Source organism: Pollachius pollachius (assembly GCF_949987615.1).
Source record: "Pollachius pollachius genome assembly, chromosome: 2".
Classification (NCBI taxonomy): Eukaryota; Metazoa; Chordata; class Actinopteri; order Gadiformes; family Gadidae; genus Pollachius; species Pollachius pollachius.
The window spans coordinates 16331234-16474934 of NC_136935.1; the positions used below are offsets into that span (position 1 = coordinate 16331234).

At 44.2% G+C, this 143701-nt stretch overlaps 10 protein-coding genes across 11 annotated transcripts in view; 6 read left to right on the forward strand and 4 right to left on the reverse strand.

Annotated features, from left to right (window-relative positions):
• Positions 1–404: 404 nt before the first annotated feature.
• On the forward strand, positions 405–5021 carry ikzf5 (IKAROS family zinc finger 5). Its single transcript, XM_079730580.1, has 4 exons — positions 405–754; positions 892–1058; positions 1730–1903; positions 2007–5021. The coding sequence occupies exons 2-4, from the start codon at positions 920–922 to the stop codon at positions 3014–3016; spliced, it is 1323 nt and encodes a 440-aa protein (XP_079586706.1). The 5' UTR covers positions 405–754; positions 892–919; the 3' UTR covers positions 3017–5021.
• Positions 5022–24702: 19681 nt separating this feature from the next.
• On the forward strand, positions 24703–27677 carry agt (angiotensinogen; the record flags this gene model as incomplete). The annotated part of the gene is made up of 6 exons (XM_079730754.1): positions 24703–25128; positions 25399–25768; positions 26030–26154; positions 26292–26440; positions 26962–27118; positions 27501–27677. The coding sequence occupies 6 exons, from the start codon at positions 24703–24705 to the stop codon at positions 27675–27677; spliced, it is 1404 nt and encodes a 467-aa protein (XP_079586880.1).
• Positions 27678–29441: 1764 nt separating this feature from the next.
• cog2 (component of oligomeric golgi complex 2) lies at positions 29442–39004 on the reverse strand. The gene is made up of 18 exons (XM_079731058.1): positions 38864–39004; positions 38283–38444; positions 38122–38187; positions 37933–38013; positions 37437–37540; positions 36942–37050; positions 36425–36604; positions 36021–36145; positions 35376–35502; positions 34962–35101; positions 33751–33812; positions 33489–33640; positions 32968–33153; positions 32813–32885; positions 32284–32426; positions 31713–31852; positions 30682–30865; positions 29442–29824 (listed from the first exon to the last, which is right to left on the reverse strand). The coding sequence occupies exons 1-18, from the start codon at positions 38918–38920 to the stop codon at positions 29726–29728; spliced, it is 2190 nt and encodes a 729-aa protein (XP_079587184.1). The 5' UTR covers positions 38921–39004; the 3' UTR covers positions 29442–29725.
• Positions 39005–40098: 1094 nt separating this feature from the next.
• Positions 40099–58477, forward strand: pgbd5 (piggyBac transposable element derived 5; the record flags this gene model as incomplete). The annotated part of the gene is made up of 7 exons (XM_079730461.1): positions 40099–40462; positions 45763–46193; positions 51037–51171; positions 55483–55663; positions 57206–57403; positions 57645–57750; positions 58282–58477. The coding sequence occupies 7 exons, from the start codon at positions 40099–40101 to the stop codon at positions 58475–58477; spliced, it is 1611 nt and encodes a 536-aa protein (XP_079586587.1).
• A 14169-nt stretch (positions 58478–72646) lies between these two features.
• klf5a (Kruppel like factor 5a) lies at positions 72647–81948 on the reverse strand. Its single transcript, XM_079729923.1, has 4 exons — positions 81608–81948; positions 79104–80316; positions 77793–77852; positions 72647–75250 (listed from the first exon to the last, which is right to left on the reverse strand). The coding sequence occupies exons 1-4, from the start codon at positions 81770–81772 to the stop codon at positions 75072–75074; spliced, it is 1617 nt and encodes a 538-aa protein (XP_079586049.1). The 5' UTR covers positions 81773–81948; the 3' UTR covers positions 72647–75071.
• Positions 81949–83406: 1458 nt separating this feature from the next.
• pibf1 (progesterone immunomodulatory binding factor 1) lies at positions 83407–101354 on the reverse strand. The gene is made up of 18 exons (XM_079730705.1): positions 100857–101354; positions 100666–100766; positions 100145–100343; positions 99782–99901; positions 99323–99456; positions 98717–98825; positions 98341–98460; positions 98139–98200; positions 97651–97776; positions 96513–96611; positions 92478–92643; positions 91786–91936; positions 91289–91379; positions 89706–89808; positions 87042–87172; positions 85571–85655; positions 84435–84593; positions 83407–83547 (listed from the first exon to the last, which is right to left on the reverse strand). The coding sequence occupies exons 1-18, from the start codon at positions 101115–101117 to the stop codon at positions 83491–83493; spliced, it is 2274 nt and encodes a 757-aa protein (XP_079586831.1). The 5' UTR covers positions 101118–101354; the 3' UTR covers positions 83407–83490.
• A 533-nt stretch (positions 101355–101887) lies between these two features.
• On the forward strand, positions 101888–110502 carry dis3 (DIS3 exosome endoribonuclease and 3'-5' exoribonuclease). The gene is made up of 21 exons (XM_079758675.1): positions 101888–102180; positions 102329–102486; positions 102745–102935; positions 103113–103186; positions 103333–103500; positions 103778–103945; positions 104174–104287; positions 104521–104658; positions 104877–105023; positions 105166–105282; positions 105419–105520; positions 105860–105924; positions 106161–106245; positions 106462–106589; positions 106964–107050; positions 107249–107405; positions 108045–108259; positions 108630–108798; positions 109666–109824; positions 109942–110064; positions 110261–110502. The coding sequence occupies exons 1-21, from the start codon at positions 101962–101964 to the stop codon at positions 110327–110329; spliced, it is 2853 nt and encodes a 950-aa protein (XP_079614801.1). The 5' UTR covers positions 101888–101961; the 3' UTR covers positions 110330–110502.
• An 887-nt stretch (positions 110503–111389) lies between these two features.
• Positions 111390–115658, reverse strand: bora (bora aurora kinase A activator). 2 transcript variants are annotated; one of them, XM_079730465.1, is made up of 12 exons: positions 115602–115658; positions 115152–115316; positions 114927–115033; positions 114375–114420; positions 114199–114280; positions 114023–114067; positions 113842–113898; positions 113323–113567; positions 112972–113131; positions 112198–112769; positions 111853–111993; positions 111390–111760 (listed from the first exon to the last, which is right to left on the reverse strand). In XM_079730465.1, exons 2-12 carry the CDS (start codon positions 115293–115295, stop codon positions 111740–111742), a joined length of 1620 nt encoding a protein of 539 aa, XP_079586591.1. In that variant the 5' UTR covers positions 115296–115316; positions 115602–115658; the 3' UTR covers positions 111390–111739. The 2 variants fall into 2 exon arrangements, with proteins under 2 accessions (XP_079586591.1, XP_079586590.1); XM_079730464.1 differs by having other exon boundaries at positions 114927–115036.
• Positions 115659–115915: 257 nt separating this feature from the next.
• On the forward strand, positions 115916–117831 carry mzt1 (mitotic spindle organizing protein 1). Its single transcript, XM_079730645.1, has 3 exons — positions 115916–116240; positions 116935–117080; positions 117398–117831. The coding sequence occupies exons 1-3, from the start codon at positions 116189–116191 to the stop codon at positions 117419–117421; spliced, it is 222 nt and encodes a 73-aa protein (XP_079586771.1). The 5' UTR covers positions 115916–116188; the 3' UTR covers positions 117422–117831.
• A 5990-nt stretch (positions 117832–123821) lies between these two features.
• Positions 123822–143701, forward strand: part of dachc (dachshund c) — a gene marked incomplete at its 5' end in the record, with an annotated part of 24524 nt that continues 4644 nt past the window's right edge. Inside the window, 6 exons of the mRNA XM_079730481.1 lie at positions 123822–124432; positions 132277–132389; positions 135861–135971; positions 139982–140178; positions 140577–140697; positions 140792–140929. Of these exons, the coding sequence (XP_079586607.1) occupies positions 123822–124432; positions 132277–132389; positions 135861–135971; positions 139982–140178; positions 140577–140697; positions 140792–140929 (1291 nt within the window). The remainder of the gene's footprint in view (positions 124433–132276; positions 132390–135860; positions 135972–139981; positions 140179–140576; positions 140698–140791; positions 140930–143701) is intronic.

Sequence of the window (143701 nt, forward strand, 5' to 3'; positions counted from 1 at the left end):
AAGTTACTACCACACACACACACACACACCAGCTTTTCTATATTTTAGTTCAAATGTATTCAAATTATTACATTTGCTATTTTAAAGTGAAGAGCTATTTGTTTAACTTCACTTAATTAGTTTCCAACCATTTTAAATTGTTTAATTGGTGTGCCTGTTTACATTGTTTACTCCATTTAGACTTTGTTCAAATCCCTTCACTATATTTAAGCCATTTAACATTTCTTTACGTCTATGTGGCTTTACTGAAACATATATTCAACCTCACTTTGCACTACAGCACTCACCGTATTTTCTGCAGGAAATTCATTATCTAGTGTGTTTTGTCCTCGGAACTTTTCTTTGCGGCCCAATGATCAGGAGGGCGGTGGGGAAGGTTTAAACGGGGGACGTGGAGTGAACTCTGACACCGTGAAGTGACTATTGTTTTGATATGGTTTTCGTTACCAAGTATCAGCCGTAACGTTCACTGAAATTAGTAATAGCTTCACAAAACATATGTTAATCAATCGAGGAATATAGAGTTAAATCAACCATGAACTGTCATGTGCGAAATCCTTGTTTGTTGACTAACGTTACAAAGGATGCTGTTAGCTGAGTGGCTAACGTAGCGTTGTTGACAGCCTACTATGGAGATCAATGTGAAGTGAGGGACAGGGCAGCAGATCGTTGTTTGTCCGGGTTTTCGGTCTCCCTACCTGCGTAGTAAATATTACCACTTTCAAAAAAGTGTTATACTACACGTGCTAGAAGGGTAAGTGCCGATCACAGCGAAACAGTCGGTGTTGATTTGTAACGTTTACTTCTTATTCCATAGTACTAATTGCAAGTGACGTGGCTTCTTTTGGTAACGTTACTGAAAACAGTTGTACATGCTTCACCTCCCTTTAGAACCATATCCGTACACCAAACCATCTCGATGGGCGAGGAAAAGCCGGACACGTTGGATTTTGTGAAAGATTTCCAAGAGTATCTCAGCCAGCAGACTCAACATGTGAACATGATCTCCGGGTCTGTGAGCGGCGTCAAGGAGGTGGACGATCACCCAGCTGGTAACTGTAAGACCCTGCTTTACATACAGGCTGGACTGTTACTAACTACATCAGTCTTATCACGTCATGGAAAAATGATGTGTTGCACCGTTTTTTTACACAAAAATCGGGCGTATTATTATTCCTTATTCATTATATATCGTCATTATCGTACAATGTCCTATGGGTCACACGGTATTCTTATATTCCCAATGTGTTTATCCGCTACGGGCTTTTGACGATATGGTTCCCTCTGTTGCCCGTCGGGGGAGTTTGTTTGCCCAGGTTGAAACAAAGTTTTAAATGTTTCAATGTTTAGGTAAACGTCTGACTTCAAATGTAGTGGTCTGGACTCTTTGCTGCTTTTGCACCTGTTGTAAATTGTTTTGGTATCAATGCCTGCCGTACCTGTACATTTTGTATCAGCGAAGACGCAAGCCAAACATATTTTGAAGTCAAGCGTTGACCAAACATTGACAGACGCAGACAGGATATTTTATAGATTAAAAAGTTAGATTCACCGCAACTAAACGGGCCGAGCTCATTTCATCACATAATGATCGTCCTTACACTAGCTTGATTCACTTTCAAAAGGACTTATGCATGTCATGATAAAATCACCCCACGGTCTAACCCTGCATAACCCATGGCAGTGAAAATGGTCTCTTATTAGCCCACATTTTGTCCTTTGTGTGCAGACTGCGGTCAAAATGGCCTGGACCACCCCTCTGCAGATATGTCGCTGGTCGACAGCTCAGGGATACTGGTGGACGGCTTTGAGAGGACGTACGACGGAAAGCTCAAGTGTCGCTACTGCAACTATGCCACTCGAGGAACGGCCCGACTCATCGAGCACATCCGCATTCATACAGGTGATTCGCTTTTCGTGCGCAAACTGTATGATATGTTATTCGTTTTGTGTTTGTATGTAAACGATTGAACTCAACCTTGCGTCTGTGCATCCTCTGTCTTCAGGGGAGAAGCCTCACCGCTGCCACCTGTGCCCATTTGCCTCCGCCTACGAGCGCCACCTGGAGGCCCACATGCGCTCCCACACGGGGGAGAAGCCCTACAAGTGTGAGCTGTGCTCGTTCCGCTGCAGCGACCGCAGCAACCTGTCCCACCACCGCCGCCGCCGCCACAAGCTGCTGCCCATGAAGGGCGCCCGCTCGCTGGCCCACAAGAAGATGCTCAGTGTGCTGCAGAAGAAGAGCAGCGCGCTGGGCTACGGCCGGCGCCTGCTCATCAACTTCAGCCCCCCTTCCATGGCGGCGCACAAGGCGGACAGCATGAGCAACTCCCCCCACGAACTGCCCCACATACGGCAGGAGGCCTTCGACGACCAGGGCGGGGCGCCCGAGGACGGAAGCTCCAGGGACGACGAGCTCCACCACCACCACCACCACCACCACCTCCACCACCACCACCAGGATCTGGTCATGGACAACCCCCTGAACCAGCTATCGACGCTGGCCGGTCAGTTGGCCAGCCTCCCCGCGCACGTCCACTCCCAGACAGCCCAGCCCCCCGGATCGCCCCAGGCCCGGTCTCCGGTGGACGAGAAGCCCTTCCTCGTACAGCAGCCCGACCCGGCCGACACGCCCCCTGTGACGGCCTTGGTCAACACGTCGCACGCCTCGTCTCCCACGGCCCCGGACCCCAGGCTCCCCCCTCTCCCTCAGAGCGAGGGCAGCACCGTGGCGGGGCCGTGCAGCGAGGGCAGCGGGCGCACCAGCACTCCCAGCGTCGGCAACAGCCAGCCCAGCACCCCGGCCCCGGGCCTGCCTGCCGCGCCCCAGGAGCTCGGCGCGCAGCACCACTGCCAACACTGTGACATAGCCTTCCCCGACAACATCCTCTACACCATACACATGGGCTGCCACGGCTACGAGAACGCCTTCCAGTGCAACATCTGTGGCCACAGCTGCATCAACAAGTACGACTTTGCGTGCCACTTTGCCCGGGGGCAGCATAAGCAGCTGTGATGCTTATGAACACCACAAAAAACAAAGAAAAAAAAAAAGATGAGTGTCATATTATTTCAATGATTTCACAGGGAAAATCCCACCTTGATGTAGCCTAGCCTTTGTTGTGAACTTTGCCGGGTTTTGGAGAGGCTGAGACTGTCAGCTTTGGGTAAGGGTTATTTTATATACGCTCACATGGTATAAGCTTACCATGCGAGTGTAATGCTGGCAAGGGAATTGTGTGCTATATCCAAGTGACACAGGTTTTAATGATAAACATTCCTTGAGTAATGTCACTCGGTATCAACTATGAGTTAAATAGTGGTTTACCAGGCACCATGTTGGAATCAAGTGCTCAGTGCAATTCAATTCAATTTCTTTACAGTGCCTGATATATATTTACTTGCTTTTTTTACTTCTAGCTAAAGAGTATTTATTTATATTATTACTAATAGACCTTGTTATATTATTTCCACTGCTCTGTGTATAAGTCCAGCACAGTTTAAGAATTTATCCATTTTTTTAATTGATTTCCTAATCAAGGGGAATTTTGGTGTGTTTGAAAAAGAAGTCTCTGTGCACAAAATGTGATAGACGTCATCGCACAAACTTTTATGTCCACAAATTTGTAATGTCTGCAGTGCCACGTTATAACCATAATGCAGGGCATGGTTCTGTCATTGTCCTGCTGGTGAATGTCCTTGTACGTCTGCAGAGACGGTGTAGCAAATGAGTAGGCAACATGACCGGTAGACTACACACAATAGTAGGCGACGCACAAGATGGAATCAAAGATGCAAGTGTTGTGTGTATGTGATTGTTAGCAGGGTTGTAGCTGTTGAACATCAGGTGAGTGGAACAGGCTATGCGGAAAACTTGCATGGAGATCAGATTCAATTTGCCTTATAACTAACTCCAGTGGTGTCCTGTAACTGTCCGAATGTGGCGGGACCTCCCGCGTCGCGATACACGTGCTGACGTTGAAGTAACTACCAAAATAACAGTGGTGTTTTAGGTGGACGGATATCTCGCTGCTGGTCATTATACCGAAGTATAAACATTGAATCACATGTCCTCACGCTATACTATCTGACTGCTCTGATGGGGTTATTGTTTAAGTCGTCAGCCGCTAAACTAGGAAATGAAACCAAAGCCTCGCCTATGTCGTCTGAGCATTCGCTTGATACAGAATGCCCTCTGCATAATCCTGGATGTTTTCTGTATCTGTATTGGCAGGAGAGGCCTACTAATATCTTATTTTACATCCAGGACCATGTAACTTAATTAAACATACACACACACATTACGAGTGAAGAGTTCCAAATGGTTGGCCTGCAATGGGGAATCTATGGTGCAACTACGTTTTCCTCAAAGATTGTGGAGTTCCCTTCCCTTCACACAGACCCCTTTGCATATGGTGATTTATACGGCGGGTTGTTGAAAAGCAAATCCTAGACCTGTCCTTTTAACACACTATGACTGGACCACATCCTGACCTTTTTGATATTGTAATCGTTCACTTTGATGTTGGCCAGCACCCCCTTTCTGAATAGAGAATTCTCCCCCCCCCCCCCCCCTCCTCATATGTAGTCTCCTGTGGACGATGCTTTGTTCAGAATTGCCACGTAGCACCAGAGATGCCGGGTGCTTTTCCTTTTCAAGATCACATGCCTTGAGATGCTCACGTGGAGATGTGGGTCCCTGCTTTCCTCAATATTAACTGGGTATTGTATTCTGATTGTTTTGATGGATGTTAAGTGTCAAAAAAAAGAAGAAGGTGAAACTGTTACATCGAAGAATCCTGCTTAGCAAGGTTGTGCAATGTACTGAATGGTGTTGTCTGTTGCTTAGCAACACGTGTGGACAGTTTAGTTACTGTTGCTAGGACCAACTGCTTGAGACTGCTGGTACTACAGGCATCCAATGATAATGGCCTTATGTTCTGTGTGTCCTTGGTCGATTGGTAGTTGTGAATGTGGAAGATTTTTGTAACCCCCCCCCCCCGAGGTAACAAACTATTTTATTGTGAGATGAAATTAATGCTAACAAATGAACAAATAAAGTGTTTTCTAACAATCTGTCCCTCCCTAGTCTCCTTTTTTGTCTTCTTTTGTCACTATAATAAGTGCAAGTACATTTATTGTTGTTAGATATGCTTTTAATCAGAATGAAGTTGAAAGGAGAGTCTTAACAGTGTTGGCCGTACAGCATATAACACAACACAAAGAGCAGAAGTACAATTGATTAGAAACAACAGCTGAAAACTCATAATGAATCAAAAATCAATGGTCTTTTCGGGCGCCACCTCCTCCTTCACACTCGCTTCACCCTGGCTCCCCAGGTCTAGTAGGAAGGGGGGAGAAAGTGGAGGAAAGTTAGTGATGAAAAAAAAACACACATTTCCAAGGGCCTCCCCCATGCAGAAAGAGCCCAGCGGGCCGGTACCTTGCAGCGTGAGCGGCCCCAGGACCAGGGTGTGGCTGTCCTCGGAGGCCCTGAGCGCCCGGGCCTTACGCCTGCTGCAGCCCCGGCGGCAGCGGGAGTTGGAGGCGGAGGCGGGGCAGACCACCACCTTGCACTGCAGGTACACCGACTCGTGGCTCCGCAGGAACTGGAAGGCCCTGAAGGTGAAGCGGGCGTAGCTCTTGGTGCCCGAGACATAGGCCTGGTAGGTGCTGTCTACGCCGCATCTAGTGGGAGGCAAAATAAAAGAGTTTGTGTTTTCTATGAGTTGAGAGTTTATATACCGTTTATTCGTTATGTGTGGGATCAGGCCTGGTGAATATGTTTTTCTTTATCCATACTACTAGAGAGGTAGATTGCAGATATTTGAGGATCGAACCCACAAAGTAGCCTGTTAACTATCATGCCCCCCCTTCCATTGGATGAGACGAGTACTTGACTCATCTGGGAGTGTGCGGCACTAATTCAAAGTTTAAACGATGATCTCCTGGGACAGTGCATACCCGTTGCGGACAAGGTCGTAGGTGTTGCTCTGAAAGTCGTGGGGCGAGGGCGAAGCCACACACGTGTCCAGGAAGAGAACCAGGCCACTGTCGTCCCTCCTCAGGCTCACCTGGACGTACATGTCCTGGTTCAGGGTCACCACGTATGGAACCTGGGTCACCTGATCCAAGAAAGGACCAACATAAACATCAGAAAGAGGAAGATTTACACAACTAAAACAATATTTTACCTTTTGGAAATGATACTCATATTGCATATAGTATATGAATACTTAGTGTGTAGGTACATAGATATATATTACGTGTTTTACTTTTGTCCTGTTTTTCTTTTGTTGTCTGGGTGGGGGGGGGGGGGAATTATCATTGCACAAATGTTCAAACAAAGCTGCTGTCTTCATGACCCCTACCATATATGTAAAACTTCTGGAGGTGTAGAAGGCCATGGTCCCGTTGAATCTGCCAATGCCTGTGATACTGCCATTTACCCCGCCCCGGGAGATATACAGGATCTGTACTGTGGTGTCCGGCTCCATGTGACAGTCCACGTTCAACTTGAGGGAGGACTGATGCGTGATCTGACCGTAGTCGGACTTAAAGGCGCGCACCGCATTCGTATATACGATTCTGCCACTCTCAAACTGTTTCAATAAAAGAACACATCGGGAATTAGGGGACATTTGTGGGCCGCTGGGATGTCAACGAATGCTGACATTTGAAAGATGTCACTCTGTGATTGCTCATAGAAAGCGATTTGATTCTTACCCTTTGTGCTGTGCCACAAGTATTCATCGGGAAACTAAAGATCACTTGGAATGCAGAGATTTGGGGTCTGCAGTACTGGTCATTCAAGTACAAACTGTGGCCATCGTAGCCCAGAGAGTTGAGATAGGACTTCTCAATCACAATGTTCATGTTGTCTGAAGAACACTCCACTCGACCTGGTGGAGACACAATAACCCATTCTTACGCAAGTTTCTGTTTTGAAATTTCTAACCGATGTTCTCCACTTATCTTCAATGCTATATTATAAAGGCTGAAATCTTACTGACATTGGTAGTGCATCTTAGTTTTTGAAAGGGGATTCTGAATGACAGCGATTGTCTGCATTGATTTTCAAGCAAGACTGAGATGAAGGGCTGGATTGGGCCGAGCCGATAACTTTGTTGGGTCCGATTTAGCCATGTAGAATAATATAAAACGTCCCTACCAGTTGACTTGAAGTCTATACTGACCTGCGCCTGGTGGAAGAGAGCTTTGGAATTTGGCGTTGAACCCTCGGCCGTTCCCTGAGCCGTCCGTCCGGAAGAGAACAGTGATGTAAGTGGAGGAGGACTGGAAGAAGTTCAACGTGTTGTTGCACAATTTCCCCAAAGGTCGCGAGTTCACGCTGGGTCCATCAAAGACGGCTACGTAGTCACAGGAACAGCAGTTCTCCAACCTGGATGCACAACGGATCATCAAGTCAGCTGAAGAACAGCTTTGTTAATAACTCAAATGTTTTGTGTGTCTGTGTGTGTGTGTGTGTGTGTGTGTGTGTGTGTGTGTGTGTGTGTGTCTTCATGAGTCGCCGATGTGACTCACTGGAGGTCAGTGATGGACAGGTATATCCTATGGTTATTCGATGCTCTCAGCTGCCACACGCAGTAGCTGTTGCCGTGGTAGTAGCCAGGGTAGCCCGGGCTGGAGAACGACCCAGAGATAGATAGAAAGCCTCCGCAAGGTGGACCTGTAAGAGGTTAAGCATCAGAATTGGGTTATTAAGCTCTATTTTTCAATTGAAGGGATCCTAATGCAATACGTGTAGTATTATCCATACAACCTGTTAATTTGGTTTTGATGAGGTGAATGGAGAGATATTGTCTCACTGGATGGTTTTCACTACACTGGAAATGTTCATATCATAGAATGTAGATGTTTTTGTAATTGATAACAGAGATGGTTCATTACCTGTAGTAACTTCTGGTGGGTATGCTGTAGTGCCTATACACTGAGCTGCAAGACGGATGAAAATGTTTCACTTTTTAAAATAGATATTTTTTCATTCATGCAAACATTTCAATAAATGCCAATATTTTCATTTCATCTGTCATGCGTCAATTCTTACGTTGACTGGAATGTCATTATGAATTACCTTACTCCTTAACATATCTTTAAACTGATACTTTGAAAATATATTTACAACTTTCTACACTGAGCTGCAATACAGATGAAAATGGGTTTCAGTCTTTAAAGTATTTTTTTTTCATTTATGGAAACATTTTACGGCAGATTTTGTGTTTACAGGCCTTATCACTTACATAAGTAGTCATAGCAACAGTTGCCATAGGATTCACAGGAGTAGTGGCAGGAACAGTTTCCGACCAAATAGCCACAGTTATATCTGCAGGAACCGTCCGCTAGCAAAAGATAAAAATCAAATCACACATATAGCATTTAACTGTTTGCCTTCATGTTTTCTTTAAGTAGACCGAAAAGACGATCAAGTTGATGTATCGTCACTCTTGTTTCTGCGACTCACCCACAACTCTGTAATCGGCCCGAAATCCTTGGTATGTCTGGCTACCATCAGTGGTGAAGCGTACGGTCAGAGTCTTACCAGTGGAGTGGAAAGTAGACCTCTGATTACCACACAATCTGCCAAGCCGCCTTTGGTTAATACTGGGGCCATCATAGACCTGGATACCATCAAATCTGCAGTCCGGCCCCTCTAATCTGTGGATAGCATTTGTGTCGCAGAAAATATAAACATTGACCATGAGCCGAAGACAACACTTCATCGTGTTCAAATGCAGCAGGAAAATACGTTCCTCATTATCAAATGATGTCAGATTGGTGATTAAATGATCATGCTTACTCAACATGGAGGAACTCCAGTTCTATAACTTCAGAGCCTGGACTGATGACCCATACACAATCCATGTTGTTAGGATACTGTTGTGGGTAGTTGGGGCTGGTAAAATTCCCCTCAGTAGAGTACAGCCACCCACCACAGTTATTAACTGAAAGGCGATCACAGAGAACGTTGGAGCAAGGGTTTCCTATCACAATGAATGGTAAATATTAAGCACTTGTAAATATTGAACTGGAGTATGAATGGAATCCTCTGTTAGCTTGTTTGCCTCCGATTTATTTGGTTAAAGACCTTCACTATATCAAGGATATATCCATGTTTGTCAGCTATGGAACAGTGTGTTTACAGCCATCCCTGCTAAATAACCAACCTAATTCTAAAATTATGCCGTTATTATTAATAACTTGTGTCAGACGCAGAGAATTCAACAAATGGTTGTAGGAAACAACATAAAGAAACACAGTGCTAAAAGGGGTGACCAGTGCATGGTGTCATTGGAAAGCCTAAAATTGACATTATTTCGAGAAGAGACAAACACGTTAGTTCAATTTTGTACACAAAGTCTTGAAGTGCAAGTTACAAGATGCATGATAAATACAATGTTCATTACCTGTAGGAACATCTGGTGTAGGTGTATTGTAACACTGAGCTGCAAGACGGATGAGAAGGGGTTTCAGTTTTTAAAATCACTTTTTTTTTATTTCTGCAAACATTTCAATACATACCAATATTTACATTAAATTTGTCATGCATTAGTTCTTACGTTGACTAGAATGCAATTGTGACATTTTCTTTCTTTAAAATGTCTTTCAACGCATACTCTGAAATATAATTTTCACAGTGACTGTTTACCTCAGAGAGCTTAACGTTATTTCTGTAGAGCTTCAGTAGCAGACTTAACACGTCATTACTGTTAAACAGACACTTTTCTTCAAAGTCTTACGGTACATTCGTGTACAATTCATTAAAGCATTAAAGGTTCTGTCGGTACGATTTAAGACGTATTATTTGCGTGTAATTTGTTAAAAATGGCCTGGTCAGCTATTACTAAGAGAAATGTTGTGAGAATATCTGTTATGAGTTGACTGCGTCTGACGCTGTATGAGCCGATTTAGATTGATGACCGCCCCAGCTCATTTCTAACCAATCAAGGAAACCCTTCCCTGATTGGTTCCGGACTCCATATTGACTATCAATCACAGGTACATGAAAATATAACTTCTTAATGGCTGAGAAACGTATGGAGGGAGGCAGCAGAGAGAAAGGGGACTTTTAGGGAGTTATTTCGTTATAAAAATGTGCTCTCTTCTGCTCTCACCCTTTACAACTTGGAAATCTTTACAACAGCAGTTTTAATGCACAGATTTACATCTGTATTTTCATATATTTTTCATGCATCCATGCTCACGTTTGGTCCAGCCTGTCATTGTGACGAAACGTTCATGCGTCTGCCATGAACAAAGTAATGCAGCACTTTACTACTGCTTTTGATTTTACAGGCCGGGTTACTTACAGTTGAAGTCATAGCAACAGTTGCCATATGATTGACAGTAGTACTCGCAGGAACAGCTTCCCAGGTGATAGCCACAGTTGTGGCGACAGGATGCTTGAGCTGGGAAACAGGGAGATATGGTCTCACGGGATCATTTTCACTTCACTGGAAATGTTAATGTCACAGAATGTAGACGTTTGAGTAATTAGTATCAGAGATGGTTCATTACCTGTAGTATGAAAGGGTGGGTCTGCTGTAGGGGATATACATTGATCTGCAAGACAGATGAAAATGTCTTTAAAGTAGCCTTTTTTTCATTAATGGGAACGGCAGCTATTGATTTTACAGGCCTGGTAACTTACAGTAGTAGTCATCGCAACAGTTGCCATAGAATTCACAGGAGTAGTCACAGGAACATCTTCCCAGGTGGTTCCCACAGTTGTAGCGACAGGAGTCTTGAGCTGGGAAACAGGGAGATGTTGTTTTACTGGATGGTTTTCAATTCACTGGAAATGTTCATGTCATAGAATGTAGATGTCTTAGTAATTGATATCAGAGATGGTTCATTACCTGTAGTAACATCTGGTGTAATTGTAGTGTATCGACACTGAGCTGCAAGACGGATGAAAATAGGTTACCCTTTTTACAATCACTTTTCTTTTCATTTCTGCAAACATTTCAATACAAACCGATATTTTCATTTTATTTGTCATGCATCAGTTCTTACGTTGACTAGGATGCAATTCTGCCTAACTATTTTCTTTAAAATGTCTTTCAACGCATACTCTGAAATAGTATTTTCACCGTGACTGTTTACCTCAGAGAGGTTCATGTTATTTTCTGTAGAGCTTCAGTAGTAGACTTGACACGTCATAGTTACTGTTAAACAGACACCTTTCTTCAAAGTGTCTAACGGTGAATTCATGTAAATTCAGCATTAAAGGTGCTAAAGGTAAGACTTAAGAGCTATTATTTGAAAGTAATTTGTTAAAAATGGCCTGGTCAGCGAATATTGAGTGAAATGCTCTATGAGAATATCTGTTATGAATTGACTGCGTCTGCCGCTGTATGAGCCGATTTAGATTGAAGAGCGCCCGCGCTCATTTCTGACCAATCAGGGAAGCTCTTCCCTGATTGGTTCCGGACTCCATATTGACTATCATCACAGGTACATGAATCTAGAACCCTCAACAGCTGAGAAACGTATGGAGGGAGGATGCAGAGTGAAAGCGGACTTTTTGGGGGTTATTTTGTTTAGAAAAGTGCTCTCTTCTGCTCTCACCCTTTACAACTTGGAAATCTTTACTAGAGCAGCTTTAATGCACAGATTTACATCTATATTTTCATATATATTGTTCATGCATCCATGCTCACGTTTGGACTAGCCTGTCATGTGACTAAACTTTCATGTGTCTTCCATAAACAAAATAATGCAGCACTTTACGACGGCTTTTGATTTTACAGGCCTTGTAACTTACAGTAGTAGTCATAGCAACAGTTGCCATCGTATTGACAGGAGTAGTCGCAAGAACAGCTTCCCAGGTGGGTCCCACAGTTGTAGCGACAGGATTCTTGAGCTGGGAAACAGGGAGATATTGTCTCACTGGATGGTGTTCACTATACTGGAAATGTTCATATCATAGAATGTAGATGTTTTTGTAATTGATAACAGAGATGGTTCATTACCTGTAGTAACTCCTGGTGGGTATGCTGTAGTGCCTATACACTGAGCTGCAAGACGGATGAAAATATGTTTCACTTTTTAAAATAGATATTTTTTCATTCATGCAAAAATTTCAATAAATGCCAATATTTTCATTTCATTTGTCATGCGTCAGTTCTTACGTTGACTGGAATGTCATTATGAATTACCTTACTCCTTAACATATCTTTAAACTGATGCTATGAAAATATATTTACACTTTTCTACACTGAGCTGCAATACAGATGAAAATGGGTTTCAGTCTTTAAAGTAACCTTTTTTTCATTTATGGAAACATTTTATGGCAGATTTTGTGTTTACAGGTCTTATCACTTACATAAGTAGTCATAGCAACAGTTGCCATAGGATTCACAGGAGTAGTGGCAGGAACAGTTTCCGACCAAATAGCCACAGTTATATCTGCAGGAACCGTCCACTAGCAAAAGATAAAAATCAAATCACACAAATAGCATTTAACTGTTTGCCTTCATGTTTTCTTTAAGTAGACCGAAAAGACGTTCAAGTTGATGTATCGTCACTCTTGTTTCTGCGACTCACCCACAACTCTGTAATCGGCCCGAAATCCTTGGTATGTCTGGCTACCATCAGTGGTGAAGCGTACGGTCAGAGTCTTACCAGTGGAGTGGAAAGTAGACCTCTGATTACCACACAATCTGCCAAGCCGCCTTTGGTTAATACTGGGGCCATCATAGACCTGGATACCATCAAATCTGCAGTCCGGCCCCTCTAATCTGTGGATAGCATTTGTGTCGCAGAAAATATAAACATTGACCATGAGCCGAAAACAACACTTCATCGTGTTCAAATGCAGCAGGAAAATAAGTTCCTCATTATCAAATGATGTCAGATTGGTGATTAAATGATCATGCTTACTCAACATGGAGGAACTCCAGTTCTATAACTTCAGAGCCTGGACTGATGACCCATACACAATCCATGTTGTTAGGATACTGTTGTGGGTAGTTGGGGCTGGTAAAATTCCCCTCAGTAGAGTACAGCCACCCACCACAGTTATTAACTGAAAGGCGATCACAGAGAACGTTGGAGCAAGGGTTTCCTATCACAATGAATGGTAAATATTAAGCACTTGTAAATATTGAACTGGAGTATGAATGGAATCCTCTGTTAGCTTGTTTGCCTCCGATTTATTTGGTTAAAGACCTTCACTATATCAAGGATATATCCATGTTTGTCAGCTATGGAACAGTGTGTTTACAGCCATCCCTGCTAAATAACCAACCTAATTCTAAAATTATGCTGTTATTATTAATAACTTGTGTCAGACGCAGAGAATTCAACAAATGGTTGTAGGAAACAACATAAAGAAACACAGTGCTAAAAGGGGTGACCAGTGCATGGTGTCATTGGAAAGCCTAAAATTGACATTATTTCAAGAAGAGACAAACACGTTAGTTCAATTTTGTACACAGTCTTGAAGTGAAAGTTACAAGATGCATGATAAATACAATGTTCATTACCTGTAGGAACATCTGGTGTAGGTGTATTGTAACACTGAGCTGCAAGACGGATGAGAAGGGGTTTCAGTTTTTAAAATCACTTTTTTTTTATTTCTGCAAACATTTCAATACATACCAATATTTACATTAAATTTGTCATGCATTAGTTCTTACGTTGACTAGAATGCAATTGTGACATTTTCTTTCTTTAAAATGTCTTTCAACGCATACTCTGAAATATAATTTTCACAGTGACTGTTTACCTCAGAGAGCTTAACGTTATTTCTGTAGAGCTTCAGTAGCAGACTTAACACGTCATTACTGTTAAACAGACACTTTTCTTCAAAGTCTTGTGGTACATTCGTGTACAATTCATTAAAGCATTAAAGGTTCTGTCGGTACGATTTAAGACGTATTATTTGCGTGTAATTTGTTAAAAATGGCCTGGTCAGCTATTACTAAGAGAAATGTTGTGAGAATATCTGTTATGAGTTGACTGCGTCTGACGCTGTATGAGCCGATTTAGATTGATGACCGCCCCAGCTCATTTCTAACCAATCAAGGAAACCCTTCCCTGATTGGTTCCGGACTCCATATTGACTATCAATCACAGGTACATGAAAATATAACTTCTTAATGGCTGAGAAACGTATGGAGGGAGGCAGCAGAGAGAAAGGGGACTTTTAGGGAGTTATTTCGTTATAAAAATGTGCTCTCTTCTGCTCTCACCCTTTACAACTTGGAAATCTTTACAACAGCAGTTTTAATGCACAGATTTACATCTGTATTTTCATATATTTTTCATGCATCCATGCTCACGTTTGGTCCAGCCTGTCATTGTGACGAAACGTTCATGCGTCTGCCATGAACAAAGTAATGCAGCACTTTACTATTGCTTTTGATTTTACAGGCCGGGTTACTTACAGTTGAAGTCATAGCAACAGTTGCCATATGATTGACAGTAGTACTCGCAGGAACAGCTTCCCAGGTGGTAGCCACAGTTGTGGCGACAGGATTCTTGAGCTGGGAAACAGGGAGATATGGTCTCACAGGATCATTTTCACTTCACTGGAAATGTTCATGTCACAGAATGTAGACGTTTGAGTAATTAGTACCAGAGATGGTTCATTACCTGTAGTATGAAAGGGTGGGTCTGCTGTAGGGGATATACATTGATCTGCAAGACAGATGAAAATGTCTTTAAAGTAGCCTTTTTTTCATTAATGGGAACGGCAGCTATTGATTTTACAGGCCTGGTAACTTACAGTAGTAGTCATCGCAACAGTTGCCATAGAATTCACAGGAGTAGTCACAGGAACATCTTCCCAGGTGGTTCCCACAGTTGTAGCGACAGGAGTCTTGAGCTGGGAAACAGGGAGATGTTGTTTTACTGGATGGTTTTCAATTCACTGGAAATGTTCATGTCATAGAATGTAGATGTCTTAGTAATTGATATCAGAGATGGTTCATTACCTGTAGTAACATCTGGTGTAATTGTAGTGTATCGACACTGAGCTGCAAGACGGATGAAAATAGGTTACCCTTTTTACAATCACTTTTCTTTTCATTTCTGCAAACATTTCAATACAAACCGATATTTTCATTTTATTTGTCATGCATCAGTTCTTACGTTGACTAGGATGCAATTCTGCCTAACTTTTTTCTTTAAAATATCTTTCAACGCATACTCTGAAATAGTATTTTCACCGTGACTGTTTACCTCAGAGAGGTTCATGTTATTTTCTGTAGAGCTTCAGTAGTAGACTTGACACGTCATAGTTACTGTTAAACAGACACCTTTCTTCAAAGTGTCTAACGGTGAATTCATGTAAATTCAGCATTAAAGGTGCTAAAAGTAAGACTTAAGCGCTTTTATTTGAGCGTAATTTGTTAAAAATGGCCTGGTCAGCGAATATTGAGTGAAATGCTCTATGAGAATATCTGTTATGAATTGACGGCGTCTGCCGCTGTATGAGCCGATTTAGATTGAAGAGCGCCCGCGCTCATTTCTGACCAATCAGGGAAGCTCTTCCCTGATTGGTTCCGGACTCCATATTGACTATCATCACAGGTACATGAATCTAGAACCCTCAACAGCTGAGAAACGTATGGAGGGAGGATGCAGAGTGAAAGGGGACTTTTTGGGGGTTATTTTGTTTAAAAAGGTGCTCTCTTCTGCTCTCACCCTTTACAACTTGGAAATCTTTACTAGAGCAGCTTTAATGCACAGATTTACATCTATATTTTCATATATATTGTTCATGCATCCATGCTCACGTTTGGACTAGCCTGTCATGTGACTAAACTTTCATGTGTCTTCCATAAACAAAATAATGCAGCACTTTACGACGGCTTTTGATTTTACAGGCCTTGTAACTTACAGTAGTAGTCATAGCAACAGTTGCCATCGTATTGACAGGAGTAGTCGCAAGAACAGCTTCCCAGGTGGGTCCCACAGTTGTAGCGACAGGATTCTTGAGCTGGGAAACAGGGAGATATTGTCTCACTGGATGGTGTTCACTATACTGGAAATGTTCATATCATAGAATGTAGATGTTTTTGTAATTGATAACAGAGATGGTTCATTACCTGTAGTAACTCCTGGTGGGTATGCTGTAGTGCCTATACACTGAGCTGCAAGACGGATGAAAATATGTTTCACTTTTTAAAATAGATATTTTTTCATTCATGCAAACATTTCAATAAATGCCAATATTTCATTTCATTTGTCATGCGTCAGTTCTTACGTTGACTGGAATGTCATTATGAATTACCTTACTCCTTAACATATCTTTAAACTGATACTTTGAAAATATATTTACACTTTTCTACACTGAGCTGCAATACAGATGAAAATGGGTTTCAGTCTTTAAAGTAACCTTTTTTTCATTTATGGAAACATTTTACGGCAGATTTTGTGTTTACAGGCCTTATCACTTACATAAGTAGTCATAGCAACAGTTGCCATAGGATTCACAGGAGTAGTGGCAGGAACAGTTTCCGACCAAATAGCCACAGTTATATCTGCAGGAACCGTCCGCTAGCAAAAGATAAAAATCAAATCACACAAATAGCTTTTAACTGTTTGCCTTCATGTTTTCTTTAAGTAGACCGAAAAGACGTTCAAGTTGATGTATCGTCACTCTTGTTTCTGCGACTCACCCACAACTCTGTAATCGGCCCGAAATCCTTGGTATGTCTGGCTACCATCAGTGGTGAAGCGTACGGTCAGAGTCTTACCAGTGGAGTGGAAAGTAGACCTCTGATTACCACACAATCTGCCAAGCCGCCTTTGGTTAATACTGGGGCCATCATAGACCTGGATACCATCAAATCTGCAGTCCGGCCCCTCTAATCTGTGGATAGCATTTGTGTCGCAGAAAATATAAACATTGACCATGAGCCGAAGACAACACTTCATCGTGTTCAAATGCAGCAGGAAAATACGTTCCTCATTATCAAATGATGTCAGATTGGTGATTAAATGATCATGCTTACTCAACATGGAGGAACTCCAGTTCTATAACTTCAGAGCCTGGACTGATGACCCATACACAATCCATGTTGTTAGGATACTGTTGTGGGTAGTTGGGGCTGGTAAAATTCCCCTCAGTAGAGTACAGCCACCCACCACAGTTATTAACTGAAAGGCGATCACAGAGAACGTTGGAGCAAGGGTTTCCTATCACAATGAATGGTAAATATTAAGCACTTGTAAATATTGAACTGGAGTATGAATGGAATCCTCTGTTAGCTTGTTTGCCTCCGATTTATTTGGTTAAAGACCTTCACTATATCAAGGATATATCCATGTTTGTCAGCTATGGAACAGTGTGTTTACAGCCATCCCTGCTAAATAACCAACCTAATTCTAAAATTATGCTGTTATTATTAATAACTTGTGTCAGACGCAGAGAATTCAACAAATGGTTGTAGGAAACAACATAAAGAAACACAGTGCTAAAAGGGGTGACCAGTGCATGGTGTCATTGGAAAGCCTAAAATTGACATTATTTCAAGAAGAGACAAACACGTTAGTTCAATTTTGTACACAGTCTTGAAGTGAAAGTTACAAGATGCATGATAAATACAATGTTCATTACCTGTAGGAACATCTGGTGTAGGTGTATTGTAACACTGAGCTGCAAGACGGATGAGAAGGGGTTTCAGTTTTTAAAATCACTTTTTTTTTATTTCTGCAAACATTTCAATACATACCAATATTTACATTAAATTTGTCATGCATTAGTTCTTATGTTGACTAGAATGCAATTGTGACATTTTCTTTCTTTAAAATGTCTTTCAACGCATACTCTGAAATATAATTTTCACAGTGACTGTTTACCTCAGAGAGCTTAACGTTATTTCTGTAGAGCTTCAGTAGCAGACTTAACACGTCATTACTGTTAAACAGACACTTTTCTTCAAAGTCTTACGGTACATTCGTGTACAATTCATTAAAGCATTAGAGGTTCTGTCGGTACGATTTTAGACGTATTATTTGCATGTAATTTGTTAAAAATGGCCTGGTCAGCTATTACTAAGAGAAATGTTGTGAGAATATCTGTTATGAATTGACTGCGTCTGCCGCTGTATGAGCCGATTTAGATTGATGACCGCCCCAGCTCATTTCTAACCAATCAAGGAAGCCCTCCCCTGATTGGTTCCGGACTCCATATTGACTATCAATCACAGGTATATGAATCTAGAACATCTTAATGGCCGAGAAACATGGAGAGAGGGAGCAGAGAGAAAGTGGACTTTTTGGGGGTCTTTTTTAAAAAACTTGCTCTCTTCTCTTTGAACTTGGTAATCTTGACCACAGCATCTTTAATGCACACATTTATTCATATATTTTCATATTGTTTTCATTCATCAATTTTCATCAATTGCTTTTCAAAGTCCTGATTACTTACAGTAGTAGTCATTGCAACAGTTGCCATCGTATTGACAGGAGTAGTTGCAGGAACAGCTTCCCAGGTGGTTTCCACAGTTGTGGCGACAGGAGTCTTGAGCTGGGAAATAGCGAGATATTGTCTCACTGGATGCTTTTCACTTCACTTCACAGGCATCCGTGCTAAATAACTGATTAATTCTAAAATGATGCTGTTATTATAAATAATTTGGGTCAGTCACAGAGAATATAACTATTGGTTTCAGGAAAAAACATTTAGAAACACTGTGTAAAAAGGGGTGTACAATACCTGGTGTGGTATAACCTAAAATTGTCATTGTAAGAGACAAGGAGACAAACATCTTTGTTACATTTTGCACACAAAGTGCAAGTTACAAGTTGCATGTTTAATACAATGGAAGGTGAGATTCATACATTTCAGTCCATGACAATAACAAAATGTGTAACATGAATTCCTACCTTGAACACAATGTGAGAACATCACACTGCATAGCACCAGGAATCCCAATGCCTCCATCTTCTCGTTTTGCTTCTGAATGTTCTTCAGTTGCATCCAGTGGTGGCTTTATACCCATTGGTTCCCATGATGCCTTCCTTATAGCAGTCATAAATCAATCTACAAACAATAAATCATATTGTAACCAATGGTTCTGAGAAACATGCAACCTAGCCAGTGTGCAAATGCAATGATTAACATTTGCACAAGGATTTGCTTAGGAACATAATAAGAACGGTGTACATTTCTAAGTGCTATTAACAGATCCATAAAACACAGAATAGCAGTTCTACAGCCAGGTGATGGGGGAGTTCTAATCGTAAAATTATAGAAAACTATGCCCCAAGTGCCCTGAATTACCTCATCTAGCACACACAGCCAGTTGGAAATGCTTTTTGTAACATTGAGTTGAGTTTATGTCAACGGTTGAAAAAAGGCCTATTATAGCCATTCCTACCAATGATAGTGGCCGATACTTGACTGCTTTTACTCTTACTGCAATTAAGTGACATTTTAAGATTCTTCAATACATTTATCAATGATTTAATAGAAATAGAAGATGTAGAAGTACTTTAATGCTATAAGACGTATTTTCTTGGAGCTGCTATTGGTTGTATAAATACTGATCCTTCAATTGTTCTCTGCATCAGTTATTCTCTGGAATTGTCACCTTTCCCCTTGAGGAGCTAAATGAGGAGCTAAATATTGCAATCCTTACAATCCCTGATCGGAGGAATCCCTCCATTGTGTTCCTTCTGAAGGTCTCAGTCCTTTTAGAGGGCTTAGGGTTAGGAGGAGTTGTATGAATTTGAATGTGACTGTGATTATGATTATAATTGTATGTATACATACATTCACATATAAATAGGTGGCTGACTTAACATCACCTTTTCCTGGATCCAGCCTCAAGTACATCTAAATAATGATCACATTTGTCAAGAGGCTTTGTTATATTGTTAGGAACATGTTCATATCAAACTCATAGTAAGAAAGAAAGAAAACAAGACCAATTACTTCAACTCTCCAGCACAAAGTATATTGTGAGAACACAGATGTTTTGTAAGTCTATTATTCTCAAAGTTCAGGCATACAATGTATATTCTTCTCAAAGTCTAGGCATACAATTTGGAGGTAGTAATGATCAGATACATTTTGACCAACAAATATATATGGTAGGCTGTGACACTGGGATATTTACATGGTCATTTATTGTACTTCCTTGGAGAGGAATGGTCCTTGGCTCGGCGAGGAAGTGATAGGGCTGTCTCAGAATGTCTCAACAGGGTGACAAGGGAATTCTTTCTGGTCTAGGTTTTAGAAAAATCCATTCATTTTTGGCACTCAAACCTTGGTTCCCATTCCCGTCGTCTTTAAGTGAGATGCTTTACACATTTAGAATCTTCTATGATTTATTTTAACTTAAGTTTGGCATTATTTATTTTATTGTTCCATCGTCACCCTTAAGTCACGCGAACATGCAGTCTGGCCATCGAAAAAGCTATATGAGGTATACAATTGAATGAAAAACTATGCAAATTACACCTTCCATGTCCTGGCCCCAAAACACAATCAATCCAGCTGCTTCCTCATTGGCAGTAGACTATTATCTATACAGTGGGGCAAAAAAGTATTTAGTCAGCCACCAATTGTGCAAGTTCTCCCATTTAAAAAGACGAGAGAGGCCTGTAATTTTCATCATAGGTAAACCTCAGCTATGAGAGACAAAATGAAAAAAAAAATCCAGAAAATCACACTGTCTGATTTTTTAAGAACTTATTTGCAAATTATGGTGGAAAATAAGTATTTGGTCACCTACAAACCAGCAACATTTGTCACAGACCTGTAACTTCTTCTTTAAGAGGCTCCTCTGTCCTCCACTCGTTACCTGTATTAATGGCACCTGTTTGAACTCCTTATCAGTATAAAAGACGCCTGTCCACAACCTCAAACAGTCACACTCCAAACTCCACTATGGCCAAGACCAAAGAGCTGTCAAAGGACACCAGAAACACAATTGTAGACCTGCACCAGGCTGGGAAGTCTGAATCTGCAATAGGTAAGCAGCTTGGTGTGAAGAAATCAACTGTGGGAGCAATTATTAGGAAATGGAATACATACAAGACCACTGATAATCTCCCTCGATCTGGGGCTCCACGCAAGATCTCACCCTGTGGGGTCAAAATGATCACAAGAATGGTGAACAAAAATCCCAGAACCACACGGGGGGACCTAGTGAATGACCTCCAGAGAGCTGGGACCAAAGTAACAAAGGCTACCATCACTAACACACTACGCCGCCAGGGACTCAAATCCTGCAGTGCCAGACGTGTCCCCCTGCTAAAGCCAGTGCATGTCTGGGCCCGTTTGAAGTTTGCTAGAGAGCATTTGGATGATCCAGAACAGGATTGGGAGAATGTCATATGGTCAGATGAAACCAAAATATAACTTTTTGGTAAAAACTCAACTCGTCGTGTTTGGAGGAGAAAGAATGCTGAGTTGCATCCAAAGAACACCATACCTACAGTGAAGCATGGGGGTGGAAACATCATGCTTTGGGGCTGTTTTTCTGCCAAGGGACCAGGACGTCTGATCCGTGTGACGGAAAGAATGAATGGGGCCATGTATCGTGAGTTTTTGAGTGAAAACCTCCTTCCATCAGCAAGGGCACTGAAGATGAAACGTGGCTGGGTCTTTCAGCATGACAATGACCCCAAACACACCGCCCGGGCAACGAAGGAGTGGCTTCGTAAGAAGCATTTCAAGGTCCTGGAGTGGCCTAGCCAGTCTCCAGATCTCAACCCCATAGAAAATCTTTGGAGGGAGTTGAAAGTCTGTGTTGCCCAGCGAAGGCCCAAAAACATCACTGCTCTAGAGGAGATCTGCATGGAGGAATGGGCCAAAATACCAGCAGCAGTGTGTGAAAACCTTGTAAAGAAAACGTTTGACCTCTGTCATTGCCAACAAAGGGCATGTAACAAAGTATTGAGTTGACCTTTTGTTATTGACCAAATACTTATTTTCCACCATAATTTGCAAATAAATTCTTTAAAAATCAGACAATGTGATTTTCTAGATTTCTTTTTTTCATTTTGTCTCATAGCTGAGGTATACCTATGATGAAAATTACAGGCCTCTCTCATCTTTTTAAGTGGGAGAACTTGCACAATTGGTGGCTGACTAAATACTTTTTTGCCCCACTGTACATGTGGATCATACTGCTTCCTCATAGGCAGGAGACTATTCTCTATACATGGGGATCACACTGCCTCCTCTTGAGCAGGAGACTATTCTCTATACATGTGGATTCAAACGTTTGTCTCATGAGCACTAAATTATTCGCTATACATGTAGATTCAAACATTTGCCTTATGAGCAGTAGACTATTCCCTGTACATGGGAATATGAACTGCCTCCTAATGAGCATTATTCCATATTTATGGGGATTCAAAATGACATAGAGGGAGTCTATGCCATATGAAGGGACACCATATGTATTAACTCTCACGAGGGAATGGTGGATTTCAATGGTAGAGTATTGATAAGGTATTGTTAGAAAGTGAGTAACTTTGGGAAAGTATAGCCCCTATTCATATACAACAGTTGTCATGTCACACCATATGATATATGATGAATAAAATATGTTTCATGTCAACTACATTAAGAGTTAGGAGTAAACAACTAAACTCATCGATTTATTATTTAAGAGTAATCTCTTTACTACCTTAACAAAACTGGACAAAGAGCAAAGACAGATGACAAAGTACACAGCATAATAAAGCATCTCATTGGGATGGGAAAATCTAGATTAGCGAGCCTTGTTTGTTCAGCTTGCAGTGAAGGATGTTCCTTATTATGTTTGAGGTGAGGGTCACATCCGGGCCCATTGGAATAGTGATACATCCTCTGAATGCTCAACAAGAACAATATTTTAGACTCTTTTGATAACATGGAACGCTATTATGTTTCAGCACAAAAAAATACATATAAAACGCTTTGTGTGTGTGTGCATGTGCGTTGTGCGTCCACACTTTGAGTGTGTTCAGGTTTTCCAATGTGACCCTTGTGCGTACTGTGTAGTCGAGTTCCCGAGAAAAACACACACGAAAACAAAACGTTCGACCCAAACAAAGACAGAATTACATGTTCTCTTTATGACGACATTTTTGAATTACTCACAAACAAATAAGCCAACTTGTTTGAAGCCCTCCCCAGCCTGGGCAAACACTAGCCCCCACCCTCCACCCCTCTAACCCTCCACCCCCCTACCCACCAACACCACCATCCGGGATGGACTTGGGTCATGCTCTTAGATCTACACACAGTGTGTGTGTGTGTGTGTGTGTGTGTGTGTGTGTGTGTGTGTGTGTGTGTGTGTGTGTGTGTTTGGGGGGGGGGGATCCTGCTTCCCTCACTCACCCAATTCATCTTGACACGGGTTGGGGTGGGGGGGGGGGGGGGGCTAGAGCAGGACAAAGCGCCCCTGTGAGCCCCTGTGAGTCACGGTGAGTCACGTCGGCCCCTCACTCAATTCTGTGCGGGTTAATCAGTAACCGGGAGGGGGAGTGTGGGCTTATCTGGCTGTGTTTAAAAGCAAGGGGCAAGGAGCAGAGGAGCACTCATTCTCCACATCCACAGCAGCAGCCACTGACACGGTAAGAGAGCGCGAGTGGGAGACACACACACACACACACACACACACACACACACATACACCCTGAGACACACAGAGCCATAGAACCTATGCCTCAGCTAAGTGTCATGGTGGTTTTTCGTTTGGATGGGCTACGTCTATTGGTTCATCAATAAGGGCTAATGCTGTGCGGTTCTTTGTAGTTTTACAACAAAGTAATGGCATTAATGTTAGTATGCGCTGGAATTTTATTCTCTAACTTTCCCCAAACAGTCAGTGATACAAACAAAGGTCCTTTTAAAAGAGAGCGGTTGCATAGTCCTGGTGATCCTAGTGATTCTGAACGGACTTGTGTTGTGATCTTTGCTTGGCCGGTATGGCTGATGGTGAACCCAGCAGGTTTTTGACCTCTATGATCGGGAATCGGTATACGCAGGCCGATCAGCCGTTATTGATCGCTGGAAGCATGGCAATGTCCAGAAGTTGGTGTGCAGACAGCAGAGCCGCCCCTATTTGTTCGTCTCCTGCAGGAGTCCATCAGTTCACTTTCCTCCGTGGCTGGAGTCCAACTCAAACACTAAAGTCCTGCAGGGTTTTAAACAGAAGCTTGTCCGGGAACCCAGTAGTAGGTGCTAGGAAAGTTTAATGCCTTCGCCGCTGAAAAAAGAAAGTGCTTTTTTGATGTATTTATTGAAGTTGAAAGCTGAATGCAAATGAAGGCAAAACCGCCCACACAAACACACACACACACACACACACACACACACACATACACACACACACGCACACACACACACACACACACACAGTTCTTCCATTTATTCTACTTTCCCCACGGCTGTCACCCTGCCTTCATTCATTGTCCAGCAGGAGCGACCACACACAAAAGAGAATGAATCAATCACTGACATGCTACCCTTTTCTTAATGTTTGGCTAATCCTGTCAGAGATGGAAAACCAGATCGAACCAGATTTTGTCCAGCGCAGCAAACAACAGTGATGTTCCATTCATTAAAAAAAACAAAAACAGCCATCCCATGAAGCCATACCTTTGTCTGGCTCAGCTCAGAAGGGCTTGTGATTCTACCAATAACACGACAGGCCTGCATGTCTTCTCCTCCACAGATTAAACTCACAGTTGAATCCCGCCGGACCACCAGAAAGTGTCCCTAAAATGCAGCGCCGGTCGCTCACGTCCGTCCCCCTGTCGCTGGTCCTCCTCCTGAGCTGTTGCATAGCAACGGAGGCCAACCGCGTCTACATCCACCCCTTCTCCCTCTTTGCCGCCGACAACGTGAGCTGCGAGACCCTGCAGACGGAGGCCCCCCAACCCCTGCGGACCCTGGCCCTGGCGCCGCTGGACGCCACCGTGCTGACGCCCGATGCCCGGGACCCCGCCGTGAGGGACGCCCCCCCGCAGAACGTCACTCAGAGGACAGCCGTGCTGGCCGAGCTGCTGAACACGCTGGGGGTCCGCCTGTACCAGGCGCTCAGCACCAAGCGGGGGCCCGCCAACACCCTGATGTCCCCCGTCAACACCTACGGCTCGCTGGTCACCTTCTACCTGGGGGCGTCTGTGAAGACGGCCAGCTCGTACCAGGTGGGACGTCGGTGTGGGACATGGGACACATCTGCATGGGCCGCTGGGAGGGTTTTTTTGCCGCCATGGGGGCAGTTGTACCTTAGGCAGTGTGTGTGATGGCATTACGCAGAAAGTTTTTGATTATTATCTGATAAAAGGTTATTTATTTGAATGAGGAATCAACTCAATAAACCGATCAATGACAATTGCAATTGAAATCGATTGATGATGAGGAAGATGTTGGACCTAAAACAAAACTCCATTCCTCTTCTTCCTCCCCTCCTCCAGGAGCTGTTGGGCTTGAACCGAGACACGGACCCCCAGGACTGCGTGTCCCTGGTGGACGGACACAAGGTGCTGAAGACCCTGCAGAGCATCACCTCCCTGGTGGACGACGGCCCTGAGGACGAGATCGTCACCCAGGTCTGGGCCTTCGCAGGGCCCCCGGGGGCCCAGCTCTCCGAGGACTTTGTCCAGGGCACGCAGGACTTCTCCGACGCGTCGTTCACCCGGGAGGTGGACTTCTCCCAGAGCCAGGAGGCGGAGGCGCTGGTGAGCGGGTTTGTGGAGAAGACCTCCGAGGGGAAGGTGAAGGACGTCTTCAAAGACCTCAGCCCGCGTGCCAACCTGCTGTTCATGAGCTCCTTTGTGTTTAAAGGTTGGTTTGCTCTCTTTTGAGGTAGTGTATGGTAATATGAGCCTTAACATTGCACCGTGTAAAACTATTGTTCATGGTTGCAAACCGGCAATGGAAAATGTTGTCCTCTTTTGTAACCAATGGAATAAAGGCCCATGGGAACTGTTTGACCTGCACATGTGCAGTTAACAGAGGCTATTTGAGGAAGTATCACCACAACCATCAAATATAGCACTGAACACAATTCCTGGATATTCTTAAACCACCACTTGGTCTCTTTAGGAAACTGGAAGACAGCCTTCCAACCAGAAAGGACCTCACCACAGGAGTTTCACGTAGACGAGAACACCACAGTGACCGTCCCGCTGATGACCCACACTGGGCCGTACTACTACTTCAACGACAAGGTAAGGACCAGTTGCTATGGTGACATGGCTGGGCAACGGGATGTCCGTATGTTTCCTCAAAAGATGGTGCCCTCAATATAGGTTTAGATTTGTGGTTGGGTTACTGTGTGAAATATTGGTTTCTATTCCCCATCAAGGTGAGACAATGCACAGTGGTGAAGCTGGCTCTGAGCAAGCGTTCCTATATGCTGCTGGTCCTGCCCAATGAGGGGATCAAGCTCAAGGACATCGAAGGAAAGCTTCGCTCCGACGTCATCACGGATTGGCACCGGGACCTCCAGGAAGGGTGAGTTTTCCTTTAAACCCCTCATCTGATGTCTATAAGTTTATCAAATATACCGGCAGCAATTAGCCTGTGTTTACGATGAACTGCCTATTAAAAAGATCCATCTCCAAAACGTCATATTTTGAGTGGAAAATACCCTTGGATACAAATCCTGGCTCTGAAAATGTCCACTGGATTTCACAGTGTTCATAGCCTGTGTTTATGATGAACTGCCTATTAAAAAGATCCATCACCAAAACGTCATATTTTGAGTGGAAAATATCCTTGGATACAAATCCTGGCTCTGAAAATGTCCACTGGATTTCACAGTGTTCATATTTCCACTTTGGAAACAGTTTTGCACGTAAATTACTTCATGAGGGTCAGAAAAGGCAATCATCCCTTAAGTCAATATCATCAACATTGGACGATATCATATCGACCAATATCCATTGTTGTGGGTTTGGTCTTTAAAGCGTTGTTACCTTTCAGCAAAAATCTTTCAACTGCCTTGTTGTGTTGGTTTGTTATTGTCTGAGCAGTCAGCTGGAGCTGTCCCTTCCCAAGTTCTCCCTGTCGTCTGTGACGGACCTCCGCCAGCTGCTCGGCAACATGGCGGCCGAGGTAGAGGACAGACTGCTGGGCTCCGAGGCGGAGTTCGACCGACTCAGCACCAGCAAACCCTTCACAATAGATAAGGTAAGCTGGAGCATGCAGGTTTTATCTTAGCAGTATAACTCAGATATTACTCGACGACACAAATGGGCCATAGTTTCAATTTATTTTTGTTAACAAAGTGTCTTTCATCCAGAATAATACAATTAACAAAAACTTTTTCAAATGCTTACGTTTGCTTTGTTGGTTGCATGTTGTTTTTAAATGTGTTTTCTGCTGTGAACTGGAAAAAAAAATCCTAATCTGAATGCGAGTACTATTGCGCAAATATATCCTATAATAAACTGCTGCAATGGGTGACCAGTTACTCTTCATACATTGACTCACACAATAACCATACACAATAGAGATTTACAACCAAGTATGTGTGACTGACAGTTGTCTGTCTTCCCTTGCCCTCTACCAGGTTCTCAACAAGGTGCAGTTTGAGATGTCAGAAGAAGGAGCAGAAAGCGAGGACAGGAACCTGGAAGGGGGCGTGCCCCTGAAGCTGACCATCAACCGGCCCTTCTTCTTCTCCGTAACAGAAGGACATTCTAATGCCATCCTCATGCTGGGGAAGATCACCAATCCTACGCTCTAGGGAGTTTTATAGGAGCTTACAAATATTACTAAGTATTATCCAAAGTAATATAACGGCCAGTTGCCCTAAGAATACTTTACCATCCACTGAAGATGAAATCCATTGACAAGCAGTACTTTCTTATTTGTCTCTCTGTCACATCCTCTGCATATTAGTCTTGTGAGATAGCACACGAGGAGATGAAGCACAATTGAATGACCTATGACCAATGAGCTGTTAACCATTAATCAGTATTCACACTGAACTCATGCGTAGATCTAAGGAGCAAAACATTTCTTCTGTAAATTTATATATTGCAGTGTTCTGTACAGTATGTGATTTAAAGTAGGTCCAGTAGAATCTGTTTCTGTGATGAATGTCTGATGTCTTTGTATATCATGTAATAGAGTATATTTTTGTTTGTTTACAATGATTGTTGAAATAAAGATTTTGTTTCTCAATGTAGTAACATTGGTGCTCAGTGTTTCACCCAAGATCTGACGCACTGAGGTGACCTTTTACAGGCATGGACGACCTCTTTGCTCTTAGATCCGATGTTTAAAATACACTGATGTAGCATCAATATCATGGCTGCTGACCTCAGAGACAGAGACAGACAGAGAGAGCTCAGCATTTAGTATTTCTTGAACACAGTATTAAGGGTTAAAATCGGTGCATTGGTCAAAGTCAGGGTAAATGTTTGTGTAATGTAGAGTCAGTATAGTTGGTGTTAAAGGTCCCATGGCATGCTACATTATGGATGCTTTAATATAGGTATTAGTGGACCCCTAACACAGTATTTAAAGACATTCCCGAAATTCAGCCTTGGTGCAGAATTGCCACTACGCGCCAGTCGCACATTGAGCTTTCCCCAAATGCGCCGTTTCGGTATCTGTAGCTTTATTGCAAATGAGGAGAGAGGCGGGTCAAGGAAGAGGGTACCAGAGACGTCAAAGAATCAATGTGTTATGCCCCATAACACCAACAGCAGAAAGGTATATCCAAATAACAAAGAAGTGTACAACACTTGCGATACAGTGTGTGCAATCACACACACACAAACACACACATATGTGGCGCTCGCACGTACCTCATTGGCAGGCCAAATTCTCTGGGCTGGAAAGGCAGAGAAAGGGGAGGCGGCATCTCCCCTTATGACGACAAACGGGGAAAAATCCAAAACGGCGCGTCTGAGCTTTGTTTTTTCAAAGGCAGAGCAGAATGCCTAGGGCTCGTTTTACACCCAACCAAATTTCTAGCTACTGGGGGAGCACAGATAGGCTAGGGGAACTCATATTAATGTTAGAAAACCTCAGAAAGAGAATTTTTCATGCCATGGGATCTTTAATAGTTCAAATGTGGTTGGACATGGAGAACATTGCCGGTACACCATTGATGCATTTCTGCAGGTTGACTAATTGTTAATAGCTCAAATGTGGTTGACATGGAGAACATTGACAGTACACCATTGTTGCATTTCTGCAGGTTGACTAATTGCCACCATTTCTTTGCAAATTAATTTGACATACACAACATATCCATACATTGTGATATTTTATTTATTATCAATGTAAATAGCATTAATTAAAACATTTACATAATTCACAGCAGATTGTTGCTATATTCACAGCACGTTGTAGTGTATAATATAGGTTTTGGCATTCTTTTTTAAAACATACTATATCCAATGGCCAACATTACAAGACAGAGGAATCATTAGTGCCTGCATAAAAAGGACTAACATGTCGGCCATTTTACTGTTATGAACCCAGTAGAGGTTGAATGTTATATATATGTTTGTGTGTGTGTGTGTGTGTGTGTGTGTGTGTGTGTGTGTGTGTGTGTGTGTGTGTGTGTGTGTGTGTGTGTGTGTGTGTGTGTGTGTGTGTGTGTGTGTCTAAATGTGCAATCGTCCTCAGTTAGCATGGACAGGATAAGGTTGATCATATCTTGTTTACCCACCCAAGTGTGACGTGTATGGTTGCGCTGTGGTTGTTGTACTACTGATTTCCGTAAGTCCAGTGTGTGTGTGTGTGAGAATGTGAGAGATGTGAGAGTCCTGTAGAACTTTATTGGTTCTGTTCAGCCAGGTCCCGGGCCTCCTGCACCAGCTCCGTCAGTGTGGAGAACATGGAGATCTGAGATGGGTGCAGACCCATCTTCTCGATCTGCGGGAGAGAGGCATCCATCAAAACAGACCGCATTCCACTGCAACGTAAACCTTGACTCACATTTGTTTATAGCCGCTAAATGGCACCAAACTGGTCATGATGATAGGCAGTGGGTGAAACTATGAACTGTGTCTGATGTATTGAACTGACCTTAAGATTACTTTATAAATCAAACACAATGTCCTGCTCTTGGAGCCGCTGGACCACACATTGTTGAGCGCCGTTGTGCTGCCAGACTAAATACAGTCTTCTGGTCCACAGCTCAGGTTGTTGTGTCCTTACCTGCCCCTCGATAACAGAATGTATTGCTGAATCCTGCACTCAAAAGGTTTCAAAATTGCCCCCCTAGTATGCTTAACCTGGATTTGTTGATTTGATGATGCATTTCATGAGTGCATTTCTATTGTTATTTTGTATGTATTCATCGATATGAAGCACCAGGTACGTGGAAAGCTTTTGAATGAGAATACTCAACTACAATTTTATAGCATTTTTTTTTTTTATATTAATGCTTATTATTAATGCTTATTATCTTATGTTGGCATATATATATTTTTTGTCATATTTTTGGCTTTTTTTTTTTCAGTTTTTCAAATCATCTTTTGTTCAAAAACAATGATATACTTTCAATTACACCGATTGGTGTTGTTAATTGATTTTGTAAAAGCGTATTTGAAGAAGCACAATCACAACATGGTCAACGTTGAGTGTTCTTGTGCCTCACTTAACGTTGACCGCTTTGTAACTGCGCTTTTTTAAAGGTGCTCTATCCTCAGCGTCTTTGAAAAAGCACTTCAAATAGAGTTGTCATTCCAGCCCGTAGTCTTCAACAGTATTATGTGCACGTCCCCTACCTGCTCTCCCAGGTACTGCACATCCAGCGTCAGCTGCAGGCGGATTTTGCCGTCGTCCGACAGCCCCCCGTTGGTCCCCGTCGTGGTTACCGTGGCGGCGCCTTTCCGGGCCTGCTTCAGCCTCTTCAGGCTCTCCTCCATCTTCCTCACCGAGCTCAGCACCTCCGAGATGGTTTCATAGTACCTTTAGGCCCCGGGGAAACACGTGTTCAGCATAGGAACACAACATCCTTGGAAGTGATTGCCATGCCAACCGTTACCATTTGTTGTCACTACGACTACAACACCTACAGTCGATCACATGGGAGCCAGTTAATAGCCTTAAAAAATAGACCGTAAACTGGAAATCCTCCGGATTATACCCGGTATGTGTGAACGCAAATGTCCGAATCAGTTTACCCGGGTAGGCCTGTCTAGTGTAAAGCCTGGAGATTCGGTGAGCTGGAGAACTCACAACGAGTTGTGAGTTTGTTTCTATCATGTGACGTGAAACCAGGAGCACAGAGTGTAGCTGCTTCATACTTCTCTCTTCTTGCCTGTATTTTGCGTTCTACATTACACTTCTTCTCTGATATTGCTATTGGATACGTTTAAATAAATGCTGTATTGGTATCACTGCAAAAAGCTTTACAGAGTAGGAAGCCTCACCCTTGATCTTCAATGTGTTGTAAGCAAAACACTGCGACTTCGGCTGCATGCTTTTTGCGTTTCTTCCTGCCTCCTACACGCTCTGCCCAGGTGCCACCCCTCTTCTTAGGTATCCGGAGTATCACCAATATGTGTGAACGTGTTTGATGCGGCTTATCTCTGGATGCGTGTTGCATGTGTGAATGTGCAACTCTGGATCATCTCCGGACCTGATTCTCCGGAGATGATCCGCATTCAATGTGTGAAAGGCAACATTCAGAAACAAATATCCGACCACTCTTTGGGAACTACACTACCAACGCATATTCTCTCTCTGTGGACTAATGCCCAATTAGAATTATTAACTGTGTGTGCACGTTGCCTGCATGTTGCGTTGTGCCTACCGTTGTGTGCAGTCACACAGGGTGACACGTAGCCAGTCTTGCGCCGTAGCAGGGTCGACCAGACCCGTGGAGTCAGTCAGCAACTGATGCAGCGGACGGAGGGCGTTGTCCATGTACGCTGAGGCGCGCACCGGCACTTCCTGTGCACAAGGAAGTAGCAGCAACGTAAGCAAAGGCGGCAGTTCACTCTTTCATTCATTCATTCGTTCATTTGTTTATTCATTCATTTACCATGTACTGGTAGCCTGGGATTTCCACAATAATTGTCTGGTGATGGTTTGGACTTCACTAATAAGCGCTAGCCATTTAAAAGACCAAACGGAAAACCAAACGCGAGCATGAGTGTCCGAATGGTGTCCTGACCCCTAGCTGCTCGTTAATGAAGCATTTGAATGAAAAGTTAAGCAACAAATATAAAAGCTTTGACCCCGGTTAGGACGCAACAGATGTTTATGATACAAAGTAACTTCCAACCAAAACCACCAATAACTGCACTCTACCTGTAGGCATCCTTGATCAACATGCTGGACCCCTACATGTCCCTAGATGACTCTATAGGGAGCGGCCGTACCTTGTTGGTCCGGCGGTAGAGGCGGGGCACCTCCGAGGCGCTCTTCAGGTAGCGGCTGCAGCGCTCGCTCAGATGCTGGGTCATGCGGGCGTTCAGCGTGGGGGTGCTGCCGGACAGAGAGGCCTTGGAGTCCCCCAGGGCCGCTGGCAGGAGAGAGACATGCTGTCAGTCCGTCTATCTAAGCTCATTCTATAAACACACCGTCATCTATTAAAGAGTGAAATGCTCTGTGAGAATGTCTTGTTTTCTTTAGCCCGCCCCCAGCTCGTTTCTGACCTATCAGGGCATCTCTTACCTGATTGGTTGGGGGAATCTATATTGCCTGTCAACAATTTTGGGGGAGGATTTTTGGGTTGTTTAAATTTTTCTGGCCTGTTCTTTATGGTTTAGGACAGTTTTCATTTCTTAGTGGTGAAGTTACAAATGAAAAGAATAATTCAAGGAAAAATACATATTGTAGGGCTCAAGAGGGTCAAGACCTAAATATTCTGAAAGATAAAAGATATTGGTAGGATTGTGCGCTAAATACCTTCTATCACAGTGAAGTTTTTGAAGCCGACTGCCTCGAGCCTCTGTCTGACTATCTCCATCAAGTCTGGAATCTGAGGAAGACCGACAGGAAAACATTACACCCAACTGAAACTTTTAGAAAATGAAAAGTGATAAGGTAGTTGCGATCTTCACCTGCTCTTGTAGCTTTTGTATGTCTGCCGCGATGTAGACCAGCTTTTTGGTGGAGAGAGAGGCAGGAATTCCGCCTTCGCTTCCACCCTCGTCCAATGAGGCGCGACTAGAGGTGGAGGAGGCGGAGCTCGGCAGGGGCCTGGTGGGCTCCTTGATGACCTCAGGGCAGGGAGTCTTGGTGAGAACCTGTGAAGGCAGCAGTCAGCATCGTGAAGTCACGCTGGAAGTCAACAAAAAAACGTCAATATTTAACACCCAATCACGTCCAGGCTACCATGTTTGAAGTCAATATATAAACCTGCATGATGTCACTTTTATAGTGCAGCTGTTTACTCCATTAAGAGATGATTCTTTCTAAATATTGGTATTCTGGTACAGTTCCCCCACCGTGGGCAGACATGAAATCCCAGTAGACGATATAGCTAAAACTGTAGCTACCACTCAAGCCACTAGAGGCTGCTATTGGGTCAAGGTACAGGGTGCAGGTTTAAGTCAAAACAAGCAGCGAGGGTGTAGGTCACCTCATGGAGGAACTTGGAGTATCTGGAGTAGAGCTGCAGGGTGATCTTCCAGAAGCGATGGGCCAGGGGCGCCATGTAGATCCCGTCTGACCAGCACCTCTTCAGGCAAGACCACAGCACCTCAGACACCTTAAGGTGGTACGCACTGCCCGCTGCTCCACACACACACACACACACACACACACACACACACACTGAGTCAATTACAAGTTTTACGAATGATGCAAATTTATTTCTTTTTTCACACAGAGTGAGTGTTTACCTGGGGCGGCCTCTAGCCCATCACTTATAGCGTTCTCTAAACTTCCAGCTATCTCCTTGTACCTGGGATAGAGATGCACAAATGACACACAGAGGGGGGAGAGGGAAAACACTTGGGGTTAGGGTGGGAAAGACACAAGCACACAGAAATCACGTGAAATGGAAAGTCCCAACAGCAGGCGCACAAAGTCCACGAAACCGGCATGGTCACGTACGAGTCGAAGCTGCTGCCAAACGCAAACAGTACAACATGATGGTGATAAACACCGTCCCCACGCTGTGAGCTGCTGTACTCTGCACAATACAAACACACGACTTGTTTGTTTGTTGTGCCATGTACGTTAAAAATGTCATGGGTGTTTTCCAGAACACAGAACACAGTTCATTACATTGTCCCCAATCCACAAATATTTGGAGGTCTTGTATTTAACTATCCTCTGTTGATGCAATGTGTGTAGTAAGAAAGTAACTAATATAATCACTAAGGCATGTGTATAGTCAATAAGTGTCTCCTTGCACCGAGAGATAGCTCCTTTCCTCTCTCCTTTTGAAAGGCGTCATGTTAGTTAGGATTTACATTAACCCTGGAGACAAGAAGTCTGAAACTGGGGCCATGTCATACCCTGACTTCTTATGGTGTAGATCCCATTAGTGGTCTTGCAAAAAACATGTCGTCCAAGCTCATTTGATTGGCTGCAAATCAAATGAGCCCTCAACAAATCCCGCCGGTGGCAGACCTTCCAGACATAATGAGCTAAGTGCATGTGTTCCAGCTGTACACTTCCTCCATAGTGTGAAGCAAATTAACTTGGCCCCTCCCCCCCGTGGCTGGCTTCTGCCACGACCAATCCACAACAGTCTCCACATGGTCACTCTACTCACCTTTGTTTTTCTGAACAAAAGCCCTAAAATCTGATATTTAACTATAAGAATCACGTGCACCTATTGTCTCTTAGGAAGATGCTTGGTATGCTTTGCGTGTGTCTTCCCATGATCATGCTGCATTCCATTCAATAAGAGTCTATAATGAATCGTTTTTCATCAGTGAGCTCTCATTGACCAGTGGCAATAGCATATAGCAGAGCTGAAATCAATAGCCATTTAATTATTACAGAAACGGGTCGACTGCATTAAGCATCAATAATCAGTAATGATCAATCACTTGATCAGGAACAAGAAGGGCATGGACCGGCATTAACAGTCCCTCCCCACCGTAGCTGGAAGTAGACGGGCAAGTTCCACTTGTTGTGGAAGCTGGTGTAGGTGGGGTGGACCCGCAGCCGCTTCACACTGGCCTGGGAGCTGCACTGACGCTCGAACCGCCGCACAAACTCCATGCTCACCGTGTACCGCTGGTCAGGGACAGCAAGGGAGGAGAAGAGCAGGGATCACACCAGACACAAAACGCCACGAGAATAGCCAAGAGACATTTTCACCTTTGCAATCACTATCCAGGCAGAATTACAATTCAAACAATATAGTTGTGTGTTTTGTGTTTGTGGTGCTGCACACAAATGCACACAACGCGCGGGCACACACACACACACACACACACACACACACACACACACACACACACACACACACACACACACACACACACACACACACACACACACTAGCTACCTCATAGAATACGTCTGGGTTGCCCGGGTTGAAGAGGTAGGCCATCCTCTCCTCTATGCCGCGTATTATCTCAGGCCACACAGAGTTGACCAGGAAATCGTAACCTGGCACCATGTCAGCTTTGTCACTGAGGAGTGAGAGAAACAGCTTTTATTTTAAAACGTTGAGCTAGCAATCTGAAAGCCCTACAAATGTGACGTCTGTGACTACAGTCGATGCTACAACAGTATGAGAACAAGATCTTGGGAGTTTAACAAGAAACCAAGAGAAACAAGGTCCAAATGAAAGAGGTCCAAATCTGGTCAAAACACATGCAGTGTGCGTTGGCATGGCAGTTACCACAATTGGTATGCACCAAGCCCTAAGGAAGGTAATTTGAAAGGATAAGTAGCTCTAATACAATGTTTACCAAAGAATAAGGTGATTTTATGTGTATTTTTTCGAATATTGTTATTATCTAAATTGTTTAAGCATTTCCCAAGGACCACCAGCTGTGTCCTGTGCTGGTCCACAAACAACCACTGCTGACCAAACACTACCAATGCACGTCCACGGACCACTGCTGGACCAAACCCTACCACTGCACGTCCACGGACCACTGCTGCCGACCACAGGCTTGGGAGACTTGTGCTCCAGCATCAGTACCTGGAGACGGCCCCTCCGGTCACCTCCCGGAGCAGTCTACAGTGGTGAGGGACAAACTCCAGCAGTCTGGAGTACATCAGCTGCAGACCGTTTGGGTTAGCCTTCACCAGGTCTTCCACGATCACCTGGAGGGCAGGAGAGCAATGGGGTGGACAGAGCAGGGGGTCAGGGAAGGATTGTGTAGCAGTTATAGAAAATATTATTGGCTTGTCGCCAGGACTGGCAAAGAAAATCATAAGCGAAATACAATTAACTTGACGTAAGAATGAAGGGTTGTAATGTCACAGTAAATAAGTAAAAGTGAAGCATTCTGTTGGGGGGAGACATCCTTCAATGCCTTCGGTTGTCATCAAAAGTTAAGTGTAGTGTGAATGCTCCAGTGTGTTTGAGAGGGATTGACTCACCTGGTCCATGTAGGGTTTCACCAGCACCTGTCCCACCAAGGCCTCGGCGTCTCGCGTCTTGTCTATGGTGGCGTAGGTCCGCAGGCAGTGACGCACCATCTCAAGGTTGGCCGTCTGCAGCCCCTGGATCAGCACGTCCTCCAGGGACTGCTGCAGCATCGAGGTGATGCCCGCGATGCGCTGGGCAAGGAGAGATCGGTATCACATTTTAATAACCAGGCATCTGTCTGGACAGTCAACCCCTGAACCACTAAATCCCTTCATAATGTAAAGGGGAAGGGAGTTAAATGGTTCAATGGGATTTGCAATATTTGCACAGCAGGAGGCAAGACACCACCTATGTTTTATGTTTAACAGAATTTGGATGTACGGAATACGCTAATGTTGCACAACAGGATGTACAACACTGATTCCAAAGGGAGGAGAATGAAAATAGTATCTTTGTCAAATGACAAAATGGATGGCTGGTGGAATGCAAGGCTATTTGGGGGATCACTCATGCTTTCAGATCACTTACAGGTCTTATTTTGTCCAGCAGGGGCAAGCCTTTGCTCTGTATTGCATGGAACTGGAGCTGGTTAAACTCTGTAGCGATTCTTTCAAGGATCTGACCTGCGAGTAGAGGACTTTGGAGAGACACACACACACACACACACACACACACACACAGTAATTTATGTACACCAATGATCACACCAAAGAATGTATAATATGCATTATTGGTAATTATCCAAGCACCAATTTCCTTGTTCAGTACAGCTAGCAATTGATGATGAGGATGTTATTGACAATGTACAAAAGAAAAAAAAAATGTTTTTTTCCAAAGCAATGTCATTATAAGTGAGTAGGGGTTAGGTATCTTGCTCAAGAACCCCTACAGTGTGGTAATTTGTGGTTCTGAACCTAGAACCATTTGGCAGGGAAACACAGTAACAGTATTCCTGCCCCCGCGTGTGCCTATGTGCATGTGTTTGCATGTGTGTGCATGTGTGTGTATCTTGGTCAGCCCTACCTGCTGCTCTCCAGGGAGCTGGACTCCTTGGTGTTCTGTGTGTGCAGAATCTTCTCAATCTTCTCCACTGAGCGCACCACCTGGATCAGCCTCAGCACACACACCTGGTGGATACATGAAACATATTTAATGGCAATGACAAAGATATCCTCATGTTAATAACAATGGGAGTCATCTGTTATATACAAGCAATACGAGTGATTGATGCATTTATACACTTATAGACTCCAGTAATGGGGGCTGTTGTCGATTTGTGCTCGGTCAATGTTGTTATTTTAGGGTAAGACGGCATCACACTACGTTGGCTACACGGCTATCAAATTACTCTCAAGATTACAATATTTTCTTTAACAAACTAAAAATCAACCTGTTCATCTCAACTGATCATTAAAAAAAGGGAGTCAGGTTAAGCAAGGTTATCAAACAATACTTACTTACTAATCTCAATACATACTAAAAGCGTTTGATTAGGGATAGCTGATTATTGCTGTTTTACCTTTTTTTTCTGCAGGTCCTCTTGTTTTGCCAGATGGCCGTCAATGTCCTCAATCACCCCACTCACACAGGAACGAAGGCTCTACAATAACCACATCGACCAGCATTAGTGGACACTCCTCCACACACACACATGCACACACACACAGTGTACTGAAAGAAGAGATGTGTACACAAGCACAATACGCACCATCACTTCTTCTCGTAACTGTCCCAGGGGGACAGAGAGCTGATTTAAGGCTTTGTCCATTCCGACCTTTCAAAAGATTAGACACACAGATAGTGAGACGTGACGTGTGATAAGAGAAAGGTGTAGGAGGAGGGAAAGGAGGGAAGGGCGTTACCACTCACCAGGTTGGTGGAAAGGTTGACAAAGTCTGCATAGTCTTTGTTGATGAGCTCAACCATAGCGGTCTTCAGTAACTTGTAGTACATCTCCAGATCCTCTCGCATTTCTTCCAGCTGAACCTGCTTGCGACAATCAGCCACGAACTGATCCACGTCAAAGTCATCCTGAGAGCAGAATGAGTGAGAGTGAAAGAAAGAGGGAGCGTCAGGGAGCGATATTGTACACATTCGTCAAGGGAAGACATGTAGTTTGGAGAGGAAAGACAGACTCTTCAGTACGAGCATGCACCCTGAGAGTCATCAACACAATATGAAAACGTTCCCAACGTTAACCATTTGATGGCTAATGGTTGTACTGGTCGAGGGTCGTCGTTGCACATACTCGACAGGTCTTTGACGTTAGTCAAATATCGACATACATATTCAGCTCTGATTCCAATTAACTAGAACAGTATTTACTTGATCCAGTAGACATAAATGTTGACAATGACCAGAATAACCCAGGAAGACTTGAATGACAGGTTGGCCTCTATACCCAGCCTAATATAACACATATCTGCAACATCGCTTTACAGGTGACTTACCTTCATAAAAACGTCCTTGTCGAAGCACAGAGAATCGGGGGCCTTCGGTAAATTCATGTTAGGGTTTGTAACGTCTCAGATAAAAGGAAAAAATGACTTTGGCTAGCTAGATGTGAGAATATTAAGACGCTTCCGCAAACATGGCAAGCGTACCACCGAGGAAGAGACGAGGAGGGGTCAGAGGAACGGTGACGCTCTGCGCCCTCTATTGGTCACATGGGGTATGGGGGCAGTGTTGCCAGATTGGGCGGGAAATCTGTCCCAATCTGGCAACACTGTATGCAGGGGGGGAGGGACTGTTTTCAACTCTCTTTACAAGTAAGCCTCCTTTACATCTTAATACTAATTCAGCATTAAGATAGAAATAAGCCCTCAGTAAGCAGGAATACCGGTTAGTATACCTTAACCGCCTAAGAAAATAAAGTGTAGTAAAGGTGGATCATGGAAACTGTATCTCAGTTGTAACCAAGAAGCCCATCCACGGATGGATAAAACGATGAGGAAACTAATAAAGGGGGAAGCAGGGAGGTGGATGGGCATTACCCCTCATGGTAAAATTAGAATTAACCCCAGGCTCATTTTATAATCCCAGATCAATAATAATTGGATGTATAGTGACTAGAGTAAAGACAATAATGCTCATCAAGGACTTTGATTTGATTCTCGGGGGCAGCTTTGTAACCTGACATCTGTTTGGAAACCCCACCTAATTGGACGTTACAACAGGGCGTTCAAAGTCAGCTGATCCGTCCGCAGCCAGTCGCCTTCTGATCACCAGGACGCTCTCAGTACTGCTCGGTAGACCCAGATCCCTGGTGGTCTCCTAACCCGGATGCTGCTGCGGACTCCGGGAGGCTATAACTAACAATAATTGCATCACTGCGTGGCGGTGTAGCGTACCGTCAGTCACGACAGGGGCTGATACCATTTCAGTACCCTTCAGGAGAGGACAGCTCCCCCACGTTCACGAGCCGTTACCGGGCTAGAGAGGATGCTGTGTTGGAGGACCGGAGGAGGATCATTCATTCGCAGTGGGAGCGTGAGGTTGTATAGTGGAGTGTGTGCTAGGTAGGGGTGTAGTCCTTCTATAGACAACACACAAAATAAATGAATTGAGATCGCGAGCAGTACTCGTATGCAGTTTAACACGAAAGAAAATTGTGGGTGAGTAAAATAAATCTACCTAGAGAGGTAAAGAGAGACAGAGGGAGGCGAGCATCATAAGAGAGAGAGAGATGGCGGAGTGCGGGCGGAAGGCGCTGTCTCTCCTGGAAGCGGCCCGCTCGCGGTACGAGAGCCTGCAGATCTCCGACGACGTGTTCGGGGAGTCGGGGGACGACAGCAGCGACAACCCCTTCTACAGCACCTCTGGAGACTCCAACTCGGACTCCAACTACATCTCCGAGGCGGGAGAGGAGCACCACAACCACCGGGCGCCGCACGGCGACAATGACAGCGGCCACGGCGTGCATGGCAGCGGGGGGGGACGCGGCGGGGGGGCCGGTCCCCCCGGCTCGGTGTCCCGGAGCCAGGCGGAACAGGACGGGTGGACGGAGACCCTCCAGGATGTCACGATGCCGCCGTTCAAAGACACATATGGTGAGCCACGGTGCCCGGCATGCTACATTTCGCATGGTTTATGTGTGGTGTGCAGGAGGACATGGTTGTTAGGTGTGAGGCAGGGGGGATGTAGGGGTTTCTAGTCGTGGCTGTATTTAGGTCATTCACTGTGGTTCTGATTCGGGTACCAAACCATCCGGCCAACATACAAAAGGCTATTGCTCTGCTACAACAGAACCCCTGTTCTCTTTTTCTCTCTCATTCACTCTCATTCTTTCTCTCTCATTCACTCTCTCTCTCTCTCTCTCTCTCTCTCTCTCTCTCTCTCTCTCTCTCTCTCTCTCCCCTCCCTCTGCTACATCTCTCCCCCTGTGCTACATTTTTAATGGCAGTGATTCAAAGGCAATACTAAATGTCTTTCCTTTGATTTCCAGCCCCTTGACTGCTCAGGGACGAGTGTGTGCACGCGTGTGCTTGTGTCGCATGGCTCCTACGGGGCGCATGCAGGTTGACATGCTCTTTCATTTCGACAAACAGCAGGGTGTCTGTCTCCATCACTCCCCAACACACAGACCCATGACCCGTAACACACATACATGCACATGTTCACACACTCGCTCACAAACTCTCTTACACGTACGCCTAAAGCACTCAATCATTATCACAAGTGCTGTAAGTGTTCACAAGTGTTCTGTGTTTGTGTTCAAACCTCGCCATGATAGCCTGAGACATTTGCAAATGCGTCCAGATATCTCTGCTACGCCCTGTGGGCACGTGCGGTGTACGGTGCAGTCATTCATCGTGTCGCGCAGTCAATCATTAGCCTGAAGGAGGCTGGGCGGCTGGTGATGTGTCTATTAGCTAATCGCTATCAGTCCATATTCCCTCAGGTGTCAGGATGTCCACCTATCATCCTCCTGTTGGATCCCTGTCACTACTCCACTTTCATATGCTGTCTGTCTGTCTGTCTGTCTGTCTGTCTGTCTGTCTGTCTGTCTCTCTCTCTCTCTCTCTCTCTCCCTCCTCCCCTACCTCTCTCTCTCCCTCTCCCTCAATCTCTCTCACTTTCTCTTTCTCTCTCTCTCTGTCTTTTTCTCTCTCTCCCTTTCTCTCTCTCTACCTCTCTCTCTATGTCCTTCCTGGCTTTTGTTTGGTGTGGTTTTGTGTCGTTATAAAAGCCAGATAGTATTTCAAAGGCTGTGCTTGGACGGGATTTACTCCCTCAGTATGGGACAGATGTGATTGTGGAAGAGTGGGGTCGGAGTGGGGGGGGGAGGGGAGGTTACTGCTTTGACCAATCACATGGGACTGATGCCCTGGTGCACTCTGGGAGGTGAGCCTGCCATCTGGTAGTAGAGAGACAACCCACACACGCGCAATTACGCACAGACACACACACATACACATATGTACACATGCATGTACAAGTCATTACTTCAAGTATCAGCTGTAGTCAGTTACTTGGAAGATACATCTGAAAGATTATCATTCGAAAATGCAATTAAACATTGCGCTGCTTATTCTCATTGCTTCATGTCCAGTTACTACACTATATTATAATCATCTTTCCCCGGAACAGATCGACTTTCAGGACGTTATTAGCTGTTCTTTTCAGCACACCATGTATTGACCTACAAATTATATTGCATCTGTGTGTCTGCTGGGGGAACAACATGTTGAGTGGGATGGGCTGACACACCTGCTGCAGTCTTTATGCAAACAGGAGCTACAGAAGCCTTCGGAAGACACATTGGTGCTGATGGAATAGAAGAGAATAGAAGAGAACAGAATAGTGGTCCACCTAGATGGAAATTGTGATAAGAAACACTAGTACAGGATGTTCTCTATGTCGGAACACCACCTTTATACTATTATTATTGTATTTTAAGATTCTCTCTGTTCCCTTGGTGTGTGTGTTTGTGTGTGTGTGTACGTTTGGGTGTTAGTGTGTAGAGGGGATCTATGAAAGGCGTGTTTGTTCAGCAGGTCTGTCTGGCCCAGGTGGGTGGTGCTCAGCAATGCGACAGGGTGGAGATAGGGCTGGAGGGTGTGTGGGGGGGGGCGGGAGGGGGGGTGTTGTGTGTGGTGTGTGTGTGTGGTAAATCATGCTTCATAGCTAAGTGGACATAGATTCTGGTCATAAGTGGAAGAGAGAGAGAGGGGCAGAGCTACAACCTGCCACGAATATTTCCTGAGCCGGTCACAGGATGAAAACTGGTTTGAACCAGACAAGGTTCCACTTAGTTAGTGCACCCACTTGCCCTGTTCATTGCATGTCTGTCTGTCATTTTGGGTTTCTGTCTTTCTACCTGTCTGGTCATATGCCTGACTGTAGATGTGCTTGTCTATTCCGTCTGCTTGTCTCTCTGTCTCCTGGTGGTGAGGCTGACAGACTGGATTTGCAGGATGGATGTGACAGAGCAGTCTTTGGGGGATTGTGTTTGTCTCTGCACGTTCATCACAACAAAGCCCTTCTCAGCGTACCTCCATACAATACAAAAACAAGGATACAGACTTCTAACCTAGGGCTGTCTCTGGGCTCCTTCAAATAAAGAAACAATGTAGAAGTTGTGCTAATGCAATAGTTTTATTTTGCATTATAGGTTTGACACAGATGTCCAGATCTTACTCAGTGTCATTTCCCACAATGCCATGCTAGGGCCTGGTAGAAGTCAAGGCTTCCGGAGCATATTCCCACATCTAAGTCTGATCATATACCGTTCATATGATGATGTAAAGACCTCATGCCCGATTTATAGATTTTACTGAGTGGTTACTGAGTGTGGGTTTTTACTTATACTTTCCATCAGTCTGTTCCGACAGTCAATCTGTCTCGGGTATTCGGTTCTCTACCAATATGTCAGTGGGGCAAGACATTTACCAGTAAACCAAATGTGCACACAGACATAGACACAAAAACACACACACACACACACATGGACCAAGTGTGCTGACCTGACACAAATATGACCTCACACAAAGACCTCGTCACTGCACATCCAAACGTCCTGTAGCACATAGTCTTTAACAGGCCTTGGTTTTGCTCTGGTAGAAAAATTAACTTAAAATCAATTTGATGTCACCGAAGTGCATGTGTGGTCTTTGTTGAGAGGTAATCCCCTCTAAATACAAATAATCTCTGATTGCTGAATCCTGACTGTTAAAACCCCACTAAAAGGCTGTGGTAGACAGCTGAGGCAGAACACAAATACACCCAAAACAGCCAGTCTTCGAGATTACACTCTGCTAATAGATTTGGCCCATGAATTAATATTTGTTAACGTCACTAGGTTGAAGAGCAGAATTAATTTTCCTGTTGAAACATAGCCATGATTTTGCACCCGGTGAATCTCTGTGAGTCATTGGACCCTTCTCGTCCGAGTTCAAGTGTTTCTAAATAGGGTCTGGAAAATAACATAGAAGCTGTATATTCATTCAAATAATTTTGGAAGAAAAAATAACAATGTAATTAATGTTACTTAAAGTTGCGATTCAGGGAATGATTGGTAGAGTTGGGTAGAGATCCTGTGTTGGGTCCCTTTGGGTCTGTCTCTGTCTACCTTGGTTTATTCATTTGTATTTCTATCTACGGAGAGCTAGCTTTGTCTATGTAAGTCATGCTGCGTTTTCTATGGAGCTGCCAGGTCTAATGGAATGCAAATGAATGGATTTTGAGTCGTGACATGGGGCTATTTCTACCGCCTGGGCTACAGGGACGCTCTTCTCTGCCAACATCTCTGCCGGCTTTCTTTCTTCTCATTGTTCCTTTTCTCTTAACTCTAGATATATGGATTGATAGATAAGAGAGAGCTGGAGAGAGAGATAGAGAGAGAGAGAGAGAGAGAGAGAGAGAGAGAGAGAGAGAGAGAGAGAGCTATGGCATATGTATTTATCATTATATGTATATACATTGATATAAGAGAGAGCTATGGAATATGTCTATATACGTATATATAGATGGATGGATGGATGGATGGATGGATGGATGGGTGGATGGATGGATGGATAGATAGATAGATGTATACAGGGAGTAAATCCCATCCAACTCCAGCCTTTGAAATACTATCTGTTTTTTATAGACAACACAAACCCACACCAAACAAAAGCCCAGAAGGACATAAAGAGAGAGGTAGAGAGAGAGAGAGAGAGAGAGAGAGAGAGAGAGAGAGAGTGCTAGATATGGATGAAAGGACCGAGATAGTGAGAGTTTAAGTGAGCGAGAGCTACCTAGTTCTGCACTTGCTGCACAAATTCTGTTTATGAGCTAATGAGATCATGGATGAGTGTCATGGTTAATTAAGCAGAGCTGTTTTGCTCCCAAGCGAAGCTGTTTCTCAATTGAAAACTACAAAATAATTGTGTTATTTTGCTTCAATGTGTGTGTGGGGTTCAGAATAAGACCTGGAAAAGAATGTAGTAGCAGCATTTTTTTTATTTTTTTTATGGAAGAAGAAATAAAATGATTATTAACTTGCTTAATAAGACATGATTCTGGGAATGAAGAAACAAGTATGAGGTTGAAGAGGCCCAGGGAGGTGGGCGAAAGGGCTCTGTTATTCCTGCTACTACCGAAGAATTATTATGCTCTTTATTTCTCAACGTCAGAAGTTTCGATTGCCTCTGTCTGTGCTGAATGACAGGCACCAGTGTTGAGCTAGCCGTCTGCATGTGTCGTGGCTCACCCAGACTAAAAGGGAGTTTTTTGGCAGCCAAAATGCCTAAGCAGCAGGCTATGATAGGTTCCCCCAGCCTGGAGATGATGAAGTGCTGTGGTGACTTGGATGTCACTGTGGTGGATGTCACTCTGTATAATGTTTGTGACCACTGCCACCGGCTCTGGAGGCAGACACACCACAACATAGCCTTTGACAGGATGTTTGTGAAAAAAAAAATATATATGTGGTATCTCTGATATGAAGACGTGTGTATGTCTAGGGTAATATCTCAGGTGTTACCTTGCATCTGTCCCAACCTTTCGTTACAAAATCTAGGTTTAGCATTGGAACTTGCGATCATGGCAACAGCTTTTGTAATTCTATCAAAGATCAGCTTTCCTTCAGCCCACGCAGCCTTCTGTCAAACACACAAACACACAGACACATTTCCCAGTGACTAATGTCTGTCAGAGAGGGACATCTCAAGCGTGTAAGGAGAAATGGAGAGAGAAACTGATGCCAAAACCAATAAAATAGTCTGTAAGGTTTAGCATGTATTTGCCTCTCTTATGCTACATCTCGACTTTGCTTCTCATTCATTATTCTCTCTCTCTCTCTCTCTCTCTCTCTCTCTCTCTCTCTCTCTCTCTCTCTCTCTCTCTCTCTCTCTCTCTCTCTCTCCAGGTCCGGCCCAGAAGATGTCCGTCGACTCCACGGCCCTGGACTTCTTCCAGCTCTTCGTCCCCGACAACTGCATCCAGAACATGGTCACCCAGACCAACATGTACGCCAAGAAGTTCCAGGAGCGTTTTGGCTCCGAGGAAGGCTGGCGCCCGGTCACGGCCCAGGAGATGAAGGCCTTCCTGGGCTTCGTGGTGTCCACCAGCGTGCACCGCTGCGAGTCGGTGCTCAGCATCTGGAGCGCCGGCTTCTTCAGCAACCGCAGCATCGCCCTCAAAATGAGTCAGGCGCGCTTCGAGAAGATCCTCAAGTACTTCCACATCGTGGCGTTCCGCCCATCCCAGGGCTGCAACCAGGGCCTCTACAAGATCCAGCCCTTCCTGGACTCCCTGCAGCAATCCTTCAGCCACACCTTCAGACCGTCACAGACACAGGTGAGTGAAGGTCCCTCAAAGTCACAGCCTATTGGCTGTCCACTATGTCGTCATTCTGCAGAGGCTTTTATCAGGAGGGAGTCCCAATGAAGTCAGATGCGTGTAATAAAGGAGCAAATATAGGGGGTTAGGGATGCATACAAGACATGAGGTCTCGTCATATTGTTTTCGAACAGCCCAAGCCACTCCACTATGCTAGCCTGAAACTAATTTACACATGTATCCTAGTACTTACTATGCTTTTTACAACCCACAGATTACATTTTAATACTGGGGTTTGCTTTCAAGTTATTGTTTTCTTGACATTGAGTTTCATAATGGTCGCTGGGTTGGTTAGGTTTGTTGTTGTTCAACCGTGGCAGAGGCAAGTCAGTGCATTCGCTGTACAAACAAGTATGGCCGATGGGTTTTCACAGTTATCAAGCAGTGTTGGGTAATTATGAAGAATGTGTGTGGTGCTGTTTTGACTAACTCGATTTATGGCTACAGAGAGCATCGGTGTTGTCTCAATAAATAATCCAAACGAGTTTCCCTGCTAAATGCTACTGGCTGGTAACACAACATAAGTACATATATTTTGTTTGTATACTTATATGTAATACTAATGTAGTAATACAGTGTGTGTACATATATATATATATATATATATATATATATATGTATATATATATATATATATATATATATATATATATATATATATATATATATATATATATATATATATATATATATATATATATATATATATATATATATATATATATATTATTTGGACTGTAGTGAAGGAATGAGGGCATCCAAGTGATAGTAGATGTGTGTGTGTGTGTGTGTGTGTGTGTGTGTGTGTGTGTGTGTGTGTGTGTCTCTGTTTGAGAGTGTACAAGCATGCATGAATGCATGTGTGCGTGTATACGGGCGTGTGTGTTGGTCTGTTTGTGAGCATGTGTGCGTGTGTGTGTATGTGGGTGTGTGGGGTGTGTGTTCGTATACAACATGCTTGTTTGTGTGTGTGTGTGTGTGTGGGGGGGGGGGGGGGGGGGGGGAGTGGTGTGTGTGTGTGTGTGGGGTGTGTGGTGTGTGTGGGTGGGTGGGTGGGTGTTTGGGTGGGTGTGTTTTTGTGTGTGTGTGTGTGTGTGTGTGTGTGTGTGTGTGTGTGTGTGTGTGTGTGTGTGTGTGTGTGTTTCATTGACAGTATGTTAGTATCTAGGCCAGTCTGTCTCTGGTGCTGGGTTTGGGGGCCAGGGACACAGAGCAGGTCCAGAATGCCAAAGACCCCCCAGTGAGAACACATACAGAACACAGTGATTGAATGACATATGTTTAAGTACATATACATAGATTAACCTTTTTTACTTACTTTTTACATATTTACTCATACCTCAATGATTTTATCGCACTCATATCCAATGCATTCAATCCATTTTTTCTGATTTAAAAAAATCACAGCTTCTCAAACTGAAATATTTGATAAAGGTTACGTGTAAAAATCTATTCATCACGTTAATATCTATTTAGTCATATTCTTTTTTTCACTATGGTTTTTATTGGCCAACAACGCAGCCGTGATAAAGCAAGCGCTACAGCGGAGTGAAACAAGTCTGGGCTAAAGCTTGTTTTCCAGTTGGTTAGCTATCATTGGGTTTAATTGTCCAGCAGATGTCAACCCAGGTCCTGTTAGGATGCATAAAAGGTTCACGGTAATATAACTCTTCATTATATCCATAACACGATCCAATCATGTATTATCCTGGCCTCACTACCATACGTCAATAAAATGTGCCTGAGTATTCAACAAACGGAACAAACTGAGCCCCCGCTGAAGACGGGGAGTTAATGGAGGAGGCAGGATGGAGGTAGTTAGTATATAAAGAGTATGCAATGATGAATGGGATGTATGCTCTCCAACATCTGCTCGCCTGACAGGGAAAGTATGTATCTGATATATGGTTGTGTTTGCACATGTATCTGATGGTACTTCCATATTAATATTATGGTTTTGTTTGCACCCAGGGTAGTGATGTTTGGAAAGGGAAATGAGAGGAAGGGGTGGGGGCGACAGAGGGGTGCAGACATTGATCTGAAATCCAGACTATGCATGTGTCTGTGGGTTTGGGTATTGTTTTATTGCATAGGGGAGTGGTCAGAAGGCAGATTTGTTTTTAGCGTGTCTATGCGTTGCTATATGCACGTCTATATGTTAGTCTGTATGTGGGTCTTCATGTATGGTTGTATTTTTATCTGTATGTCTGTCTATGTGTGTGTATGTGTGTCTATATGTGGGTCTGTATGTGGGTCGTTATGTGCTTCTGTATGTTTGTCAATCTGTGTGTATGTGTGGCTGTATGCGTGCCTATGTTGGTCTGTATGTGGGTCTTTATGTGCGTCTACCTGCTTGTCTTTACATGTGTCTGTGTGTGTCTCTATGTGTTTTTATATTTCAGTCTGTGCGTGTGTCTTTACAAATGTGTGTGTTTATGCAGGCAAGTAAGAAAAACAGAGTGTCTTGTTTGGTAGATGTGCATGTGACATATTTAATGTATGCATGTTGAGTAAAATATACAGTATAAAATAAAGGTAAAGTACAGGTGCACTGCAAACCATGGTATTGGTCAGAATTCTTAAGACATAGAAACCTAGAAAAAGATCAGCAGAGGTCACAGCAACGGTATATTGTGGAGTGTGTGTGGCTGGTTTATGCAGCCTCACCTGGCCCGAGTCAGTCTGATTGGACTCTGATTGGGGAGGCTGCACACCTGTTGCACATTGAGTAATCAGTGTGCACAGGTTAAACCAGCCATCAGCACACACATTCAAGGGCTGTTTCCAAAAGTGAAGGCTGCAGCCTTGCTAGAACACTTCCTTGCTAGTGGAGATGAGGCTAAAGTTCTGCCTAGTGTTTGTAGCGTTCAGAGTTTGGAACAACTTGCTAGTGTGGAATAGTTCCGCTTTTTAATATTGCTCAAGTGTAAAATATTTTAATATTTTAATTGTTGTAATTGTTATTGGTGACAGTAGTTTGTTTAAACAACACCTACTTACATATTAAAACAAATCTATCCATGCAAAATATAGCCTATCATTACGTTGCAAAAACCTTTGAAAGATTTGCTCAGGTTAATTTTTTGCATTTACATGATTAATCTATAAAAAGCAATACGGCACAAATGCAAAAAGAGTCCGAATTTCCAAGTGTTCTCAACATTGGAACAGTGCTTGTTGGGGTTCTATGACGTAGCGTCCTTAGAAGGGCAGCCGTTGAGCCGTTGAGCTTCCTTCACATTGGGAAACAGCTAGGGACATCTCCTGCATCGCAACATGGACCACCAGGCCATGTATCATACTCTAAAACCTTACGATAAACCTGCTTTCAACAGCACAAGCCTTCGTCTGGAGGAGCCCAGTTAAATACGCCCAGGTGGCGTGTAGCATGGACCTTGTTACAGAGTGTTAAGACCCTCTAGTCTTGGGGATAGAGGAGGTACATAAAGCCAACCCAAATAGTACAGACACAGGGTTTCACAAGAAAACAAAGGGTTTATTGCAACAACATACATATCAGGCCTGAAATAGGTAAGGGCAGCTATATATCATCAAAGCCTGGGCCAAAATAATATAACTTATTTTAAAATCAAAATGGTCTCTTCTAGCTCTAAAGAAACACAATTGGTAAGCCTAGCTCCCTAGCTCATCAGAAACAGGAAGAAATGGGGCACCAAATGAAAGGCCACTCACCCCTACCAGCTTCCTACAGACTGGGTCAATGCTGGAACAAACCTTTCACACATAAGGCCAAAATATGGCAACCAGTTGAGATATCTAATGAATCAGAACAATTGACCAATGACCACAGTGGCAATAAACCACACAAAAAACAGCCAACAGCCAGGGACACAAGAGCCCCTGTGTTATCACGCACGAGATTGATGGAGCATCAGCGAGGCCGCTGGCAGAACAGACGAGGCCTTTTAGCAGACGGCTTGGCCCGGTTTCGTTAGTTACATTCAAACCAGCCGGACTCCACAACAGCCATATTTGTACACCTAACATAAAGGACAGGGAGATGAAAAACAGAAACGGTGGAAACCAAACCACACAGGGATACAGTAAAGGGATTATCAGGTGAATGATGTTTCAGGTGTTTTAAAGGCGGGGTATAGTAATTCAAATAAATTAAATTAAATTGTATTTGCATAGCCCTTAAAGACTCAGGGTGGTAAACAGTTATGAGAGTGTAATTGCAGTTTGACATCTGTGTTGAGCAGCATTGTGCATGTACATACACACACACAGACACACACACACACACACACACACACACACACACACACACACACATTCAAACCCAATATTATTTATAATATAGACGAGACAGACTCGGCAGTAACTCCCTTTCTCCTGCCCTCTCTCTCTCTCTCTCTCTCTCTCTCTCTCTCTCTCTCTCTCTCTCTCTCTCTCTCTCTCTCTCTCTCTCTCTCTCTCTCTCTGTCTTTAATCCCTGCCATGCTTTATATATATCTTTCTATCTCTTTTCCCTCAGTCTCAATCCCTCTCTCTCTATCTCTTCCTTTTATCATTCTCACTCTATTAGAGTCTCTTCCGCAGTAACTCGCTCCCTTGCCCTCTCTCTCACTTTCTTTCTTTCACTCTCTGAAACACAGCCAGAAAAACATTGCCAATACATGGATGATATTGACAGTTTTTATGTGTGTGTGTGTGTGTGCGTGTGAGTGCGTGTGTGCGTGCATGTGCGCTTGTGCGTGTGTGTGTGTGTGTTTGTGTGTGTTTGCATGTACATGTGCATATGCGTTTGTGTGTGTGTGTGTGTGTGTGTGTGTGGTAGGTGCTGCATGAGCCCTTGATAGACGAGGACCCGGTCTTCATCAACACGTGTACAGAGAGAGAGCTGAGGAAGAGGAAGAAGAGGAAGTTCAGTCTCTGGGTCCGACAGTGCACGTCAACTGGATTCATCTGCCAGGTAACACACACACACACTCACACACACACGCACACTCACACACACACACAGACACACACACACACACACACACACACACACACACACACAAACACACACACAGAAACACACAAGCGCACACGAAAACAAAATAGACACTCAGTAAAAAAACACAGACGGGGAGAGTATTCGCAATGTTTTATTTGAATATTTAATGACTAAATGTGGAGTTATGAATACTATTCAAAGTGAATGAAAACACTTCATGTAATATTAACAGAAACACGCATTGTAATTCTGCAGCGTTCCGATTTGTGTGAATAATATCACGCACAGCGTCCCTCGGCCAAATGTTCCATCATGTGACTGGAAGTGTTATTTGTGTCCCTCTCACCTCGACTCCCACGCCCACACCAACCACCACTTACATAATACACCTTATTTTCCAGCCACAGCACTGCAGTGCTGCAGGGCCTGGAGGGAGCAACTGTTACCCGCTAATATACACACACACCTCATCCTCTAAATATCACTTGATGCAGCACTTTATTTATTCATCCCTCCCTTTATTTTCAACAGGATCTTTGTTTCCCAAAAGTTATATTCAAATGGAAACAGATACAGATAAAAAATAACTAATAGAGTTTATTCCGGTAGGGCGAGTACTATAACCCACACAGTACAGCCTGTCAATGCCATTGAACAATGAATAATTCATTGTTTTGGATTGATTGATGGATTGGTTGATGGATGGGTGGATTGATAGATTGATTGACGGATTGACACAGCCTCCTTTTAGAACTCATGATCGAGTAGACGCAGTGTCAGTAATGGACTGTCAGTAAACAGTACAGTATTTTCAAACGCATCACCATCACGCAGGAGTCACTTTTCTTTCTGTACTAGAAACGTATTGATTCTATTTCCATTTCTCAAAAGCATATACAACTCCCACACCAGTATCTGTTCCCTGCAGCAAAACCACTGTTGATAAATGTGTAGTAAAGCTTGGGAAGGTTAACGGTGAAGGTGTTGGAGATGTGTTCGATGGGATGAATCTCAGCTCTTAGTTTGTGTTTTGCTTTTAGTTGTTTTTTCAGGATTGATTTTTGGTTAAGGAGTGAAGCTCTTCCCTCTCAATGTGAGGCTGTTTTTTGTATTAGAGTAAAAGCCCCACATAAGTGTATAACAGAGCCCCGGGGCAGACAGCAAGGAGCCATCCTGCTGCCAAGGGCCCATTAATAAGTAGATATCATGGCAGGCAAACAAGTCCCTTTTGGGCCGGCTGTAGCGATGAATTGTAATGTTGTCATTGAAGAATGCCGCGGGGTTGATGCGCAGAATACTAAACCTCTGGTAGACTCTGATGAGAATTGATCTTGGAAACAAAAATATGTAGAAATGCTTAAGTGAGTGCCGTCCATCACTAAGCACTTCCTCAAGCAAGCTATGCAACTAACTCAGATGTATTTTAACTCTTGAATCATGTTGGATCTTTGATCATGTTTATGCCATATTTATACTTACAGTTTACTCGTCTCAAATTGCTTAGTTGTTCGTGTGCTGTGTTAAAAAGCATTACAACACAAATCCACTCAGTCAGACTCACTCCCATTTTACAACCTTCATTACTGCATAGAGAGAGCCCTTCAAAATTGTGCCAAGAAAGAGAGAAAATGTTAGAAAAAAACAGCGGCTTCATAATGGATTCCATTTGCCAGTACCACACACACACACACACACACACACACCAATCCAGTCACTTAGTCCAATATCTGAGTGCCAAAGGCAACCAATAGCTGATCAGACTAATGACTTTTCATCTTGTAAAAACTAAAATATGTCTGCAATATGGGCACTGAGCTGCTTGTGTGTGTGTGAGTGTGTGTGTGTCTGTCTGTCTGTCTGTCTGTCTGTCTGTCTGTCTGTCTGTCTGTCTGTCTGTGTGTGTGTGTGTGTGTGTGTGTGTGTGTGTGTGTGTGTGTGTGTGTGTGTGTGTGTGTGTGTGTGAGCTTGAGCCTGAGACATGTAGATATTCTTCTTCATCTGTTAGTCTTAAAATACAGGCAAGCTTGTCAATGTCTTCATTTACAAAGTTGTCACTTAATCATTTCAAGGTTAAAAAATATCGGCCTACATTTGTTTGTATCCAGGCTTCAAGATTTTCCTATGCTATATATGGAGAGGCTGCAAAAATACCTGACGCAAGATGCAGAGACGCAGGGAGTTTCAATAAAATGCAGATTAAAGGTGTCATGGCATGATAATTTCACTTTATGAGGTTTTCTAACATTAATATGAGTTCCCCTAGCCTGCCTATGGTCCCCAAGTACCTAGTAATAGCGTTTGTTGTAAAACGAGCACTAGGTATCCTGCTCCGTCTTTGAAAAATGAAAGCTCAAACGCACCGATTTCGAATTTGGCCCCATATGTCGTCATAAGGGGCCAGGTTACCTCCCCTACTCTGCTTTGCCCGCCCAGAGAATTTGGCCTGCCAATGAGACAATGAGCTATGAATGTTGTACACTTCTTGGTTATTTGGATAAACTCTCTGCTGTCGGTGTTATGGCGAATAACACGTCAGGTTGTGTGACGTCTCTGGTATTTCCACAATGAAGGGAATTTGGAGAAAGGAACTTTGGCTTAGAGTCCCTGAAGTACATGAACCGCGACATGGAGGAGAAAGGGATTGTTGCCGCTATTGTTACCGCCGGGCGGTGTTGCCTTGACGCTGCCCGCTGCCCACTGCCCCACCGCGGGGCGGTGGTGCCTCGACGCTGCCCGCTGACCACTGCCCGCTGCCCCACTGCCATCTCGGCAGCTGGCAGCAGGCAGCGGGGCTCCGGTGGGAGACAATCGCGGTCAACAATCACGGGCAACAATCCCATTCTCCTCCCTTTCGCAGTTCAGTCTACTTCAGATTGATGTGGAAGTGGAAGAACCAGAGACGTCGGAGAACTCAACACAGTCGTTTGAGATTCATAATATCGTCTGAGGCGCACACAGCTTTTGGCCGCGATAAAATATATTATATGATATGGATATCTATGTATAATATGATAATATTTAGATATAGAGCTCCAGGTCTCCCTCCGGAGCACCTGGAGTGTTCTAGAATATTTACAGAACACGGCCAAAAGCTGTGTGCGCCTCGCCATTGCAATAGAGACAATTAGCTACGACCGTGCGAGGGCCACATGTTTGTGTGTGTGTGTGTGTGTGTGTGTGTGTGTGTGTGTGTGTGTGTGTGTGTGTGTGTGTGTGTGTGTGAAGTGTACGCAAGTGTTGTACACTTCTTTGTTATTTGGATAACCGTTCTGCTGTTGGTGTTATGGCGCTAAACATATCGGGTTCTCTGACATCTCTGGTATTTCCACAACGAGACCCGTAGTGGGGGTTACCTCAGCCGTGGTTGAGAAGGAATTGGGCGAAAAGGAACTTTGGCTTTGCCTCCCTAAAGTATATGAACCGCAACATGAAGGAGGGAGGGATTGTTGCCCGCGGTTGTCTCCCACCGGAGCCCTGCTGCCCGCTGCCGCGAGGCACCACCACCAGGAGGCACCACCGCCGCGAGGCACGCTGCCCGCTTCCGAGGCGGTGGTGCCTCGGCAGTGGGGCTCTGGCGGGAGACATTCGCGGGCAACAATCCCTTTCTCCTCCATGACGCGGTTCTGTCTACTTCAGATTGATGTGGAAGTATATTATCGTCTCTCGTCGGAGAACCCACACAGTCGTTTGAGATTCATAATATCGTCTGGAGGCGCACACAGCTTTTGGCCGTGATAATATATATTATATGACATAGATATCTATGTATAATATGATCTTATTTAGATATAAAGCTCCAGGACTCCTGCCGGAGCACCCGGAGTGTTTTAGAATATTTACAGAACACGGCCAAAGGCTGTGTGCGCCTCGCCATTGCAATACATCCACTGTAAACAGAGCGCATGGTATCGTGGCCGCAAGCTGCTCAGGGCCACACCCCCACCCTCCTCCTTGATCCGCCTTTCTCCTCCTCATTTGCATTAAAGCTACAGACACCGAAACGGCTCATTTGGGGAAAGCTCAATGTGCGACTGGCTCATAGTGGCTGTAATTCTGCACCACAGCTGAATTTAGGGAACGTCTTCAAATACTGTGTTAGGGGCCCACTAATACCTACATTAAAGCATCCATAAAGTAGCATGCCATGGGACCTTTAACATTTTATTAACATGTTATTTTTTAGTTCATAGCATTTTCAGGTAATCCAATCTCAACAGCTCAGCTGAGGGAGAAAGAGCGATCCTCATCCAGTAGGGTGATTCATCCCCTCTTCCCCTTCCGCAGATCTCGGTTCACCTGAAGGATGGCCAGGGGGCTGACGGCCTCTCCACTCTGAAGAACAAGCCCCTGCTCCACAGCCTGGTGGCCAAGCAGCTCTGTCAGAACCTGTCCGGGAAGAACACCATCATCTTCACAGGGCCTTCCATCACCAGCCTTAGCCTCTTCACTGAGTTCAGCAAGCAGAGTACGTAGCGAGACGCACCCTCATGTGACGGAGGGACGGATGCATGGATGGCTGTGGTGGACCAAATATGATTTTCGTAGACTGTAATTCAACCTATTCGATTGGTCGATGGGGGGTGGGAAACTGATATCAGCACCTGTTCTCTCAATTACCTTAATGGGCCACAGTGCACAGAGTGCAGGTAGAGTTCACTACCTCCCAGCCCTAATACCACGTAAGTGTTGTGTGCAGGAGGTCATTTGGGTTTCTGATTCACTCTCTGGAGAGCGACTGGGTTACGGCGGAGCTTCAATGTTAACCGGGTCGCACGGCAGACGAGCCACGGAACGCAGGGTCAGGGAAAAGACTTGTAGAAAGGTTAACACAAGGAGAGTAGATTTTTTACTGTTTAATATAATGGTTTGTAGTGGTTGGCGCTGCGATGCTTGCCAAAGTGCAGATTCTCATATGATCACACTCAAAGCACATCAGGCAAAAAACAAGAATGTTGACAGAGCATCCTAGAGCAGACAACCTGAAAGAAAAATAACTCATGTTTTTAGATGATATGCCCAGGTACATTGTGGTCCTATTTACCTACTTAACTCTCCCCCACGACAGTCCAATGAGAATTTGGTCAGACAAAAGCAGATTGACCAATCAATCGACCAACTGACCTTAAGGTGTCAGCCCATAATGGATGGTTGATTGAGTAATTAGATTTGTCTATAGATATGTGTTTAGCATCCATTCTCTACATCCTCTCGCTATCTCACTTTTCCCCCACCAAGTTTGGGCTACCTTTCTAGGTCCAATCAATATCCGTCCAATTTGTTTCCTCGCCTTACCTCCTGACCAGTTCCTTTGTCTTGGACTACATCTGTCCGTCTCTCCCCGTCTCCATCTTCTGCTGTTTGCGCATCTTGGAATCTCTCTGTTCATCTTCCACCTAATTACAGCAGCCAGATAGCGTCCCTAGGCTAAGCAAAGAAGAACTACAGGAGTTTATGAGGACTCACCTTGGAATTCAACTGATTAGACAAACCTTTCAGAAAGTTTAGCGATGCACTTTCCAATAGACTCTGCTGTAGAGATCTCTATAATGATCTCTGTATCCGACATCTCTGCATCTTTCGCTTTGAATGTGGTATGATGGTGAAACACGTGTTGTTTTGATGTACTGATGAGGCAACAGGGGCCTGATGAATACGTTATCTAGTCATAAGAGCATTGAACAGAATGGTTCCTTTCAGTGTCAGGTTTTGAATGGCTTTGATTGAGCAGAGATAGTCAATCGGAGAGGCTTTGCAGCATATTGCATTTAATGGCTGTGGACTATTCCGATCCGAAACCAATGCTTTCTAATTCAGCATTTTCTCCAGAAAAGTTTGTGTCTTTCAGAATGGTTGATAATGTACTTTTAGGGTCGCTAAAACCTTCTTTCATACTGATATGAAAATATCCTTTTCTGCAACATAGCAGTTGGAAGAGCAAGAGAGAAACAAAGCTACAAAGCTCTCTGTTTAATAATGTGTATGTGCATGTGCAAACCTCTTTCTCCAGATATCTACTGCTGCGGTCTTCTAAGCACCAGGAAGAGTGACTGCACGGGCTTGCCACAGTGCATGCTGGTCTGCGGGTCCACGCCAGTGCAGCGGGGCCAATCACAGGTGATGATGAAGGACAGCATGTCGCTGATCAGCTGGTACAACAAGGGACACTTCCGGTTCCTCACCAACGCCTACTCCCCCACCAAACAAGGTGAGCAGCATGGATGCAGGCCCATTCCAATCAGAGACACACATTTTTTCTTAGAGTTTATTCACGTTTTTTCCCCCCAAACTCTTACAGACTTTTTTAGATTTATTCAATAGCTACAGTTTCATTTTTGTTTAGCGAATGTGATAATCCAAAGAAATATACATTTGTGTGTGTGTGTGTGTGTGTGTGTGTGTGTGTGTGTGTGTGTGTGTGTGTGTGTGTCTGTGTGTGTGTGTGTCAGGTATGATCATCAAGAGGAAAAGCGGGGAGATCCCCTGTCCCCTGGCTGTGGAGGCCTTCGCAGCCCATCTCAGCTACATCTGCAAATATGATGACAAGTACAGCAAGTATGTTTGACAATATGAATTATCCATCTCCCTATTTTATAAGACTAGTGTAGCTGTAGCTGACAGTATCTCTAGATGCCTTTGTACAGTAAATGCTATCAATCACTCTGTTAGAGTGTGTATCTAGTGTTTTAGGTGCAACACTAGATACACACTCTAAAAGAGTGAATAATAGCTTCACTGTATTCCATCACCAACCATAGTGGTTATTTCCATCCTAATGTCGTTTTTACTGCCAATATACATAACAACAGGTACTTTCATATGAAACATGTTTAGTGCTTATGTCAGGCCCCCAAAGGTTAAGAGATTCATAAAATGTGCTTTGTCTCTTGACTGGTAAATCCTTTTAAAGAAAGTGCAGAGGTGTGCACATACAAAATGTATATATATATTTATATATATTCATTTTGCATGTGCACACCTCTGCACTTTATGAGGTGCATTATGTATATATATACCTGAGACTCACCATCACATTATGAGACAAACTATTTCCGTTATTGAATCTCCCTCCCCCCGTTCTCCCAGGTATTTTATTTTCCACAAGCCCAACAAAACGTGGCAGCAGGTGTTCTGGCTGGCCATCAGCATCGCCATCAACAACGCCTACATCCTGTACAAGATGTCCGACGCCTACGCCCTGAAGCGCTACAGCCGCGCCCAGTTCGGAGAGCTGCTGGTCAAGGAGCTCCTGGAGCTTGACGACTCCTCCCCTACCCAGTGAGGAGGAGCAGGAAGAGAGGAGGATGAAGAGAGAAGCAGGAGGAGGAGAAGGAGGAGGAGATGAGAAGTAGGATGGGGAGGAGGAGAAGGAGGAGAAGAGGAGGAGGAGAATAGGAGGAGGAGGGAAAGATGAGGAGGAGAAGAGGAGGAGGAGGAGGAGAGGGGGAGGAGATGAGAAGTAGGATGGGGAGGAGGAGAAGGAGAGGAGGAGGAGTAGGAGGAGAATAGGAGGAGGAGGGAAAGATGAGGAGGAGAAGAGGAGGAGGAGGAGACGGGGAGGATGGAAGGAGAAGGAGGAGCAGAAGAAGGAGGAGAGGAGGAGCCTCCACTTTGCCATAAAGACACGATTATGTTTACACACAAACACACACACAAACACAGATGGACACACACAAACTGTATATACAATGGCAGTATCACTTTGCAAATGCAAACGCTGGAGTGAACTCGCCACACGAAGCGGTCACGCAACCCAAACCCCGAGTCGATGTTGACAACCACACGCAACAAGACACAAACAACAATATTACATACTGCACGTGGGCGGAGCATACTTACTCACCCCCCCCCCTTCCCTCCCTCCCCACACACACCCCTGATATTCATGGACTCACATAGAGCGACTGTGTTAGCGTCCAGCGCGCGATACGAAGCGTACCGGAGCGCGCCGGTGCCATCGGAGCATGACGGAGCGCTGTGACTGGGACAGGGACAGGGACTATTTGGACTGTGGGAGTCTTTCCTTGTCCCCCCCTTCCCGTTCCAACGCACTCCCAGCCCACCTATCCCTGCTGTCCCCAAATATACTAAATCTGTGGGTGTTGTCTGTAACACTGTATATACTCCTGAATACACATAAAAAAAAGGAGGCTACATAAGCTAACAAACCGACAGCACTCACTTGGTGAGATTAATGCTTTGAGCCATGGTCAGAGACATCTCACTCTCCACTCGCGATTAACCTCCCACAGCTTTACTACACATTTGTCAACGGTGTTTTCCCAAGCAAAGCAGACATAGAATATTTATATTGGGAAATGGAATAGGTAATAATACGGTTCTGCTACAGAGAGAGAAATTAGCCCTAAATGATGTCAGTTTTCATATTAAAGTAGCTTGTGTTGTTCTGTGAACGAATTAATGGGTGCCAGGCCCTGAAAGGGCTTCTGTTAAATGGAGATAAAGTGAGGTCACCCCGTATCCGTATCTAAAGTTTAGGGGAAGGGATTAGGATGTGAAACCAACACACACAACTGCATGAACACAAAAGTAAGTCAAGTAAGTGGATAGTGATGTCCTCTTGGTCCACAGTCTTTTTGTTTTCAAGGTGGTTTTAGTATTTTTTCCGTTGTGTGTAAATGTTTGTGAAGAGTAAACCGAGCTTCCATTTTTGCTTGTGATGATAAAAAAAGGATGATACAGTATCTATGTATGGCTATCGTGACCCAGATATGTTGTTGTGTTGTTGTGTCCTTGCTTAAGGAAGGCTGATATGCTGACTCTTTCAGACGGCAGTAGATTAACTGTCCTCCCCCCGGCCTCCCTCTAAACGCTGTTGAAACAACTCTTAAGGTTTGTGGCCTCACGTCGAAAACAAAGCGCAGGAACTATCGAAGGACGTGTGAAACTCTACAGTCATGCTTTTAAATGATAATTAACAAACAAAAAAAAAAACATTTGCGATACTATATAAAACAAGGCCAGATTAGAAGTTATGTTGCTAAAGTGAGCGGTTATAATTTCGTATTGTTAGAATTGTTTTTATTTTTATTTTATTACTAAAGATGCTGTAGGTAAGATTAGGGAGCTGTAAAGAGATAGAGAGAGAGAGTGGCAGAGAGCAAGATCTGGAAACTAGTGTTTGCAAAATTTAAGAGAAAATCGTACAGCACCTTTGACTGATCTGTTTTGGTCGATCCAGGTTCTTTTTAACCCTCTGTTACTCTCATTCGGTTTTTGGGTCCAATCCTACAACCTATCAGGAATGTCACAAGTAGAGATTGGCAGAGGCCCACATATTTTATCTTCAGTACATGTTTCTGTGTATCTTGAGAAATCCTTTGAAAATAATTACAACAAATCAATCGGTACAGTTACCCTCACTGTCACCTCTTCCCATGATAAGTAAATCCTGAGGAATAAAACACAAGGCAAGCCTAATCCAGTGTGTGGGGACTACAGCTTTCAGCTCTGTTTGTGCTGAGTAAGAACAGCAGTGCAGTTTTCTTAGAACCGATCATAAGATGGAACCAGCTGCATTGCTTAAAAAATCTCCAATACTCATATTTTAGTGCTTTTATCAGGCCAGCATTGAAATCCCTTGAGCCAGAGTCTAGTTTCCCTCAAGAGGTTTGGTCCTAAGTTTGACTTGTGTAAAGAGATATAGATGTTTGTTCGGTCACCCAGTGCCGGGACCCCAATGCACCTTTGCGATTATAGTTGTGCACTTTTGACCGGATTAGAAAAACACTGTAGTGATATACGAGGAGAAATATTACTAGATAAAATGCTAGAGGCAAAATTTGCTCCCCAAAGATGTCATCAAATTGTCTTGGTCGAAAAAAAACAAAGAAAATATATGTAAGTGACTGTACATTTAACAAAAGCGAGCTTGTTTCTAATTAAATGGATTATATGAATATACCAATGACTGTATGATATGATGACATGATAAGAGTGAATAATCATTATAATTATGACCAAAACAGATTTATTTAATAGACTTCACTGTACCAACATTCTTTCATTTGTACAAATCACAGAGTATACTTCATTGATATTCAACACTAAAGATTGTGTTTAATTAGTATTTTTTTATTGTTGTGTTTAATTCAAAGTGTTATTTCTGTTGTCGTTCTTTGAAGCACTTTGTTTCTGTTGTGCACCTACCCATCATCCATCTCCAAGTGACACTGTTGACCAAACATGCTCAATCCAATGCAATATTTATATCAAATAATCAGACAAATTAATCAACACGAAATGTGTGTGTGCAATAGGCCTATTCATAACATCCATATAAATACGACCAACCTAACAATCACATATAGGAAGAGAAAGGCTTGAGGGAAGTGGTACTTTTCCAAGCGTATTCCCATTAGAAGAGGGTCTATTTATTTATCCGAGGCTCACGGTGAACTGGCTCACATGCTCCTACACGTGTGGAGGGAGATTGCGGGCGCACAGGAATGGATGGCTGAGAGCGACACTTGAAGAAGCCGAGTGGGGCCGTTATCTCTGTCCACGCAGACTGTAAATGACTTCGAAAATTTGTGCTGGGGGGGAGTGACAGGAGGATTGCATGGCTGCTGTTCCTTAGCAACAAATTGTGTGACTTGTGTATATGTGTATGTGTTTATGTGTGTGTGTGTGCTTGTGTGTGTACTTCCATGTGTCTGTGTGTTGTGTTAAATAGTAAGGGGAAGTGTTAGAGCCCATGCTGTTAACATCCGAGTCATAGACGGAGAGATCAGAGCCTGCCCTGCTCTACGTCTAGTGGCAGAAAGGAACCCAAATGTCCCCCCACATACACACATATAGACACACACACACACACACACACACACACACACACACACACACACACACACACACACATACACACACACACACACACACACACACACACACACACACACACACACACACACACACACACACATACACCCCACCCCACCAGTCTTGTGTCCTTGTCCATCAGTTGGTTCCACGGGTTTACTGGCCAGGAAGATATTCACGACATTTAGGCACATTTAGCTTAGCATCATTCTCATGTAAATTGCTCAGGTCAAACACTGCACGATTAAAAATACCCCCTAAAAAAAAGAAATATAATTGAATCTTTGCTAAAGATTGTGTTCGGCTGTTGCTATTTAATGAGGCCTATATTTAATAGTGCCTTGTCTTTGTGGATGATGCTACATAGAATATTCTATATTTAGTCAATCCGTGTGGTACAGGAGTATGTACTGTTCAATGCTGGTTTGTTTAACCTTTATTTAACCATGGTTGCTCCTCATTGAGCTGAAACCACTCTTTCACAAGTGAGAACTAGACAGAAATCTGAGTAAGAACACTGAATACTGCATAGCGCTAGTTACATTCTGACGTATTTATTCTAGCGCAGTAGCCTACATTCTGTCTTCTATCTATTCCGCTACGCGATTCTTCGATACAGAAAGTGTCCTATGAAACGGTTGACTCAAATGCAAGCCCCTCACTGAATGTTGTCATTCTGTTCTGCATCGGTCCACACACAATGCATAAAAAAAAAATTAATGTTGTATCAAATGATATTCCATATCGCGCAATAGTTGTTGACAGGGAAATTAATGTCTGAATAGATCAAGCTTTGGATCTCCAGACTCTGGCTTCAACACAGCTCAGAGATGTATGAAAGGGTACAATTTGTTAATTTCCATTGGTGTCTGAGATGCAGAGTATCATTCACATTTTGAACAAGAAGATAAATGCTATGACTTAGATTGAAAAACAATTCTCTTGGAGAAATCTGGACACACTAATAGTGATACTACGACTGCTAATGCCAATGATATGATTAAGTGAAAAAACAACGGATTCATGGTGAGGTGAGAGAAAGATAAGAAATGTATTGCATTTTTTTATTTAGTATGTTTTCTTCTCTACTCAAGGAAGTCATTTATCTGTCGGTCCGTCTCTGTATGCATTCGTCAGTGGAAAGTGGGAGTTAAACAAAACAACTCAATAACAGTAAAATAAAAAAAGTTTTACCTGTGAAATCAACAGAAGTTGGCCTCTTCCTAAAATGTTCTCGTTGACAGATAGCAACAGACAATTTAAGGAAATAAGGAGGAATTGACGGAGGGATTATTTTTTATGTTGCAAAATATGCATTAAGCATTCAAACAATGGATTATACAACAATAAAGGTCGGCCTAAAGTCCATTTTAGCATAATTATTCTCTTGTACTGTACTTTTCCACTTTCCTTCTATATTCAAATGGGCAGGATGATCCATTTCTATAGATCTTAAACACACTCTTTTGCAGAGATCTGACTGACGCTCATGAAATGTAAATTCACATGTTTAAAGGTGCAAAAACAAGACAAAACATTGTTGTGTATGGATACCGTAATGTCATCTTCTGTAGTGGTTCTGCAAATATTGTTATGCTGTGTGTGTGTGTGTGTGTGTGTGTGTGTGTGTGTGTGTGTGTGTGTGTGTGTGTGTGTGTGTGTGTGTGTGTGTGTGTGTGTGTGTGTGTGTGTGTGTCTTCCTTCCTCTGTGTATTTGCCTGGAGAATAGAGTTATACCATGACCTAGCAAAGTCTGTATCTGTGCTGTTTAACTTATTCTGCTTGTGTGTGTGTTTGTGCGTATGCGTGTGTGTGTGTATGTGTGTTTCTTGCCAGTCTAAAACGGAGCTGGTCTCCTAGCCAAGTGTGCTAGAAGTTGTGTGTGTGTGTGTGTGTGTGTGTGTGTGTGTGTGTGTGTGTGTGTGTGTGTGTGTGTGTGTGTGTGTGTGTGTGTGTGTGTGTGTGTGTGTGACTCCCATGTTTTACCTATGCAGCCTCCCCCCACTTCTTTCCCAGGCTGGCTCTTCTGGTATAAGGTCTGATATTGAGTGTAAATGTGTGTATGTACTTCTTTTACATCTTCCCCATATCCATATCCCCTCCCCCGTCCTGCTCTGTGACATCATCACCACTTCTACGCATATTAAATAAATGTTCCTGGTTCATTACAACTGTTTGTGTCTTAAAAGAGCAATATATGCTTTGAATTTACATGCTAGAGGAGGATATAATCTATAAAAAATACTTCAGTAGCTTTACAGCCATTTCGACTGATACCACTGGCAAGGAATTTTCAGAGGTATGGTGACACAATATACTAACACAAGGGGGCAGCCAAGCATTGTATTGGCTGATGAAAGCATGGCGGATGCGCAATGGTTACGCTGACCACAAGGGGGAGCCCTCTCCAATTTCCCTTCGAATTATTTTTGCATTAATAATTATTCACCTAGCTGGTTAAATAAATAAACAGTTGCCACAATTGACAACTTAAACAACAGTTTGTACTTATTAGCACGTTTTAGTTCATGATGAAGTTTTGCACTTGAAAGATAGAAAGACAGCCTGAATTGAAGACCGTGGACTGAAATTAAATAGCGTGAAAAAATATAAGAAAGAAAGAGAGGAAACTAAACACTTAGTAAGAACATATCCATTATATTCATAATGTGTTAATTAAGAAACTACACTAAAAGTTCATCCCTGAATTAGAAACCTCAAAATTTAGGAAGGAAACAATATAATGCACAATTATTCATCCCACTCAGAATGACTGAGTGGGCTAAAGAGGCATAAATGTGTAAATGATTAGTGGAGTCGGTGAACAGTTGATTGGACCAAATAAAATGCATAAATAAAAAACTAACCAAACATGATACGATGGCATGTTTTCTGAGAGTTTACAAGCTCTGTCTCCACAAAGTCTGCCTCCACACCCCTCCTGTGTGTTTAAAGCAATCACATCCTCAACCCACACACACTTATTGAAACTCTTAACCTCTGAACCCATACATGCACATGTACACAAACACAAAAACACAAAATTGTACACACACACACGCCCACATATACACACAAACGTACACACACACATAAACGCACACACACACATGCACACATAGACACACACAAACGACCCAAATGCGCACACATGTAATCGTACACAAAAACATACACACACACAAACAAATGCACCACACAATACATACACACACACAAAATCATACACACACACGCACACATACGCACACAAACGTCCACACAAACACATGTACACATACACACACACAGGCGACACACGCACACATACACACACACAAACAAATGCACCACACAACACACACACACATAATTACACATGTGCAAACATGTACCAAACAATCCCGCGCCCACAAAACAAACTTGACTTCATTAGGTTGAAACTTGTGGTTGAAATGACAAACGTACACATTCTATTTATGATGATCTCTTGATATCTGTGCACAATCCGACAATTAAATGCCTCAGGGCGTTACCTGCGAGGGGGACATAAATTATTCACCTTTATCTGCCAACAAAATGACTCCAACAGAACAATCAAATATTTAACCTCTGTCTGCACAGCCCGTCCTGCTGCTGCGTCCAGGTATGTTTGTGTGATCCAAATCCATAAAATGTTTAACCACCATTCTATCGTTTTATAGGCTTGGAGATCTGGTAAAGTTTCCTGTGGCAATGCATACGTTAATCTGAACAGAGTGTGAGATAAAGGTAGCATACCGGAAAACCATTACAGTCAGAATGTAACTCAACATTAAAAATCAGCACTTGTTTTGTACTAGCTGTCATGTTGGCATGATGTCACCTCTAGAGCCTCCTTCTATGCTCTTGCAGGGTTCTTGATAAGGGCCCTATATTATTATTATAATTATTATTATAATAGTGATGAGGTCACACCTTCACACAGTGGTGTAGAGAGAGTCTGGAGGCTAACCGCCTTTCTTTTCCAGTCAGCTGGTTGTTTGTGTGTGTGTGTGTGTGTGTGTGTGTGTGTGTGTGTGTGTGTGTGTGTGTGTGTGTGTGTGTGTGTGTGTGTGTGTGTGCGTGTATGTGTTTAAGCGAAAGAGAGGGAGGGGGTCTTGCACCTCACTGTCATGTTTCCTGGTGGTTGTTCATGACTCATCGTGTTTTCACTGTGTGTCTGAGGTGTAGAAAGACAGACTGATAGGCAGAGAGGTAGAGCAACGAAGGAGAGGCCGACAGGTAGACAGACATGCAGTCAGGCAGGCCGAGAGCTGAGGCAGGCCTTGGGAAAGAGAAACACTTTGAATTAATGAGTAATAAATTAAATGCGGAATGACGAAGCAAAGCCAAGCCCCGACGATAGACAGAGATGCAGATAGAAAGGCAGAAAAGCACACACACACACACAAACACATGCACACACACGCACACACACACACACACACAAAGGAACTACATCAAAACTCAAGAAACACAGCAAGTAGAAATAAATAAATTATTTCACTGCCAATAATATATTTTGTACAAATATATTCGATTTCGTATTTTAGAAGAGGTCATATCGACCATTACTTTCTCATGGAGGCTTTTGTAACGTGTGCGGCAATTGTGTAGGTGTTTGTGTGTGCGCATGCGTGCCTGCCTGTGTGCCTGTGTGTATGTGCATGCATGGTGTTAGGGCTTGTGAGTGTGTGTGTGTGTGTGTGTGTGTGTGTGTGTGTGTGCACGTGTGCGAGGAACAGCCGGCCGCCCACTCGGGTCAGAGCTAAACAACAGCACAGGGTCAAGACCAGAGTGATTAAACTATTATGGTTATGATGTTGCGGGGACTCTGGGGTGGAATCGGAGCAAGCAGTTATGAATACCAGGTTTCATAGAAAATACTAGTAATGACTCACAGCTGCCAAAGAGACAGGGAGAGGGCTGGGGAGGGAATAGCTGTGTGGAGGAGGAGAAGATGTGGGCTTTATGATCCACTCAATGTGTGTGTGTGTGTGTGTGTGTGTGTGTGTGTGTGTGTGTGTGTGTGTGTGTGTGTGCGCGCGTGTGTGTGTTTGTGTGTGTTGTATCCTATGTGTTTGCATTTGTCTCTATGCATGTGTGTTGGTGTGTGTGCACGTGTGTGTCCATGCATGTGTAAGCATGTTTCTCTGTGTATCGGTGTTTCCGTGTGTTTCTACGGGTGGTTTTATGCGTGTGTCACCACTGCCTGTGTGTGGGCGTGGGGGGATGTTTGGTGGGTACCAGGGGGATTCTGGCACCAGAGAGCCCCTCATCATGTAAAAGGTATAATGTCATGTCTCATCGGAAGACCAAGGAAGAAGGAAATCGGTTATTTTTGTGAAGGATATCAGCCATTAGCTATGGCTGTCCACCCACTTAAACTTCCTTGCATTCTCTCTCCTCCCTGCTGTTCTCTCTCGTTCTCTCTCTCTCTCTCTCTCTCTCTCTCTCTCTCTCTCTCTCTCTCTCTCTCTCTTTGCTGACCCTCTCACATGTGTGACAGTGCATACAGTTCACATATATATATATACCTCATATATATATATATATATATATATATATATGTGACCGAAAACATACACACACACACACACACACACTCACGCACACACGCACGCATGCACGCATGCACACACACACACCACATCACCCCATCTAGTAGGTAATCCAACAGGTTAGGGCAAGTAAAAGCTGCCACTTATGTAACCTCTATTCAAAGAGGCAGGTGCTTATCTTCTAAACACATATCATTAAGTGACACGTGACATGTGCGCTTATTTAGTAAAACATTTCCGGCGGGAAAAAAATAAGCATTCATTTATTGTTCTTATTTGTTACCTACATTGAAAGTAATGCATTAAAATGTCACATGGTTTTGTCTTAATCCAAACTCGCCATTATAAACATTCATATGCAAAATACACATAATTGCTCAAAATTAAAACAAATTGCTACTTTTAGTGTCAATTGGCCATCTGAAATGACAACCATTCAAGCACTACGGTCAATAGAGCACAGCACTTGAATGTTGAAGACACCTGTCAGCCATGAGATAATGTAAACTTCTTACAACCCGTGGCCCCTGCCACAGGCGACTGCTGCATTCCTGCAAAAAGCCAACAATTCTCTTGTTTTTTTCTCCTCAGTAGCTCTGTGTTTCTGTGCCTCACTTTTTTCTCAACCACAAGTGTTTCATACACCATTAAGGCAGCCAAGGAGGAGGACAGATAGTCCTCCCAGCTCTCCTACATGTCAAAAACTGAAACTGTGCTCTGGTTTCTAGACTTTGCTTTTAAGAAAGGCATATTGGTGGGGTTGGGGTTTGTTTTGGGTGGGTTACAATCTAACTGAGCCCCTAAACTGACCCCCCTCAGGATTGTATTTTCCTAAGTCCTTAGGAATTCTCCTTCACATCTTTCCTTGATCTCATTACGTTTTCCATCGTGGTCGAGGAAAAGATGTGAGGAAAGGAGATGGGACCGACGGTCTGACCACAACCCAGGTTCTGAGAGTACTGCAATCGTAGTAGCCTAGGTATGGCTCACAGTAGTACTTCTACTCTTGCTTGCCTTTTCGTTGCTATTGAACAATTTGTCATGTCAAATAAAAGCAGGGCGAAATAAACCGGCCAATTCTAAATCTAATTCTTTGTAATACTACAGCATAGCCGATTATGAATTTAAATATTAAATCCATAAATTAATGCTGCACGGTGAGCCTGCTCTTTGGCCTGGTGGCCCATCATGAGTGGACGGCGCAGTTTCTCAGAGCACAGGCACAGAAAAATCATAATCAGGCCCAGCAAAACGATAATCAGCCCCAGCAAAATTCATAATCAGACCCAGAAAAATCATAAGGATGCCAAGCAAAATCATAATCTGACCCAGCTAAATCATATTCAAGCCCAGCAAAATCATAATTAGGCTCAGCAAAATCATAATCAAGCCCAGCAAAATCATAATTAGGCCCAGCAAAATCATAATCAGACCCAGAAAATCATAATCAAGCCTAGCAAAATCATAATCAGAACCAGCAAAATCTGAATTAGATAAATCATAATCAGGCCAAGCAAAACCAGAAACAGGCCCAGGAAAATCATAATTTTTACAGGGTTTTACTTCACTGGAGTTCAAGTGGGCTAAATGCATAAACACTTCAAACTACGTGTAACGGTATTTAACGGTGCGTACACGTCCAATCGACGAAGCCATAGAACATGCGGACGGACAAGGGGAAACGTCTGAGTGTTTAGTCAAGGAGGCGTTTGAATCGTACCCGCCCCGGCTTCATAGTCTAGCGGCTCGGCTTTAAGCAAACAGCTTATTCACACAATTCTATGCAATATGTACAGACCCACTTCTCACTTTGTGGCCGATAACACCTCAAATGAAATCTGCCCAGATTTCTGTGTTTAGCAGTGAAAGCAAAAGGAGTTTGTTGTGTAATCTGAGGGCCGCCTGGAACCCACCCGTAGTGTCATAGTTTCACCAGCCTTTCTGTGCGGGTGAACAATATTTACATGATAGGCAAGAAAGCTTAATGAGTTTGTCCTTTGAACCTGTTTTCCAGTGTGGTGGATACCACCCATGATAACGAGTAATGGCCCCTTTGGCCTGAAGCTATCACTTTGTTGTTTCTGAGAGGCCTTTTACGGTGAAAGCGTCGGGTTATTGCCAGACTATTAGGCTTGGAGAGATGGCACTTGATTGATTTAAGATTTGTACAATTGTGTTTTTCATTACTGTATTCATAACTCATTGAATAATATTTCATGATAACATCATGTTGGTCAATACAATTTATTGTTATGTCAGCTCTAATGTCTTTGAAAACAGCTAAACACTCTATTTTTAAATTGTTGATGAACACGTTTCCAAGCGATACTGATTTAGTTTGGGATTATAGTGTTTATGTGGGAAGCCTCTGGAAGTGTAGAAGGCCTATTTTTCATCAAGCTGCCTAAGGAGAATATGTCATTAACAGCCCTCATTTAAGTATCCAGGTGTCTCTAAAGAACAGATCCCGTTTCACAGGTGAACATCTTGCCAGTGGATTTGGTGGGCTAATATAAATACCTGTCTTTCTCCTCAATAAACATGTTAGAATCTGAGAAAACATGTTCTATTCTCAGAAAACAGGGTTGACTTTGGAGTAAGTTGCATGTGGCTCTTGTGCGTGTGTGTGTGTGTGTGTATGCTTGAGTGAGTGTGTGTGCAGTAGTGTGTATGTGTGTGTGTGTGTGTGTGTGTGTGTGTGTGTGTGTGTGTCTATTTCTATCTATCCTGGCTCCCTTGGATCATTGTATTGGTTTACTGAGTGGGTGGTCTGTACCAAGAGAGCTGTGCTGGAAACACACACACACACACACACAACACACACACACACACACACACACACACACACACACACACACACACACACACACACACACACACACACACACACACACACACACACACACACACACACACGCGCGCGCGCGCGTGTGTGTGTGTGGGGAACTTGGGATCACACCAACGCAGCGCAGTGGAGGGTGGAGCAGGAGCCTTCTTCCAGATGTGTGACATTAATTTACTCTAAAACATGAACCGGTAGCTCCCACTCACTGCTGTGTGTGTGTGTGTGTGTGTGTGTGTGTGTGTGTGTGTGGGCGTGTGCATGAGTGTCAGTGATGTGTGTGTGTACGCATGTGCACATATGTGTGCATTAGTGTGGGTGTGTCTGTGTGCGCGTGACTGTGAGTGCATCTGTGTGGTGGTGGTGTGTGTGTGTGTGTGTGCATGACTGTGTGTGAGAGAGATTATATGCCCCCGCATGCAAATGAATGACAGACTACCCTTTAATATCTCTGCATTAGATGGCATTACTTAGTAATAAGTAAGCAGCATACTGGTGTGGTATACAGAGATGTTGAAAGAACTGAGTAATAGACGTGAGAAAGGCCATATAAAAGAGAATGAGGAGGGAGAGAGACAGAGGAACAGAGAGAGAGAACGGTGAGGAGAAGCAGGTTGTGAGAACAGAGTCTCCACTCTGACCTTCAGCACAGCGTCTGTGGACGCTCATGCAATACTTTACTCCGGGGGAGGACGGGGACGGAAAAAAAGAAAGAAGGAATAAAATTGACGGTTATAAAAAGACGAAGGAGGCGAATCTGAGGAGATGTAGGAGGACGGAAGTGGTTGATTGAATAACCCCAGAGATTCTTTTGTTTAGATTGTCCTGCTGCGCTCTCTCTCTCTCTCTCTCTCTCTCTCTCTCTCTCTCTCTCTCTCTCTCTCTCTCTCTCTTGCTCTCTCTCTATCGCTCTCTATCTCACCCCCCCATCCTCCCTCCCTCCCTCCCTCCTGACATCTGAGGTAGATTACAATAGAGACCCCAGGTCACATTTATGACTCAAACCAAGAACATATGGTGTGTGTGTGTGTGCGTGCATGCGTGCGTGCATATATGTGTGTGTGTATGTTTGTGGTGGGATTCCCCGCCAGTCCCTGGTGATGGTCAGATTTATTTTCTTGTTCATTGTGTCCTGCTACGATATCAAAGGCCTATTGTTTGTTGATCAGCAAGGGTCCTGCAGGTTTGCCGGCGGGTCCCTTGACTGGCCTACAGCTCTGATCTCCCCCCCCCCCCCCCCCCCGAATCAGACCCTCTTCTTCCATATTTTCTCACATGGCCTGAAACACAGATCTTATCCCCCTGTTTCCCCCTTATTCCTTTATTCAGTTCCCCCCCACTTGAATGCTTTCTGCCTCTTTATCTTACTTTTGATCTTGATGTATATTTATAATATATATACTCCACGAACTTATCTCCATCCTGATGAAGATTTATATTCACTACACGCTTATCATCTTGACTGATATATAGGCCTGTTCCTATATTTGCTGCACCATATCTGTAACACATATATATTCATTTAGAATGGAAAGTATGAGTGTGAAGCCATAGCTGTATCAGAACGTCCACGCCCTTCATCACAGAGCTCCACACACCCGGCCTGCTGATCGCCCGCACCTCTCCCTCGTTACTTCATCAATCACCTTCATCCCAACTTAAATATCCCTTGGTTTTAGTTCACTTCCAGGCAGCATTGTGTTCACGTTAAAAGCAAGCAATTACACACCCACTGTATGTCTTTTTAATGGTTTGGGAGGCACATTACCACACCGCTCTAAAGTCTATGTGTTTAAAACAGGGATATAAGGGACTTGGACGGGTTTCAAGTACACAGGGCGTTGGAGCCTTAATATCGGACCATCTCTACGTAGATTATATTTATATAGAAGGCCCTACCCTCTATGTTCTATATCACCGTTGGTTTTGTATGGTGCATAGCTGGTCAAAGTTAAGAAAGAGGATCTCATCTCAGGACACTATACGTTAATTTGCAGTAGGCACTGTGACTGGTTTCTGTATGGAAAGGCTGATTCTGCATGGATAAACCTGAGTAAATAAAGATAGGAATTAAAAGCAGATTCACTGCCCTTGAAAATAAACATATATAATCGTAAATACTCAATTAAAGTCCCACAACCCTAAAAACAAGAGATCATTTGTAAAAGAGTCAGTTGACTTTATTAGAATTTGCTACAGTTGAAGAAAAACAACTTTTGTCTTTGGAAGGTATTTCTCTAAAAAGAAAAATGTAACTACAAACTAGGTTGTTTAAAGGACAATATAAAAAAAATGATATTAAAATATCTGTTAAGAAAAAAGTAAGGGCTCGAATAGTTTTTGGGATGCGGGGCATTTTTTCGCTGGCCCTTTTGTTCAAAATAAAAAAGGAAAGAAAATCATTTAGATATTTACAGTGCATATATTTACATTAAGGCGTTTTAGTTGGGCAGAATTGGTTGACCTTGTTCATCCCCCACTTCTACTCATTCAATAAATAGTCAGATTTACCATGATACTTTACAGTGCTGCATTAGTTCTAAGCTGTCCTTTATAAAGAAACAATCACAGAGGCAGCCTTAATTAAACAATGAACCCAAGCTTTGGTGTAGAGTACAATTGCCATTAGATTTGCTCATATCATAAAGCAACAGAAAGATGTTTGGTGATTATAAATATTTCAGAGGGTGAACTCTTCCTAACCACAAGGCCAGTTAAACCATTATTCATATGGTACCAAATGGATTACAAAAACAGAACAACACATTATCCCGATATTATAAATATCGATAAATTAAGCACCGTGAAAACTTTCAATTCATCAGCCATTGTTGAGAGTATTTTCTAATGCAGAAAACGAGGGACTTAACATAAAACATGCTATTGACGTAGAAGAATGTTAACAATGAAGAATGTTCTCGTAAAAAAACTTAAAAAAAAACAAAACAAAAGGAAAACATTTTCCGTGGACATATCATGCCCCGCCCTCTATCTTTCTTTTTAAATACTCCATGGCTACCTGGTGCTTGTGCAACAAATAATGACATGTTTGTTTAACTCTGTGTCTACTGTGAGAGTATCTATAAAGTACGTCTATGGGTTCCGCTGACATTTTCTTCAACGCACGTCCGTCGGCGGACAAAAGCTAAATAATTCATCACGTAATTGCAGCCCATTAGCAACTAAACGCCTCCACTTTGTCTTTCAACGTCCCTCGGCTCCACCTCTCACTCTTGCTCTCTCTCCCCCCCTTTCCCTCTTTAATGCTTAACTCTACTCTCCCTCTTAAAATTCCTCCTCGCCTTCATTGCTCTCACTCTATTCCCTTTACTTTTCTTTGTCCCTTGTCGTCTCGTTATTATGAATGCTTCATATTCTGAAGAATGAAAAGAGGGATGGTCTGTTTAGTGTCCAGTGAATTGCATCTTCAGAGGAATCTAAGTCATTAGAAATGTGTTTCATGTTTTCCAGTGGTAACTGAGTTCTGTAGTCTAATGAGCTTTGACAAGTCAACCATTTCAAGTGCAAATTAAAAATTTATAACAAAACAAAAGAGGTTCTGGCTTTTTCCAGTTACAAAAAACAAACAAAAGCACAAAAAAAAGAAAAAGAAAAGGTAAACAAACTTTTGGCTGTCCTAGCAAAAAGAAACGCACACTTCCCTTTAATACAAAATAACAATCATAAAGCCAAGTCTGAAGACAGCATAAGCTTCCAGTCGTATTCCAGTTCTAAATGTAACTACAAATCATAGCTTGTTTAACTTTTGTTTTGGTTTAATTTCTACCCCCCTTCTCTCATAAAACCTTACTAATTCATCGTTTGGTTTGGGCGACCACGCTCTTCTGACAGGAGGTTATTTTCCCCGACCATTTCTTAAGAAAACAACCAACAATTTGAGAACACAAGAATAAAACATGTGGGGCCACTAAAAGCTTTTATCACGTGTTTGACAGTGGGAGGTTTATCATTACCTGATTTATACATTAGGATGGCATCGTTTCTGATAGTGCTTGTGTACAGTGTATGTGTGAACATTATATGTGTGTACAGTGTGTGTGTGTGTGTGTGTGTACTAGCCTGACATCACCAGACCAATTCCCAAATGCATAATAGTCTAGAACCTCTCAGTTCATTATTTAATTTCCAAGGGTCATTATCAATAGGGGCAGACTGAAATGGGTCTGGACGAAATTGGAAATACCGAAAACCAATCAGAACAACAAAACATGTCGCACATCAGCGGCAGCCATCTTGGTTGCTCTTCTGTACGTCATCCAATTAAACCTCACCCAATATTAGTGAGCGGTTGTGATTGGCCCAACCTGGGCCAGGTCTGCTGGAAATCTGTCTGAACAGGAGGGGGGCCAGACGCATATGCCAGAGCAAGTAAAACCTGAGCTTGCAGATTCATCTGGTTCCCAGGCTGTACACGAGTATGCTTTATTCTGCGCTTGAGTGTGTGTGTATGTGTGTGTACATGTCCCTGTCCTTTTCGATGTGTATGCATGGGTAGGTTTGCACACGCGTATACGTGTGTGTGTGTGTGTGTGTGTGTGACAGTGCGGGCTTATGTTTGCTCATACGTCAGTGTGCGTGTGTGTGCATGTGGGTGTGTGTTGTGAGAGTGCGTGTTAGTTCTGGTGTCTCTTCATGTGAAGCGCCAGGTGGTCGGAGCGGGAGAAAGAACGGGAGCACACGCCGCACTGGAAGGGTTTGGCGCCCGTGTGCTTGCGGTAGTGACGGGTAAGCTCGTCCGAGCGGGCGAACCGCCAGTCACAGCCGTCCCACGTGCAGCGGTAAGGCTTCTCACCTGGTGGGGGTGGGGGGGGGGGGGGGTAAAGAAGAGAATGAAAACTCCACCCGGATCCAAACTACACAATCATAGAGCCAATCAAAGTTACAGGATTAATACTGCACCACACAACTCTTAATCCCATTAGGGTTACGATAGTGTGTGTGTGTGTGTGTGTGTGTGTGTGTGTGTGTGTGTGTGTGTGTGTGTGTGTGTGTGTGTGTGTGTGTGTGTGTAAATTGATGCTGATATTTAGATGCACATCTCATGGATCGTGTATAATAAATCGGACTGCATGCGGCCGGGCTTGAAGACCGCATGCTAGCTGCCGAGACGGAGCAGTGGAGGCCCTACGCAGCCAGGCCGTGGGATGAACTGGGCCGACTGGAAGATCTGGTTGTATAACAACATACTACGCACTTGGACATTAACACGGCTGTCACTTGGACATTCATCAAAACCAGCTGCAAACTGCAGTTTGGTTACAAGTAACAAGGGCCTCATTTTCAAACTGCCTTGCTTTCTAACTTTGAAGGGACAAAGTCAAACAGTTTCCGTTTATACACTAGATTTGAGTTAGTGCGTGACATGAATCCCACCACTTTAAATCAAATCTACTTTTGTTTTGACCAGGTGTGATGTGAATACAACTTTATTAGGTATTCGCATAGTATCAAACCTGCAGGATACCTATTGTTATTTTAGTTTTAATTGTGTCTGGACACCTTTTCAAACTAATTAAGCCATTAAGCAGTCCGAGGAGCATTACCTCAGTCATTTGTGATTCATTGTTTGCATGGCAATTTACGAGGTTTTGCATCGCTGCCTCTCTGGTTGCTGCTTGAGTTTACAACGTTGCCGATGGTGAACCAGTAGTTCAACTGAATGCGCCACAGCAGGCTGGTGCATAAAACAAAGTAATAGCCCTACTGCTGGAACGGTAAGTGGTCCTGATATTCTAATTATGCATCGTTGGATTTGGCGAACGTCTTGGTGTTGCCATGAGGTCGAGGTTGGTGCGGCAGTTCAGAAGTCATCAGCCACGTAAAGGAAGAAATTTGCAGTGCATGCTGGGACTTATAGGGCCCATCCCATGAGATCGAGATGCTGGCCAAAATGTATTAAAAACTCAAATGACGCGCAGCCCGGATCGAATTTGGCCGAGGGCCTGAATTGGCCCCCAGGCTTTTTGCTTGACACGTGTTCTACAGGTTGTTCACTTTGGACGGCTTATTCACACACGCCCGAAACTCCCTCGGCTGAGACATAATGAAACCAGCGGTCTTCTTCCACCAAAAAACAATCTCGGGCAACAAGCATCGATTTAAACAAAATAAAAATGTAAATGTCAGAAGGGAAAAAGAAAGCGATCAGATAGAAAGTGGAAAAGAGAGGGAGTGATGTTCGGTTCTTCTACACAAACATGTTTGTGGACGCACAAGCACACACACACAAGCAAACACACAGAAAGAAATCAGAGTAATGGATGTTGATGGGGATTAGAGCTGGGATCCCAGTGGGCTGGAAAAAGAGAAAGGCATTAGGAATCATCTCACGCCGCTGATGCTGACAGGTGCATGTGCATGTCTCCGGGCGTAAGTGCATGGGATGCACAGAGGATGGGTGGGGGGGGGGGGAGAAAACAAATCAAGACAAAGGGAGCTGCACATTAAGAGAAGTGAATACACACACACACACACAGAAAGAGAGACAGAAAACACTGCACTACAAAAACACCTGCAACCTTGTCTGTCTGTTTTCCTCTCATCTTGTCAGCCTGCAACGTGAACCATACCAGGCCTAAATGCCATGTAATGTTAACAGGTTGGTTAACCACACATACCAACCATCCACTGTGGCATAGTTCGTTAAACAACCATTTGCAAATCAAATTAAAAAAACACTCTCATATCATCCGCATAAAAAAAAAAAACAGGTTTTGCTATGTGTGTGTGTGTGTGTGTGTGCGCGCGCGCGCGCGTGCGTGCGTGTGTGTCCAGATGAGAGAGGAATTTGTGTGCATCAACAGAAGCCCTGTTTTGTTAGCTGGCTTTAGGTGGGGCCAAACACCTAACCACTGGTTTGTAGAAAGAAAAGAAAGAAAGATACAGCACATCAAGGAGCGATTTGTATCCGCTATGACAGCTATGAAGATAATTCAAGATTAATCTATACACAAAACTAATCTAGTTTATTTTTAGTGGCTGATAACATTAACCATCTGCACAGGAGCATTTCAAGACTCACAAACAGGGCTGTTTAAACAGAAACAGTGATAGCAGGCATATGGCAAACAGTCTTACAGTGTGAGCACGATAGTGAGTCATCCAGTGGCAGAAGTGTTTCACTTCCACCTGTTTTAATGGAATAGTATATTGGGCAGAGGATGGGAATGGGCTAGGATAGGTTTACACACACATGCCAAGATCACAACATGCCTGCCTAGCAACATGGTGCCAGCGGCCTCTGAAATACGAGTCGCACGGCCAGTGTCATTTTTTTGACATGTCCTCAAAAAAACTAAACACCCCAAAAAAGGGTAGTGGGGTAAGGGCCTTACCCGTGTGGGTACGGAGATGAGCCTTCAGATGAGATGATTTGGTGTAGACCTTTTTACAGCCTGAAACCAACGGAAAAAACACAAGATTGAGTTGACTTTACAACATCTGGGGCAAAAGGATCCAAATTTGACAACACGATAGCATGATGCAGAATGACAGAGGAAACTTCTGAATTTTTGGATGCATTTTCAACAGCCTCAAATGTTTTTGGCTTCCATTCAAGTGAAGAAATGCGGCGTAATTACAAAAACTGAGCAAAACGCTAAACAAGAGGATATTAAGGTCATTGAAGATTACATTTCCATTAGTACAATACAAATGCCTAAATGGATAAAAGGCAAGTCTGGTCGAGTCAGTGGGTGTATAGTGTGTAATGCACAATTAAAAAGATAAGAGTAATATGTAACAGCTGTAGCCAGCCAGAATCTGAGCAGTTCTAAAAGTCCAATCAAGCAACATGTATTCAGGGACTGCATGTGCTAACTTGCTGGTGCCGGTGGTGGAGGAAAAGGCTTTTCAGAGCCAATTTTACACACTGCCTCGGGCTGGTTGACATTACATGTCCAACAAGTAGCTGCACATCATATAGCTCAGATGTGTTTACATTAAGGTGAGCTTAGCGAGGTCCGGTGTTCGATCGTTACCCTCCGTGTGGGAAATCCCTTCTCCAGCCAAAACAAGTCAGTTTGCTGTTCTTAAAAACAAAGCCAGGCCCATCTTTTCACCATTATCGAATATGCAAGTTTGGCATGAGTTAAAAGAAAATAAGACTTTTGTTTTGAAATGGGTTATTATTCAATGATAATGACTCTTTATGTTCAAATAAACAATCAAAGGCACGAATTAGAGCGATAGAGATCGACTCGGGGCTCTCTGTGCGGCCCATTACGGCATCATAATGAGAGCTAAGTAGTTTCTGTACCAGCCAGTTGATTAAAGTAGGGAGTCATAAGAGACTCAAAACGATGAAAACAACCAGCAGAAAACAAACCAAGGTGCTGCTCTGTGCATTTCATTTTGGTTCAGTGCAGGTGATTTCGATAACATGTCAAATGCAGTTTTATGGATGACATCATCCATCTGATCTTTTCAAGCGACGCTTCATTATATCTGACTGTAGCGTGACAGTAAGGGGTTTCCGGTTCAGTATGAATCCTAAATTTCAACACACACACACACACACACACACACACACACACACACACACACACACACACACACACACACACACACACACACACACACACACACACACACACACACACACACACACACGCGAACGAACACACCCACACACACACAGCTCTGACCAGGGTAGTCACAGTGGTGGATGCGTCTCTTCTCCAGGTCAGGGTTGTTCCTCCGGTTGTAGCGGATGGGCATGGTGGAGGAAGAGCCGGAGCTGGGGGAGGCGCCGGTCTCGGCCGTACCCAGACCCAGAGCGGTGTCTGCGCCGGAGCTCGTCAGGCCTGCGGCCGGGCCTGGGACTCGGGTAGGGCCAGCCCCCAGGGGCAGGGCCATGGTCCCCGGGCTTGTGCACAGGATGGGGGGGCTCCCACTCGCCATCTTGGACGCGATGGTGGCCGCGTAGGAGGGCGGAGGGGACATGGTGTGGAGCAGCTCCTTCTGTCTGTCGGGACTGCCTGGCTCGGAGCTGGGAGGGGAGGGAGGCAGGTAGGGCACCTGCTGCTGCGGCTGGAACTGTGGGTGTGCGGCGGGGGCGTGGCCATAGGCCCCACCGGTTAGGCCGCAGTAGTTTGGCTTGGCTGTGGATGACTGCTGCTGCTGCTGAGACGTGGAGGAAGGCACGGACATATCATGGAACGACGTGTGCACCGACAGGGGACCCGCGCTCTGTGTCTGATGAAGGCGATGATGATGATGCTGCTGCTGCGTCTGGGCGTCCACCCCGTTGCCATGGTGATGGTCCATATCAGAGTTGAGGAGTTGAAACAACGAGCCGCTGTTGTCGTGGGGATTATTGTGGTGGTGATGATGGTGATGATGGTGGTGGTGCTGCTGCTGCTGCTGCTCAAACAGTGACGGGACCTCCTGCTTCACAAACACGCCCGACATGGCATCGTCACCGCCCACTTCCGATTGGCTAAAAGCACTGGTGAACTCCAGTAACCCTGGCAATGTCATGGCGATGGCGGACGCTTCCATGGGCATCGGCCCGGTGCCGCTGCTCGCGGTCGGGGAGGTTTCAGTGCAGTGGGGCTGGAGGGCGGAGGAGAAGGACTCCGTTTTGACCTGGGCCAGACCAGCGTGGGCCTGCTGCTGCTGGGGGAGGGGGAGGGGTTGAGGGAGGCGTGTCGGCCGACACAAGCCCATGCGCAGGTAGGCCACGTCGGGCAGGTAAAGGTTCATGTTGAGGGTGTATGGAGCGAAGGCCTGGTCGTCGCTGAAGAACTGGTCCATGTTGGACACACTGTCCCGCCGCGACTTCTGCTGCTGCTGCTGGCCGTCGGACAGGGGGGGCAGGGGCACCTGGGACAGATACCTGTCCAGCTCACACTTGGTCTACGAAAACAAAAAGAACATGGAAGACAGAGATTACCCCCCTCCGAGTTATCACGATCCTATTCGCTCATCTAACAAGAACAAGCCTGGGTGAGTTTAAAGATACAGGGTGCCTTTTTTTTTTTGTGCAAAAAAATAAATAAACATAGATCATAACAGGCAAAATCCTTGCTTCCCACTCTTAGCAATCTCAGCTGAAGCAAATGCTCCTCGACCACCACCGTCACCGCGTTCTGACACACTATTCTGAGAAGACATATGTTTGATAGGACAGCCATGCCCAAAGTATTTGTCATGTAGTCATCAATGCGTGGTTGCTACATTCCCCCTCTGCTTGTAAGGCTGAACTCATAAAGACCGGCCAATGGGATCCGGCTATATTAAGGGTTGAAAGGGGAAATGATTGCTCGGTTTAAAAGACAGATTTGTATTGCATTTCTACTCATGAATGGCGTGTTAATATGTAACACAGACGACAAGACGTTATGCCTCCACCACCGCAAGTCAACCATCTGAATGGGGGGCTGACAGAACAGGTTTACGTATAAGTTATGGGTCACAACAACACCAAAAACCTAGAAATCAAGGTGAGGTGATATAATGACTATCGAGAGGAGCGACGGGGGGAAACACCCGGGCCTCTGCAGATCACTGGGCGGCTGCGATGCACCGGGATGACCGGCTGTGGCGCGGGGGAGGATGCTATTTCTAGTGTCTGCCTACTAGTGTGGCTCTGGTCCTGTACCAGCTGTTCTAGCCTCGATCCATCCCCTGACGAGTTTTTTTTTTCTTTACTCACTAGCTAGGGGGAGTAAGGGGAGTAGTTTCTGCTCCTGAGCTGGGAGTGAGCGAGGCTGGAGAGAGTCAGTTGTTGCCGTGGTGTGGTATGGCGCTGGTGTGGCTTGTAAGCCAGAGCGGACCAACTGTGACCAACTGGCATTCGCTCCATTAAAAGCATGCACTGAGGAATGCGTTTGCAGTCGGAATAGCTCGGCTTCACGTTGCCGTCCAGTTGGCTTATTACACACATCTTCCTCCTCCTCCTCCTCCTGACTGGTGTAGTGTATTGCTCGTGTAGGGGGGGGGCACGCACGGTACCACGGGCGAGGACGCGGACGAGTCGTGCAAATGTGGTGGATCACAAAGTAGCCCCCCAAACGCCGAAGCACTACCAGCATGCCACGCCCATTCAATGGGATATTAACAGCGGCTCCCATCCCTTAGTAAGCATGCATATGCGCTTCGTATCGGAGCGTCAAAGTTAAAAACAGGAATCTCAAGATTTATTTACCTGGGTGTATTCATTGTGGCCATTCCGCTCAGCATCCGTGATCTTGGAGTCCAAGCCGAAAAGGGCGGACTCCTCCAAGGAGAAGTCGTCCGGGATGGTGGATTTCAGTAGCGGGTAGAAGGGCTCGTCCTGGCCGCCACCGCTCATCGCTAGCGTCGCGGCCATTGAGCTCCTGTGCAGACACCTTTACACCAGAACAGCTTCCGATTTGCAAAATTGGAAGCTTAAAAAATCCCAAAAATCTCAGCGTTATCTGGGTGACGGAGAAATCAACAACACAACCACAGCCACGCCAGAGCGCTTATTTGGGTTTCTCACAAATGTGTGTCTGCTACTGCTACATCCCCTCCACTTGTTTCATCTCGCTGTGGGCCAGACGGTTTTGTATCTGTGACAGGCAGGGGCGGGCCGCTGGAAACACAAGGGAAGCCCCGCCCACCCCTACTCAAGCTTCCAAGGCTTTGATCATCTCTCACTGGCCACCGCCCTATAATCAATCTCAACACGTTGGCAATCTGAATGCAACAAAAAGCTCAACGATGCCAAACGCATCATTATACACAAACAATACATTGCATTGATTGTACAGACATTTGAACCATGTGCAAGATTACAGTAATCTCTCATTTATTGACATTTGAAATAAAAATATCTAATATAAGCATGCTTTTCTTGAGATATATATGTAGATCCTTGACATAAACTGTGTATGTCCCAGTCCTGCATAATAGTCTCAACCTATGGTTTAAAGTTCAAGTGTGGACCTAATTTGACATTTTCTTCTGAGGTGTACAGGTAGATGAGGTTAAACATGCAAATAATTACAGTAAATACATTAGAAAATCCAACAAAACTCCAAGGGAGGTTTACTGGAATTGAAATGCCACCCCTCAATGTATTAGAGAACCTTTTGAACCATTTTCCATCCCAACTACTTTGGGATGGAAAATGGTCATGGTTTAAAATAAGAAAATAAATTCAATAGAAATTAAAACAACTCAACACATCATTCATTCAAGCAGCCGCCTGCGTTTAATATGACACCAATAAGATCTTGGTTCTGAAATGATAATGGTATGTCCAGTATGTCTATATTTAAAACCAAATGACTCTTGACTCATACAAATCAACCGCTGAAGAAATGAAACATGTGAAATGGCAGGCCATCCGGCTAGCTTGTAGCCACCACCCTGTACTTACTAGGCCAGTAATGGCTTACTAAATACATGAGGAAACCATAGACCAAATAAAAAGTCATATTTCCTACAAACGTTCAAAACGTGCAATGTGTAAGGTATAATGGCACGTGCGCTTTTGGGCAGCAGGCGTTGCGATTGGCAAAAAACATAACACGTATAGCCCAATAGCAAAGTCGTTTCTTAGGCACATTGGTACCTGAAGAGGGGTCCTATAGGGAATTAAAACACACTTACCGTTTACAAAACCGTTTATCGTTTACGGCTTTGCTACAAGGCCACAGTTCTTCACAGAACTAGATTATCTATGATTGCAAGGATTAGGCTACCAATCAAAGGACTACAGGGTGGAACTCGTCCGCCCACCTTGAATTAACCTCTGCCAACCTTTAATAATAATGGCGGCTGTGCCAAGTCTCATTGTCGTGACACATGGATTATTATCCAGTGACTCAGTTTGGAATTTGTGTTCTATCGAAAAGGTGATACATCTGGTTTGACAGACGGAAGACCTTCAGAACAAAAGAAGCCACCAGCAAGAATCTATAAAAAAATCTTTATGTTAATATTGCAAAATATTGACATTTGATAGTATTGTTACATGTAACATTAATCTTTCATGTATACTAAAACATGGCTCAGCACATAAAACAGTCAAAACATACTTATATACAGTAACAACATGTGTCATTTAGGCTGAGTATTGCGTTTATTCCGATACCAATCTGGAACCTCCTTTTTGGTCTGCAAAAAAGTTTAACAAAATTGCGTCACTATTTTGTCTTCACACAAATAAATTCATGTCCCTTCCAAGTATTCCTGTCAATGCATGATTGTCGTGAATCATTGCCAACTGTTTTCATAAAGCCATGATCAGTCATTTTTTACTGAAAGGTGCAGTATGTACGATTTAGTGGCTTCTAGCGATGAGGTTCCATTAACGTAGGAGAAGCTACAGTGGCCTACAATGGCCTATAAAGAACCTACAATAATATATCATCGTCTGCAACAGCATTTAGTAGCCTAGTGTCAAGTGATGAGTTTCCTTGATAGATTTATAATTTGTATGTAGTTGTTTAGTCAGTTTAACTATAGGTCATAGTTTACAAGTGAGATGGGGATTATGATAAAAATGTCAAATGCATCCTTGCTAAAGCCGTTTGTCCTTTCTGAGCTACTGTAGAAACATGACGGTGCAGCATGGCTGGCTCCGTGGGAGAGGATCCTCTCTCCATGTAGCTATAATTCTCAGATTGTATTTTCATGACATTACACAGTAATTAAAAAATACTTATAAACATTAATTTCGGCCCAATCCATTCCACTAGATGCCAATGTATTCTACACCCTGCCCCTTTAAGGATGTACAGTGACAGAATTGTTACAATGCCTGTGATCACCTCACAACATGGGCAGGGATCATTTAAACAGCATGTAACACGTTGCGCAAATAAAATAATATATGTGATATATGAATGATATATTTAAATGAATGTGATTTATTTAAATACGTAATTGTTGATTTATTAAAACCTGAACATATAACCAATTACAATGTCGTTTTATCTGACATTTCACACAAATTTAGCAGACAAATAAAGAAATTGCCACCAGCGACATCAGACACTTACGAACACGGTGGGTTTCGGCCTGGCCGGCCCCTCCGCGTCCTCTGCTGCTCCGATGTGGTGCTTTGGACGACGGTCCCCGGGGCCTGTGGGGCGGTCCCCTGCCTCCTCCCCCTGTCCCGAGCGCATGCTGATCAGCACCTGCTTCATCACGGCAAGCTCCTGTGACCAGAGGGAAGGTAGGGGCACGAGGGAGAAACACATGAGACAATGAAGTTCAAGCACCATTTATGTTCCTCCTCCCCTCAAAGTTAATCTGTGTTCTCTTTCACTCCCACTGCGTTCATCGTTCAAACATCCAACATTTATCTTTGGACTCCGATGGAGGTCCGACATATTTATCCCGGGCCTAACCTGCAAACATCCCACAATGAGAGCAATGCTAATGAGCCTACGCAGATTAATACTGTGGCGGGGTGGCAGCAGGTTAAAGGGGAAAGTCTCTGGGGTCGATTTATCAGCCCTGAAGACGTGAGCCCTTGCCCTTGCCCTGGCTCTCTCCCTCTTTCTCTCTCTCCCTCTCACACTGACACGGCATCCCAAGCAGCCAGGCTACACAACAGCTGTCTGGGAGAGGGGCACGTAGCTCATGCCGTACAATTTGGCAGGAGACACACACTTCCAGACTTTCACCTATGCAGCGCATGCGCGCACACATACACAGGCACAACACGCAAACACACATCTTTAGAGCTGACGATTGACTAGATATTTGACTATGCGCAGAAAAGACGATACGATTTGTGTTTCTTTGTCAAGAATCCAACACAAATGTTAAGATTGTGATAATTAAAAATATTGTTGGGCAGCTGGATAAAATTGTCGAGCCTAGTCTCATAAGGGTTGAATTCCTATTCACTTTTTTATTTTCAGGCCAGGCCTTGAGACACAGCTCTTACAGAGCAGGTATATCGGTTCAACTCTATTCCTCTTTGTCGCTGCATAAACAACAAGGAGGCAAAGAAACAGATACACGACTTGGAATACCACAGGCTGAGATTCCTTGCTCTTGTAACAGCAGTGGCGGGTCAAACAGCATCAATCCTAACTCCTGGATCCCATCTGCTGGTTAGAGTCGGATTAAATGAGCCGGTGGGACCTGACTGGACGGCCCCTCTTGATGACATGGTGAGGAGTACCTCTCTGTGGTTGAGAAGTCTCTCCAAATCTGCCGCCATTTTGTTCTGCACCTGCTGCAAGGCTGTCCGCTCCTTCCGCAGGGAGCTGATGAAACATACACAGAGATACAACCATCACCTACGTGCCTTTTCAAGAAGGCTCAATGGGCTACAAATAGGAAGGTAGACCTTCATGCATGTTTAGAATTACAACCAGAAGCGCTGACGCACATAATTACAGACAGCGCAGAGAAACAATCCATCAGCATTTCAGTCAACCATTTCACTCCAAACGGCAACCACAAACGGCTTACAAGTTCACATGGTATAAATTCTGAACATAACACAAGTCAAAGAAAATACAAGAAATTGAAGTACCTCTCAGCGATTTATTGGGGGAAACAAGACTGGTTTGTGTGGTTTGCTTCTAAGGGTAACACAGTGTCACTCACATGCATGGATGCCTCTAAAAAGCACTTTTTCACACGATTTCTTCCCATATTTCACATGGGCAGCATCTCCCTGTAGGGTATCAGCTGGCTCTATGAACAAGGCTAGTGCACGTCGGAGCATGTGCATTACATTGCCTCACCGAGGCCCCTGCGATCGCAGAGTGTTAAGGAGAAACCACACACACACACACACACACACACACACACACACACACACACACACACACACACACACACACACACACACACACACACACACACACCTGTGTCACAACAACAGGGTAATGGTAACTCAATGCATTCTCACCCATTTCATAAGATAAGGTCAGATAACAGGAAACTTTACAGATTTCCTAATAAAATGAATTGCATTTGGTTGTATTTCCTGTTCAGGGTGACCTGCACTCCGGACGCGAAAGACCGATAGACCATAAAGACTTGCTTAAATACAACACAGTAAGCAACGTACAGCAATAAGGCCATGGGTCTGGTTCATCTCTGTGTAAGGTTTGTGTTCCCCTCGCAGTTTCAGGGGAAGGTTGTGTGTGTGTTCCCCTGTCAGTGTGAGGGCAAGACTGTGTGTGTGTTCCCCTCTTAGTTTACGGGGAAGGTTGTGTGTGTGTTCCCCTCTCAGTTTACGGGGAAGGTTGTGTGTGTGTTCCCCTCTCAAGTTAAGGGGAAGACTTTGTGTGTGTACCCCTCTTAGTTTAGTTTATATTTTATTCCGTGGGTTTCCTGCTAGGCTAACGCGCTCAGTCTGGGCACTAGAAGAGAGATAACCTGCATGGTTAGCGGGGATGGCATGCCATAAGAATCACTTTACTTTCAGAATAAATATAGACTATAATAATATAACTATTATAGAGGAGTAGGCCAAAGTTGAACACATTTAAACTTTTAATGCATGTAGGCTGGAAATACGCGAGACCCATCACACAAAAGTACAGAAAAACCCTGTTCTGTGTCAGGGGGGTTTGGGGGGGTGGTTCAAGCGTCTCAGAGTGTGCGGGCGTGCGTGCACGTGTGCGTGTTTTTTTTACCTCACGCTGTCCTCCAGGGAGGCCACTTGTTCTTTGAGGAAGGCGATCTGTGCGTCCCTTTGCCGCACGGTTTCTATCAGGTAGCTGTAGGGCTGCTGGGTCTGCTGCAGCAGCCGATTGGCTGTGGACAGCTGAGGGGGCGTGGCGCACAACAGGCATTAATAGACACACAGACAATGCAGACAGGCGGATAGATAACACAGACAACACAGACAACACAGACATCACAAACGCAGCGGCAACAATAAACACATGTCGGTCCATTGTTGTGAAACAGGGGAGTGACTGGTTTGAGGCTGGGAGCCAAAGCAGTCAGGCTGGCCTTCAGCTGCATCAGGGCGACACAGGACCAATAAAAAACAACAAAAAAAAAAAAAATTGATTGTTCTGCACTGAGCCAATGTAAAACCATGACTAACTGCGGAACCCGACCTACCTAATACCGGTAGCTGTTAATAAATCACAACATTCATTGAGAAACCACCCAGTGCTACAATTTCACGGAAATGTAGAAAATTTTTGGGTCGACATGCGCCTAAATGCGCTCTGATCGCTGTGTACATAAGTTTCAGATTACATAATCTACAACGCTACATAATCTTTAACGGCGTTACTGGATAATCTATTTTTACGGCCTATTAGTATTGCAGGGGAGTGAACCGGGGTGTGGGTGTGGAGGTAGAGTGGCGTATATGTGGGCGGCTAAGTGGTGCACACCCAGGGACTATCCTGTGAATAGATAACATTACTTTTCACCCTCTTTCTTTCATGCCCTTTGAGTCATGTGGCAATCCAGGTGCCTATCAATCAACCTGGACAGGTGAATGGCTGGCTTATTTAATTAGCAGGCTCGGCCCACCACCAGCCCCAACTCCACGGGGCCCCACACGTTGGCCCCTCACGGCACGAGTATCACAAACGTGATGCGATAAGGCACACACACACGGGCTCGAGAGATGCAAAGAAAGAAATATTCGAGAGCGATTCGAATAAAAGACTGTAGCAGTATAAACACAGGCAGGACGGTCCAAACATAACAAAACACCAGCCCTCGGTGGTTGGTGTAATGAGTCACGGGAGAGAGTCGAGCGTGTCCGTCACGGCCTTTGCAGCGGTGATACCCGCTGTCAGCCACTTTGACAGCTTCTAAGATTCCGGTTCACACACCTTGTTCACGAGAAGGCTTTGAGATGGTTGGAAGCAGACAGCGCCTAGATTGCATCCGCCGACCGCCTAGAAAGCGTAATTTATTTTTCCGAAACGCGAAAGGACGCAACAATGAATGACATTGGAAGCAGCATGTGTATATTAGCGCTTGAATGCTTGCTTTTTCTTATTCGACGCCGACATACTACTACAGCACTGTGAAAAAAAAAAGTCCAGAAACAAATGGCTGCCCAGCGATCTGTGGTGACAAAGACAGCCCAAGAAAGGAGGCCCACTTGTAATATGTTGAACCCACAAACCACAGGATAGCACCAGTGCTCACTGTGCACATGGAATGGAAGCCCACATCTTCCTGGTCCACTGTGACAGCATGACCTGTGGCCTAGATGATTTGATCCAAAGCCACTTCGAGTGATATTTATCTTATGTAGATACTTGTAATTAAAGACCAGGGAGGGGTGGGGCATCGTGCTCAACAATGTCTACAGGTAGACTGCAGACATTGAGCTTCAAACCTAGAACCTTTCAGTTAGGATTGGCCCTACCCACTAGACCGATGATATGGAACCTGCTTTACGCGTACCAATGGTGGTACACAAGTTTACTACAGGAGGGAAGTGCAGTTTTATTCTTAAAAATAGACAAATTTACAATCATAGAAACAATTATAGAGATGATTGAAAAACAATGTACCGTATTTCCCGCACTATAACGCGCACCGGATTATAAGGCGCACCTTCAATGAATGACCTATTTTAGAACTTTTTTCATAAATAGGGCGCACCGGATTATAAGGCGCATAGCATAGAAGATACTGTGAGTGTGATACTGTGAGATACTGGGACTGTGAGTAAGCGCAGTAAAATGCTGTGTGCACTGACTACGATAGCCGTAATGCTGCAAGCGGTGTGGCTTTATCGTAGTCGTAGTGAAACATTTTATTATTATTATTAAATTGTTTTTATTGGTTTTTCATACTGAAACATTTTGACAGAGCGCCGTTTACAACCAGTATGGATCAACCAATTAACCAATTGATCCATATATAAGGCGCTCCGGATTATAAGGCGCACTGTCGTTTTTTGAGAAAATTACCGGCTTTTAAGTGCGCCTTATAGTGCGGAAAATACGGTATTCTAAATATTTTTTTTAGTAAATACTGTATGATGGCATGTTATTATTATAAACACATTAATGCTTTTATATTATAGACTGAGATAGAGAGGAAGGTATGAGAGATAGAGGGGAGGACATGCAGCACGGGAAGGATTCGAACCTGGGTCGCTGCGTTCAGGACTGAGCCTATAAGGTCTACCCAGTGAGCCACCAGGGCGCCCCGTGTTATCATTAGGGTTGCTTTTATGCATTCCATCATATTTTCCATTGTAATGCTTACTGGGAGCATAAGCAGAGGTGTGTGTGTGTGTGTGCGTGTGCGTGTGCGTGTGCGTGCGTGCGTGCGTGCGTGCGTGCGTGCGTGCGTGTGTGTGTTCTTACCTCCTCTGAGATGTGACCTGTCTGTGTGGTGTGTTTCTCCACCTCCCTCCTTAGTGAGGTGTTTTGTCTCTCCAGCTGGAGCACCCTGCGAGCCAGGTGAACGCTACACACACACACACACACACACGCACACACGCACGCACACACACGCATAGATTTTTCAGATATTATGAGCAGGTAAGTTAGGTGTCAAGCATGTAGGAACTTACAGCCATCCACCAACAAAACATCCTATCTTAATGTATGAACTGTAGGGGCTGGTCTTTTTGCGTTAAGCCTGCAAAATCATGAAATATGCGCTGTGTCACTTTTCAACAATCATTTTTTCATTCCTCCGGAGACAACATAGATAGAACTCCCTTCGCTGGGGGAATGGGTTATTAATATTTAGACACCATGTTAAAATAAAACGTATAACTGAGACAGTAGTTTTAATATTAATATATATCTATATAATGTATTTATTTTGCATCTATAACAGTTGCGTATTATTGAGTCAGGGCAACCCCTCCATAACCCAAGCTGTCAATAACAAATACAACAAGCAACTTGTATTTACGCCTTCAGTAATGGACCTGCTGAAAGCTACTTTGAATGTAAAGCCAATACGTGACATCACAAGAAGTGCATACATCTGCAGTTAGTAATCCCCCCCCCCCTCTCACTTACAATACAGTAAATCCATACCAACAGAGCTCAGCTTAGAGATGGGTAAAAGTCTTAGCATGAGCGATAGCTTAATACACTTCTCTGTTTAGCGTTTAACATGACGAGCCGAGTGATCAGCTGGGCCGGTGCCACGGCCAGGCCTGCCAAGCAGGGATGGCTGCGGGTGATATGGGAGCATCTGTTGACGTGGGGCCGTCACCTGACTGTCACGGACACTTGTCTGTGATGGCCACTAAAGACACTACGTCCACTGATACCAGACGATGTTTGCGTGTTTGAATCTGTGCCTGAGCGGGGCCGGGCTTATTCATGTTCTGATATCAACAACATGATAGAACAAAATAACAACAAAATGCATCAGCCATGTCAAGGAACGGCTTCTTAACATGCCTTATGCATAGTGTTTGTTTTTTGGTTATATTTTTGTTAAATATTATCTTGTTTTGCCACTTTAAGATATGACTTTAATGTAAAGTGAGGAGATGCTTGACCCTAACCCTGAATTCAGGTCAATTCATCAATACACAACAGACTATAACTGTAATCGATCAGGTTTATCAATGTACATAATTTCACATAGCGGCATTTGATTCACTGATTTTCTGTGTCTGAATCGAAATAGCTGGCGCTCGCATGGGAGTACGATTTGTGATGTGATGGTTCTAATGGGGGAGGAGGCAGAGGAGAATTTCCATGTTGCATGTTCAAGGATCTCGGCACACTTATTTCATACTTTTTGGACGGTATGAACCCAATCCTTTAGTGAACTAAATCCTATAGTGCACCAAATCCTATAGTGAACCCAGTCCTATAGTCCTAAAAGTCTATTCTGTGCAAACACTGACCAAAACAAAAGGCCAAACCGGTAAGACAAGACCAGCCGAGAGCAGCCCGAAGACGCTGGGTGTGTCTACCTCTGCTGGAGTCTCCTCTTGGCCGTGGTGGGAACGTTGGCGCCATAGCCGTACGAGAAGAGCACCCTCTCCGCCTCTTCCTCGTTCTCGACTGGGGAGAGAGGAAGTTGCTCTTGAACCTTGGCTCACTGACGGAGTGGTCACAGGGTACAGGCTTTACGGCTAGCCAGACCTGTTGTGAACGTATTCCTGGGGAATGTCTTACCAGGGATTTCTATTTGCGAGCAGAAGTTTCACAATATGGTGATCAAAGCCTCGTCTTTTTTTTGAAATACTGGCACAACAACAACAACTCTGTGTACAATTATTTGCAGTATGCAAGTGTTCACAAAAATCGAAGCTGCATGTGAATTGGCATAGACAGACATGAAATATGAACTAACCAATGACACCCTAATCAAACTCTGTTTCAGCGCTCCACGTCAACAGATTTGATCCACCAGCCTAAATACAAAACACAGCGCGCCATGGGGGGGGGGGGGTGTCCTGGTCCTTACTCTCGGCGGCCTGCATGGTGACCTGGTCCAGCTCCTGCTCCAGCCTCTCGTAGGTCTGCAGCCGGGCCGCCTGCTCGGCGTTCTGGGCCTGCAGCTCCACCGCGCGCTTCTCCGACACCGTCTGGAGCCCGTAGAACTCTTGCGTCAACATCTGAGAAGGACCAGAGCGCAGGGCTCCTTTTTTTAATAAGAAAGACTCTGACTTTTTTGCTGTGGCCGCCCGCCCGTCGATGTCCTCCGGTTGAGTGACCCTTTATCACGGCGTGTACGTTCGTCTCGTTCCTCAGTGTCAACGCTCTGACCAGAATGCCGACGACGCTGTGGATGTTGATGTAAGACCGGCTGCTAAACATGGTGGCGGGAAGTTAATGGTAATCAAACGACATTTCCGAAACGAAGGAGAACTGGATAACTGACCGATCATTGACCTCCGACCCGTGTTGTTATAGTAGATTGTTGGTACAGTGTCGTGACTGAAGGGTACAGTGTAATGCATTCAAAGAGCTCATTTCCTTCAAGATGGCATTATTTTGTTGTCGTTACTTGAATAGGATTTTTTTTTATAATGTTTTGTTTAAAATGTTTTCTAAATTATATATTTTTTCATTCTACATAATGTGAACTTCACACATGATACCATTTCTGGAAACCAACCCCTGAAAGGCCTTCTATTATCGGAGTGAGGGACATACCTCCAGCTTCTTCTGTTGCTTCTCGCACTCCACCTGGCACAGGCCCAGGGCCTTGGCCGTCTCCTCCTGGACCATGTGAGCCCGCTCCGCCTCGAACGAGCTCAGCTTGGTCTGGTTGGACAGCTCGGCCACGCGGCTGTCCGTCCCCAGCTGCAGCTGGCGGTACCTGCACAGACATACAGACACACACACCGATACATAGACAGACACACAGACACACACAAACACTTCATTAAGATGCCAGCACAAGCAAGTGATCATGGCATTTAACTCTGACAATCTGAGAGACGGACGGTACTCGAATTGCATGGTTGGTTTCCACCAAATGTGTTTCTTAAATTAATGATATCAAACTATGTAGTATCCATCTAGCATTGTGCAAAGTTTGTTTTAGCGTTTCCTTTTTCCCATTAAAGTGATGTTTTCTTTGGCAAATAATAAATCCTGCAGTGACTGATTAATCTTTTTTGTTTGACATGGGTTGGAGATTTGTTATCCGAGAAATACAATTCTCTCCACAGTCGGAATATGCATTACTTTGCGAGGCAGCTGGAAGAAATGCGATTGTGGCCGAACCATAGCGGTTCAGACCAATCAGCTTCCTATGGAGGAACCACGTGATCTAGGTGTTAGAAAGATGGGTAATCCAATCACCAGCTAAGTACTTTTTGAGTACTTTTTGACTTTTCCAAACAGTTTCCCAGCATGACTTCCCAGGTGGTTCAGCATCACAAAATACCGGGCTCAGGTAAGATTAAGCCTGGACTTGTTTGGAAAAACCTTTGCTTTCCCCTTCTGGGTTAATTAGTTGATTTCAGTTTAAAAATACATGAAAATTACCAAAATGAAAGCATAGAAATCGAAAAATATGAAGAATGTGAAATTGAATATTCCAAAAAAAAAGGACATCTTGCTACAATTATCCCGAAAAATATATAAGCTCTTTTCTTCACATTTCCATGAATGTGGTTGAGTTCTCATTTAACCGGTGGAGAGGTACAACTGCAGCCTCAGGTTGAGAAGGGAGGAATTCAAAGCACCAATTTCTAATGAGTATAAAACAGAAAACCACTTCTGTAGCAGTGAGGACAGGATCTATTCCTGAATGTATAAGACAACTTCCTGAAAAAATGTTTAGCTTGAAAACGGACAAGAAATTCCTGGGCTAATCTACGTTTACATTTCATTATTTGGGGGGGAAGTTGGCAGCTGGTGAAGGTGTTCATTAAAAAAGGTGGAGAAAGGCTGTTTCCATTCCCTTATACAAGCCCCTCGCGGAGGTTCACACGAGGCGAACGCCCTCGGCCACGTGCCCGCCGGCTGGCGTAATTGGGGCCAGAGAGTCACTTGGTGGACAATATTAATAACTCTCCATTGCAGCCGGCCCTTATGGATTTCATCATGCACCCGACGGCCCGGAAGGGTCAGCGCTCTCGCGATGTTGGGCGCGATCAGCATTGTGTCCGCGTGCCTCCCTGTCAGTGGATGGCCGCGGCTAAAAGCGTCTCAAACCAACACAAATAATTTCCCAAAGGGCAAGGCGGAGGTGTGTTCCCTCGCTGTCCAATCGTATCGATCGTAACAACCCCGGCGTTGTTTTCGTAAAAACAAGGGCCTGAAGTACAGCGCGTCCCAGAGCACACGCTTTATTTACACCCCGTGAGGTGTCCCTTACCCTGGAGATACAACCCCCCCCCCCGCCTTACCCCAAAGAAATCGATATTGGGTGATCAATTCTCCGGCCATTTAACGTCAAACGTTCTGCACTCGGCAACATTCACCGAATAGGAGGAAGAGGGGTTGTGTACGGTGCTGCGTTCTGGGAATGCTGGCTGACGCCATATCAATCGTGTCCGCTTCATTCTTTGCCCCCCAAAAATAGAGGCATGTGCAGGGTGAAGGGGTTAAAGGCTTGTGGCGGGGCATCTGTCGTTCCTGGCCTGCGATGGAGCTGCCGAGTGGGAATGTGATCAGAGAGAGCGAGGCAGAGAAGGAGAGAGAGAGAGAGGGATAGAGAGAGATAGGGAGGGTGAGAGAGATAGACAGATAAAGAGAGAGAGAGAGAGAGAGAGAGAGCGCGAGAGGGGGGGGGGGGGGGGGTCGCAAGGAATGACTAACAGCTGGTGGTACAGAGCTTCAAAAATGAGGGGCATTTGAAGTCGCTACTGCAGTGTCAGTGTACATGTGGAGCATAGTGCTGCTGCTGCTGTTTGGAGCTGTGTATCGATTGTGTGTGTGTGTGTGTTTCTAGTTATGCAATGATATCCGAAACAGTCCTCAAAGGTATTAAAATACTATAAAAATTGATATCGAAATGTTCCGATATAAACGGATGAGCTCGATTCTAACAGGCCGATAAAGGACGTGACACAATAAAAGGCTCACTTCTTTACAGCCAGGCAAGGCAGGGTGTGGGTACAGGAAACTCCATCAAATGAAATGTATTGATACTTTATTTGTTCTTGGTTTGACTAAAGACAATAACCACGAGAGAAAAATAAATGGGACAATTTTTTGCCACCATTTGTATTATATCGCAAGCCTAGACAAGAAACAGAATGAATAGGTGAAATCCTAATGCTTGTACTATTTCCATCTATGAGAATGACTCAACCTCTAGAAGGGGAAGCGGTGGCCTTTCCTTTTGAGAGGACGGTAATGTTGGTAATTCACGGACATGTCACCTCATGGCCTTACACTGACCTGCTCCAACATAACAGAACAACGCTCATGATTTGTGGTAAGGGAAGGTAAACCACACGCAGCTTCAGTTCCCACCACCCCTCCCCGACATATGACCGGATTGGGACTTACTGACACTCGTAGACACGCACACATGAGCACGTACACATGCGTCAGCACGAGCACACACACACACACGCACGTCAATTCACAACAAAACCGAACAATTGGCTGCCATGGCGAAAAGAAACTCTAAACTTAAAAAAAATTGCCTCATGTCATTTCTGAGCGATTGTAACTTCTACCTATTGACCTTCCAAATAGGGCCGACATCGCTCTCACGATAGCGTCTGTGTGTCACCTCGCTTCCCTGTGTGGTTCCCATGGTGGCTTCAAAGCGGATGGAGCACATTAATTAGCACATTAATTAATGTGCTCCGTTCCATGTAAGCTTTGCTCTTTATATTTCAGATGGGATCTTAATCATAGTGCGCTTCACCTTCATGGTCTTTCAACACACCACACGTCTTAATGCTGGGGGGGGGGGGACGTTGACAGATTAAACAGTTGCCCCGGCTTGCCCCTCTGAAGATACCCCTCCCTCCCCCAACACACACACTCACACACACCTCCCCCGTCCTGGCTCTCTCCCCTCAACTGTTGCGCTGATGACAACAAAGATATGAGTCATGTTAAAAGATTTGCTATAAAAAAAAAGCAAAGAATAAATAGTACCGGTTCTCCTTTTGATTTGTACATTGCATCATTTTTGGTCAGTGTTTTTGTTCCTGTTTTTAATGTCGGGATGTGCGGGAGCAGGGAGGGGACAGGGGACTGGTGAAGGTTGTTTTGGCCCCCAGACGTTGCATTCCTCAAGTATTTCTGGTATGAGAGGCTCTGTCCTGTAAGCAGTCCCTACGCCTGCCATAGAACGAGATCAGCAAAACCGGCCTGCACATAGCTTAAGGTGCACTCACACCACTGGGAATTTACTTTCCCTATAGATCATTAACCCCAGATTCAAATCGGGGGGGGGGGGGGGGGGGGTTACCCATAATCATAATAAAATATTATTAAACATTAAGTGTTTATCGTAGGACAAACCAATCCAATTTTATCCTGTGGTTATTATCCATGGTCGTAAAAGTTGATTTATGCAGGTGGGTCGAGGAGAGAATTGTGTTTTGGAGGGTATTAGTAAACGGAGCATCTTTTAACAAAATGTAAAAGCAACCCCTGAAAGACGACTGAACTGTGACAGAGGGGCTATCCGTAAATATCACGCAGGGCAGCCCCACGCGGAGCGGCGCGCTGGAGTGAGCGGCTGGGAGGGCATCGAACAGTGGCACTCACTGTTCCAGCAGTTGGTCGTATCTGGACTGAGCATCTCTCTCGGCGCCCACCGCCCGGTCCTTCTCCATCACAGCGTTGTCTCTCGCCTCACGCAGGTTCCTAGAATGAGCACACACACACACACACACACACACACACACACACACACACACACACACACACACACACACACACACACACACACACACACACACACACACACGTTTTATGTCAACATCCTTATTATTATGATTATGCACTGCTGCTCTATTTACAGCAATGCAAAGCTCTATGATTTGGAGTTAACTGAGTGACAGCCATGTAAATTGCTGCTGTCTGAGGCATTAACCAACAGTGTGTAATTTGTGAGAGTCTTGAACATGATGAAAATCCTCATCATTTGTCTTCCATTGGCCCAGCAACAAGACTACAACAAAAACTTTGAGTCAAATGCATATTTTAAGTTACAAATGTGAATGTTAGCGTTGGCATAAGGAAAGATACACAGTATTATATTCACAAAGTTTAGAAATGGATTCAGCTGTGGGGGAATTGTATTATATCGTATTGTATTATGATAAGATGAGATATATCTTGTATCTCATGAGACGTCCAGTAAAGTGAGCTGAATCATCAGTTGTACAATACAACCGAGGCAGTGTCTGGGAAGGGGGTGGGGCCAGCAATACCACCAGGCGTTGGCTCTTTAAATAAAGACGTGCATGTCTAGCCTGTCATATATATGCGTTTCCAAGGCAACGGGAAATCATTGCCAAATCAATATTATTAGTTTTGATACATTTTTGGGGGAAATTATGTTTCCCCCAAAAAAAATTATGTCTCACTCAAATCTGCACCCATTACTTGTAAATAACAGAATTCATTGATCACTGAAAAAAAAAGAACATAAAAGTTCATAGGTTCCCAAAGCATTGAACAGTGTTTTTCTGGTAATGCATCTCACATCGCACAGACTGAATATTGAACCAATGGACTCCAAGGTATTCCTGGAGCGTGTGAAGCTCACCCCGCTGACGCTAAAACAGCCCAAATGAACCCAAGTGAATGTTCGTCTTGGACGCGGTGCAGCGGTTAAGGCGTCCTAGTGTACGACACCAGAGCACGGACCGCTGAGCCCTGCTGACACGGGTCTCCCTACCTGTTCTCCCTCTCGTACATCTCCCTGGAGGCCCTCTGCAGGTGGTCTATCTCCTGGCCCGTCTTCAGCCTGATGCTCTCCAGCTCCTCCCTCAGCTTGGCCTCATACTCGCTCTTGTACTGGTCTCTGGACAGAGAAACAGAAAATCATGAGAATAATGGACAACGGGATGAAACGTTATGAAGGACAGACCCTCCTGCCTGAACATGGACCTCACACCAGAAAAGGTCTTTGTTGTGTTTTGTTTTTTTTCTTTTTAATGTTCCGTCTCTTAATGCGTTTATAATAGAGGCGGGGGACTATGGGAACTGCTACGCCCAATTAGTAATGCCTTTTTATTCTATTCACACAGACTGCACAAACGGAACTGTAACCCCAACAAATTGCCACAAATCTTGCACTATGCAAGTTGTGCTTTATTTAAGTACCCCCCCCCCCCCCCCCCCAGCAATAAGTCTAATTGCCTGGCCGAGGGCTACGCTGCTAACCTGGACGAGACATATTTCTCGTACACCTCCTCCCGGGCCCTCTTGGTGTCTTCAAGCTGCACCTGAGCCACAGGTGGAGAAACAGGGAGTTCAGAGGCTGAGGTGCATGAGAGCCACCGCACATTTAATTATGTTATATTACAGTAATAAAACATATGATCATAAACCAAAGTGAGGGGACTAGGGGGTCAACGCTGCAGACCTGCACTCTCTCCAGACGGTCCTCCTCGTGTGCACAGCGCACGCTCAGCTCCATGTTCTGCCTGTGGAGGTAGTCCTTGTCCTTCTGCAGCAGGCTCACCGACTGCTGCAACGCTGCCACCTGCAGGACGAATGGGGGAACAGCACTGTTACATTACGTTATTATTTCAATGCTCTTGACATGGTTAGAATGGGAGGGAGGATAGTGGGTGATGGTGATATAAATAATATAATTTAAACAGTTTTATATGATAGCTGAACTACAACAGAATCATTCTCTCCCCTGTGTGTGTGTGTGTGTGTGTGTGTGTGTGTGTACATTTGTGTTTTTAAGTCATTGAGCGTGTATATATTCGGTTTGTGTATGCTTGAGATACCTCCTTGCTGAGGCCATCCTTCTCTCTGCTCTGGCAGCTGTGAGCCAGGTCCAGGGTCTCCATTCGCCTCCTCAGCTCCTTTACCTCCACCTCTAAGCCATCGCGCTCCCTACAGACCACCCCAGCACAAAGGCAGCATTACAACCACAACCTGTGGGGCTCCATCAACTAGTGTGCTTACTACGGTGGCCATAAGGACTGTTGTCATTCCTTCTTGTCTCCAACCTGCTTTCCTGTCTATCCTTATTGTCCGGTCCAGGAAGGCCCAAAAAAAGCCCACATAAATAGGTTTATTAATATATTCTGCAAACTCAACATATGCCACTGGGCACTATTGACAAACAACACTTAGGAACACTTAGAATGCAGAGTAGCCCTACTTGGAAATGATTCATCATAGCCCGACCCCCAAAAAAAAAAAAATTAAGAGCAAAGCATTAGTCAAACAGCAGCATTGTTTCCCAAAAACATTATGTTAAAAAATAATCTGTGCTCTGTCTCACCACTGCACCCCAGGTAGTTCCATGAGTCACAAATGTGGTTCATCTGACACATAAACACAAACACATAAAAAACACACACACACACACACACACACACACACACCGTTTGAGGCTGGGGTAGTTCTCTCGCCGGTAATCTCCTTCCTGGATGTTCTGTTTGGTGTCGGCCAGATCCAGGGTCAGTCTCTGACAACGCATTTCAAGCTCCGTACGCAGCCTCCGCTCCTCATCATAGCTCTGTATCACACACAAACACACACTCAATGTACGTCTTCCTTGTCAGAAAAAACATCGTACGTACTAGGGATGCACTGATATTACCAACTAACAGTACCCTTTCATTTGGAAAAGCAAATTTCCATCCCATGCAGCTGTGTTTATATGAAAAACACTTTTGATGACGTCAGGACACGTTGACATCACGATGAATGAAAAATAATATCTGGCTATCATAGTTTAGGAATATAGATTAGTAACAAAATGTTTACAATGAAAATAGAATGCGCGCACACACGCACGCACACACACACACACACACACACACACTGCACACATACTGCACCTCCATGAGAGTCTTGCTCTGGTTCCTGTGTTTGTCCAGCTCCTCCATCAGGCCACCGGTCCTGAGCTGGAGGTCGGTGAGCTGGCCCCGCAGAGGAGTCACCACCTCATAGAACCGCATCTGGTAGCAACACACACACACACACACACACACACACACACACACACACACACAACAATTTCCCTTTCAACACTGATGCTATGTTATGCATATCCCATTAAACATACAGTATTTAGAATGTGATTACTGCCTTTTTTTCCTTTTTATAGCTGCATGGTTGGTGTGTTTAACGAGCCACCGTATTGATAGAAATTGTAGATCCACATCAGTACCAGAACGAGGAGCTGGTCCTACGACACTCACCGCCACGTATTCTGGGATGGAGAGCTTGTCGTCGGGCTGAGCCTGCAGCTCCTGGTACTTGGCCTGGGAGATGTCCAGCTGCCTGAGGGACCTCCGCAGCTGGCCCGCCCTGTCACACAGTTGGCGGTTGGTCTCCTCCAGCTGCTGCTGCCTTTGCAGTATGCCGTCCATCTCCTGCTTACGCAGGGACTGCTGTTTTCTGAGGAGAGTGGAGCAGAAAGAGGCAGAGTCAGCACTGACTACCCATGCAGAGATCCACTGGAGGTGGTGGTGCAAGTGTCCCATAGGCTGAAGAATAGGATTAATGAGTTCAACAAATGATAAATAATATTAATTTATCACATAGGCTTTGTTTTGTTTTTAAAACCAGAAAATGTATCATATTCATATATCATATCAATTTATCAACTTCTGATAAGTCAACAATTGTGCAAAGACCATAACATCAAAGTATTTAAATTGATCGTCCAATATTGATGGACAACATTTAACAAGCACATCTTCTCTTCCGACTCCCTTACCTGTTCTCTTCCTGGGCTAGTTTCAGCTGGCTGTCCAATCGCAGGGCCAAGACCTGCTTCTGGTGAAGTGCATCGTTGAGTCTTTCCTCCGACTCCTCAATCTGCAACGAGGAAGGAGACAACTTTATTCAACCTCCTTTTCCACAATAGATTACATTAGATTCTTGTGAAGACTTTCAGATGTGTCTTACCCTGGTCAGATGGTCGACTTTCAAGTTGTCTATAGCAAGGTTCTTCTGAGACAACTCGATCTTGAGCCGCTGTATGTTGTGGAGCAGCTCTTTCCTCTCGATCAGCTGTTGGGTGACCTTCTGCGACCCGTTCCTCTGCTCATCAGAGGAGGAGATGTCCTCTGTGGGCACCGTGGTCTCCAGGCTGATGTCCTCCGACTCCAGGTCGAGGGAGCTGGAGATGTTCGCCATGGGCTTTTTCTGCTGCTTTTTGGGTGGCATGTTTTGTCCTTAACGTTATATAGACTGCAGCATAAAGCAGAGAGTCAGTGAGTGCGAGAATCGGGATTCAAACGAAAATAGTTCAAGGATATCGCATTATTATCCGCTGTACAATGGCAGGGAAGCTGAAACAACAAAGCCAATGTATTCCCAGAGCTCTTAAAGACGGCGGCCAAACACCCGAACTGATGAAGCTACACCATTACACGTAAAAGCTGACAGGGACAGATGGTCTGTTTTGGTTTTCAAAGCCTCCCGCTGGAAAATATCCGTGGGACCGCCAACCATGGAGCCGCCAACGGACTCAAATCTGAGGGTGTGGAGTAAAGTTTTCATAACAACGAGTTGCCGGGAGTGCGCCCCCTATGGGAATGCCTATGTACTGCAACGACCGCCCTGTCGTTCGACGACGCGGTGGTGCATTACTCTCCCTGAGCTCTAGGGGGAGTCACCTGGCTTTTAGAAACCCACCTTATGCCTTCCTCTGTTTTGTTTTCATTCAGTACATAGTGGTGGGACTAAAAAGCATTTGCAGAGTTTTAAATACCAAAATACAATACTATAAAATAATCAGGCATCTGACTGGGATCGTGTTGGTTTCATTTGAATATGCTGTAACATCAGTGATATTATATGTTGTATTGAATGAAAGAAGGTCTGCATGTTATGTACGCTTATCTTACTGGTTGTTCGTTTTTTTGTGAACTCCGCTAAACGTCCCTTTTTTCCACCGTCATGTGTTGGTGCCGCACATGAGTTTCTGGCTTTGGTTGATGGCCAGTTTTCATACTGTCGAATAAGGGAAACTAATTGGACATATTGTATTGTATACCTTCACTCAAACATGTTGAAATCTAAAACCTTCGTTAAGAAAACCCGGTCAGGGGGGGTGATGAAAATAGTGCGTGAACACTATTTAAGAGACGATATCTGGTGTGGAAGCGAGATCTGCACAGAGTGCAAACAGGAGTCCACGGTGCTGCAGAAGGACTCCTGCATTGAGAGCGACCTGTGTTCCTCTCCACATTATCTAGTCCCTGACACCAATGTGGTGCTGCATCAGGTATTATTGAGATTATGACTATGTCATGTCAGTGTTACTATGTCGGTTTAACTCGAAATGGTTCGAAATGCTGAACCTCAAGACACATTTATGAACCTAGTTCTAGTAGTAGTCAAAGAATGACTCTTCTTAATTGTCTCCCTTACAGATCGATGTGTTGGAAGATCCTATGATTCGTAATGTCATTATCCTACAAACAGTACTACAGGAGGTGCGCCACCGCAGCGCCCCGGTCTACAAACGCCTTAAGGATATTATCCATGAAAAAGAAAAACACTTCTATACATTTACCAACGAGCATCACAGGTAAACAGTTGTTGATTCATTAAAAAAACATTGATCTCAACAACCTAATTCCATCAAAATTATCATAAAAAATCATGATCATAAATTCCCCAAATATGTACACTTCGTTAATTTTCTGATCTCTTTGCTGATCATTGTTGATTTTTTTGATTTTCTGATGAATGCCTTATTGTCTTACAATTATCACATAGGCACTACTACCCAAAGGCTTACTATTTTTAATACAAACGTTTATCTACCTGACTCATGATTGTTCAGAGACACATTCATCGAGCGAGAGCCAGGGGAGAGCGCCAACGATCGCAATGACCGTGCCATCCGGGTGGCCGTCAAATGGTACAGTCACCACCTGGACACTGCAGAGTCAGACAGCCTGAAGGTGGTTCTCATTACAAACGACCAGGGCAACAAGGAGAAGGCAGAGGAGAGTGGCCTGCTGGTGTACAAATGTAAGCCCTTTATACAAGGAGGCTGTGCTTCAGTTGCATGATTCAATTCTAGAATACAAAAGTATAGAATAACGAGTATCATGTCTGAGGAAAGTGCCCTGATTTGATTAAATCTCTATTCAAACCCTTGGATTGGTTGCCATCCTTTCCCAATAAAAAGGTTTATCTCTTCACTAGGTGAGGATTACATCAAGAGTCTGCTAGCCAACCCGGAGCTGGTGGATCGCCTGGCTCTGACCAATGACGAGACGGTAAACATTGGACAGAGCGTTTTCTGGGAGAGCAATTTGTAGATGGGGTTTTAAAGGGACATGCAACAGCATTCTCATCTGTTTCTTCTTCTACCCCTAACCTCTGGCCTCCTGCTGCACTGCACTCCCCGCCTCCCTCTGTTTAGAAAGACATCAGTAGCAGCAAGGTGCTGTTCCCTGAGCACCTCCCTCTGTCCAGGATCCAGATGGGCATCAAGAGCGGTACCTTCCTCCAGGGTACCTTCAGGGCCAGCAGGGACAACTACCTAGAGGCCACGGTGTTTGTCCAGGGAGAAGGAGAGGACACAACTGAGGTGTGTGTGTGTTTGTGTGTGTGTGTGTGTCATTCATCATTATTGATTGAATGCCCTGATTGTTTGTAACATGTTTTATAATGGATTTTTGAAAGAAGTGCTGAATAAGTGCATAATGCAGTTTTTGGAAACATATATAGATCATAATTATGCACTTTCAGATATAGGTTCATCAAAGCACATGCCCAAATGGATCAGCTCGTCCATCTCAAATGTACACTAACACCTGTGCTATGTGTGACTCTACTTGAATTCTACTCCTCCTCTTTACTCCCAGGTTATTCTGCAGGGCCTCCATAACCTGAACAGGGCTATTCATCAGGATGTGGTCGCCGTCCAGCTGTTGCCACGTGAAGAATGGGTGGCGCCCTCCTCAGTGGTCTTGCTTGACGAGAGGGAGGCGAAGGACGAAGACGACACAGAGGAAGAGGAGAAAGAGAAGGCTGTGAGAGGAGTTATTATTATCCTGTAGTTGAAGGTTTATTATTATGTCTGAGTTATTAACTGCCTGTTTAAGATGCATGTACTTATGTAATTTACAATAAATATTTTGTTGAAGAGGAGAACTTGTGGCCTTTTAAGGGGACAGATTGGCCATTTAAGTCAAAGTGGAGGTGCCAGATTGTCTCTGCATCAACTGAGTAAATCTTTTTCTTTTTGGCTCCTTGACCAGATGAAGATCATAGCAGACGATGCCGCCCGGAAGCCTACAGGAAAAGTGGTGGCAGTCATCAAAAGAAACTGGAGGCCGTTTTGTGGCATGCTCAATAGCTCCCTTATCAAAGAGGTAAAGACACTGGACTTGCATTACTTCATACAAATGTTATTATTTGTGTATAAAGGGATTTTTATTCCCTCTGATATACTTCTGATTTCAAGGACCGGCCAATGTAAAATCTATGTAGCTTGAGAGAAAAATACTTTTTTCTATGTAGCTTGAGAGAAAAATACTTTTTAAGCTGAGTTGATAAAAAGGTAGTGCCATTAATATTGATCCGTTCTCCTTTCTCCTGTGTTTAGTCAACCCGACACCTGTTCACACCAGCTGACCGCCGTGTTCCTCGTATCCGCATTGAGACGCGCCAGGCCGCCGCCCTGCTCAGCCAGAGGATCATGGTGGCTATCGACGGCTGGCCCAGGCACTCCAGATACCCACATGTGAGTCACCACATCAATATTATAATGTGTAAATACCAAACACATTTGTTAATGGTTTTTCTTAATGATATATGAATGCAATTACAATCAACCATTTAAGCTTGGCTAAAGGATAATTTGATCCAAAAAGGAAATGTCCCAAACGGAGTCCTGAGTGGATGAATCTCCTGTTCACATCCTCCCCTATTCCCGCCACATCCTCCTGCCCCACCCACCAGGGTCACTTTGTACGCAGTCTGGGCGCCGCGGGCGACAAGGAGACGGAGACAGAAGTGCTGCTGCTAGAGCATGACGTGCCTCATCAGGACTTCTCCCAGGCTGTGCTTAGCTTCCTGCCAAAGATGCCGTGGTCCATTACACCAGAGGTAACCACTAAGCAGACATATTCATCACTCCTAGAAGTGATGTGGGTTTTTCTCGCTTCAATGGAAATTGTGAATATTGAGTATTGTGTTTTTTTTATATCTTTATAATGTATCATTAAAACAACGCTGGGTTGATTTGCAGGACATGGCCGTGAGAGAGGATTTGAGGGCTCTGACTGTATGCAGTGTTGATCCTCCTGGATGCACTGATATAGACGACGCACTCCACTGCAGAACGCTTGAGAATGGAAACTTTGAGGTAGCACACGCACACCTGTAAAAAAAACAAAAAAAACATAATTTTTTAATTATATGTTAAACAAATTAACATTCAAAACATGCCATGTTAACTAGCCGCTTTGATAAATGTGGGATTTCCTATTTACTGTCCGTAGGTGGGTGTCCACATTGCAGATGTCAGTCACTTCATCAGACCAGGGAATGCTCTAGACCTGGAGGCGGCCAACCGTGGGACCACGGTCTACCTGTGTGGCAGGGTGAGGAGAAACGCATTTTTGGGTGTAATCGTTAGTGGGGACCAAGTATTCATATTGATTCCTCACAGTTTTCCTACTAGGTTTCCAAGAAATCCTGCTATTTGGTTGTGGTTGGGGTATCGTTTTGGAAAATGGCAGCAGACGACGTTGCAATGTCAGATTTCAATATTTATTGATTTGCATGGTTCAAATTGAGCTGGATAAACTAGATGTGGTTAGGGTTAGGGTAAAGGCTAACACACCTTAATTGCAGTTTAAAGAATGATAACTAAATGGCGAAAAAATTGATTTTATAAAAGGACTTTACAAAGCTTTCATGATTTGCTGTTGTTTTTACAGAGGATAGACATGGTCCCAGAACTGCTCAGCTCCAACCTCTGTTCACTACGCTCCAATGTAGAGAGGTGAGACACTGCTAGTCAAAAGAAATTGACTGGCACCATGACAAGTCATTTCTTTCACCTGCACAATGTGCGAAACATCTGATTTGTTGTTGATTCCTCCCGCTTATTTACTTAATATTGTATTGCTGCTGCTATGTGTGTTAAGGTACCAAGCATAAGAATTTTACTCTTGTGTACTTTTACAATAAGAATGTAATAAAAGTAATTTGGATTCTGATTCTGATTCTCCACACCAGGCTTGCTTTCTCCTCTATCTGGGAGATGGACGACAAGGCAAACATCGTAAAGACCAGATTCACAAAAAGTGTCATTAACTCAAAGGTAGAGAGCAACACACACCCAAACGGCCCCTTTTAATTACCTTTTTAAAAACCCTAAAGCCTGGTAACAGATCTTTTACCACTTTAACAGGATACAGGTCTCCTATTAAGGGGCTTTACAGTCTCTTGTCTTGGCATTTGTGTAACAAACAATCCTTCCTCATTTTAATTTTCTACGCTCTTTGGTGTTGTTCGCGGTGCTTCTGATTTGGCGCAGGCGTCTCTGACCTACGCCGAGGCCCAGCTGAGGATCGATGACACCAACATGAACGATGACATCACCAACAGCCTGCGAGGGCTCAACAAGCTCGCCAAGATCCTCAAGAGGCGGAGGATCGAGAAGGGGTGAGCTGCCATACAAATAAACAACTGACTGTATCCCCGTCACCAGAAAGCAGAGTATTGGCTTAGCATTGTTTTTTCCTTATTGATGGATTGATTTTTAAATGTGTGGTAAATTGTTTTCATTAGCATCAATTGCTGAAACATTTTTATATATTCATTTTTAGACTTTTGTTATGAATTGTTTTTTTTTCATGTAGGGATATTTGGGTCCTTGAGCCTTCTCAATTAACTTTTGTAAAATTATTACACAAAAGCTATTCGTTAACAATATAAATAACATCTGCTGATAATCAGCATGGATCTACTCTTCCAAGAGTAAGTCCTAGATGTGGTCTTCTGTCATGTGACTCACGTTGTGTTTTATTGATTTCTAGTGCGTTGACACTATCTTCGCTCGAGGTGCGTTTCCACATAGACAGTGAAACCCACGACCCCATTGACCTCCAGACCAAAGAGTTGATGTAAGTGTAACAAACCAGTGTCTTTATCACATTGAAACAATTGATTGACTGTTGTGGGAAATGATTCTCTTTTTGTCTATTCCCAAATGTGATCTGCTTGATTATCACACCGAAAAAATGAAAACATTCACCCTGTCTGCTACGAATGTAGTTAATGCCCGGAACACAAGATCATGTTGTTGTTCCCTCTGCGCTCAGGGAGACCAATTCCATGGTGGAGGAGTTCATGTTGCTCGCCAACATCTCCGTGGCCCGGAAGATCTACGACGAGTTCTCGGAGTGCGCCCTGCTCAGGAAGCACCCAGCCCCGCCTCCCTCTAACTATGACATCCTCAACAAGGCGGCCCAGTCCAAGGTGACATTCATCCCCAACTCTGACCGTGGCAGCCGCGCTTAATAGTGCAATTGATTTGGATTCTTCTGAACTTGCCCTACATTTCAGCTAACATACACTGAACTTCACTCCTGAGCAAGCCTGAAGGATACATTGTCATACGTTGACCTCTACAGAGTAGATGATGTTCAAAATACTGTGTGTTGTACTTGTGACTCAAATATTGCGTCTGTCACTTAACACTCATAATATCAATGTAATTGAGGGAGAACGAGAGAAATGAATGTAGTATGTCCTCTTCATTCTACAGAGATGCTTCTAACTTTTAGGTAAATCGATACAGCCTCTACAGTTTCCTTGTAGTGAACTGATGATGTAGGCAAGACTAATAACAATGTATTTTAAGCCCCTAGTTGACAGCGGTGAAAGGATGATTCGCCCACAAAGAGAATCCATGAAAATATTCTGCTTTGTCGACAATACCACAACAAAGAGTGTGTCCGACTGTAATAAATGTCTAGGTTGGGATTGCAGCCATGGGAGATGAAGTGATGGGAAAATCCATTTCTACCAATAAGAATTTAGTCCTCTGTACGTTAATGTCTCTTCTCAACAGCCGGGGCATTAACGCGGGTCTCCCCTGGTTTCCGTTGGTTGCAGGGTCTGGCCATCCACACAGACTCGGCCAAGGCCCTGGCAGACTCTCTGGACATGGCCAAGGTGGACGGCTTCCCCTACTTCAACACTCTGCTGCGCATCCTGGCCACGCGGTGCATGATGCAGGCTGTGTACTTCTGCTCCGGCATGGACAGCGACTTCCACCACTACGGCCTGGCCTCGCCCATCTACACGCACTTCACGTCGCCCATCAGGAGGTGGGTGTCATGCACACGCGTGGGATGAAAAGTCACATGCATAAATAAATCACCCTGCAAGTTATGTAGTTATTTTAATCATTTGTGTTTGATGCCTTCTTATGGAGTCTGACCAACAACCAATGATTCATTATGTTATCAACGCACATTCATTATGTTATTTGGCAACCTCGTCTAAAGGCTAAGCAAAAAAAAGGGATCTGTTATCAGCTGGCTTTCAAATAAGTCAACGGAATTAGCATTGCTGTTTTTTCTCATTCAATCGTTCTCTCGCACTCTTCATCCAACATATAATACCCTTAATGTAATGTAACATATGACCCTAAGGGTTTTGTTCGACCCAGTCTAATCCTCCGTTCTACTTCCGCAGATACTCTGACATCATGGTGCATCGCCTGCTGGCCGTGTCCATCGGGGCAGACTGCACCTACCCTGACCTGACGGACAAACACAAGCAGTCGGCCCTCTGCAACAACCTCAACTACAGACACAAGATGTCTCAGTATGCACAAAGGGCGTCCGTGGCCTTCCACACGCAGGTGAGCACGCACATTAAGTAAATAATCCCCTGTGCACTGATGACAAATTATTTCCATGACGTGCAAACAACTACCCGAAACACAGCTGTGGCCACAAGCCAATGGGTCTCTAAGAAAATAGGGGGCCCTGTGTATTAATTATTCATAGTGTCTGTGCCTCGGATCAATGTATTGATTGTGGGAAACATTGTTGTGAGAATTAAGCTTTGTCAGAGAAATAATTGCAAAACCATGCATGTTTGAAATATGAAACTTGCAGAATGCCTTTTCATACGTTTCCCTTTCCCTCCATCTTTTTTTGCTGCATTTTTTTTTTAATAGAACTGGATCAGAAGTCAATCAGATGTAGGTTACCAGGGGCGGTTCTAGGATCTGAGGCTCCTTAGCTCAGATATCTGTAGGGGGTCCATGCCCCGGGGGAGCCTCGTCCAGAATATTTTTATAAAAAAAAGCTTTATTTTTATGTCTTTTTTTGCACTCTTGAAACACTTAGTATTCGTATTGAGCAGAGGCAGAATACTTCTCAACTGCTGTAATGTAATATTTATTGACATGAAGCACCAGACTAGTGAAAAACAGTTTAACCCCTTTATAGATAGAAGTCATGGAGTGTAGAGATATACCCCGTACCCGGTGTGCTCTCTCTCTCGCTCAAAATGCAAGTGTGGCAAGTCATTTGAAGTAGATCTGCTGCATAAATGAAACACGGAGGAAACAATAAATTCTTTGGTTTTTGATCAACAGTATATCATATTATTTGGATATGGACTGGTGTATCGATTCGAGGCTATTTCTTAAGACGACCCCTCTGCAGATCACCAACCACTCTGGCATGCTGTGCTCACAATTGCATTTGTCACCTCCTAGTTGTTCTTCAAGAGCAGAGGGATCCTCAATGAGGAGGGCTTCATCCTGTTTGTCAGAAAGAACGCCATCATAGTGCTGATCCCAAAGTTTGGTCTGGAGGGAACGGTCTTCTTTGACAACAAGGACAAGACCGGCCCCAAACTGGTCTTTGATGAAGAGGTAAACGCTTCTCCCAACTATAGTCAATGCCTCAATGGAGTCGGAACAAAAAAAAGAGTTAAAGCGCTGCTCTGAAATCTGTCACTAATCTCTACCCTGCATCACTTATCTCTACAGGGACCGTCTTTGATGGTGGAGCAGCACACATTTAAAATATTCGACAAGGTGAAGGTGACCATCAGTCTGGATGACTCAAATGTTCAGCACCAGAAGATCCGTATGTCTCTTGTGGAACCAGAGGTAAAGCCTGCGTTAGTTTAGTACTAACCATTGTTTTTTGTTCCCCAAAAATGTTACTTCTTGTTTATACTGCTATGATGATACCTGTCCATCCATTCCTACCATTTCTTTCTTATTTTTCTATTATTGTATCATAAAAATGTCGTTGTCTTTGTTTGCGGCAGACTTGTATAAAAGCCAATCCTGTTGTTTTTAGATTCCAGGTGTTAGTGTTCCAGTCCCAGAGGTGGGACCAATGGCCAAGAAGCCCAAACTTGACGTCTGAATGGCTCACCAAGCATCAATAAGCCCCAATGCAACTGTAGGAGCCAATTCCATTGTTATTAAATGGCCATTTTCAGTATTGTGTGTTTGTTTTGTTAATCGCTGAGTGTGCTCCCTTTACAGGGCAAGTTGTCTTTAACCCATTTGTGCCGGCTGCTGCGCGGCGCAACATTGTATCTAGTAGATACAATGTTGCGCCGCGCAGCAGCCGGCACAAATGGGTTAAAGTAAAGGACCCGAGTCGTTGAGGGGTGGTTTTAGCTTTTTTTAGACCTTGCTCGTCTTGCTCAGAAATCATTACTTTTTGAATATTTGGTGTAATCAGTTATGAAAACAAACGTCAATAAATAAAGATGCTTTTATTTGCATCAACATTTTGTTTCACAAGCCAACACACAATATAGCCTATACCCAGCCAGCACCATGGATATCACTCTACAGTATCTACCTAAAGTAAAAAATACATTCATGTGTTTTTATTCTACTTTACTTGACGAATATGCGACTGTATCCAGATTAAGTCCTCCATTTTATTGTCACAAATCAACCATAACAATTGTTTGCTAAGAAATAAAAACGTTTATACTTGTTTACCAAGTGGAGTCAAGTCTTTTTGGTAATGTTTTTCCCTTATATGCATTATTCTGGGTTTAGTAAATATATTAAAGAAATACGGCCGTAGCTCAACTGTTGGTTGTATTACGAACCAGTGGCATCAAACCTGTATGGTGCACAATAAAACTTGAATATCAGAGTAAAAATAATTAACATTTTATCAAGTCCATGATAAACACCAAGTTAAAAGATGTCTGATAACCTGATGTCAATCTTAAGTTTCTATGAACATCTTTACTGTACCGACAGCGATATATTGTTTCACTTCTTATGCCAAATGTACTTATTGTAACAAATGCACTTATTGTAAGTCGCTTTGGATAAAAGCGTCTGCTAAATGCCCTAAATGTAAATGTAAGTTTCATAAATTTCCTGTTAATATCACCACAAAAAACGCATAAAATATGCATTAAAAAAAAGAGGTCATTGTTGTGCAAGTAGCAGTACAGAAATGACATTCCACATGTAAAATCACCTTTCTAATGCATACAATCATTAAAGCCCCCTCCCTGAAAAAAATATTTTATTCTCATAGAATTGGTGCAAATATAATAACTTGGGTAAAACGCTCTCATTGCAACAGGGAGTAACAACTTAACCATTTATAAGTACTCCTTTTAAAGATGAAGTCAAAGAGTTGAATGTTGATGCAGGGAACAGGGAATATACCCAAGTATGGTTTGGCTCTGACAGCATGAAGCGGACAAGTTCAATGGGCCGCTTCAAAAAACAAGAGTAAACATATTTGATTGCATCATCGGCTTCAGTGGCTGCTTGTTCCCAGGATACAGCAGGCTCAGTGGTGAGTGTTAAAGGCCTATGGGGAAAATGTTAAAAACAGGTTATACTTTCTTTTTTTTTTAACCTCAGTTCAGCCACATTATTCAGTTGACTAGCACTTGCCTGTACCTTTAATTTAGACTGCCCGGGAAACGGAAAGGCCTCGTCCGGGAGGTTTAAACTGAAGGATTCCTTGCCGTGACTCATGGAGCTGAGGCCATCGATAAGACTGGCCGTACCCACTGAGGTAGTATTGTAGCCGCTGTCCACCTGCAAATCCACAAGCAAAATAACAACCAGGTTCATTGACTGCCTTGAACTGAACAAAACAAAAACATTTGAAAATGAGCATCCACATGAGAGGGGCATGTCAAAGGGAAAGGAGAACCAACTTAAAACCATCAAAAGAGAAAAGACCAAAGATCCCAAGAGCACTCTGTCCATCCCTCCCAGCAGAGGAGCGCTCCCACACACCTGCATGCTGGAGTCGTAGCGTATGCTATTCCCCTCCGCCAACAGAGACATGAACACGTGGGAGCTCTCCGTGGTCGACACGTTGCCCATACGCGAGCTGGTCAGCTGCTCCGAGGGCTCCCCGGCCTCCTCCTCCTCCCTCTCCATAATGTCCTCTAACCTGCCCTCAATGGGGGTCTCCTTCCCTGCCTCCTCCTCCTCCTCCTCCTCCTCCTCTCCGGCGCCTCTCGGAGAATGCGCCACGCCGGTGCAGAGCGGGCTGTCCCGGGCCGCGGGAGACAGCGGGTCGAACTCCATGGGGGCGAGGGGCGGCGAGGCCGGTGGGTCGTCGTGCAGCTTGGGGTTGAAGATAGGGGAGAGGGGCGGGGACGCCCAGCACCGGGCCCTGGGCCTGGCCCTGGACCTGCTGCTGGGGTGGGACTGGCTGGGGAAGGGGAGCTTGCGCGGGGAGCAGTTCCGGATGGGAGAGCAACCCTCGCCATATGGGCTCCCCGAGCAGGAGTAAACGTCCATGTCCACCGGAACGCCGGCCGCGCCATCTGGAGTCAGGAAGCTCAGCTGTTTCCTCTCCCCTGGGGACCACAGGAGGTTTTGTACCTCGGAAATTAATAGACTGAGTAGGACGGCATCGTTTTGCGTCTCAAGAAAGACAACGGAGGCTAGTGAATCTGTGCACGACATCCAGATACAAATTGCATTAAGAAATGTACAGTAAAGTGAAGTAACGGTAAACACCAAGCATGAATTACATTAGGTAACACACAAGGGACTCACCGGAGCCTATGGGTGTGCACGATACGCCAGGGCCGATGGGGGAGACCGAGGGGGTGAATAAACCAGAAGGGGAGGACCTATCTGGGAACATGGGACTAATGCTGCCCAGGCTGTGGTCACGGAAACGACCGTTGGGGACCGGACTAGATGAGAACTGGCCCTGCAATGGAGGGAACACGCATCACTTATTCACTGCTGCTTTTTTCCCCCTCAACAAAGAAAGCGGTACACATTAGACTTGTAAAAGCATTCCAACGCAATATTTAAAAGAAACACTTGCTTTCTTCACATCACTAAATGTTTCCTCTGAATATACTTGGAATCAAAAGCCTTGTAGTCCCCATGACTCACTGTGGACTCACAGGCCAGAGGGGAGGAGAGGAAGGAGGACGCCACCTTGGGAGCCCCCAGCGAACCCGCGCTGACCCCCGTGGACATGGGCCCCGGTGCGGGACTCCTCTCCGGGCTGGACGTGCCCGAATGGTCCGAGCCACTGTGGCAGTCCTGGCCGTCCAGGAACAGCTTCCTCCTGAGGGAGGAGGAGCTGAGGCACTCCTGGACCCCCTCGCTGGCGTCCTGGCTGAGGTAGTAGTCTCCTGGTCAACCAAACGACAGGTGGGTTAGCACACACACACCCACATTACACTGACGTTCAACACATTTGGATGCGTTTTATACATGCATCGTGTCCCTTTTTCACTGCACCATTACTATTTTTACTGCCATTTCATCCACCCATGAATTTTTGTTATAAATTTGAATCAATTCATGGTGAAAACGTTCGGTGTTGATTTCAAAACAGAAAGGGATGGCTTGAGGGAAACGGTTAGTTAGTGAGTGTGGAGATAGGCTTTAAAAAGGGAGGCTTACCTAGGATCTTCTCCAAATCTAAAGCCACAGGCAAGGAAAGGGTAGTCTGACAGGCAACTGAAACACATGAATGCCAAAACAAGGAACCAAGTGAGATAAAGAAGAATTAGATAATAAACTGAGAATCTTGCTTTAGAGAAACAAAATCGCAAAATTTTCTTAAAAAGGTTCAGATACCAACCATTGAGTGTTTCCGGTTCCTCAATGATGTTTGGTGAAATACAATCTAAAAGAGTAGAAACAGAAGAAAATAAAAAACATGTATAGACACAAAACATGGCGACTACATATCAATCTCCAACTCCTTGCATCTGGTTAACCAAGGACATCTATTATCACATCAAACGCAACACTTACCTGTTTTATTGTGAATAAAAGTGTTTTTCCGAGATACAGAGGCTGCCCAAGGAGATGGAACGATTGCTCCTTTGGTGAAAAACTGAATTAAATAGAAAAAAAGATAGTTAAACATGTGAATCACTTACATGTGATCATTTACAAAAACATCTTATTTACTATAGTTGTGAATATACCTGTTCGATAGCATGTTGCCGCTTTTCTTCAACGTCAGAATCTATCCTGGTAATCAGAAACAAAATGGGTTTAAAATATGATCTATCACCATTCACTCACAGCATGCTACATCTCTTAAGACAAATATTGGATGCATGCATGTGAATAGGCATTTTGTGTGCCAAAAAAAATCATGCCTCTTTAAGTAATCAGCCACTCTGAATAAGAGTAAATGTTTAATTAATCTGTTGAATATTGATAGCTCTAAGTGACGCCTTTACAGTCTAAGCTTCTCAAAAACCCACTGCTCTTCCAATGAATGATAACACTCAAACTAGGATTCCAAAACCAGTTACAAACCCTTAAGGGTTCTGATGGGATATTGGCATACTGCACATAAATATTGGAAATATTGGATGTGACATAATACAAGGGTTGAACAGATCTTACCAACTAAAAATTATCTACTAATTAGAAGTCAGCAGATTTTAAGATTCACAATTATTCAACCAATTAACTTATTGTATCGCCCCAGACTAAGCCATGCCTGTGTCAATCAACAGACTACATACATTGTCTGACTTAAGTAGACGGCCTGTCTTTGGATGTCCTCTGGGTTTATGTCAACAGGCAGAAGATTGGCCATTTCCTCAATAGCCCAGTCAAATCCTCCCGTAACCTTCTGTCAACAACAAATACACGGTTATCAGAAAACCATTTAGAGACAGATGGAGATTATATCTGATGCATGTGATTTATAACCATTTTTAAATTGTTTTCCCGTGGTATAAACGTACAGCTTTACAATGCTTGAAGACAGATGGGCTTGGCCCCAGGAGCTCCTGGAGGTGGTGGTAATCATTTGGGCTCTCAAATGGGTTCCGTATTAAATGCTTTCCAGGGGTTTCTGGTGTGATTTCTACTTCAATTTGGTCCCCCATTTTAAAGCCCAAACAGCACTCCTATTTCGCAAAGACACGAGAACAAAACAGATGATTTCAGAATATTGCAAACAGTCTTTATTCGCACAATACAGGAATAATGTTTTTTTAAATATCGATTCGAATAACTAGATTAAGTTATACATTGATTGCGTTTGTATTAGCTACTTCTGGGTGACTGCCTGGCAAAAGACTTAAAACATCCCCCCATGACACAACCAATGGCCTCAAGTTCTAACACAATTGCATGTTAGTTTCATCATTGATGAAACTAATCAATGGATTATATTAACTGATAATACTTACAATATATCTCAAAACATCGACCAGCCTTCGTTCAAGTCACTAGCATCACGGTTAAAGTTTCAAAATGTTGTTTCAATTTTCCCCAAAGGTGCGACCAGCCAATAGAAATGTCCGATGAAGTGTCGGGGAACCAATGGGATTACCCTCTCGTCATATCCTGTCCGTCACAAGTGTTGCCAGATTGAACCACATTTCCCTCCCAAACTGGTAACCCTGGCTGCGGCGCGCTGCACCAAGGGATGCCAGATTGTGCGGGAAATTTGACCCAATCTGGCAACACTGTATCGTCATCTGTGTTTGGTAGAGTAGGCGGGCTATGAAAAGACTTCATTTCAAACTCAGGAATGATTTCATAAACACTGGTGTAATTTCTGAGATAACGATTACTTTTCAAATTTATAGTGTAGTAATATATTTGAACGAATGGTGGACTTATCTCAAGTCACTGTCGGTGTTTGTTAAGCCTTACGGTGGTGGTGCTGCTAGCTAGCCTGCTGGTCCAAAGTATTAGCCAGCCCTCGATAGGCACTAACCTTTTCAATAAGTCAACTAATAAGTGAATTAAAGTCTACGTCTGAACCTTTGCGATGGCAAGTGGAGCCAATGCAAACATGACTGCTGTTCGGGAGACAATGGACGGTAAATAGGGTTGAGATTTAATTACATATTCTGAGCAGAACGCTTCTGCATATACAATAGGTATGACTTACGCGTGTACATAAATTTAATATACGACTAATGACACATGGTTATTGGCAGTACAACGGTGTGTTACAATACGTTTAACTAACGTGTGTGTACATTGCATATACTACAAATGACACATGGTTATTGGCAGTACAAGGGTGTGTTACAATACGTTTAACTAACGTGTGCATACATTTAATATACGACTAATGACACATGGTTATTGACAATACAACGGTGTATTACAATACGTATAACTAACGTGTGTATACATTTAATATAATACTAATGACACATGGTTATTGGCAATACAACGGTGTATTACAATACGTTATTGTTGTATAGACTGTGACCAAACCCCATGTAACAGTTATAACATGAGACTAAAATATTATGTTGTAACCTAAGTTACCTCTCAGATGATGCTGGATCTGAAATCACATCTGTTAATATGTGTGTTTAGAAGGAGAATGTGAATTAAAAACAAAGATTGGTATTTATTTGATACTTTTTTAATTTGGTCATTAATAGTTTTTTTTCCAGGTCGATTAGATTTGGTATAGTTTCTAAGTCCTCATTTGCATGGGTCCTCCTCGTGTTGTGTTGCTTTAAATGACTCCATGTTCTTGTTTGGGTTTTCTACCAGTGCTGTTGGAAATCTCCAGATTGCTGAACACAGGCTTGGATATGGAGTCCCTATCGATCTGTGTGCGGTTGTGTGAACAAGGCATCAATCCGGAAGCCTTGTCTTTAGTCATAAAGGAACTGCGCAAAGCATCCGACTCATTGAAGGTATGCAAATATAAGTTGGGGTATTGGAGGGAATTAGGAAATTAAGAAATAATCAATTATTCAAGGCATATTTCTACCCAATACTCATAAAACTAGAATTTTTTGCCTCAGTAATTTAGAACAATATTGATGTTAAAATTGTTAAGTAACATTATTAAGATTCACTGAGTGGGGGAGCCATTTTTTATTTAGGTCAAAAATCTTTACGCAAAACTGTGGTATTCGAGACATCTGATCTAAAAAAGCAAAACTCCAAAGCATTGCTTTGTGTTTCTGGTGTATTGTATTCTGTTTCATATTTATATTGTTGTCTCCAGGCTTCTGACAACTCCACTAGCTGAAAAGGCATCAGATCCCGTTCCAGTCCAGTACTCCAGTGAAATATATTTCTCAATGTGTTGTCATGGGCCTCATGTGCCCATTACAATGACCCTGTCTATGCCCAGTCCATTTCTTTGTTTGTAATTACACGTGACATGTTACATATTTGTATTGCCATGGTTCATAGCATCACCAAATGTAAAGAGCCTTACAACCTCAGTCTCTGCCTAAAAATCAAACAAATATGTTTTTGATGTATTTTTACATAAATTATAATCCCTATTCTGCGTCTGGAATTTTGTGCAGAGAAAATGTCTAGCACCTAGTAAACAAAATATATTTTTTGGTTTGTTTCCTTGTTTTATTTTTTTCATCCTTTATACATTTGTAGTGAATTGTTATTTTTATTTTCATGTAAACTTACATGACAATAAACCGTCACTAGATGGCACTGTGTCTTTCTTTAATATACAATATATTGATGCGGTGGTTTTGAATATGTTTTGTTCAACGCATAATTGATCTCTGCCACTTAACATTTGACCACAAAACAAATACATAGACTGCATGTCTATTTTAAGTATTTAAGTACTTTTTCAAGTAAATTATGATGCGTTTATGATCCTTGATCCATATTTTTGTTATAAATAAAAATGAATGAAGCTAATAATCAAGGATCATGTTTCAATACATATTTTTTTCAAGTTTCTTGCTATAATTGATCATTAGACAATTGAATATGGAAATATTTGAAGAAAATATTTTACATTTATTCTAAGTAGATGACAGGACACAATTCCACTGAAGCCAAAAGGGAAGGTCAAGGTTGCATTTCTTTACCTCACGACTTTGTAGACTATGAAACATGGAACTCACGGCATTAAGTGACTTGAACTTAATCCTTAATAATATCAAAAAATATTGTACAGGAGACCTAACAAAAAAGGTATTTGATCAACCACCAGTAGCCATCATGTGTCCATCTACACAAAGCATTGTTTTGTTTCACCGCTGTGTGTAAACTGCCTCTATTCATCTTTAAGACGAGACAAAATGCTGAGAGCACAAAACGCAACTCTGCAGGCCTATGTGCTTCTAGTTGCCACCTTGTGTGTGTGTGTGTGTGTTAGTCCATATGGGAGAGTAGTCTTTCATTCACTGCACAAAGGAATTGAGCAACCCTTTCTAAGCTATCTGACAACATACCAGCCAAGTAACACCAGACTCTAAGAGAGAATGGAAAAGCAAGTGTGTCTATGGAAGCATTTCTGTCTTCCAACGGGCGGGCTCGTGTGTTCTTGACTGACAGGCTCCCGGTCTCAATATCTTGACTGGTCCTTTGATCTCCTAACACAGTTATCTCTTGAGCGCCAGCATCGCAAATGCATCTGCACCAAACAATCTGATATATGCTATATACATCTACCTGAATGCCCTCAGGCCTAATCAACTGGGGCCTCTGTGGGGGGTGAGTTTGTGTTGCCTTTAAGATGTTAATGGTGAAAGAGCAACATTATTAACTTTTCTTTGACAAAAAGGGGAGTTGTAAGGTTTGCTTTCTCTTGATGGACGATCGGGGCATGGTGTTCAGGATGCATCTCTTTGTGTTTGATGTGTTTAAGGGGCTCCCCTTGCCTTAGACTGGTACTTTGATCTCCATAAAACAAAATATTCCCAAATCCCATAGTCCTAACTGAGAGATCGCCCACATATGCATAAAACATCTAAGAATAGTGCACTCAACTAGGCCACTGGTCAAATCACATGCCCATATAAACTTAAGAGGCAAGCAGGTCTAATAAAACAACTTCTAAAGATACTTTGTGCATACCAGCTCGGGATGTTGTGTCTGATTAGTGGAAGTATTCTCAGGTGTCAGAGAGAAAAATACCTTGTTTTGCATTTATATATGGCTACACTCCAATCCAATAGACTTTGTTACTTTTAATTAGGCGAAAACATTGAGTTCAATTTTATGTAGGTTACAGACAACGTTAATTGTGCTTAATTGAAAGCAACAAAAAAAAAGACTTGGTTCAACACCATTATTGACACTATCACATTTTGCTTGCATTTGTATAGACAAAGACAAATCTTTAAAATGTGACGTGAGAGACTTTTGGTTACATGCACGCAATATAAAGCATATGTTTATTAATGGTGTATTTCACAGATAGGAGTTTGGTGACATTGTTAATATTAGCTTCAATGTCACAACCTAAATATACAGGTTTTATCTATTAAACGGTAAAATCACAGTGTTTAGATCCTAATTCAATTCTCGGTGAGAGGATTGGATGCTATAAACTCTAAAGGATCATTAACAATGATTAGAAACGATAATAGCATAGTAATCAAAATATGTAAAAAAGCAACAACTTACAACTTGACTTTGTTGTTTTTGGACAATATCCAAACTGATTAATCCGCAAGTGATTGATTTACAGTTGTAATTAGCTATCCCCTGCATAGATGCATAATAATCTGATATCTCCACACACTGGTATTAAAGTATTAATTGGTTTCATTAACAAACCAGTTAATTGAATAACAATTAACAAAGTTGGCAATGGCATCAACACGCGTACGTGTAGAGTCCCCTGTGTTTTCCCATGCTAATCACAAAACCAAGTTTTATCAGATTGTAATTTAGGGTGTTGGACTATGTAATGACTAATAGAATATTGGGCTTATTAGTTGATTTGAATAGCTCAGTGATGCGTTCCACTAATATTAAACATCTCATGTTTAACAGGTAGGCACCATATGTTGCATTGGAATCCCATTTTGGCGGTAAATGGTGCTCTAATCAAAGCAGGTAATAAAAACAAGTTTGGCTAATTCAATCTCAGAGTTGTTAGGTTGAAGAGAGCAGATGTTCTAATTTGTTCTATTGTTTTCACCTTTCTTTGTTTTAAAAGTTTGCTTTTGTTTAGTCTATTCTTTTTCTTCCTTCTTTTGGTACTTCTGTTTGAATTCCAAAGTTTTTTTTCCTCAATTTTACTTATAATGGAGACGGAGGGTGGACTAGCTGTCCACTTTCCTTAAAATAAGACAATGCCCGCCATATTGTGGTGACAGCTTGCATTGTGTGCGTGTGTGTCTGTCTCTGTTTGTGTGTCTGTGTGTGTGTGGGTATGTGTGTACGTGTGTGTGTGTGTGTGTGTGTGTGCGTACATGTTGGTGTCAGTGTGTGTGCGTGTCCATGTAGTCAAGCTTGTGAGTGTGTGTGGTAGGTGACAGAGAAGCGAACATGTATGTATGTGAGAAAGAGAGAGATGATGTGAGTGTGTGTGTGTGTCGGTGTCGGTGTGTACCATGACAGCTTGTATTCTCTGTGATTAATGATGTGCTGTGTGACTTGATAAGTGCTACGGAGGACCAACGCTTGTTTCAATTAGACCTTGTGAAGGTCGCGACGCTATGCTGGCCTCTCATTATCATATCCATAATCAATCCACATTATCATAGGGGAATGTGAAGGGTGTGTGTGATCACTTGGTCAAACGCACACACATAAACAGACACACTGATGAACACACGCGAAGACACCTAATCACAAACCAAAACATGATGACATGCTCTCACTCACCAGAACACACACACTCACGCATACACACACACATCCTCCGTTCAAAGCTGATTTGAATCATAACGCTTGCTGTCGGAACCGATTTTGTCCGTTTGAATTAAGGGTGTACATGTAACAGACCAAGCAGCAATGACGGTGGTGGCATTTAAAACACAGTCCCGCACGCGCCCGTACTTATACACATACACAGACACACAGACACAAGCACGCACGCGCACACACACACTTCCGTACACACACTAACGCACGCATACACACACACACACACAACAAACACACATACACGCTTACACACACATTATCCCACCCCCCCACCCCCCAAACCCTGGGGCCTTTTTGATAGCGGCAGAAATGGGATTTGAATGTTTTCACTTGTCTAATGAGAACAGATAGAGTGGTATTTACACTTCATCGGCCAATCTGACTGCCTACCCATCAGAATGGTCCCTTATGCTTCGGCTCAGCAGCCAAAAACAGGCACATGGAACCGGCTATTGCCAGACCGCATGTTCATCTTGTTGACTCAGGCCGCAGCTGAAACTGTTACATTACATGCATTGATGAAAAACTGGACCTGGATATGCTGTTGTTTTGGGGGAAGGATTTCGTTGTTCTTTTTGTCCCTGCAGTTCTCAGATAAGTAAACATGTCCAGGGGAAAGAGACGGGGATATTGGGTTGTTCCTCAGCGTGCAGGACAGAACCCCCATGACAAACGCACTACTGCTCCGTAGGGAGGATTCCCTTGGGGGGGAATTACACCCAATTTTCCCCATTTGGGACAATAAACGTTGGTGTGTCTATGAAAAGATATGCTATACCTTCCTGCTCTGATCGGTTTACCAGATCACAGCCGTGGTTACAGTTGTGGGCCTCATTCTTCAACGGCGTGTTTGAAGATCGATGGTTGGACAGCAGCAAATGATTGGATGACCTCAGTTAGTAATTCAAGATTTGGCCGAAATGATAATTGGATTAAAATGTCAGGCAAAATTATAATTTTTCCGTCTCTGGATATATGACGCCTCTAGCCTTTTGGCTATCGGTCTCATATATTTTCCTTACAAAACATGCACGCTAAGCCTTTATTCAGCGGCACCTTGTTCTAATTTGTTTATAATTTGATCCCAATTTCTTTGACCTTTAGAAATATTTTATTGATAGTTCTGTCAAGGGTCGGAGATGACAATAAAAGAGATGAAGACCTTTTTCCAAACAAGTTTCATAATGAACTAATCCCTAGTTATTAAAGATATTACCGCAAACTGGATCCTTATATCAGTTCTGCTCGACGATGATGGTTATATCAATGTGTTTTCTAGAATGAGAAAAAGAGTCGTGACATTTCTATTTGGCAAGGAAAAGGCCATACTCAGCAGGAGTTATCAAAGGCAAAAAGTAGAAAGTTTTGCACTCTCTCTCTAGCTCTCTCTCTCCCTCTCTCTCTCTATCTTCCCTGGAGATACTCATGTTAAGCATAATTAAGCAGATTTGATTAGCATCAAGCCTGGCTTCCTCACTTGACTTTTAATGAATGTAAATCTACCATCTACATCCCAAAGATTAATTTCTGCCAATTAAAAAACACAAGAGGGCTTATTGGAGAGAGGGGGGAGAGGGGCGAGAGGGGGCGGAGGTGGTGGGGTGGGAAGGAAAAGAGTGTTAAAGTCCTTTGAGTTGAAGTACAGTCAGAGTTTTATCCTCTTCCCCCTTGTCTTATGGCGAGATGGTCTCTGGAGATCTGTGTGTCTCTCTCCCTCTGCGACCGAGATCATTATCGGCACAATGTTCCGTGAAAGCCACTTTGAAAGGACTGCAAGCTCCATATGTAAATGGCGGCAGTCTGTGTGTGTGGTGGGTGTGTGCGCGTGTGTGTGCGTGTGTCTGTGCGTGCGTGTATGTGTGTGTATGAGAGAGAGACATACACAGACAGATAGAGAGAAAGGGGAAAGAGAGATATTAACAGAGTGGAAGAGATAGATAGAAAAAAGAGAAGGAGGTGACGAGAGAAGGAGAGGGAGAACAGAGACGGAGCACTGGATATGAAAGCAGTAGGGAACAGGTAAAGGGACATGTAAAGGTTACGGGGGGTTTTTCTCTCTCACTTTTTTGTTAAACTTGACTTTCGGACACCCTATAGCCGTACTCTTTTTGTAGACTAGTAATTGAAGCAGCGAGTGAAGCCTTGTTAATTATATTCAACCATTATAGTGACATTTATCAATATTCATATATTGAACCATATATAAATACAATTAATTTGTATTAAATTCGATTTGCCTGAAATGTAGTACTACACAATTTAAACTCTCAAATGGCTATCTGATGAGTATCAATTAGTAAAAGCACCATCCTCTATACATTATAAAATTTGCCTACAAAAATTGTAGAAAAAATAATCCATAGGCCTATTTCTGTCGAGTGCATTCTTTCCTCCTCTACTCCTCTTTTTCATGTTCTCTCTCCTCTCTCTCTCTCTCTCTCTCTCTCCCTCTCCCCCTCTCCCTCTCCCTCTCTCTCTAAGAATATGTTCTAGTTAAGGCCCCTCCTCTATATGATAATGTCACAGTAGCATCTCTAGCGCTAGACAATCCCCTTTCATTCTATTTGAAGAGTGTGATCTGTTTTTTCACAGGCGCACCTTGTCCCCTCCTCACATTTTTACCCACACTCCGCGCAGTAGCCGGCTACTATTCGCGGTTGTATATTTTGTTTGTTGAAAAGGGAGAACCTACGAGCGTGTAGACACTTCAACGAAGTTACTTTTCGGCACAAGACTTTCGGCGCCCCCTGAAGTTGACTTGCTAATTTTTCTTTTCATCTTGGGACATGACCGCAATGGCTTCCCCGGCTGCCTCTGCTCTTCTCCCGTCCGCTCCCCTCGGCCACCATCCGCCCCCGATCTCCACCTCTCCGGCCAACAACTCTCCGCCACCTGCGGCCACCTCCACCTCTTCTTCCCCGACACCTCCCGCCGTGGCGCACCCGGCGCTGCTTCACCCCTTCAGACCCGATCTCCTACTCCCACTCCCGAACGGCGGGACCACGTCGATCAACGCCATCAAAAAGACCAGCGTCGTCCCGACGATCAGCGCGGGTAAACCCGCGTACGCCACCCCGTCGCCGGTGGAGAACACGCCGCAGAACAACGAGTGCAAACTGGTGGAGGTGAAAGGTGCGAAGCTGGCCTCGTTCACGGTGAAAGACGCCGAGCTGATTTGCCTGCCCCAGGCGTTCGACCTGTTCCTCAAGCACCTGGTCGGGGGGCTCCACACGGTGTACACCAAGCTCAAGCGACTGGACATAACCCCGGTGGTGTGCAACGTGGAGCAGGTCCGGGTGCTCCGCGGGCTCGGGGCGATCCAGCCAGGGGTGAACCGCTGTAAACTCATCTCCATCAAGGACTTCGAGGTACTCTACAACGACTGTACCAACGCAAGGTGAATTGAAACGTGGTCTCGCATATCGTCGTGTGTGTGTGTGTGTGTGTGTGTGTGTGTGTGTGTGTGTGTGTGTGTGTGTGTGTGTGTGTGCGTGTGTAAGTGCGTGGTTGTGTTTGTGTGTGTGCGTGTGTGTGTGTGTGATAAGAGTGGTAACTTTGCTCGGCGACGGTTTAAACACTAAGGATGATCAGGCTAAGTTTAGGCTGGGGCTGATGATTAAAAAGTAGGGTGTGATGTGATGTGGAAGATTTTGACAACGTTGACGACCAGGATAATGAATTCTAATCCTTATCCTTCAAACTCGTTTCACCCACTCTTTAAAGTTTTCCCTTAATAAGTTGTGTTATCGAATCATCTCTCCCCACGCAATAACGCACACACACACACACACACACACACACACACACACACACACACATACACACACACACACACACACACACACACACACACACACACACACACACACACACACACACACACACACAGCCGTTGTATCAGACTCTGTCATTCTGAGAAATTGATTCTTCACAGAAATTAATTAATTTTCATTTGGCCCCAAGCGGCAGCTTAAATCAGGACAAACTCTCGGCTGATCCTCTTCCTCCTGTATTCTTCCCTTCTCTCTCTCTCTCTCTCTCTCTCTCTCTCTCTCTCTCTCAGTGTCTCTCTCGTTCCCTAATAACTCGCTGTCTTATCATATCAACACTCTTTAGCCCTGAGCCACAGCAAAGAGGAGATGATTAAACGAATTCTCGGTATTTATGATGCGATTATGTAAATTAGCCATTTCCTACTACTCCTCCAATGGTGACCAACTACACGGGTCATCAATCCAATACCCAACAGAGATGTTTGGATAAAAGGAACTAAATTGTCTGGGATTTTAAGTACTGGTCTGTGGTGCTCAACATACATATGGGCATGCTTGTAGGGATTGAACATGCTTGTATAGGAATTGAATTACTAGTTTGATATAGTTAATCCATATTAGTTATAGCAATGATCCAATTTACAGCTGTCATTGAAATCCAGCTTTAAATAGAGGATAACTCAGGATTGTAGCTACATCCCAAAGCAGACTTATTAACTTATAATACCCCCAAATAACGATGAAACTAATTGAGTTAAATGAAGCCTGAGGCACTTTTAGAAGCCTACTTATTTTCCAGCCTACTTATCCACATGTGATGCTCAATTTGCAGACCCACCTTTTCTGAAAGTGTGCTAAATAAATATGCTGCATGTTTTTTTTTTCTTAACATGCATTGCATTGCCTTGCGCTATCCTTTTGATTTTTTCAGAACCAGAAGTGGAAGTGCTTATAGCAGCATAGTTTGCTCCTCTGTCATTCACCCCTAAAATAATTACTTTTCGATGATCTAAGGGATAAGCAAACGTCCCAAAGGGATTCCGCTTAACCAGTGGTAACACATTGACCTCATAATAAAAAAACAGCACAGCAACGTGCACCTTGTGTTTCTTTTGGGATTTCCATGTCAGGTGTTAATGGGCTTGTATATCACTACCACCCCCCCCCCCTCCAAAAGCCCACAGTCCCTTCTGCATATGTGTGTTGTGTGTAATTATCAACAACACATAAAACTCAAACAAAGGAGAGAAAAAACAACAACACCAACCTTTAGCTAATGAGACCATAGAACACATACTAACTTCAAATGACTTCTAACACCCTCGTGTTTGAGGACTTCACATGTATCACACAAACAGGTCTTTCTATGACGGATACGGTCTGAAGCTGTATGTCGTAAATAATGTTTTCCATGAAGTGAGTGAAGAGCTATGGTTTTAATGTGTTGTTACACACACAACTTTCTACCCAGTTTGCTTAATAGGCTGAGATGTGAGCTCTGGTGGAGCGGGACATGATTTTATGGCTTAGTAACATTGTCAGCGTTGTGGTTACTGATTAGATGGCTATCACTTATTATTTTTCCAAAGTTGAGCAGTGTAGGTGAAAAAATAAAACATCCTTTATTGACATTACTTGGAACAGTGTGATCTACCTAGATTCTCTGAGCACGGTGTTTGCTCTGGCTCATCAATTATATTCTTAGTCTGTTTATTCATTTTTTTGTTTGCATGTTCACATTTTATGTGTATTTCTCAAGAACCGGTTGGCTCCAAATACACCTTGAAATGTCATATTTTCATCATCAATTCTGTTTCCCTGTGTCTCCTCCACATAATCCCTTTTGAGTGTGTCAACACACAGGCACTCCCACACACACAAGTGCGCACACACTGACACACACACACACACACGCACGCAATGACCATTGACTCATCAAACCGTGAAGAAGGACTGACTTCATTCTGAGTCAAAGCCTTGCTATAACTCACACATAGGTGGCACAGTCGCACTCACACACACAAACACCACACACACGCTCGTGCGCACACACTCACACACCCAGGGTTGCATGGTCACGGCTGTGTGTTTGCTGGCTTAGCCGGTAAATGACATTAGTTCCACACAGAGAAGTTGGCGTGTAGGAAGGCAACCTAATACTCCCTGCTTTTTGTAACCCCCCCCCCCCCCCCCCCCCCCGACAAAGGAACAGTTTCATTCTCTGTCACCAATACACATCAGAAAGCCCAGGTCAGAGTGTGTTTATGCCCCACTGCCTGTGTGTCTCTGCGGAGGTAGAGCATGCGGCTGTGTGTGTCAGCGAGGGGTGTCCACACCTATGAGGGCATTCTGTTACCAGGCTTTGTCTAAGATACTGGCCTGGGTTAAAAGGATGAAAATGATACCGCTCTCTGTTGTACAAGACGGCTTTATCACACACACACACACACACACACACACACATTGTATAAGATATAGGGTGTCATTTAAAAAGCGACACTGACAGGATTTTCTTTCTTCTGCGTTATTACTTTCAATAAAGCCTCAGATTTTCTTTTTTATTATTCTGCATTCTACTTTTGATGTCAACATCTTTAATGTACTATTTAAAAAAGATGAGAGGGACCTGAAATAACAATGGCCCGTGGAATGTGTCATAAAGGAATGTGTTTTTGACAGACTAATGCTATATAATTATGAGAATGAAACTTTTAAGATATTAACGTGCAAACGCGCACAATCTCTTCCCCATTTTGTGTATGTGTGTGTGTGTGTTGGGACACACACAACCATGGCTATATAGAAAGCCTTAAAGAATGCAATGCCAAAAAAAGAGAAATTACCATTGATGTCAAATGATAAATGATCAATAGAGTGATGTTGCCTGCAGAGAGTCAAACAAAAGCCAGCCGTGTGTGTTCCACAGTGGCGAATCCCGGCCATGTGAAATTGGCACGGCGGTGGTTGGTGTGTGTGTGTGTGTGTGTGGGAAGGTGGGCTTCTCAAAGCAGAGCACCTCCAATCCATAACTCACTGTCAAAGGGAGAGGGGGGAGGGGGGGTGGATAGAAATCTAGATGGGGGGGGGGGCTGTTTGGCTGGCTGGTGGGCGGGGGGGGGGGGGGGGGGGGGGGGGAGTTGGATCTCAACTTTAACCCCCACTTCTTTTGACCCCAACTTCTTTTGATGTTTGATAGAGCAGAGGGAAGAGTATGATGGGACAGTTAGGGCCTCTTCATCTGCCAGTATGATGAGCCTCAATGGAATACATACACACACACACACACACACACACACCCACCCACACACACACACACACACCCACACACACACACACACACACACACACACACACACACACAGTCTTGACATCTCCCTGACCCTGGTATGTGGGAGAGGAATGCTGGGCAGTATCAGTTCGGGAGATCAGATTCTTGCCGTGATCAAACGTTTTCTCTGTATATTGTATATGTTTGTGTAAGTGTGTGCGTGGGTTTTTGTGTATATGCGCATGTGTACGTGCACATACTCACATGCACGCACGCACACACCAATGAATGTATTTTGTATCTCCTTGCTCCAACTGCTTTTGTCATGACATCATCACATCGGCTTCCCTAATAACAATAGTGTATCAGGGTTTCAGCCTTCAATTTGAGAGGGAAACTGCAGCATCAATCTTCCTTCTCACACTAACTGGCAGCATAAGTCTTGCTGCATAAACAAGACAATGATCTAATTTATCAAGCAAGGCCGTGACAACGAAACGAACACACAGGCGCGCTGACAGGCATGGGATGGCGTTTGGTGTGTGAGCCGAGGAGAAAGCCCACTCTGGCTCACAGTCACCACACAACCCTGTTGGAGCTGGGTGTCTCACTTCCCGTACGCTCCACCGTCTCAATAAAAGACTTGAACACATGCGTGCAGACAAACACACACACACACACACATACTCGGGCATGCATGCATGCTTTACACACACATACATACACACACATACGCAAACACACACACATGCAAAAACTCAAACACACGTGCACAAAAATACACACACATACACAGACTTACTCGTGCACGCATGCATGTTTTTACACACACACACACACACACACACACACACACACACACACACACATACACAAACACACATACTCGCACACACATATTCTCACACAAACATACACCCCCCTAACACACAAACACACATGGACAGCTGCTACCTATCAGCACCTCGATCCTTCCAGACCAGTAGCTGTTCCACTGTTTTGACTGTAACACTTCCTCCTCTTTCATTACCTTTCGCTCCCCATGTGTGTTTGTGCGTAACAGAGAAAAACCCAGAGAAAGAGACTCTGCAGCGTTTTGTTATGTTTTGTTTCTCTTCCACCTGTGCTAAGCCCCAGCTGCCATGTTAAGAGCGTTTTATGTTTCAGGTATCACACACACACACACACACACACCCAAGCGCACACACACACGTACACACACACACTCGCTGTGCACACAATTTTGCCGTTAGATTTTGAGGTCAAGACTCAATGCACAGTGAACCCTCTTGAAAAATGTGTCTGCGGTTGTGTGTGTGTGTGTGTGTGTGCATACGTGTTGCTCTGTGTACGTGTGTGTGTGTGTGTGTGTGTGTGTGTGTGTGTGTGTGTGTGTGTGTGTGTGCGTGTGCATGTGTGGCCAGTGTTGGCATGAGGGAGGACGTCTGGGTGAGATTTTAATTAAAGTTTGAGACAAAGAGGTCATAAGCCATACACCCCCTCTCTTGCACAGAAACTCACTCTCTCGCTCTCTCACACAAACACACACACACACTCATATGCACACTCATACACATACAATGCACTGTTTTCTTGTCTCCCCCTCCCCCTCCTCTCTCTCATTCCATCCCCTCAGCTTGATGACTTTTCCATGAAAGGCTTTTTCATTAATCCTACCTCAGGGAACCAGTGCTCTCCTACTAACACACAGACACACACACACCCACACGTGTGTGTGCACACACATACACACACAAACACACACACACACACACACACACACACACACACACACACACACACAAATAAATTCACATATAAGCACATACAGATACATACAAAAGCATGTAAAGTGGAACAGACACAGACACACACAGACACACACACATCCCCCCCCACACACACACACATCAGCCTCTGTGGGTCACTTTGATGTATAGCAAAGTACCTGCAGACTAAACACAAATGAGGTCCTGGGTCTTTCTGCTTCTTAAAACACAACAGACATGCGTACACACACTGGGGTCATTAATTAGGTTGTTCAAATAAACGCACTGAGGGAAATGGACGGAACTGTAGTAAAAGTGTAGTCTTTGGTCTCTGTTATAGTCCCCGCAGGTTGGGCCTGTTTTATGTGTGCGTGTGCATGTATGTGTGCGTGTGCGTGTGCATGAGCGTGTGTGAGTGTGTGTGTTCTACATGTGTTCACCTATTTTCCAACTCAGCTGGAATAGAACCGTGTCACTCCATCTTCAAACCTGATGCCGAAAATAAACACTTCCTGCTTTTGTCAACCGTTGTTTGTCTGGCTCTATATGTAACAAAAAAAATTGACTGCATGCGTAGTACACTGCAGGCACACTTTGGGTTTGCCCAAAAGCACACTCTATCCCAGTTGAACACTTATGGTCAACTACTTCAATGTCTGGCTGGGGTCTTTACAACAGTCTTTTAGGTGTGTGTGTGTGTGTGTGTGTGTGTGTGTGTGTGTGTGTGTGTGTGTGTGTGTGTGTGTGTGTGTGTGTGTGTGTGTGTGTGTGTGTGTGTGTGTGTGTGTGTGTGTGTGTGTGTGTGTGTGTGTGTGTGTGTCTGTGTGTGTGTGTGAGTGTGTAAGAAAGAGCTAGAGAGTATCTCTATGCGCAGGTGTATAACGATGTGTTTGTGTGTGTTTGTGTTGAGAGTATGTGTGTGTCTGTCGGAGTGTATGTATCTAGGTGTGTTTGTGTGCGTGTGTGTGCGTGTGTGATATCTGATGTCAGCTGTCACATCCCAGTCGGTCTGGGCCCATAATAAGAGACAATAATAACAACTCATTAAATCTGAGGGCAGGAACTGTGGAGCTCATCGGCTCATCAAATTAACCTTTTGAACACTTCAGACACACACACGAATGCACACACACACACACACACGAAAACGCATATGTACACACACTCAATCGCAGGATATCTGCTTTTCACGTGCAGTTTGTCACTACACAAGCGCTATCCTTTTTTCTGTGCCCCCCCCCCCCCCCCCAAACTCACCCCATCCAACACACACACACACACAGCCACATACGCAGCAGCCAGTGGGTGTGTCAACAGGGGATTGGTCCATTCTGCCGGGTAATTGATGAATTATATGCAATATGCAAATGAGATGCCATTAATCTCCTGACTGACAGCTTCGTTTATGAGGCCTTAATGACGGCTGGATTAGATTCTAATTAAAATCTGCTCAAAGACACACTGCTGCTGCTCTCCTTTTCCTCTACCTTCCTCAAACTCAACTCTCTCTCTCTCTCCCCACTCTCTCTCTCTCTCTCTCTCTCTCTCTCTCTCTCTATCTCTCTCTCTCTCTCTGTCCTTCACTCTCTCTCTCTCTCTCTCTCTCTCTCTCTCTCTCTCTCTCTCTCTCTCTCTCTCTCTCTCTGTCCTTCGCTCTCTCCCTCACTCTCTCTGCGATATGCCCCGGTTCTCCACATTCCCTCATTCCAAAATCCTGTGCTTTTCAAGTGCAACCTGTCCTCTACCTTGTTGGATAACTCTTGGAATCACTCTGTCTTTCCTCTCCTACCTCTCTGATTTCTCTTTACGATATAGCCATCCTATATATTCACTTCCCTCCAGACCCTCTTTTTTTTCACTTCACACACACAGACGCACAGACATGTACACACACACACACACACACACACACACACACACACACACACACACACACACGAGCCTGTGTTGTCAATCCAATAAGGCGGGAGATGAGCTGTGCTGGCTGTCATTAAGGCTGATGTGGCCCGTGTCATTCTCTTGTCAGGACATTCACACTGCTTAGTCAGAGCCAAAGTGATGTCTGACAGCTTTTCGCATGCTACTTCTGGGATGGATTGAGCATGCCTAGTACAATCAAACCATAGGAATCGGGTATTAATGTCATGTCAAGTGCTTCCTTTACGTTTTTTGACAAGTTGGGATAATGACTTTGATGGGTTTTTGTGTATTTGTGTGTGTGTGTGTGTGTGCCTGTGTGTTTGTGTGTGTATCTAAATGCATGTTTCTGTGTGTGTGGTTGTGTATTTGTTGCATGATATGTGTATGCAAGTGGTTTAATATTAAATCAAAGAACACAGAGGACGCGCGTTTGTAACCCATGAGAGCAGTTGAGTGATCTAAGGTGTCTGTGCTTCTAACCCTCCCGCCTCTCTCCCTGTGTCTCCTGCAGCTCGAGGCCTGGCAGACCGCCGAAGAGGCTCCAGAGTGTGACATCTTCAGAGTGCGGCTCCCACATGGTGTCTCACAGTGGGCTTATGTCTGCTGGTATCATGCCCCCTGCAGGTAGGACCCCCCCCCCCCCTCTCATAGCACATAGCAACCCCAGAGACAACACTCATGCCAAGTGAGTGACAAAATGTTCAGACACTCTTGGTACAATCTGTGAGTCTATTCATTTATGAATTTGTATATATTTCAGTCACAAAAACCTTAATCACATGTTCAAAGGAAATTAAAAAAGGTTATCACAGAAAACGATTACGGGAATGAATAGAAGTCTTGAACGTATGCAAAAGGTAACATGAAAACCAATACCAGCAACAAATACATATATATAAAAAAATAAATAAAGCTTTCCCTTTAACGGTTCCACAGGAACATTGTCCGGGGGCACTTTGTTCTAGAACATAGATGCATATCTCTGTGTTTGTGGCTGATTTGTTTGCGCAGGCTGATGAGCACTTGCTTCGGCCATGTTTGACTGACCTGGCATCCTGTCAGCTGTGTCATGAATTAATTAACGTTTGGTTGAAGGAACCTGGATAGGCAGCCATTGGCTGATGCCGTGCGTGCTGCCGTGCTGCTAAACCCCTAGCATAGGATTTGCCGTATGCTAGGTGGCTAGCCTGTTGTGTGTGTGTGTGTGTGTGTGTGTGCGTGTGTGTGTGTGTGTGTGTGTGTGTGTGTGTGTGTTCTCTTTTTACTAGATCCCTTGAAAAAAGTCTTTACAATAAATGCACACATTTTTATGACATGTCAAAAGAATTATGAAGTAATGGGAAGAGTGTTATTCAAGGGTTGAGAATTATAAATGATCTATGCTGTATCTGAAATGTCAGCATTTTCGAGTTTTTGGGGTTTTCTCAACTATGGTTTTAAATTGCATTTTGGTAGCATTCAATTGAAAACTTTTTGGGCAAAAGATTATCCAGTAGTCTGGGTTCTAATAGAAATAAATCAAAGTTTTACTACGATTATGTATTTTTTTTATACTTTTCTATTATAATGCATGTCATCTTACCCATGTCCCAGGTTCTCCTGTCCGTAGTAGTTGTTAGGGTCCTCTCAGTGTCAGGTGTTCATTTAGTAAACATTCAGTGGACAAGAGGCATAAGAAGCTGCTGTTTGTTGACATGTTTCAAAGCCCTTCTGCAATTCTACTTCCCCAAGCTGTGATGGAAATGTTGAGCAAAGGTTTCCAACTATTATCTTTACACTAGGATATATGGCACAACGACCACAGTTACAAATATGATTTAATAATGTGCTTTTGTAGTTATTATTCTTAGAAAAGTAGTGTATAAAGGTGATATATAAAGGAAACTAAATGATATTATTTTGTTAAAGTATACATATACAGTATATTTAATGAACAGTAAGTATAGTAATAAGGGAGAATGTGTCTGTAGCATTTCCTCTCCAGGCTCTGTGCCGTGACGTTAGATTGTTTGTTATCTCAGTCTCAGGAAGGACACGTTTGTGATGTTATGGTGTTAAATCATTAGCTTATTACCAAACAATTTCTTGCTTTAAAGTGGAAGCAAATGTTCTTCTGCCTCTTCTCTGTCTGTGTGTTTGTGTGCATGTTTGTGCATGCATGTGTGCGTGCGAGCGTGCGTGCACACATATATGTGTCACAGGGAACAAGAGAGAAAGTAATTGCGGGCACCTCGCAGCTCTAAAAGTTGCCCTTGGCTTTGTGCTTTTCACCGCAACCTGATCTTTTCATTCAGCACCTCAAAAGAAGCCATTTTCTATTAGTCTCCGCTTCCTCTCACTGTTCAAAGGTACTTCAGTGTGTGTGCGTATGTGTGTGTGAGTGTTTGTGGGTGGGTGTCTGTATGTGTGTGTGTGTGTTCAAGAGCATCTTTTTGAGTGGGAAAAGAGTCTTCTTCAAGCAAAGGAGAGGGCATGGCAGCAATGTCAACTCTGCTGATTAGAACTGGCCAGGAGAGGGAGAGACACACACACACACCGTCTCTTTCCCTGTGTGTGTGTGTGTGTGTGTGTGTGTGTGTGTGTGTGTGTGTCGGTGTGTGTGTGTCGGTGTGTGTGTGTGTGTGTGTGTGTGTGTGTCAAAGAGGGCGATAAAAAGGGAGGAGGTAAGAAAGACAGGGGAAAGGAGGACATTTGAGCGTAAAAGGCAGAAAGAAAATCTTTGATGTGATCCTCATTGGTCTCGCTCACTTTGGCGCTCTCACAGACACAGACACACACACTCACACACACACACACACACGCACACGCACACACTCACACCCACACCCACCCACACACACACACACACACACACACTCAGACTCAAACACATACCCATGTGCACACGACAGAACAGAGTGGCTTATGTCCCGCTGTGATGCTGACATTTGAAAAGGTAGAGTGAGGAAAGGGGATGTGAGGGGAGGAGGGAAGAAAGGAGAATAGGAGATGAGAGGAGAGGAGATGAGAAGAGAAGGGACAATTTGTTGTGGTTGCAGAGGACTCAGAAAAGCAGACTTATGGACAAGCAGACAGACAGAAGACTTACCTCAAACACTCTTCATAAGAACGTCGTTCGATAAAATTCACAGAAACACGTGAGGAAGACTATTCCAAAATGTGAGAAATGTAGAAATTGCAATTGCTTACTAGAGGACTGTAAAAAAATAAGTCCTTTGTATCTTATGTCAGGAAATGAAGAATTAGGCTTGTTTGTGTTCTCTGGATGAAGCTTAGCCGGCCCCACCGGTTGCTTAGCTTGGCTGGCTTTAATAATTCAATGTTTGTTTCACAGAGAGCTACTGCAATCGCAACGCCGTTACTCTGTTTCGTCCCAAATCTCTCTTGTCAATTTTTTTTATTATAACAATAGCCAAAGTCACAATCATGTATTGGACATCAAATGAAAAATACAGTTAGCATTAAATCAAATTCATAATTTGTTTCTGCAAGAAACGCTACATATAGTTTGCCAGACAGACATTCTTTTTTTTTAATAGGATTGTGGTGGAAATATCTTACTAAATCTGACATATATATCAACATTACATATGTAATGTCCCACTAATATTTTCCATTCCACAAATAAATGTACAAAGCATGATTATATTATTTGTGACTTTTGAATGAACATAAAATTGCACCGGCCATGCCTTGGTGTGGAGTTGAACTCGCAGTGCGGTGAACTGTCCTCCCTGCCTTGCAGAGGTGCAGTGCCCCTGTGTGGGAGAGATGGATGTCTTGGCTGGTTCCTATCACTGCTTATACGCCGGCAGACTAAATGACCAGTGCAGCGGTGCAGTCAGGATGAATGGCTGGCCTCTCTCTTCCCGTGACAACCACCTACCTTCCCATCACACTAATCCTCTGGCCGGGTCATTGATCTGACTTGTATTGATCGATTCCTTTTCTTTTCCTTTTCTTTCAATCTTTCTTGCTTTCTTGCTTTCTTTTCTTTATTTCTTTCTCTCTATTTCTGTTTGTTTCTTGGTCTTTCTGTCTGTTTCTTGATTGTCTTTAATCTGCTGCTCTCACTCCCTCCCTCAATCCTTCTAGGTCTCTCTGCTCTGGCCAAGAAGATCAAGTTGGAGGTGATGAGTGGTTACCATGGCAGTCAGCGGCATGGAGGCCCAAACGGAGAGAATGGTGATCACAACCCCGGTCTAGGTGTGTATCCTGTGTTCAAACACACGCTTGCACGTGCACACATACATACACACTCTCACACGCACACAAACACATCACAGTCTCATACCCCCACACACAAACACACACACACACACACACACACACACACACACACACACACACACACACACACACACACACACACACACACACACACACACACACATTCTCACACTCTCACACACACACACACACACACAACACCACATACTCTCACAAGCATACATACACACACTTACACACCCGCACTTGCACACATACATACACAATCTCACACACGCACACACACCCAAACACACCACGTCTCATACACACATACACACACACACACACACAGGACACGACAGTACTGTTTGACAATGCTTCCTAAGATTGTAATCTGTACACATCTGTTGTGGTAAATCTTTGGTTAGCCACAGAGGTTATTTTCTCTACGACTTTAGCAGCTGTGCTTATGTCTAGCAACAACGAGACAAACCAAGCTGATTAAAACCAGGATGTGAGCGCACCACGGCGCTGCATGTACACTTCCTCGCAGAAACGGTGAAAAGGAAAAACAACAACACCAAAAATGAGTCAGTGCTCCTCAGTGAGGAGGAAGCCCAAACATGAGCTATTGTCAACTATACAAAAATAACCTCTCGCGAAGAGGTACCTTTCTCACTGTCCTAGTTTATAGCAAACATTTTGAATGTAGTTGGGATTAAGGACCTAAGAGTTCTGAATGTGTCTGTTAACGTCTCATTTTGAGTACAGCACGTGTGTGGCATCAGGGCCCTCAGCTTACTCACCGAGCCTTAATCACTCCATTCGTTTTACATTGAATGAGGAAAAGAAAAACAAATCACCACTAAACTTACTTTGAAGGTTCGGTCGCTGCCCCCCCACAGATCACGCCCCCCTCCGCCCTCCCTCCCATGTTGTTGACGTGCTTCCATGCCGAGCGTTACCGAGACCGAGTGCATTAGAGTCAGGGGGGGATCATGCGGGCTCTCGCTTTGATTTCAACATGAACGCTGTTTAACAAACGGGTTTTGGTGGGGTGTGGCGAGGAGGGGGATGTTTTCCATCAAGTTTCACTTAGCCCCCTACTTGTCTCCCCCCTCCTCCTCTCCTCTCCGCCACCAACACATCCCCCCCCCCCCGACGCATCCCCCGTCTCCGCCCCCCCCACATGCCCCCTCACCCACCCCACCCCACCCTCCTACAAATCACCCCTAGGAACAAAGCAGAGCGAGAGAGAGCGAGGGAGCACCTGGGAATTGACTCCACTCTGCTTCCTCGGGGGCCAGGAGACATTTACATATGAATTTGAGACCTAGTTGCGCTCCTTGCAAAGCAGTCTCGTAAATATGACTCATGTTCAAGGCTACGGGATGATATCCTTATTTGTCACTCGCTGTAAAAAAAAAGATTTGAATAGCATATTCACAAACAGGACGCCACATCGCGGGATGTAACAACCTCTCATGAATAGGAATGATTTGTAACCGTCCTAATTTATAACAAATTCTTGAAATGTGGGCAGAATTTGTAATTCAGAATTTCTCTGTTGGTTGGTCTGTAAGCGTCTGTCTTTCTTCGGGTTGCCCAGAGAAGGCACGGGAAAAGGGAAAAGCCGGTAAATAGGCCGAGCAATAAAGAGTACCTGGATGACAGAGGGACGGTTTGGATGAAGGGCTGAGGCCAGATCAATAGGCTTCTCTCTAATTCACTATCTTGAATGCAAACGACAACCGCCGGACAATCGATGGGAGAACGGGCCTCTGGGCGCACAACGGGGACACACAAGCACACACACGCACACACACACACACACAGACACACACAGACGCGCGTTGCCCCCGCTGTTATCGACAGGTTAAAGTGACATCAGTGTGTTTAGACAGATGAAAAGGCTTATGGGGCTCTGTGTGGAATACAGTATGAGCCTAGAACAAAACACACACACACACACACCCAAACACACACACACATAGAACAAAACACACACTCACACACAGACACACAATGCTTAAATGCGGTGAGACTTGAATGATCAGATGAGCCCGTCTCCACTGACCTCTGTGCACCGGCATGTGTGTGTGTGTACACGTGCGTGTGCATGATGTTGTGTGTGTATGCGCGTGTGCCGCGTGTTCAGGCTTTGATGTGAGCGTGTTTCCCCTCCTGTGTTTAAACCTATGTTAATGTACATGCATTTGCACACATACTCACGCCCCTCAGTGACCTGATGTGCATGAATAGTGCATGTTTCTTCTTCCCCGGTGCCTCTCCCCACACTCCCTCTTGACGGCGTTGTTTACCCTTAGCATGCCCTCACTAAGTCCTACTGCATCTGTGTACAGTTAGCTGGCGGCATGGTTACCACCAGCTATTATAAACCTGTAAAGTATAATCACCGTTAATGACAAAGTCAACTGGAAACACGTCACGGACCCACAATAATACACACAACATACACACGGATGCACGCAGGCCGCAGAAACGCACAGACACACTTACACACAAACACAAACACACACACGGATAAAGGCAAGCAGACATAAACGCACACACACACCGTCATGGATGCAGGCAAGCAGACATGAACGCGCACGCACACACACACACACCCGGATGCACGCAAACACTCTCTAAAAAAAGGACACAAACACACATGCAAACACATAAGCACACACACATACATCAGCATAGTGTGTTTTTCCATACTGCCACCCACAGCCTTATGGGAAGGAACAGGCCCCATACCAGAGCTAAAACCACTACAAAGGCAATCTCGGATTACACACACACACACACACACACACACACACACACACACACACACGCACACATAGACACACAAACAAATGCTGAGTGTGACACCTCATAGGCAGGAGAAGAGCAGGAGCAGGCATTTCTGTATTTAACAAGATCTTCTGGGAAATTTACAGTAACTGTTTGTTTACAGTAATGGTTTGTTCGTGTAAACATAAGAGAGGCACTTTGACTTTTGATGTTCTTTAATGAAACATCAGGGAGAGTGAAAGGGAGGAGGAAAGAGGGGAGTGAGGGAGACGGATGGGGGGAAAGGTGGAAGTAGTGTTTTAAGGGATGGAGGAGGGTAATGGAAGGTGAGGGGAGAAGTGGGAGAGGAGCTTAATATGTGGCGTTGGCTGCTGCCCGACGCAAAGAGCAGCTGGTTATTTAGCTTCATTCAGACAGATCTTTTGTGTGGAGCGGTTTCTGCTGTGGGCGAGAGAGAGTTATCTGCCAAGCGCACAAAGCGAAGCAAGCCACCGGACATATGTCCAATTGTATTATTGTATTTCATTATTTATCTTGCTTTCCCTTCTTTGTTTCTGTCCTTCTTTCTTATTCTTTCGTTTCCTATATTTCTTCCTTTCCCTTCCTTCTCACCTTCCTTCCTTTTTCTATCTGCCATTTGTTGTTTTTTTCAACAAAGTTAATGTTTGTAAAAAAAAAAAGTATTTTTGTTCCTTTGCACTTGTTCTGTTATTTGTAACAATCGTGTGGAGTAGAGTCCAAGATTTTTCCCTTTGTGTTTATAATTACCCAGCAGGCATTGCTGGCACACGACCAGGACTGCCATCAGCTTCTTTTGTTCCACTTCCTCCCTGCGTTCCTTTTGTTTATGTTTTTCCTTTTATTAAATGATAAATATTTATCATTTCTCTCTGGCCACCACAGGACCGTTTGTTTCATGAAAGAGCAAGGATTGAAATGACACACTAGGGTGCTGTTCAATGGGAAGGGTTTTTTATTCCAACGAAGCGCTTTGTAAACCCTGAACTGGGATGTATCAGAATACAAAGTGCATGAGCCCTCTTTTACTGTTTAGAGATTTATTTTTTGGATTGAAACTGTATCTTCTCCTATCAAGTGTCTTTGTAAGGAAGACGTTTTTTTTTTATAGTTTTATATATTTAATTGAATTGTAACAGTTTAATTGTAACTAACTGCGTATTGTTTTAACCTCCCTCCAGGTCTGGATCAGCTGCCCTTCATGATGATCTCACATCCGCTGATACCCGCTAGCCTGGGGCAGGCCTCCGTTTCCATGGCGATGGGCCAGATGAACCGACTCAGCACGTTGGCCAGCATGGCCAACGCGGCGCAGCTCCACCACCATGCCAGCCACCAGGCCAGCTTGCAGGCCCGCCTCCCGGCCTCCGTCATCAAGGTAAGGCCACGCTGCCGGTGGGTGGTGGAGCAGTCGGGGTCATGGCAGGGTTAAGGAGAACTCCTGTATTGCTTCTTCTTTTCTTTTTCAATCATTTTACGCAGATAATCTCCAATACTTTTTTGGCTTGTGCTGAAAATTAAAAAAATTAAAAATTATTATTTATTCATAGAGAATGGAATCATAGACCACACAACCCTATTAGATTAGAATTATATATAATTTATAGGGATTAAGCCCAAAACCTCAATTAGCCTGTATAACCTGTATCAACCTGTATAAATAAAACATCCTTTGTTTGTTTTAATTCTTGGTTATACATGTCCACCTATTGCGCACGCATGCATATACATGTCGGCACGAGGTGTTGCTATCATAACAATTGTTTGGCCCTGCAGGAGCGAGTCCGGGACAGCCCCTCCCCTTCTGCCTCATTGGACGACGCCCAGGTATCTTCCAATCAGGACAGCAGCGTGTCAAGCTCACCGATACACATGGACCGCACCGGAGAAGCCACGCGTATGAGCTGTTTAACAATGCGCACGTTTCCATATCTGTTTTGTATGAATTCACGAGGTCAGCGTTGAGTAATTGAAACCCCTATCATTTCCAGACCTCCACTTTGATGGACTGTCAGCCAACCTGAGTGTGTTGGGCCACCCCCCCAGTCTGGGCCCCGGGGCCAGAGGCGCGGATCTGGCGGCACTAGAGTACAGCGTCAAGGACGGCAAACGGAACCAGGCCGAACGCGGTACGCTTCCTCATTGTAGAACAACAACAACAACAACCCTCACCCCTCACATCCTGAGCTGCTGTTTTTTTTAGAGCTACAGCCCGTCCGTTGTCTTTGATTTTTCTCGTAAGCCGAGACACTTCAGACCTGACGTTTAATATGGTAAATCGGTGTTCCATTAAAACGCCTTGTTCATCAACACAGAAAGGTGCGAGCTGCATGGTAATAACGGCATTAGCACTCCTTGCTCCCTATATTGTTGCGGTGTGTGGTGTGTGTGCGGGCCCCATGCCCGGGGGCCCACACACACACTCGTACACGTTTAAGCAGTATCTCATAATAAGTGGCTACCGACTCGGGTCGGTCGCGGCCCCTCCACTGTGTCTCCCCCGCCTCCCTCCCCTCCTCGCGGCTGGTGGCCTCAGCGCTTCCTGCCGCGAGGAAAGACAAATAATTCCGTGAAACAGAGCTCCATTAGACCTGCTAGCGCTGTTACATTAGCGAGCCATTTGCCGGGCCGCGGCCTAACGAGCCAGGCGGCGTTCTTTCCTTCTGTCTCCTGCTCTCTCAGCTGGACCTCATCTGCATAACGACTGCCTCCCCGTCGTTAGGGCCCGTGTTGCCACGGCATTGCAACGTCAGTTGTTTGGTTCTCTGTCAGGGAGGTTTGCATTAGCTTAATGAGGACTGCTCAAGGACAAACAGTCAGCAGAAAATCCTACAGCCGGGGAGGGAGGGGTGGGGGGGGAGAGGGAGAATAAGGAAAGGGAGTCTTTCTGTGTGTGTGTGTGTGTGTGTGTGTGTGTGTGGGGGGGGGTGCGCTCACCATGTGCGTGTGTGCATTCATAAGTGTGTGTGTGTTTAAATGTATTCCTGTACTGAATGGCATTATTCTGTAATCAAATCTGAAATGCACAAAGGGCTGCCAGGTAGGGTTGGAGATGCTGTCAGAGATCTGTGAACATATTGATAAATCACCGACGGTCCCAACACAAGAGGCCGACATCACGATGCATTTATGCAATTGATTTCTGATTGATTTTTTTCGCATGCAAATTAAACAACTACACAATCACTATAGAAGGGGGCCCTCTTTTGTGTGTTGACCTACAACATCATAACCTACCAGGTCTGTTGTGGATGGAAGGCCCCCTCAAAGAGCACTTCAATACATTCATTCTGTCAATCCCTTGTATAATGATCTGTGTGTGTGTGTTTGTGTGTGTGTATATGCATAGTTACATTAGTGAGAGTGTGTGTGTGTGTGTGTGTGTGTGTGTGTGTATGTGTATGCATAGTTACATTAGCGAGAGTGAGAGGGGTGTGTGTGCCAGTGTGTGTGTGCCAGTGTGTGTGTGTGTGTGTGTGTGTGCATGATTGCGTTCATGTATCCAAAGTTACATTAGAGAGTGAATGAGTGTGTGTGATTGAATATCTGCGTGTGTGTGTGTCTGCGTTAGTGCGTGCGCGTATGCAGAGTTACATTGGCGAGAGTGAGAGTGAGTGTGCGTATGTGTGTGTGTTGGTGTGTGAAGAGGGGAGAGTGAGACTAGGGGAGAAGAGCAGGTTTTGGCTGTGTGTGCTCTTTCAGTGGGCTTTGAACAATGTATCCATGCAGCAAAGATCAGAGGCCATGCCTGACACCTCACTCCCATTAACCAAACATCAGCAGAATTTTATTCCCTCTCCCTCACTCTCTCTCTCTCTCTCTCTCTCTCTCTCTCTCTCTCTCTCTTCCTCGCTCTCTCCACTGTCTATCTCTCTCTCTTGCTCCCTCTCTCTTCGCTGACTGGCAGTCTTCACGTGCTGGGGTTCATTAGCCCAAGGGATGGGTGGGAGAGGAATGAAAGAGGGGAAAAAGGACAGACGAGGATGGGTGAGCGGAGAAGAAACACACAGTGACCTTGGTTAGGGAGATGTGTAAATGATCAAACGAGCTGGCAGCCGCCAACTTGTGTGTGTGTGTGTGGAGGTGTCTCTCCCAGTCCGTGTGTGTGTGTGTGTGTGTCTGTGCATGCAGGAATGGGTTCATATGCATGTGCACGTCTGTGTGTGTGTGTGTGTGTGTGTGTGTGTGTGTGTGTGTGTGTGTGTGTGTGTGTGTGTGTCTGTGTGTGTGTCTGTGTGTGTGTGTGAGGTAAAGTAGGCGTAAAACAGTAACTCAATAAAGGATCAGTCACATCCAAGGAGCCTGGGGAGCCCATGCTGCTGACTGCGCACTTCAGTGTGTGGATGTGTGTGGTGTGGGGGGTGTGTGGGTGTGTGTGTTTCGTGTGTATGATTGTGGTTGTGTTTGTGTGTATTTATTTCGTGTATAAGTTTGTGTGTGTTTCTGTCTGTGTGTGTGTTTGTGTGTGTGTCTGTGTGTGTGTGTGTGTGTGTGTGTGTGTGTGTGTGTGTGTATGTGAAGGCATGGACATTTGCATTAACGTGTGTATGTGTGTGCATGCGTGTCTGCATGGGCGTGTGTATGGGTGTGCATGCATGTGTGTGTGTGTGTGTGTGTGTGTGTGTGAGTGAGCGAGCCACAGGAGTGTATTTGGATGCCCTCCGCTGGGTCCGCCAGCACCTGCTAATTACCTTTCTTTACAGAGCAATGCTTTTAGCGAGGACTAGAGATTGGAGGTTGGGACCGTGGTGTGTGGGGTGGGGGGGGGGGTGTAGCTTTTCATCTGTGAAACACCTTGAGAGTGACAGTTACCAAGACGGGCGGCTGAGGCAGAGGAGGGGAGGTGGGTGGATTTGGAGACGAAGATGCTGTGGTCAGCTAAGTGGAGAAAACAACATCAT

What these genes read in the sequence shown, in the direction of transcription:
- ikzf5 (XM_079730580.1), top strand. Translation starts at nt 920, where the DNA reads ATGGGCGAGGAAAAGCCGGACACGTTGGATTTTGTGAAAGATTTCCAA. An exon ending in CGATCACCCAGCTGGTAACT is followed by an intron (nt 1,059 to 1,729) that starts GTAAGACCCTGC and finishes CTTTGTGTGCAG; the next exon opens with ACTGCGGTCAAAATGGCCTG. An exon ending in GCACATCCGCATTCATACAG is followed by an intron (nt 1,904 to 2,006) that starts GTGATTCGCTTT and finishes CTCTGTCTTCAG; the next exon opens with GGGAGAAGCCTCACCGCTGC.
- cog2 (XM_079731058.1), bottom strand. Translation starts at nt 38,920, where the DNA reads ATGAATTTACCGAAGGCCCCCGATTCTCTGTGCTTCGACAAGGACGTT. An exon ending in CCCGTCTACTTCCAGCTACG is followed by an intron (nt 33,813 to 34,961) that starts GTGGGGAGGGAC and finishes TCTCTATCCCAG; the next exon opens with GTACAAGGAGATAGCTGGAA. An exon ending in TGGGCTAGAGGCCGCCCCAG is followed by an intron (nt 33,641 to 33,750) that starts GTAAACACTCAC and finishes TGTGTGGAGCAG; the next exon opens with CGGGCAGTGCGTACCACCTT.
- klf5a (XM_079729923.1), bottom strand. Translation starts at nt 81,772, where the DNA reads ATGGCCGCGACGCTAGCGATGAGCGGTGGCGGCCAGGACGAGCCCTTC. An exon ending in GCCACAATGAATACACCCAG is followed by an intron (nt 80,317 to 81,607) that starts GTAAATAAATCT and finishes TTGTTTTCGTAG; the next exon opens with ACCAAGTGTGAGCTGGACAG. An exon ending in CCACCACTGTGACTACCCTG is followed by an intron (nt 77,853 to 79,103) that starts GTCAGAGCTGTG and finishes CGTTGGTTTCAG; the next exon opens with GCTGTAAAAAGGTCTACACC.
- pibf1 (XM_079730705.1), bottom strand. Translation starts at nt 101,117, where the DNA reads ATGCCACCCAAAAAGCAGCAGAAAAAGCCCATGGCGAACATCTCCAGC. An exon ending in AGAGCAAGACTCTCATGGAG is followed by an intron (nt 99,457 to 99,781) that starts GTGCAGTATGTG and finishes TGTGTGATACAG; the next exon opens with AGCTATGATGAGGAGCGGAG. An exon ending in ATGTACGAGAGGGAGAACAG is followed by an intron (nt 96,612 to 97,650) that starts GTAGGGAGACCC and finishes TGCTCATTCTAG; the next exon opens with GAACCTGCGTGAGGCGAGAG.
- dis3 (XM_079758675.1), top strand. Translation starts at nt 101,962, where the DNA reads ATGTTGAAATCTAAAACCTTCGTTAAGAAAACCCGGTCAGGGGGGGTG. An exon ending in CTCTGACCAATGACGAGACG is followed by an intron (nt 103,187 to 103,332) that starts GTAAACATTGGA and finishes CCCTCTGTTTAG; the next exon opens with AAAGACATCAGTAGCAGCAA. An exon ending in TGTCTCTTGTGGAACCAGAG is followed by an intron (nt 110,065 to 110,260) that starts GTAAAGCCTGCG and finishes TGTTGTTTTTAG; the next exon opens with ATTCCAGGTGTTAGTGTTCC.
- bora (XM_079730464.1), bottom strand. Translation starts at nt 115,295, where the DNA reads ATGGGGGACCAAATTGAAGTAGAAATCACACCAGAAACCCCTGGAAAG. An exon ending in TCTTCAAGCATTGTAAAGCT is followed by an intron (nt 115,037 to 115,151) that starts GTACGTTTATAC and finishes TGTTGTTGACAG; the next exon opens with AAGGTTACGGGAGGATTTGA. An exon ending in CCGGGCAGTCTAAATTAAAG is followed by an intron (nt 111,761 to 111,852) that starts GTACAGGCAAGT and finishes TTTTCCCCATAG; the next exon opens with GCCTTTAACACTCACCACTG.
- mzt1 (XM_079730645.1), top strand. Translation starts at nt 116,189, where the DNA reads ATGGCAAGTGGAGCCAATGCAAACATGACTGCTGTTCGGGAGACAATG. An exon ending in TGTTCGGGAGACAATGGACG is followed by an intron (nt 116,241 to 116,934) that starts GTAAATAGGGTT and finishes GTTTTCTACCAG; the next exon opens with TGCTGTTGGAAATCTCCAGA. An exon ending in AAGCATCCGACTCATTGAAG is followed by an intron (nt 117,081 to 117,397) that starts GTATGCAAATAT and finishes TGTTGTCTCCAG; the next exon opens with GCTTCTGACAACTCCACTAG.